The 101,577-nt window shown below is 43.6% G+C and overlaps 1 protein-coding gene across 1 annotated transcript; it reads right to left on the bottom strand.

Moving 5' to 3' along the window:
- Positions 1 to 6,481: 6,481 nt before the first annotated feature.
- On the bottom strand, positions 6,482 to 48,373 carry NDRG1 (N-myc downstream regulated 1). Its single transcript, XM_075415518.1, has 16 exons — positions 48,307 to 48,373; positions 33,501 to 33,576; positions 30,395 to 30,430; positions 23,280 to 23,385; positions 21,479 to 21,599; positions 19,458 to 19,520; positions 17,749 to 17,809; positions 17,207 to 17,293; positions 15,657 to 15,713; positions 14,257 to 14,360; positions 13,819 to 13,875; positions 12,847 to 12,898; positions 12,045 to 12,092; positions 10,446 to 10,481; positions 9,069 to 9,120; positions 6,482 to 8,328 (listed from the first exon to the last, which is right to left on the bottom strand). Exons 2-16 carry the CDS (start codon positions 33,558 to 33,560, stop codon positions 8,063 to 8,065), a joined length of 1,206 nt encoding a protein of 401 aa, XP_075271633.1. The 5' UTR covers positions 33,561 to 33,576; positions 48,307 to 48,373; the 3' UTR covers positions 6,482 to 8,062.
- Between the last annotated feature and the right edge of the window lie 53,204 nt (positions 48,374 to 101,577).

The raw sequence follows: 101,577 nt of genomic DNA, 5'->3' as shown, positions 1-101,577 counted from the left end.
GCCTACACATCTGCAGCATGGCCCAACCACAACAGCAGCATTAAGGGATTTTGAACGGATGCACCGGTTGGAAACCAGCAGCAGTGGAGGAGGGAGAGCTGAAGGCGTTACGGGCGGGGAATGGTGGCTGTTACACTGCTGTAAAGGTGTTTCTGGGGACATTGGACACAAATCTGTAGGAAAGCAAGCCTCATTAGCTCTGCTGCTTGCGCAACTGTTTGTCTGTTCGGTGACACTGAAAGGGGAAGAGTAACACTTGTTGCCAGTGAATTTGACTTGCAGTTTACGGTGCATTAGAGAGCCTTTGTTTTAATGGATGTTTACAAGAAGATTAGCTCTTGGGCTAAGGCTACGGACTAGCCTTTAGATTCAGTCCCCTTGCTCCCTGTGTGCTTGGGCAAATCATGCATCTTTACAAAAGTACTTTTGTGGTTACTGTTTAAATACACTGAGGAGCCAGATCCTCAAAGGCTTTCACAGATCCAGCCCTTTGCTTTGCTTTTCCTCAGTTCTTCAGAGCCAGAACAACAGAGCCCTACTGTTCATCGCCTCTGTTGAGAGCGAAAACTCCTCCAGCAGGAACTGATGCTCACTGTACGTTTGTACAGTGACTCGTACAATGGGCCCAGGTCTCTGCTGGGACCTGAAAGTGGTACCATCATCCAAGAGAGCAACAATAATACCATTGAGGAGATATGAGGCTCCGAGCTGGTGCTAGACCCTTCTGGTGCAGCGGTACAGGGAAAGGCTTGAGAAAGGATGGGAGTAACAATTCTGTCATCCAGGCAAAGCTGAGACAGTTTGACACACACCCTGTTCATGCAAATCATCCTACTGGCCTCGTAGGCTGGGACAAGGATGGTGGATGGGATTTTGAGGGTCAGCTCATGCTGATATGAATGGCAGGCTCCAGTGACCATAGCCATTAGCCTTCTGTAGGGACTTTACCAGAGTCAGTACGTGGCTCAGGCTGCCTCATTTGGGACCCCCAGAGAGCAGGTCATCCGCTCACTGCAGGATGAAAAGAAACAAGCAGGTAACTCGTAAAGATGCCTTTGCAGGGAGCACTGACTAGTATTTAAAACACCTTTTCCACGTGCATGCAACTGGAAACAGGGTGTAGTGCAGTTGCTTTATTTTTGATGTGCTCACTAGGATTGTGCTGTGTATATGCAATACTCCAGGAAGACCATGATGTTCAGAAACACTGTTTCATCTTTTAAATTAAACCCTGAGATGTTTTTTCTCTCAGTTTTTAGGAGGAGTTTTAAGATGAGCAGTTTCTTAAACTGATGGAGACACAGTGCTCTCATTAACTACAGGCACATATCCATACACATACTTTTTCAAACTGTGACTTTCCAATTTAAACAGTTCTACAGAGTTATTTCTGTAAGCTTCATATGCTGAAATAGATGAAAATTTAATCGGAAAAACAGATTGTTTTGGCAGTGTCAGTCTGAGTTACTCCAGCTATGTAACACGTATTACTTGTTTATATAGCATCATGGTGAGGCTTTATAGGTGGCATGTTGCTGCTATGCTTTAAAGATATTAAATAACCTCCTAAGTGATAAACGATTAATGAACCTATGACTGACACCTCATTTAGAAGCTTAGGCAAGCAAAAGAATGTGAAATATCTTTGCCACTGACATTTCTTTCTCTTTTCCAATCTCCTTGCCTGGCCAACGTCCAAGTGTACGTTTGCAATCTGTGACAAGCCCTGAATTGGAGGACACATAAAAATAAAGAGCCAGTAATGTGATAAAAAAAGGTTGCTCTGAGAGCATTTCCTTGAGTGTGAATATTCTGGCAGCTTGGGAAAGCCAGGTGTTCCCCATATCACATGTCTTTGTGTGCTGGTTTGGGGTTTTTTTTTTGTTCTCCCAGCACTCTTACTGGACTTGCGACAGCCTGTCTAGTGTCTTTGAGCAAAGTGGAGTGTGTTACTCAACCTGCATAAGCATGTGCTCTTTATCAGCTCTCTTGAGAGGTTGCAGGAGTAACCTGTTTGCAGCAGCCATAGACAGAAATTGTTCAACCAAGGGTATTGAAGACATGGGGAAAAGCATTTGAATTAAAGAATCATTATTCCATATCCCTGAATTTACACATCCTCAGAGCTAACCCCAGTAAGGATTCTACCATTTAATTCCAGAAAAAAATACTTGGAGAGTTTTCCGACAAATCAAGTTTGTCTTCCAGCCTGAAATAGGTTACCTACCTCAGTAGGAACAGGAACACTTTGAGTGGCCTCCTGCCCTGCATAGTGATGGGTCTGTGTTGGGCTTGTTTATGGCTACTTGGGCATTAGGTGAGAAAGCACCCCCTCCTCAGCCTTCTCCTCCAGTGTGCTTTTTTTTGACCAGGAAATAAAAGTCTGCAGTTTTAAGCAGCTGCCAGCCAACTGTGTTACTGACGATAGCTTTCAGCAAAGGTAGCTCATTTCCCTGCTGCCTCTACAGGCACCAGAAGTCCCATCTGGCCTCTGCATCTTCTGCGTGCACATATGGCAGCTGCCCAGCACAGGATCTTGCATGAAGGGCTTCCTGGCTGCTTTCTCAGCCACCACATTTGAACTAGCCTGTCTGGAAAACCCACCCGCTCCTAAATACTTTGCACTTTCCAAATAAAGTGTTGACCCTATGCTAGGCTCTACTTCTGTATGAACTCCCCTGCTCCAAGCCCGCACGAGTGACAGGGAGAGAATCACCACAGGGTCAAAGTTTAACATTGGCAGCTGGGGTAAGGAACTATGATTTTTTTTATTTGGTCACTGGTTATCATTAAAAATAAATGAAAAAACATTGCAATCAGTCAATAAATGACCATATCCCAGCTGGAAACATGCAAATAAGGCAAGGGGGTCTGACTGCATGCATGACACCGGTGCACGAGGGGCTGGGTGGCACCTTTAATTGGGGCAGGCTCGCCAAGCCCTGTGAGCAGGTTGTCCATGCCCCATGCCGATGCCAGGTTCACCATGGGTGAAACCACAGCTCAGCAGCTTCATCTTCCCTGCCCATCTTGCTGCATGCAGGGTGCTGAGCCTCCTGAGGACCTGCATGCACACACATGTGTACACACACACATCCACACACACAGAGAGCCAGGGGCTGCAACATCCAGGTTGGTGTTAGCTCTTGCTCTCTTCCGAGTGCTATTGCTCACGTAGGCTTTGACTGGAGCTGCCCTAGCCCTCCCTGAGCGCAACCGCTCAGCAAACAGCGCTTCCCTCCCCCAGCCCCCTTTGAACGCTGACCTTGACCTGAATACCATAATCCACTTCAGCCATGAGCAATTGCAGAGAGTGGTGGGTCACCCAAGGATATGTTTTCCAACTCTGCTCCCGGTCACACCTCACCTTTGTGGTGCTGCTTGCGAAGGAAGAGCTGCCTGCTATCTCCCTGGCCAAACCTTGGGCTCTTCTGGAGATGCCCAATGATGTCTGAATCCAGGGTCTGATGTCCATCCCACAGTCACCAGTGCCAAAAATATGCAAGGTGGGGGGGCTTCCTCTTTAGTAACATCCAAACAACAACTCTCCTCCAGCCCCCAGGAGGTGCTTTGTGAGCAAATGATCCCCATGCTGTGTTGCACAGAACAGACATTGAACTGTCTGGCAGTTGCAAGCAGAAGCCTTTTTTTTTTTTTGGGGGGACTTTTTTTTCCCTCTCCCTTTTTTCCCCCCAACACTGGTCAGCAGCTGTGTTGTTTATAAAATGAATGGAGCCCTTAATGAATTAATAGATGGAAACAGTGAGAGGCTGTGTCTGTCTGTTACAAAGCACTGGGGGGGAAGGGTTGATCCCTTAAAATACCCTGACATCCTTTCACTCAGTTACTTAAACATCAGGGGTAGCAGTGATCAGCTATCAACATAAAGCCTATAGTTGGTTCAGTGGAAATGCTAAATCCACACATCAAAACAGCTGTTCATATGTACAGACCTAGAGAGACCTCTGGTTCCAGTGAATTCCAGTGAGTGTGAAATGGTGCAGAATAGTACAAAGTAGTGCAAAAAAAGCAGACGGCTGATGGGAAGGGGGAGGACCAAGTTGCAAGCAGCACTTGCGAGACACTGCTCAATGTGTTGCTGCAGTAGAAACAACAGACCGTGTTACCGACACGCCGAGGATTGCAACAGATACTCGGCCCAAGATGCAAAAACAGACAGGAAGAGGATTCCAGCACTGGAGAGAAAAAATAAGCAGCTTTGCTGTAAACTATTTTCTCCCCAGCTCAGTCCATCTCTTGCAACACAGGACATGAATCATAAACCCCCAAAACACATCTAGGTTAAAGTTTCCAGCTGTTCAGTCTCTAGAGACTTTTAAAGAGGAAAGCAGCATCCTTCAGCACAAAAGTCCTACTGCGATGACGTGGTATGGGCACATCCTCTTCCACTCCTCTGCAAGGGCAGGGAGGGGGAAAGCCACCTTCAAGTTTAGCCATGTTTTGTACAGTAGATGTCGAGGCCCAGGCAGAGGTGGAAAAAACTCAGATTCCAGCAATGACATCCTTTCTACTAGTGGTTTTAAAGAACACCACTACAGAAAAGATTTGGTATTGAGCTATACTGATGCAATTAGGGAGCCTCTTGGTCCCCGAGAGCTCATTCTCCTCTTCCACCCTGAATAACCCCAAAAACAATGTGAAGGTTGAACTATTTATTTTCTGGAAACCTCCCATTATCCAGTCTGAATCTCCTGTATGCTACAGGAGCTCCTAGCTCTGTGGTGGCCATTCATCCTTTGAGAAAAAGGTGAAACCCTACCTCATCTTTTCTAGTTTAATGACACTACAGTATCCAGGCTAACTCTGTCTCCAAGTATAATGCAGAACTCAGCATTTGCTAGCTCTAGGAAGGGGTTTTATAAAAATTTCCAATAAATCTGCGAGCCACTCGCATCCCTTCAGTTACAGCACAAGTGAAGGATGCCAGGAGACCAGTACTGCAGGGAAAGAGGAACTGTAACTCCTTGTAAGACACCACTCCTCGGTACTGTACTCCAGCTTTTCTGTACAGGTACACACTGTTCCTTGCCAAATGAATACTTTTTGTTGCAAAGCTGACATTTATAGTGGTCCTAGCAACTCCTTGCTGCTCAGAAGAGCTCGCGGATCCCTTTATGCTGCAAGAATGCTTGAATGCATTCCTCCTCTTTAAACAAAAATAAACTCCCTAGGCTTGACAGGCACACCATGGTGTCCTTGTGGAAGGAATGATTAGCCATTCCCAGAACAGCTCAGCAAAAAGCATAACTTTGCCCTTCTTTTGTAAGATGAGTTGGCACAGGTTCCTCCTGTTTTCACTGGCACAGGCTGTGGTTAACCAAATCAAGCCCTTTGCTGGTATCAGTCCAATCATGACTGCTGAATCATCACATTTAGAAGAGCCTTGGCTCAGACATGTCAAATATTTGCTTTTGCCTCTTCCTATCATAGGATTTTTTGACATACATGAGGAAGGAGCAGCCTAAAATAGGTCCAGTAAAGCCACAAACGCACCTGTCCCTGAAAACCCTAGTATGTTAAATGAGTCACTAGATAAGGGCACTACATCCTCACAAAGGTCCCAATGCAGCAAGCACAGCAGAGCCCTTCTGGTGACCGCGCTCCTGTTATTTCCTATCTACCCTCCACACTGAACAGCATCCATGCTTCCAGCTCCCCAGTAGCACACAGAAGGGAGCCTTGCAAACCTACAGAGGGATGCTTCCCTGTGAAGGGCAGACACTGCTCAAGTTACAGAAAGCCTCAATCTTAACAGGAAACCAGTGAGATAAATAGAAGCTTAAGGTGAAAAAGGACAACCACATTTCCCTCCTTAAAGCAGAAGTAAGAGTTTTTTAATTCTTTCCAGCAGCTTTAGATTCCTCTCTTGTATTTGAGGAGTCCTTTTAAACCTTGTTTGTGAAGGGTTAATCTTCTCTCCTTTTCTGAAGTTAGGTTCTTCCAAGAGGTCCAAGAACAGCTTTGAGAAACTCAGTGGCACCTGCAATTTCAGTCAGGAGGCCTATATACCTCTGGAGACTGGTGAGGAACACGTTGCACATCAGCAGATTTACAGATCAGACTGGGAACAGAAAGGATGGAATGAACATGGCAAACTCCAGTGAAAAAGTCAGTGCACAAAGCACAGATCTATAGTACTGTCTAGCGCATACTAGGGAGACAAAGAAAATTTCAAATGGCAAATAAATACTACTCCATCACAAGCCCTCAACTTTGTTATGCATTTGTTAGAGCAAAATTCTCCTTTAGTACTTTGAATAGCCAGTCACACCTAATACTGAAAGGTATTGTGTTTTCTCAGCATAAATAGTAGGCTGGAGTGAAAAAAAAAAAAGAGTTCTGAGTGCAAAGTAGGGAAGGGCAGAGATATGAGCGAAAAAAAAGATTTCGTTGATACGAATGGGTGACAAGAACACACTCCCACTGAGAAAGACTACTGTACTGCTAAAACATTAAGACAGACATTGCAAAGTTACAAATTTATTTGTTTTGAAATAAATACAAATACTTCATTAAGAAACTTTTCTTGATAGACTTTACACAATAGCTTTATTCTTTCTGGAAATTGTCTTTTCTTCCCACAAACTGTTACGGATATTCTACACAAGAGCTGAAGTTAGTCAATATAAAGTAACCTAGATGTTCTTCTGAACAAGCACTCCCAAAGTATTAACACTTGATATTTAATTGCTCGGCATTTGAGTTTTCTTGTTTGTGAGAGGACTGCAATGCAACAGGTATGCACTGGAGCTCAGGAAATCCTGTCCCGTTACCTACGGGACCAACTTCAGAACACCCAACTGTAAAAACCTGACTGGTGGAAAGGTATTAAGCCACTAGCATCAAAGAGAGTAACCCAAGGTATCAGGAGGCTACATAAAGATGCAGAACCAGCAGACCACTACATTTATGCAGTCATTAAGCACTGTATTTCACAGATACAGTGTTGTCTCTCCACCACATTGTGGAATACACTTCTCAGCACCAGTGAGATCTCATCAGTTTCAAATCCAGTAATTAGTGGCAGTTGAATGTACAGTATCTAATTACATGCCATCCCACAGTTATTCATCTCTCCTGACAAAGAACAGCTGGATCTTGCTTAGCTTACAGAATTCCAAATTTATCACAATTGTGCTGGACACAAACTTGAGCTGCAAAGATAAGAAGCTGTCTGAAGGAAAAATCAAGCTGCTTCTGCTTTGCTGGCATGTGCGGCTACCCTACTTATTACAACTAAACCAATTTTTGCAGTATGGTAAACCCTTTGGTCCAAGATCCCAAAGAGGAATGCTACCTTACTTATTCAATTTAAATCCTGTCCTCATTTGGCTAAGCGGGTTTTAGGGTCTAGAAGGGGGGAAGGAAAGTAAGACTGGAAACTAAATCTCAAAAAAGTGAAATAAAGTTTAAAGATTTACTTTGTCTCAAAGTCACATCAAAATTGCCTATTTTAGTAGTATATTATTGTACATAGGAAAACAGGCTTGAATACTAATGAATTAGAAGGCCTATAAATGCACGATACATTAACTTCTCTATCATTTGAAGTCAAGCTATATACAATAAAATCGACTCCAGCTTCAACACGAGGCCATAACACATTTGTTTCATTTCTTTTTTTAAAAGCCATCCATAACAGTGATTTTTTTTTCCTCCCCCTCTGAAACTTGCCTCAAATTGTGCCAGTTTACTTCAAGAGAATAAGAGATAAAGGGGCATGTAACAGATTTGATTTTCAAGGAGGATATTAAGCAAGCCTGGTTTGACTCTGAACTGTTTACAACCACATCAGCTTTTGGCAAGTATCCTTTAGAATTTGGCATCCATTGAAGGAGGGCACAATAGCAGCAACTGTCTGAGTTACAAAAATAACAGTAGAGCAAATGAGATGCTTCTTTTCTTTGGTCCCTGTCAGACCCTGGTGAACAGAGTACATCCTACAAAATCGCTTGAGATTAATACCAGTTATGGTTTTGTGATACACAGGGGGCATCCACTACTTCTTCACACTTTACCAGTTTAAACCTCCCACAGCCATCTAACAGGACACCTCCATGGACTTGGGGCCTGATTGTTCAGCGTTGCTTGCCGAGTTCGGTGTCAGCTCGATGCGCGTGTCTGTGTGGGAGCGGTTCCTGGCACCGTCCCCAGTGTGGGATCGGCTCCTCGTTCCCTCCCCGGTGTGAGACCGGCTCCTTGTGCCTTCCCCGGTGTGAGACCGGCTCCTCTGTCCTTCCAAAGAGGTTACGCTGGAGCCAGAAGCAGTGCGGGACCTCATCAGCCTGGTCATGCTAGCAGAGGGGACTGGAAGAAGAGTCCTTTGTTAATGCCTTGCTTCATGGGCTTGGAAGGAAGCCCTTGCCTTCCTCTCCAGTCCTAACCACCCTTGGAGCAGCCTTCAGGGTTCAATTTATACTGTTCATGGTGGCTTCATGTGCAGAATAATTAGCACTGCTCCAAGCACACAAGTTCATGAGCCCAAATTACTAAGGCAAGATTGGTGACCAGGGCTACGGGATTTGAGACAGAGCTTTGAGGCATGTTGCTGTGGCTGCAGTGAGCCAGAGGAAAACTAAGACTCGCTTGATCTCCCATTACTTTCAGAAATTTAACCTTTGCTGGAAGCCCAGGCTAGCAATGCATCTACACAACAGCAGTTGTGAGAAGCACACACACGAAGGACATACAGCTGCAAGCTAAAGAAGTCTCTGAACTAACAAGGTTTTAAATGTGTGCAGCATATGAATCATCTCATCTGATGCAACGAGGGAACACTATTACAAATATCCACCTTAAAGCTATCAAGATAAAGTAAAGTAAGTATTTGTGGGAATAAGCTGTCTACAAAGCTCTACTATTTAGTAACATAAATTGGTCTAAAAAACCCTTTACCCAGACACCATAGGTGTTTGTTTTTTTCCTTTGCAAACACATATCCAACAGAGCAAAAAATCACACATCTGGGATCATAAGACTCTCTGGGTGCTTAGATGCCCAACGAACTTTGATAGCCAGGTGAAACATTCCATAAAACTGATACTTACTGTATCCCATTCCCTGAACAAAATATTTGAAGGCTTCTGCAAGCTTGGCAGGCTGCAAAAGAAAGAGTATTATTGTATGCAGTGCTTAGCAATGTTATAGATGCCAAAGATGTCCTATCTTAACAGGGACATCTTAAATATTCTCTAGGTTTTACTGAATGTCCAGAAATTTCATTCAGATGAGAAAACTCCACTATTCCCCTCCCTAGTCTGCTCCCCTCCCCCATTATTTTACCAAATGGACACATGCATTTACCAATGAGATTTCCAGAGAAGTGACTGCAAGTGGTCTAAGCCTGGCCCAAACTTGGCTCATGCAGTTACTGAGGCAGGTGAGCCAAAGTAAAAGAACAGGCCTCACAAAATATACAAGGCAGTTCATACAGGGTCAATAACTGAGAAATTGCTAATCAGCAGAGAACATAGTCAGAGCCGACAGCTCTGTTTACAGGGCAAAAAAGCTCAGCAGGAATACACAAGCCCAAGCACCTATGACACTCTTGTAATGAGGCACTCACTGTTTTACTCTGCTGCTGACAGTGGCCAAATAAGCCTCAATCTCAATTATTGCACATGCCAATATTAGCTATAGTTTTTGCATAATTCTATCTGAATCCGTGCAAAGAATGGACCCTCCATAACAGAAGTAATGCACATACTCCTGTGTGGCTTTAGAAAAAGCCTTTTCCCCTCTCCCACTGTTAAAGCACACACTGCCTGGACAGGGACTCCTCAACTGCAGGGAATTATAAATTCATTTTTTTTTCCTTATGCTTGCAAACACCACATTATATTTATAAATCTGTTTAGAAAACATCACTTCCTAAAGCTGATTTACAGGTCAGCTGGTTTTAGTGAAGCAATACTAGGGCATAGGTAAATTTTAACTTTCTCAGCCTGCTTTTATTAGCAGCCTTGGAATTTATGCCTAAATATATTTCAGAAACTTCAGTTCATTCTTAGTCAAGCTGGGTCAGTGTATACAAGAACACAGCATTGTTATTTCTTGACTCCCACTTTCCTGATCTGTACTATAAATAGTCCAAAAAAGAATGTTTTTAAAACACTAGTGCTCAAGCCTTAATTCATGTTAGCTTAGTAGATAGGCGGGAATGCGGAGGTATTATGCCTCAGACCTTTACTTGGTTAAGACTTGATTAGCGGAAATAATATCCCCTCCCAGTCTTAATTTTGTGCTTCATTGGTCTTTAAAGAAAAAAGAAAGCTCAGATGACCAACTGACATCATTACTTGTGAAATCATAACCATCCTTTTGGCTGACACTCGGGAACAGCAAGTACCCTACAGGAAAACACCCATTTGTTGCAGTGACACGGCAGAACAGGATTAGGAGGATTTCCGTCAGCCAGATCCTACCTGGGAAACTTGAGGGAGCCCACCGCAGTCAGCCATCTGAAACAGGGATGAGAAGAGCCAGTTAGTGTAATGCCAGAGTAACTCATTCATGCTCAGGATATATGAAAATGACCTTTTTAGCTGTCTGGCAGAAAAACATTTCCTTTTGTTGTGTCAGTAACGTACACACACATGAAGATATTAAAGCAAGCAGTTAAACGTTTATACAAGCTATGACTGCACCCCAGAAAACCCCAAAGTGTCTTGACCCTCAGGGCAAAGCATCAGCTGGAGCTACAAATAAATGATTTTTGCTAGGCAGTCATTGCCAGTTTCTTAGAAACTGGTCTGTTAGTCCTGGTTACAAGTTCAGCTCTGAACTACAATAATGTGACTCGGTATTGACCTGAATGACAAACAGGGGAGAGAGAACAAACACCTAAACCTCAGAGGCGAGGGGGCAAAAATGATTTGCTGAGATTGCGAATGGTAAGCATCAGCCTGACTTGCCAAGGGAAGCAGGGAAAGCCAAATTAGAAAAGCTATCTTGAGCACATGCAATATTTTTGGAGCGCTTCATTTTTCCTGCCACTCCACCCCTCAAAGCAAACCCAACAAAAACAGTCCTGTTCCAAGGAACACCACAAGCTGAAAACAGTAGAGTTGTGAATTACAGGAAACCCCAAATTCTATCTAGGATTAGTTAGCAGCAAAACAGGCCTGTAGCAGGACCTGGTATCTTGTATCCCCGGACTGAGCAAAGGCTGGCCACTGATAGTGCTTTTGAGATATCAGATTTTTCCTTAGGGTCAGTCTGCCATGTTCACATCGTACATCAGCACTGTAACTCCCCAATGTTAGCAGGAAAAAGCACTTAAACAATTGTTTATTACCATTTTCATTGACCACTTCAATAGCGATGCAGTAAAAGTTTGCAGCAGAAGCGTGACCAAACTTGTTTCCCTGGTTGCATGCTATTACACTCATTGCATCTTCGTTCAACAGTAACGATGTGAAGATTGCACTCATACTCTGAATGCCAAGTATCAGCCAAAGCCTTTGCACAATGCTTTGCTGTTTGGAAGTGCATTTTATCAACCCTTTGGAAAATATGAGTGTCATTTCCAACAGTAAGATGTCCTGGACTGTGTCCACACAGAAGGCAGGATGACAAAACCGTGGCTGATAGATCAGCTGTCTATTCATCTGACACTGATGTTGAGGGACAGGCAAGCACAGGAACAGAATGAGCCGGTTTGCACTTCCACTCTGCTGAAGGCTTTTTCAAGCCTTTCAAAATACCTCTAGATCAGCTTTGCCTACTCTTGTCAAATTCATTATGGGTATGTGAAATACTGAACATTTCAAATATCACCCTTAGTGTTTTGAAATTGAGGAGCTGAGGAATTCCCTGTTAACCTTGACAAGCAGCCCCTAGTCTGGTTTATCCCACTAAAACACGCTTACCCTGAAGGAACTTCCTTTCCACATCAGAACTGGATTCTCACCGTGTTATCTGTACTGCAGCACATTGCTCTGGTTTTGCTTTTTTAGTTAATCTAGTGATATAAGTGAGGGGAACGTTTATTTAAAAAAAAACAAAACAGCTTTTGTTATTACCTTCAGAAGCGTGGTCCTTGTTGGGTCCAGCTTTGAGTTGCATTCAACCTGTATTAAAGAACAGCAGTGTAAGGCACTATACAAAAATACTATGAATTGTTGGATGAAAACAGTAAATAACTTGTTTTCTGGCTTAATACAGACTAAACTGGGTATCTTAGGCTTCTGTATAACGACTATGTACACACATATACATCTTTAAACTGAAGTAGGCCAGTTCACATTTCCAACAGTATTCTTTTCCATGTGCAAACCAACCCATTAGTTGGGAATTAGAGATTTTTTTAATCTGTTTTTGGGTCTCCAATGGCAACAAGTGTTGTTTATCTTGTGATGTGGGGTCATCTGGTAGCGTCCCAAGTGGTGAGCAGCCCTATGGCCACAGGCCAGCAGACTGGGCATGCCCATAACAGCGCAACATTTGAAGTCATCCAGTCATCTGGGAGAGTTACAATGGTCAAAAAAGCTCTTCGCTTCCATAGTGACCCAGGGCAGAACTCCAACCCCACAGAACAAGTCCAAATACCAGCAGCAGATTCCTTGCTGAAGGAAAACATTTGCGGTTCACTGGAACTGCTGTGGCAATTGTTCCTAATGCAGTAGCTATTAAATAACAGCGCACAGACAGAGGGGACAAACAGCCAGGAATTAACAGCAGCTCTCCGGCGGTCTGAAAGAGGAGAGCCAGCTGGGCTGGACTGATAGCCAGCAAGGTCACTGCGCAGGCGTGAGCTCTGCCGGCTTCACCCAGCTCCTTGGCCTGCCCACCAGCACGGTGGCAAAGACAGCCCAATATACGCACCACGGCATCCACCGCCGGGGAACTGTCACCAACAACCAGGAGCACAGGGCATCTGCAAGGAAACATACAAAAGCAGTATTATCTCTGTGATCTGGCCCGGACTCACCCTAAGCTGCATTTTGTGTGGCTGGAAGGCTGAGACAGCTAAACATGTGAAAATGATTTGTTTTGTATTCCAGACAGCTTAAACACACATCAAATCCACTGTATTAGCTGCAGATCTACCGACATGCTCCAATACCTCGCCTGAGAACCTGTCCTTCTCCCCACCTTGTAGCAATCAGCTAGTGCTCTTACCCCTTCTTTCATAAGAAACTGAATGTGGGCATCAGCACCAAAGTCTCACCCCCACCTCCCCTGCTCCCTGTGCTCCAACTTTTGGACCTGTCCATCCAATGTCAGACTGGCAGAGGAGCAGAGTCTCAAAGTCTCCTGTGGATAAAAAACAGCACCTGAGCAGAGAAGGACTTGACAACTGCTTTGCTGCACAAGCTGCAGCACAAGTGAAAAGCTACTAGCAGAAGATCTGGCAGATAATTATTCTCATACCTGCTCCATCTTCCCAACTTTTTTTTTTAATTGGTTTTGTTTGTTTTCTTTGCTGCATAGGCACAGCTTAAGTGCATTCAGAGCTATAGTTTCCATTAGCTAGGTCATATTTCCAGGTGAAGCTAAGTACATCTACTTTTCAAGTACTTACTCTGTAAGCTTAAGTTTGCAGACACACAGTGACAGGAACTACTTAACTTTCCATTTCAGCTAGTATGACTCTGAAGTTTGAAGAAGGGAAGTCTTCCTAATGGTGGTCCCTGACTTGCACTAACCTTATGTCCTAGACAAAGTTACAAGATCCTTTTCTAGCACACAAGCACATTCAGCTACAGCTCTGCAATGCACACGCAATGCACCCACTGACCACACCTCTTCGCTCACATTGTGTACAAGTGAACTAGTAGAAAATAAGATACTTACTGAAGGGTGACAACATTTACTCCAGGAACAGGGCGCTCAATCTCTAGGTCTCGTCGACTGAAAAAAATGGAGAGGACAAAGGCTCTTAATACACTGAAATTTTACAGATACTTCCATATTCTTTCGTGTAGAGACAGCACAGACATTCACACATGTTAATTTCATCTGATATACATTGGAGCCTCCACAAGTGATAGAGAACCACTTTAGCCTGAAGTATCAATGTCTTAGCTCAGTCCCCATGTACCATCTATCTCCCCACAAATGCACACGGTCCTTGTCCTGTAAGCAAGCCACCTGAGATCCTTAAAGGCACTGTCAAGTAGAACTTTATACTGGGCGAGCACAAATAACTCCACCACACAAGTAATACTGGCTCTAAGATTTGGCCAGCCTGTTAAAACAGTTTCCAGTTAGAAATCAGGTTAATATATTTACCTGTTGTAAGAGTTGACAAAGAGATGAAGGTTGGTTTGATTCATATCATTAATAATATGCTGACGATAAGTATGGATCAGGTCATGGTTGCTGTGAATCTCTTCCTACAGTGGAGACAGAATTGTTCAGAATAGGGGCTATTTTCTGAAAGGATCTTAAGACACAGCACAGCAGTTGTGAATCAGACTCATATCTACAGAACAGGAGTGCACCTTTAGGGAAGGGACAACTTCCAACACCCAGTCGTGTCACCCAGAATTAACATTAGCCTCTGATTGCAGTACCACATTTTGTTGCTTTAAAACTTCAATATGTTGTAAAGTCAAGATCTTACGATTGCAAAACATGTAGCTGTAGCGCAGATGGTTACAGTCAGACAAGTGTGAGGTTTTTAAAATTAAGGGTAAGAAGCTCAATAAATGTCTCAGGGTAAAGCAGATGTTGAAAGCTTACAAACATATGTAATCTGGAACTCAATTTCACAATAGCAAATAACTAAGCTTCAAGGATTTCAATCACTAACATTTTCACACAGTTTGGTTCTAAAGTCTGTATATATTAGTTCCTTGCTCTCCTGGAATGGAGTTTTCTATTGCATTTACTAACAGTTTCAAGCACAGCAAAGTAGCATCAGAAAAAAGCATAGCACTTCCATTAAAGTAGGCTTTCACTGAAGAGCACCATTAGTACTACTAACCAGCTTTCCCAGAGTTACAAGTGTATTATGGTATCAAAAAAAAAATCTGTGGGGTAATTCTGCTCAGAACATGAGCACATATGAAGAGAAAGCTGAGAGGGGACTTTATAAATGCCTACAAATATCTTAAGGGTGGGTGTCAAGAGGATGGGGCCTGACTCTTCAGTGGTGCCCAGCGACAGGACAAGCGTCAACAAGCACAAACTGAAGGATAGGAAGTTCTGTCTGAACATGAGGAGGAACTTCCCTCTGAGGGTGACAGAGCACTGGAATAGGCTGCCCAGGGAGGCTATGGAGTCTCCTTCTTGGGAGATATTCAAGACCTGCCTGGACAAGGTCCTCTGCAGCCTGCTGTAGGTGACCCTGCTTTGGCAGGAGGGTTGGACTAGATGACCCACAGAGGTCCCTTCCAACTCTGAACATTCTGCGATTCTGTAATGCTTATACTCATGTTTAAACGCTGGCTGTCTAAACAAGGAGCTGCCCCTACTAGAGTTGTGATGACTGAGATGTACTTGAGTTGTTGGGACATAGCAAGCCCCATGGCAGCATACCAGCTCCAATATACTGGGAACACAAATATGAATCCTATCTCACAGCTTAACTTTGTACTTTGTTGTTCAGGTGAAGGCTTCTCCCCTCCTCCCAGCCCCAGGAGGGAAATACAGATGACAATACAGAGGAATCTTTTGAACATCCTTACCTTTCCAAAAAGATGTGAAATGACCATGTCTGGTAAAGCGTTTGTCCAACCTGAAATCTGAACAGCAAGATTATCTAAGTATCTGATATCAAAACATCCTTGAACAATTGAAACCTTTCAATTACCCATAAGCAGATGAATGGATGTTTCTTTGCTGTTCTTCTCCAACTAAAACACCATTAAGGGTTGGATTTTTTGAGTCGTTCTCACAAGAAGTCTTTACTAACACAGTTACACTGGGAACAGACTACTAGTGACATAGGTATATATAGAATCAGTCCCTGCAAGAACACCAAGCAAGCCAGCTGGATGGGTGTCATTTAACCTCACTGCGTAGCCACACTGACAATACATTGGAGCTGGTACCTAAAGCTCAAGTCCCAGAGTATGTGCTCTTGCTTTGGAAGGACAGCAGGATATGGGGCACCTGCTGTACTCTTAGATCAGCAATACTGACTGAGAGGTGGAAGGCAGAGGCACAGATATGGAAGAATTTAATTACAGTGAGACACTGGGTGAGATAATCAAACTGGGTCAACTGGTACCTCTCAATGTAGAAGAGTTACTAAATATACTTCCAGATTAAAGTCAAAATAAACTGGTATGCAAAATTATTTAAAGAAAATGAGTAACTAAGCCTTGAAAGAATGTTACATCCCAGCTCTGGAAAGTTTCTCCTAGTATTATAAGGTTGTCATTACATTTAATATCACCCTAGACACTTACAGTGGGTTGACTAAGTGTGGTTAAAAGATGACATACTAAATTTTGTACTTCTCAATGTTTATAACAACTGCTGTTCACTTAAACATGACCCTGAATGATACAAAGTGCCTTCCATCAGTTTACCTTGAAAAATGTTTTAACAGGTTAAATCTGAGTAATGTAACATTTATACTTATTTATATATACTGGTTTCAGGAAGATTTTTGAAACTAGTTCTCAGCACCTGTTTTCCCACACTGCAATATTTCTTAGAACTACAAAAGAATATTGTTAATAGGAGCTTCTTTGTCTGTGAACATTTTCACCTGAAAGTCCAGTTGTATGAATAATCTGTCCACAGTTACCACAGCTAATGGCCTTTTCTGAATCTTTTTGGCATCTAAGACACAGCTAGATGATTGAAACCTGGAAGATGTTGTTCTAAACATTTTTCTGTGCTCTAGTTCACATTTTGGACTGTGCTAGTAAACAAAGCCACGGACAATAAGGAACTGAATGTTACACTATACTTGAAGTTTACTTGAAAGAAAGCTGTTTCCAAAACTACACTGTGTCCAGGTTAAACTAGATTTTCCCCAGCAGGTATTAGCTCTTAAGAACTGTCCATACCCAGCAGCTCCATTATACCACAGGTATCCGTTTCCTCAAAGCACTTATCACTAGCTCTGCAGGGGGTATGTTTGCCAAAGGAAGAGTAAACCCCAAAGGAATTAGCCAGGGATATTTTGTGTCTGCAGCCATGCCTTGACACACAAACTTGCCCAGCTCCTCATGCTTGACAGGCTTGCAGCACGATTTATTTTTCCTAACTTAAAAATGTTTACCTTAGTTGCTGCCCAGTCCATCCAACCTTCAGCGCAAGGGTTTACGTTAATGAGAACTAATCCCTCCACCATCTCTGCGTGGTTTAACTGCGAAACAAAAGGTTTAAGATTCATCACATCTCCTTTGCAACTTGACAGTCAGCATAAAATTTAAATTTGCAAATAATCTCCTGCAGAGGAAGGCGGTGGGTCTAGCTTTATCTTGCACAAAACAAGTGTATGTATGGAAAAAAAAAATTCATTAAAGCAATTCAACTGAGCAGCTGGAGAACATTAAGAATTAACTTCTCCACCCTCAGTTTAAATAGAGAACTCCCATTAAAAAAACCTTCTGCAAATTAACTGGGTAGAGCCCAGGCCTTAAAATGGAAAATCTAGGTCTTCTGAATTAGCTGCCCTGTAGATTGTGGTATTTTACTTAAAAGCCTAACTGCTTACTTAAATGGGCATGGCAGAGCAGGAATTCTCTGTGCACACTACAGGGGTGACAACATGTCGGGGAAATCAGGTTAGAGGCTTTAGGGAAGCTTCACTAAACTTACAGCAAATCTGGTTAAGATGTAGGCACCGGCTCCAGTTCCCATTCCTATAACGGACTTCAGCCTGCACAGCAATAAAACGGAAGAGACCCATGAGTAAGACAGCAACAAAAATAAATCAACCCACAGCAGCAGCCTTCCTCTTTCACTTGCCAGCATCTATCTACAGAAGGGTGGGTTGCAGCTTGGGCAAACCATGAACCCCCAGCAAGGAGCTCGGCATTGCAGCTGGTTTGTTTTCTGCCGATTTGCAGGACGCTGGTCCTCATGCATTGCAGGTCAGCAGCAATTCTCACTTAACTTAAATAAATATACTGAGCAACCATAGCATTGTTCTGATGCTGGAAGGAAATGGTTAGTCTCTGCCAGAAAAACTTATAAGATACAGTCCTGAAATCTGCAGCCTAAATACAAAGCTCCCCTGCCCTCCCCAGTACAGCTATCCAACTGGGACACTGAATCCTCTAACAGGAGGCTGGCAGGGAAACCTCTCACGCTATCCAGCCACTGGGGTGATTAAGTTTAAGTTTCATAACCAAACAGGGCAGAGACAAACCAAATATTTGCATTAACTGAGATTGGTTTTAAAGCATCGCCTTCAAGGTCTTAGAAAATACATGGAAGGGAAGACTAGACAAAACCACTCAGAAAAACAGGTTATACAATGCTTTTAGGAAAAAACTTGAGGGTAGTTTTCATTGTCATTAGCAGTATTAGATCAAGGCTCTTTAAGTACACTCCAGTATAACCGATTTTCAAGGTACTGACATAATACTCGCTTTTTTTTTTTCAGTGGAAGAGCAGAAACTGCAAACCCAGTACCTTACATTGGGCATTTCAAAAGCCAGATCTCTTAAGAAGGTAGTGAGGTAAACTGGTCCAAGGTACTGTAACAGCTAATTACAACAAATGAACAATGTCTAAATTGGGGTGCTGGTCTTGGACTAAACCCCCACCAGCACTCCAGCTTGTCTGTTCTCCAAGGCTGCCTAATCCTGAATGCCAGGCTTTCTCTGCTTGATCTGACAACCCCTTGGAGGTATCTGCCCTGAGCTCTTCATTGTGTACCAGGAGCACCAACTCTGCCGAGCAGGTACCTCTCTCGGTTACAGGTCCTGCTAAAGCTGAACTTTCAGGGAGGACAAATACCTAAACTTGCTGCAGGTAGACAACAGAGCGCCACTGCCACTAGGTCCTATGACATCGGCAACCTGGCATCTGCACTTGGTAGTAGAAGAGGCTTAAGGAGGTTGGACTGACCCCCTCAGACATTCAAGCCACAGAAACAAAACACTGTCTTCAGATGGGACCATGTTGTTTCTGCCAGCCGCACAGGAAAGTGTGGGCTGTTACAGTGGGAAGAACGGATTGTCTGTGCCCTGCCCCTGTGAGGGCAACGCATAGAAAATACTGGAGGAAGCCCCTAAATTAGGCACATGGGATTTCACTCAAAGTTGCTTCCTGTTTAAAAATAAACAGACATTTCAAAAAAGGCCAAAAAAATAAGCTCTTCCAGAAAGAAAGGCAAAAGTGATCCATCTATAACAGCGGAATTAAAAAAAAAAAAACACAACCATAATTCTAGCAAACAAAATGCCAGACTGCTAGACCGAAGCTTCAGGGCAGCATAGGTGAATACCTGCTCTGCCCTGTTCTTTTGGTGTGCCAAATAGAGAAGGAGGAGGAAAATAAGTAAATAATTCTGCACTCACCCAAACTGTTTCAGGATTCCAGGAAGCATTTCGGCCAGCTGATCCATGGAGGGATACACGTACCTACAACAAATGTGTGTTTGTGGAGTTACCACACCACTTTCGGTACAGTAGGCTGAGATAGTTAGAGACTTTGTTGTCACTGAAGATATCATACCAAGTTTGCTCATTATGAGTTTCATTGATAGTATGAGCTGAATTGAAATCAGGACTAAGCACAAGTAGTTTAGCAGGAAAATGAGCATGACCTACATGGTATTTTATGTGAGTTACAGGACGATAGATGTCTGGTCCAACTGAGAGCAAAACCAACCATAATGAATCTCTTCCAAGAAAGTTCACACTTCAAACTTACAAAAAATTTGAACTTGAAAGGTGATTTTCCAGTCACATTCACCACATTTGTACTTCTGGTCCACCACAAAAAAGTTTCCCTGTGTTGCAGAATCACAGACTACAGCAGTGAGATCTAGATCTTTGGCAAATAATTTCTACGCATGTTTTCAGGGACGCAGAAATGACCACAGAATAAGTGAGGATAGTTTTCTATTAATATTGATGGAGAAAAGGACAGCATAGGAAAGGCTATGAAGCTGCTGAGGAAGTTCAAGAAAAACAGCTGTCAGTTAATGCTCCTGGACTTCTGCAGAACAGAAACAAAATTTTGAGGGGAGGAAATTCTGAGCAAAATCTCAACTGAACAGCACATGGGAAAAAAAATCCACTCAAAGTAGCTGGAGAACATCTGCCTAGGAAATATCCAAATCCCTGCTTCCCATCAGAACTACATCTAATGATCCTCTAGTTTAGCCTCCAAAACAAAATTAAACAAAATCAAGCAGTGCAAAACTACTTCAAGTTATTTTCTTAGATTTTCTTGTTGGGAGACTACACTTTGTCATGGCAAAAGCTAATGTCACCGCAACAGCTATGACTTTTACCTTGAGCATGCTGGTCTCCCAGCTGGAGGGCTGGGAGAGATAATACAGACTCTTGTGCTGTCCTCCTGATGTTACTAAGCAGTGGTCTTTACACAGATCATGATGGCTGCCCTATGCAGTTGACAACCCAGAACTGTTAACACTTGTTCAGGACACATGGGTTAAGTCACTTAAAAGCTTGTGATTCAGACGAATACAAAGTGAGATGACTGAAATAGCTTTGTAGGCTGCTCTGGTAGACAACTGGGCCATTGCAGTTAACACTGAGAACGTGGCCCATTGTGACCTCCTCAGCATCAGATCAGCTTAAAAATTAAGACGGGAAATAGACTGACTCACACAATAAGGGTACATATAAGCTCCTTAATACCTAGTTCTTACAGAACAACTGTTCCTTGCCTTGTAACCTCCCCTTGGCATGTTGGCTGCTCCCTTCCTCAACCAAGCTGACTCCTGTCCAAGGGACATCTTAAGGCAAACCTGTCTCATTTGAACTAAATGGGACAATCATTTTGGAAAAGATGATGCTCATGGCACACAAGGTTTCCAAGAGTTACAGCACCATACATGATACAGTCCGGAGCAGGCAGCTATCTATGATATTCTGTATGGGTACGTTGCTTTGTTACTGTCCAACAACTCAGATTTTCCAGGTAGGTTAAGTTTACTTATCAACATCCACCATGCTGCCATTTCATAAAAAACATGGATTTAGGAAAGACATTATATAGTGGCTAAAGTCTATCTTGTTTATAGTTTAGTTTTGTATCAGTATTCAGAATGCCGTTACAAAACAAGGTAGCTCGATATTTAAATTTGGATGTAGACATCTGTCAAGGAATTGCTTTACAAGCAGTCTAGTTATCAGAGATAAAACACAAAATTACAGCCCCAAAGTCTACTGTGGACTGGCACAGAACAGAGCTCAGAGCTCCAGTACCTTAGAAACAGTGTCAGGATTTAAGTTCAAAAGTCAACTACTGTGTTTGCTGTTAGTGTTTTTTGATTAAACTGCAGCTCAAGACTCTTTCCAGAAAGAGTGTAACTCTGAAAGCATGGGCTGTTTCCCTGACAACTCACCCAGCTTGGAAAGACGGTGCTCCATCCTGCTGACCAGGTGCATCCACATGGCAGACTGCAAAGTGCTGGGTGATTTCCTGCATATCCTCAAAGTTGAAGAGAGGATTGAAGCAAGTTTTATCTTGAGAAGGGAAAGAAAATATGGAATAATTACGCTGAGGGGAAAATAGTAAGTTTGCAGCTATAATAAAATCATTTATTAACCTGTCCTGCAGGTTAATGTAAAGCTGGTTCAATCAGGTGAGCTTTGTTACAGCCTGGGAAAAGTGGCAACTCTTTATATCTAAGGAGGAAAGACCAGTAAAGCCCTGATACAAAGTAACTTCTGCCAACTTCCTTTAATTCCTTGAAGCAAAAACCCTGAACAACTCCTTCCTCATGGCCAGCTACGATTTATCCGTGTTATTTTGGCACCTGCCAGAAGTATTTGCTTGGTACACCAAAACCTCAAAAAATTGTTCTTTATGCAAAGTTAAAATACTAAAAATGCAGTCAAGAACATTCATCCCAGGTTTTGGCTTAGATGAAGTTATCCATTTACTTGTCCAGTCTTTTTTCTTTGGATTGTGTCAAAACAGATAGAGGAAAAAAGTATCCAAGGCTGAGATCGTGACTTGTGCTTTTGCCCAAACATTACAAGATAAACATTACATGATCGGCTGCTGCAGGCAGCTCAAGACAAAAGCGTCCTTCTGGGATACTCAGTGCTGTAGGCTCCCAGCTTTGAGGTGAAGTGGTTTCTGATTTTTAAGCAGTATTAATGTGGGGAGATGGTTAGCACATTTTCCTCCTGAAGTGGAAAAGCATGAATTCTGTAGCTTTAAGGTGCCTAGAAAATGGTTCAGTATTCTGTGTGTGTTTCTGAATGTCCTCACACTACAACACACAAGCAAACCCACTGCAGAATATAAATAATTTTTAGCTAAAAATCAGCTTTAGGAGAATATGCAGGTTTGGGAAAAGGTTCCTCCCCTTTCAAAGGGAGAGAAAGTTTATTCATCATAAAGGTAGACTTTGTAACTCCGGAAAGTTAAAAGTCTTATTCAAAGATGAGATCCAGATTAAGCTCTGCCCTGACCCACTGAAATTCCAAAGTAAAGTAAGGCAGTTCCACAAAAAACAGGCAAGGAAATAGACTTTTCTTATGAGTAATATCCACACCTAGCAATAGCCAGACTTTAAAGATTTGCAGGTGGGTTTAAACGTAAATATTGATAATTGATCAAGAAACAGTAAATTGTGTGAAGTAAACAGTACTGGTGAAAAGAACACACTACAGCCCATCTGGATATTAGGTCATTATATTCTTGGATAAGTCAGATAAGATAAAAGGCATTTATCAAAGTTACTTTCTTAATACTGACTAAGAACACAATGCCACCACTCAATTTGTCATCCTGATTTGACATGTAATTCATATAGACCCATGGCAGCATAAGACTGGTTATCAGACAGAAACCTAAGACAAAGCACCAGCAATGTTGTTTCCAATGCTGCAGCCACCTCGTACAGATGTTTTTACAGCATTTATACATAGTCACTATGAGCATTCAGAGATCTTTCACTCCAAGTGAAATATATTGAGAGGTAATTATTTGCCTTGCAAGGATAAAAAAAAAATCTGAGAATTAAACTTGCTGTAAGACCGGAATTAGGTACCATCTAACAGGTTGGGATGCACATAAACAAGGAAGGACCTGCGAAAGGTTTCCTAACCACAACAGCTTCCACACCTTTCATTACGGCAGTAGTGTTAAGGAACTAGCTCACACCTGTGCTACAAAATCAAAAGTTTACTTACGATTCAGCCCGATGTCATGGTAGGTGAGGATAGCCGGCCGGTTCCCTCGGGGAGTCCCACACATGGTGACACGGACCGAGCCATGCACAGTCTCCACATCTTGCTCCTGGTGAAGAACAGAAGGAATCTGTTAGGGGCTTGTCCAAGTACTCCACTGAACACCTGCGTGCCCAGGAGCACAGGTCCTGCCCCATCACTGGGTCTGCCTGCAGCCCCAATGTCTCTGCAATTCCCACCCACCCTGTTCTGCTCCACAGTGGGGCCCTCTGCTAATGTTCCATGTTCAGCTGTCACCTACTCCAGTCTACAGACAACTACAGAAACCCTTAAGTTGCAACCTCTAACCAGATGCTGAGGGACTAGCTAAATAGTTAACCTCATTAAAAGGCAGAGTAAGAAAAAAAAAAAGAAAGCAGTTTGGTGCAACGACACCTAAAATAACAGCAGCTTACAACTACAACTGCCAACATTTGCAAAAGTGTAAGTTGCCGAAAGAAATTACTTCTGTTTTCTAGGAAAAAGACTTTAACTCAGCAAATAATTACTACTCCCCAAAGAAAGCAGTATTAAGTAGACTGTATTTACCATAAAGCCTTATCACACTGTGGAGCCTTGTGATTATATTACCCTTCCCCAATAAACACGACCGCTACATAGGTCAGCTTTATGGCTTGCTATGCATACACCTGAGCATAAACCCAACTGCCTAAAGTTTGGTATAGAGCATCATGTCCACAACATCCCTGTGGTGATTTATCAGGGAAACAATGTTAAGAAGCATACTGCTATTAGACATAACAGGAGTTTGTACTATTTAATGATCTTCAAGCTAGGCACACCTTTATTATCAAATCAAAGATCCCCTCAGTACCATCTTTTATCTATTGGCTGTCTATGTAAGCTAGATGTGACTTGGGTTGAACTAACATCCACAACATACGGAGTAATTTTTTCTTTATTTTGCACTTGAACTTCAGATGTATATAAACAATTTATTATTTTGCCTACATGTATACAGGGAATCACAAAACAAGAGTTATTTATGACACTTATTTACAGTACTGTTACTCCCAGGTAACAGTCAAGGCAGTATATAGTTAGTAGCCAGTCTTAGCATTTCATCACAATATTTTATTTACTGTACAGGACCCAGATCTCCATGTCATTCAGTACAGTGTACTCTCTGCTGCTGGCCTTGCTTGACTTGCTCCGTGCAGTAATGCCCAGAGGCAAAGTCCAAGTTAAATTCAAATCTATTACAAATTATGCTGTAGAAATCAGGAGCGTACAGCCTCTGCAAAAACCCTTACAGAGCAAAACCCAGAAGCTCTTCAGAGGTCTGAAGTATTAATTCAAATTAAATCTCAGCTTGGTAATTTGCTACATGAAATATACCATGCATTTTGTTGAAAAGAAAGATGCTAGGCAATACCATTCCAAATTTTACCTATTTTCATTGCAATTACACATTTAAATCAGTTTTAAGGTACAATCCTTGCAATGAATCAAGGTCCCACACATTTCTACACCAGGCAGGCTGAGTATCACCACTACCTATCTGAACTACACTCCACCAAAACACTAACATTCAGCTTTTATGTCTCCTCAGCGATTCATCCCCCTGCATACTCACTGCATTATTGAGCAGGTAAGCTGTGTCTTCCACATCCAGCACCATCTTTAGGCAAAATAGGGTGATATATCCAGCAAGTCAGACAGAGGACACTAGCTGGTTTCTGCTTTGTCCAACTAGGAAACCAGGTTATATAGACAAGCTGCTATCCTGCATAGGCTTATGACTCCCATAATGCCCAGCTAGAAAAGCCAAACTAGACTAATTCATGAGGACGTCATTCTTAAATAGGATTTGAGTCAGGTCTGACCAGGAGAAGTACTTGCGCAATAGAGCTCAGACATCAAAGATAAACTAAGTCCTTGCCATACACTGTACAAAGTGCCAGATGTCAAACCTGGGAATTAGTACAATCTTCCCTGTTGCTGTTTCCAGCAGGTTTTGGTAAGTTTAACTTCATTTGAGGTGTTGTCATCGCAAATGTTAGAACATCCCAAACTTACTCTAAATTAAACCAGAAGCAAGTTCTTTCCTAAAAGCCAGGAATAGAGTTTCCAGTGAGAACACAGAAGACTGAAAAATTAGTCCAAGCCAGAATGATTCTCCACAACAAAACCAAGGACTTTAAATATATGAAATCTAGAATTTTCCTTGTAGATAAGCAGTTTAGTCTAAAGTATTCCCATACCAGTTATACTAATGCTACTGTACATTTCATTTTTGGCAGAAAATAAGGTATTGTAGGTACACTCATTATACATACTCCAGAAGAGATTTGCTGTAGCAATAGATAGAAATTAATAAAAAGGGCTATTAATAATAATAGCAATTTATGTTTTCCATATTCATCCTTCCTTCTGTACTTAGATATTTTCAATATAAAGCATAAAAATTGATAGCTCAGCAACCTTAACACCAGTAATGAAAGTAAGCTATACTGTGTAACACACCTCCTGCTAAGTGTGGAATATTGACATTTCCTCCTCAGTTAGATACATGATTGGATTTTTATTGCTAGATCCTTCAGGAAACAGCACTGAAAACTGAGAATGTGGTTTTTTTTTTTTGGAGTGACCATCTTTCAAAATTTGGCATCCTTCTCCTTTGTGCATGAAAGAGAAAACTCTGTCCATGGAAGATAAAGCCAGACCCTTGAACCTGCACATCCCACTGACCTCCACACCTAGTTCTTCTGGAAATAGAAGCCTAAGTCTAGTTCAAACTCAGTGTCAAGTAAAAATAGTTCAGAGATGACAGATGACCATACTCCTAATTACTGGCATAAATCACAGTCCATTTAACAATTGGTTTAATTCCTCATTATCTTCACAGTAAGACTCCCCTAGTTCAAGAGAGTTGTGCTATTTTCTATTAGCATAAATTCTTAATGGTGAATATTCCAAAGACTCTCGTAAAAAATAATCAATTCACACCAGTTTCTTTGGTGACATCAAACCATCAATTTCACATCCCTATTGAACCTATCAAAGATCAAGAGATTTGTCTACATGATGCAGGGACAGACGTTTTCAACATGCAGAGCACTGAAAACAGATGGCAGCACATCCAAATCAACGTCAACATTATAGTAAGAGGCTCTTCACCAACTGATTTGTATTAAAACACTATCTTGGAAAAAAATCCAAGGTACACTAATCCGATAGAAGGATAAAGACAAACACACCATCTGTTCACATCTCTCACTTTAACAGAGGTGCAGTCTTAGTGCCCTAAAAACCCACACAACAATACTTCTGACACATGCAATTTAAGAGAGGCTCTCAGTCTGAAGAAGCTGATCCATTCCAAAGCAGATTTTTTGGGGGGGTCAAGTGACATTTTTTGATATTTTATCATGAGGTTAGAAGGGGGAGGCAATTTGTAAGTCAGTAACACAGGAGAGCCCATTTATTCCTTCCCCTCTCCACCACGGCTAGGGAAGACGTGGACTGAGGAACATGTTTACAAACAGGTTATTTTATTCTAAAGTATAGAATATGCAACCACAACACTTTAGTTATCTAAAGGAAAACCAAACACATTGCACATTTTGCTGAAAACTCCACATTTTGTATTTTAAGTAAAATACTCATTCCATCAAGATTTTAAAGCTTTCCAATACACTTAATCCTCAGCTACTATGTCATGCTTTTATTCTAATTTATAATATTATGCCTTTTAAACACACCTCCATTCTCTTGCCTCAGAACTGTGGGAAAAACTTCAGAGCTTTTAAAGAGGATTTAAATTGTTTTTAAATTCCTAGGAGACAGTATATTTTAAGTCCATATCACTTAGTAAATTTAATATACTAATACCCATGTATTCTATTTTTCACCTTTTTTTCAGTACATTGAAGATCAAAAATATTTGAGCTTTTAATGTGGTATTGCAATGTTGGGTTTCAAATGCCCTTTGCCCTGAAGTTATTTAGCATTTTCCCCCTATTTCTTCCTACTAAGAAATAGTTATTTACATTCATCTTATGCTTTTCTAAGACCCCAATGCCCACCTTTCCAGATATTTTTCTCTTTTTTTTTTTGGTTAAAATTTCTATTTTAAGTCAGAAACATTAAGAAAAAGGTTCCCCAGTTCAGGTTGTGAGTTGGGTACACCGATAAGTATGATGACTTTAGATGTGAGTGTGACTCTGCTAAGTTGGAAGCCAGTAACAAAAACTTCAGTGCAGGAACTGCAGCAGATTATTGCTATAGTTTTGCCCCGGGATTCCTCCTAGTCTGATTAGCACTGGGTTACACTGCTCTGCAAAAGCACAAAAGCACAACCACCCCCATGCCTTTCCTTCAGAAACAGCTCTTGCGTGCTGGTAGATACAGGTGACCACGAGCCATGAATTGCAAGGGGCAGACTCATCTCTGCCACCTACAGCTGCCGCACAGCTTGGAAAGTTTTGCTTAGTTATTGAGAAAGCAGTCTGCTGATGGACTGCTAGCTTCTGAAACACAAAGTTAAAAGAATATATACGGTGACAAGGAGCCAGATTTCCATTGGCTGCAGTGCTATGAACCTAGAGAATAGGCAAATACTTTAAACTGGAAATACAATTAAAATGTGTTTGGCATCAAGCCAACAAAGCACCACAGGGCACACTGCCCTGCACCAGTTTATCATTAATCGTGCTAAAACAGATTTGGTCAGGAACAGTCCTCTCCTTGGGAGCCTAGGGACCTTCACTTACGTGTTCAGGTGGGTGCCACAGACAGACAGACATATAGTGCTGACTAGGGGTATTTCAGTACTGCCATTTCTTCCACCTCTTGTCTTGGCCATCCCCGGTAACTCCATGAAAGCTTTCCTCCAGAGAGTATGTCCTGCAACATGTGCTTTCACAAGGGCAATATTGCGCTACACAGTGGGCTGACTTCAAAAATGGAAATGCATGTTTAACTCAAGTCTATCTAAAACAGCAGTCTATCTTTCCAAACCTGAATACCTAGATAAAATTTATTATTGCAACCAAAACACCTCATGGGCAGTCACCACTTTTCACTAGCGGCAGAAACAAAATTGTTGACTGAACACAGCATAACTCGTCCCCAGAAGGATGGAGCAATTGCAAGGGCTATGGTGGACACCCACATCCATACACAGACACTAAATAAGAAGCTCCATCCTGCCAAGTGCTGATGACCTCCTTCCCTGGCCAGGTCCATCCTCTTCCCAAGTTTGGCTCAAGGGACAGGTTTCTCATTAAGATCACACATGACCTTCAGTGTCAGTCCCACGTGACCAGAGTCCTCCAGGGCTACACATGAACTTCTAATGAACTAAGCAACCAACTCTCTCCTAACAGCTTCAAACCACCTCCCTCATAAATTAACCACAGAAGAACTGAAAAAAGATAGATAGGATACTTCTGATTTTAAGAACTTCTGCTGCAAAGGAGGCTCAGCTTTGGTCCTTAACACAAGAGATTGAGACTATTCTTCCATATTTCTCCTTCTTGAACTAGGACAATCAAAGATTAAACTTGAAGAAAGAAAGATCATTAAGAAAGCAAAAGCTGGCAGAACAGGGCTAAATGACAAGAAATGCTCGTCTGGATTAGCGAGAGTTAATCCAAAACATGGAAAACAACAAAAAGGCTTAGAGAATTTGATCTTGCAAGTTAAAAAAAAAATCTATATATACATGGTTTACAAACCAAGCAAATTTATTCCAAGAATAGAAATTAAATATGGGTCACTTCTGGATTCTTAATCAAAATACTGCAGTATTCCTGTTAGCAGACTTAATCTGGGATTCAGATTTATTTAGAACAAGTGATCAATCTGGACACAAACAGAAAGCTTCTCTCATGCTGTGGACAGTCCTGCAGGAAGCCGCATGGTGACAACTTTAACTTACATTCATCAAGCCTTCAGGCAGTAAATTTCATCATTAGAAAGGATGAGGGCTAAGACGCAGGATTAATGTAAGCTACAGTTTTACTACAGAAATAAGACCCTCTGAAAGACAGTAAAGATGTTCAAGATAACTGACTCAATTTCCAGGGAAAAGACTGCTGAGTTTGTGCTAGATTTTTAGCCAATTTGCGCAGCATTGAATAAATTATAGACAGGTGCAAATAAAGTGCAACATGCTAGAAAGTACATAGCTCTTTCCTCCAAGGACCTCCATCTGCACGTTCAAGAGACTAGAACAATTTAATAGCTTTCCTTATTCCTGCATGATCTACCTCCCTCCCTAAAGCCCGTTGATAAAATTAAGACACCCAGAAAGCCTCTTTTCCCAACACGTATTCCTTCTTGCCCTCAGTGACGGGAATTCAATGCTCACTTATTTTGTGGAGGCAAGTACAAGCTCACTGGTCTCCCCCCTAGTTCAACTCAGCCTGACTGACAGTGGTGCTTTTACTTAGTCTCAGCTTAAGAACCAGCAAGGGCAAACTTCTCAGTCAGAAGTCCAAATGGTGATAGTACACAAGGGGAGCTAAGAGAATTACAAAGTAACCTTTCAAAAGCATGACACAGGGAAAGTGGAAAGCCAGCATTTGACATAGTGGTGCACTTTATGAACTCTTCTGTTCTGGCTGTAAACAAACATATGGAAACTACCGTCACTCTTGATATGGGCAAAACTGATTGCTTAGCTCCTTCCGCTGCTCCACAGGCTTCGGGAATCTTTTGCAAACCTTCAACAGCATAATTGGATACATCAAGACGGACACTTCCTCCGAGGAAATGCATGCACACTGTTAATGAAAGCAAATTAATTGGGGAAGTGTGTGTCCTTGTGGGAGGTGAATATTTTGCTTTCACTGCCACTGCTGAAGAATTTCATTATCTTAGCAAGAACAGAACTGCTTGCAACCCAGTCTCTCCTTTTGGATGAAACTTTCTCAGCTTCAGTATGAAAAGACCTCCTGCAGTTGCCTTCACATTGCTACGTCAGAGCCCCATTCAGACCTCTCTCCCACAGTAAGAGTATTTCAGGTGAGCACTCAGTCATTTCTGACCACATTTTGCAATCTAGTTTCCTCTTTTGCAAAAAAAAAATAAAATATAAAAGCTTTACTTACCTGAACATCGAAGTCTGGAAGGAGGCGAGTGATAGCCTGTGAAGAGATTTCAATATGTTAATGCAGGTAACTTTCGTAGCTACAGAAATCTGCGCCAGGACATGTGTGCTCTAACCCACTGCTCCTACAGCTGAGAGCTCTGTCCTGACCTTTCATTCAGTGAAAGCTCTTGCTGAACACCAAAACTCACCCAAGAACTTTTACTCACTAATCTTCATAAAGAACTTGACAGCAGTAAAATACTAGATTACAGACCAGCAAACTAAAGCACAAAAGCTGGTGCATCTTCAGTTATAGTTAAATCACTGGACAAGTCAGAGCAATAAAACACTGAACTTTTCTCCATTGCTTATTGTAGCCATGAGACAGCCAACAGCCCACCTCAGTCCTGCCTAGGGATGGAAAGACACCGAGCACTCACTGAGTACTTGCACCACAGTTGCTCCTGGGATTTAGTTATATGATGTGGAACGTGGAAAGAGCTTTATCCTAGCCAAAATTAGGCCTTGCTATGTTTAGAAGGTTGGCTGGACATGGCAATTGGACAGTAGGAAGCATTTCTTTACCAACAGGGTGGTCATACACTGGAACAGGCTTCCTAGAGATGTGATCAATGCCCTGAGCCTGTCAGTGTTTAAGAGGCATTTGGACCATGCCCTTAACAACATGCATTAAGTGTTGGTCAGCCCTGAAGTGGTCAGGCAGTTGCACTAGATTGTTGTAGTTCCTTCCAGATGAAATATTCCATTCTATTCCAACCCATGACCAGACATCGCTAATACTGACAAACTCCTACACTTGTCAAGGATCTCCACCAAAGCAGTTTTGTGACATCCTCCCCATTTCCAATAGCTTAAGAGGCTTACAGCTTCAAAGGAAGAAGCGTCTTATAGCCACCTCCTTCTACCAAAAGACAAAAAAGAAGTCAAGCTCATGTTTCCACTGGGAAGCTGAAAAGAGAGGGAAGAGCAGCCAAACAGACACTTGTTACACTGCAGAGGAAACCAAGAAGAAACCAAGGCTTGAAAAAGCAGTACAGAGTTAAAAAGCAAAGCTTAGAACTCTGGCAGGGAGGCCACAGTCCCAGAAGCCCAGGTGAATTAAGAATGGAAGACGCCAGAAGCAATACAGCTGCTTTCTTGGGCAATACCATCTCATATGGTGGGCCTCAGAGCATTGCAGTCCAATCCATAATTATGGACTCACCAGACTCTAGAGCCATGGTCTCTAGGTAACTAGGCAATGTCTTGTATATACAAACAGGTACCTAAAGAGCTGACTAGCTTGTGGAAGTAATTCTACACAGACTTAAGACAATCTGATTTTTTTTAAAATATTACTATACTGTTGGTCTTATGACCTTTTAAACATAGCTAGTTTCATACACTGGTGTTTCCATGGGGTCTGGAGTTGAAAGGAATATGTAGATATGGCATCTGTCTAGACAGTGTATGAAATAAGGCACCATCATTGTCCAGGAACAAAGACTCAGATGTAGAAGATATCTTAAGCACAAGCCAGGAGGTAACTGTTAACCTCAGTATGTGCTGAGTGTCCTTCAGGGAAATCTTTTCCACTTTCTCAAAATACATCCAGTAACTTCCTTCCCTACGTGTTAGGCATGGCCACAGAGGAAATCAAACTCTCTGCCAGCTTCCCCACGCAGACAAAACATAAGGTAACTTCATGAAAAAAGCATATGAGGCACTGGACCAGGTTGCCCAGAGAAGTTGTGGATGCCCCCTCCCTGGAAGGGTTCAAGACCAGGTTGGATGGGGCTTTGAGCAACCTGGTCTAGTGGAAGGCGTCCCTACCCAGGGAGGTTGGAACTAGATGATCTTTAAGCTCTCTTCCACCCCAAACCACTCTGATTTGTGATACAGGTTTAATTGTCAAGATACCAACATTTGATCTGCATGCTACAGAAACCCAAGAAGCTTATTGGTGTTTTAAGATATTTCTGAAGTTTGAAGCAAAGGCATTTCGGTACCCATAGGACTTCTGCTCAGTATCTGCTTTGCTACTGCTGAACAATACCGGCATTAAAAAGGGATCTTAGTTTCTGAAAAGTTCGAGTGCTGCATTCGCTGGTATCCAAACAAGCTCTGCTTTCATGCAATGTCCTTGGCAAAGGAGCTGTGTTTAAAGTTTATCTAGCCATTTCACTGCAGTCACAAGTGGAAATGATTTTCTGAAGTGTTTACGCAAAAGAGGTAGGGAAGGAAAAAGAAAGTAGCAGATAGAGCAATGAATAGTTCTAGTGTAAAAAAAAAAACAGAAAAACCCCAATGCATTTATATACATCATCATCAAGAATTACAGTCCTTGGGAATAAAAGAAAAATTTTGGTTTTGATTCAAGAAAAAAGCTGAGAGGTTCTTTTCACGTATTACAGTGAATTATTTGCCATGAACATACCAAAGCACAGAGCATTGCTACCATCGAACAGAGTCAAACAGCCACTGAACCCAGATACAGTGGGCAGAGTTTTGGAGAAAAGTGGTGCAAAAAACCAGACGGAAAGCAGTACAACAAGGTTAAGCAAAAAGAAGGCTGAAGATGTTTCTACGCTTCAACCCCAGAGGAACAGCTGAGGCTTGCGCACACCCCGCCGGCTGCAGGCCTGGTAGCAGTTTGGCTGTAACTCACAGCTCAGAACAGTCAGAGAGGCATAGCTGGGGCACAGTCACACCTCTGGACTCAGATGTGCGCAGAGGAAAAGTAAAGGCTCTTTGCCTCCTTGAAAGGGACCTAACAGCGCAAAGTTTGTACCTTTACATTGAGAAGTCTGCAGGCACAGATGGATCTATGAGATTAGCTATTTTGAACAGTGTCAACTGGGCAAAGACACACAGCCCTATCATCATCCAGAAAATGAAAGTGTCACCAGCAGATTAGCACTAGAGAAAAATAACACCAAGAACCAAGAAAGATCAAATAATCAAGACTTAGTTTTGCATTGTTAAAAAAAGACCCTCTTATTCCACCTCCAGTTCCTCTTACTGGTTTCTTCTATACTACATACTAGAATTAATCTAAGAACACATGTGCATTTCCAACAACACCCCTAAAATAATACACATAAGCACTAAAGGTTTAGAATTACCTCCTCCTTCTCCACCAGAGGTTTCACCTCTGCAAGGTGAGCATCCTGGAACTCTGACATGGTCAGTAGCTGATACCTGCAAAGATGAAAAAAAATTTGTTCTCAGCTTGCATCAAAGATTAAATACAGGAACAAATAAAGATCCTGCACCACTCCTCCACCCCCTGCCCAATGACCCATGGTCTCAGGTTGTAGTTTAAAAGACCTCTGCAAAAAGGTTGTGAATCTCTTGTAAAATGCCTCCATGGTTTATTTATATACACACTCCTGCACAATCTGAGATTAAAGAGACATTAAGGCTGCAAGATCAAACAAAAGTTTGGCAGCTTCATAACAGTGAATGCTGAAGGAAATGGGGCAAGGATCTGTACAGAGCGAGTCACGGAAACTGCCATTTCACAGGTAAAAGCAGGCATAGCCACATCTGCACAACCACATTCTGAAATGAACTCGAATATTTGTCTCTGAATATTTTATTTTTGAGACATGCTCCCTCTGTCCCCCAAATCTTTACTGTAAGAAAACTGAACTGGACACTTGTTAGCATCATTCTACTCTCAGACCAATGTGCTCCATTCTTCAGGACAGAAACACCTTCCTTGACCTGAACAAACAAACGGTACCAAGTAAAAGAGATACTCCTTTAAGTGGACACCTACAAGGTGCATGCAATAATACTATTTTCAAAACTGTCAAAGTCAAGAACAAGACTGCTGTATCGTGCTGTAGGAAAGGACTGGCATCACACTACCCAGCTTAACTGGGAACATGGATAGGGCCAAAACCCAGAAGAGCTGACGGAGCAGCAGGTTGTGCTGCAGGTGCAGTGCGTCTTCCGCACTTGGACCAACAGGCATCTCAGTTCAGTGACCACACCACTTCAAACGAGAAGTTAAAAAGAATGGCACGTTTTCATTCTCTCAGCAGAGACAAGATGCCAAAGGCAGAGGGCTGTTCCCCCTGAGCCTCTAATGAATGACCACAAACAGTTCTCAAGAGATACCGCAACTGTCTTAACAGCAAGATCACAAACACAAGAGACAAAGCATGTTTCTTATATAGCCTTCGGCCTGCTGGAGAAATGCATATCATGTGGGTTTTGGGCACCTTTGTACAATATTGGAAATTTATTAACTACACAACTATAAAACAAATTATTTACTTTTTGAGGAAAGTTTAGAGCTGTCTCAGGTGAAGCATATAAGTAACTACTTATAAAACAAACCAAAAGGCTGAAACACTTTTTTGTAATTATTAACAAAGTGCAACTGCAAACATCTTAATTATTAACAATTTTCCTGAAGATAAGTGTAAAACTACAGAACAAAATTAAAACTGATTCTTTAAACCATGACTTCCCACCTCCTGACTTAAATCTGATTTAAGCCAAACAACTCTGTCTACATAAATGAACCGGTGCTCAAGAAGGGCTGTGAAGCCCACAGGAATATTCAGGAGCCAGCAGTGACAGCAGCACCATTTTTACTCTACCCCATAGGTTAACTTGATGTGCTTTTCCCTGGGCAAAGAAGCTCTAGTGAGAAAGTTTGCAAGAAAGCTGGAAGCTGCAGGAAACTATGAAGTGGCACACGCAGACGAAGGAAGTTAATGCTGAAAAAATGCTGGTGTCCATACATGTACAAACAGCTTCAGATTTTAGGAACCCTTCTTGCTAGGTATGCAATTAGGTGGAATTTTGGTAAAGAATTAGACTGGTGGTTTTAAGCTGAGAGAAATACTTTGTAAATATATAACCCCAACACTTAAGGCATGTGTACAGGACCAAAACTGACCCCATTGCCAAGTAATTTGCAATTCAAATTTACAACAAGGCATCAGAGATACTCAAACAGTCCAAAGAGCCAAGACAGAGTTAATTCCCCAGCAGTCACTCTGATTCACCCTTTTTCTCCAGGTTTTCCAGTAAGTTTCGCCCCTTAAAGATTTTAATCACAAAGAACAAGTGAAAAACAAGCTTGCCAAAGTCTCGAGCAACTGCAAGTGACATTTTAGAACTAGTGTTACATACTTTCGCAATTACGGCCATCTATGTAATCTGCCTTTCTACACAGTGAGCAATTGTGCATGGCAGAGAGGGAAAATGAATGCTACTGCAATATTTGGAGGTCAAAAATATTTACATGTGATGGCACTTAAATTGCCTTTTTTTGCAGTTCAGCAAATTCTGTTAAGACAGAAATAGCACCTTAATATTGCACCTAATTCTGCAATAGGGACTAGAAGTGCAAGACATTTTTCCATGTTTCACCTATAGGTCAGAGAAGTAAGAAGCCAGGTCCCCTGCAGTCTTCCAGTAAGAAGTGGTTCAGGGAACAAAGCCACAGCTAGTGTTTGTGGAATAAAGTTGTTTACATGGGATAGTTTCAGTTTTTCAGAGACTCAGAGCATTGACTACAAATGACCAAAAAATCTGTGCCAAAAAGAACAAGATGGATGCCTTTTATAGCCTTAAAAACAATCCTGTTTTCATAATAGTTCAAAGTTGTTGCTCTATGTTTCCGAAAGAACCAGCACTAGGAAGTGCTGACCAGCAGATTACAGGACTGCCATAAAGTCTGCTGAACAAAAGCCCAACGGGTACCAAGTTGTCGCTTCTGGAAAGATACCAGATATTGGAGCCACATAACGTTTCCAGACCAGGCACTTCCAAGTTCAGGGTTTTTCTTCTCTGCATCAGGAATACCTGAAAAATTCCTATCAAGAAACAACCTTGTGACAAGGCGGCACAACACCATGTTATTTGTTCACGAGAGCTGGCAAACAAAGCCCCGCTATCTGACAGCACTGTAAAAAACATCTTATTTTCCAAAGAGAAAGATGCTGGGGAAGTGGTTTTGTACCACCCATGTTCAGCACAAATATTATAATCTCTAAATGGGTGCTTTGTGCTCCCCCCCTTAGGTGACAGGGTAGCTCGAAGCTAATGTAACTGCACAACTCTCCTAAACAGATAACCCTACAAGCATTCCTTTATACGCATTTCAAAGCACTTGCCTGACAGAAGTCTTCAAAAAGACAAAGTTCATTTATATCTGCAAGCAGTAGTGTAAAGTTGCCAACCTGGAGAAAAACAACTTTTTTTTCACTCCACTTGGCCAATTCAGCCTGCTAAGAAGTCCCAAATTCTCCCCTCCAGCACAAGCCAACTCCACCCAGCAGACACCCTGCACCCAGGTATCGGTTACAAATGCTTTAAAACAATCATACTTCTAACTAAAAAAAGTACAGGTTTAAGACACCTTTGCAGCTGGCAAAGTGCTTTAAAACTGATCACGTATCTACTTTTGCCAGCTAGCAGGAAAGGCAGCAAACCAGCCTCTAGGAAGCAAGTTGAGTACAGGGAGGGCTGATGTCATTTGTGCAACACTGTTCACTAATCTCATCCACAGGCTTTTCCATACCCATTCCAGCCCAAACCCACTGCTCCAAAACCACCAGAGCAAGTGTCATAACCAAGGCTAGTAGCTCAGGAATCATTCTCCTGAGCCTGATTATTTTGCTCTTGAAGGTTCATACTATATCCCCTGTCCCTCTGCATCATCATCTCTGGAGGGACAGTCATGGCTGCAGCCTTGCTTTAGCAGCAGGGGGTACAGGACAGATGTGTAGGCTGGCTTTGCACAACAGGGATCCCAACAAAGGAGCTAAGAAGCCACACATCAGGCCATCCATCCTCAGACACAAGCAGCGTTGCAATCATAAATACCAAACATTGGGTAATCCTAATATTTGTGACCAAATTCATTCCAACTACAGAAGCGAACCAAGTTAAAAAACCCCTCCTTCCCAACTTTATTCTTCTGAAGCCACACATACAGTTATCCAAGTTCGTGCCATGAGGAGCATCGTTCAGCATGGTCTCACGTCTATGCAGGGCTCTGCAACCAGCACTACAGGCTTTACCTCTGCCTTCATATCCAACTGTTTTTTGTTTACTTGCTATCATGGAAAACAAAGAACAGGAAAAGACTCCTGCCTGAGCGTTTCATAAAGAAGGCAATTTCCTCAAAGCAGCTTGTTTAAACACTGGCAGCAGAGATCATTCTCCTTTTGAGTAGCGATACACAGAAGGGTAACCTCACCAGAGCAGCCTGATGGCATTTCCATCTTTGCAGGCTGAGCAAGGAGGCACAGCAATCACTTTACAAATGGGATTAAACACTCATGAGTGTGTAACAGCAGAGAGGAGGGAGAAGGCCATGGGCACTGATGGCCACAGCTCCCAAGCACTGGTGTTGCTCTCTTTGGAGAGAGAGGGCCTACACAGGACTTGGCTCCAGGGCCACACGTGCAAGGCGTTTCCAAGCCACCCACATTACTCTGTGGTTTATCCCTTGAAAGCCACAGCCATCTTCAGAGCTCAGGCACCAAAGGAGGTAGGAAGGACCGGGGTGGCAATTTAAGGCTTTGTGCATCTGCAGCAGCTCAAAGCACTATTACAGAAGCAGGGATGAAGCAAGGTTGGAGAGAGCTCAGATGTCTCCAGAGCTCTGCAGAAGTTGATTAGCAAACATCCCCATTGGTTCCAGGTCAGAAAAAGAGCAGTTCAGGCCTCTGACAGTGAAGCAAGGAAAGTTGCTGAGATGCTCAAACAGCATTTGAGCCTTACATGCAGTCAGTTAGACCTCTTCCAGTTATTACCAGTAAATGCTGTAAACTAGTCTGTCTGGACATAAAATAAAAAATCATGGTTACTGTAAACTGGAGAGCAGCTTGAAAAAACCTGTCTCCACTAAACAGAGACAAGTGAACACCAGTTAACAGCACCCATGTCTGGTTATGGTCCACAATGTGCACTCTCATTAAGTGCAGTTTACATTTCAGGTATTTTATAATAAACTTGACAAAGATTATCTTCCTCTTCGTGATCCATTTGAACATTATTCATTTTGCAAGCTTCCAAAACCGTTCATGCGTAAGCATCTGCCCACACCATGCCCTGTTTAAGCTACGCTGTTACAGGCACTGGTGTCACGAGGTCCTTTGTGTACTGAGTTACTGATTTTCTCTGACATAGTTCTACACAATCAATCAAGTAAGAGGTTTTAATAGCAGTTCATCCCCCTTTAAAAAAAAAAACAACAAAACAGATGACAGTTAAGTAGCATCTGACTAAACAGTTTGAGTGGCAAGTTTCAAAAGCTGAACGCTCAACTACACTCAACTCTCTGGGTCTGCTTAGACTCTGGTTACAGGTGATTATCTCAATTTGCAACTAAAAGTTAATAACCTGACACAAAGGAAGCTTAGAAGCATAAGCCTTAAATAACCTAAAGTTTTAAATCAGAAGAGATCAGGAACCAAAGCATTAAATTATATCAAGCCAGGGAACTGAAACAACTAGGCTGCCTGGTGGACTCCAATTTGGACATCCTGGGAATTGCCATCACCCAGCCCTCTTCAGCACAGCACACTGTTTTACTCAGAATGATACCTTAATTATTTTATTGCTTTCTAAACCATTTGCTTGAACTACTCCACCAGCATGCTTTGGTGAAGGCTCTAGCTGAAAATAAGAGAGAGCATCCAGAAAAAAAAGGTGGTTTTTTTAGGAGCATAATATAGCACAACAGCGGGTTTTCAAACACAAAAAAGAAGGGCTTAAAGTTTTGGCCATTTTTAAGTCTAGAGTTCTGCTGCATGCTAATCAAACTGAGCAGGAAACTGAAAGGTTATAACCAAGAGCTGGAGCCTGGAGCCCAGTAACAGGTGGGTGAAGCCACACAGAGACGACTGAGGACAGAGTCAGCAGCCGATTCCACCCGGCTCCCACAAGCCACGCGCAGGTGGGGGTCTGCAGCACCTCCCGCAGCTGTGCCTGCCTGTGGCTTCGGCATACCCATGCTGGTATGAAGACAAGATCTCCAGGCTCATCTCCACTCCTTTTGTCCTGGCTGGTTTTTGCTTGTGCGACTGGCACCCATGCCTCTTCAGCCGCAATCGCTCCGGGATCAGACATAGCCCTTAAACTGCCAGTTCCTCAGACCAGGGACAGGTTACTCTTCACATGCATGATACGGAAGCAACCCTCTGTCTACTCTTCAGACGTTGAGCAAGAACACTGTTGCAACACTGTTTGCACAATCTTCTCGCTGTGGGATGCAGTGAGGAATGTTCCTTGAAAAGCTCAGAGTCCTCCCATACTTCACAGGAGTAGAAACTGGCTGTGGGAAGGGTTGGTGTGCTAGCCAGAGGACATTCCTGCTGTCCCCATCTCCCCTATGCTGGACACTTCTGCTGTCTACCCCTCCAACATAATATTCTATTTCATACGTGGCAGAGAAAGAGAGGGCTTGCAACATCTTAGGGCTTTTTTTCCTGTTGCAACACCTAATACTACCTACACTACAATATCATAACTCCAGGAGGGACAGATTACAAACTCTAATGAAGTTCTCTTCAGTACCTGACATGTGAAACTGCTTCTGGTCATACCTCTGTGAAAAGTCATTATCTCCATGAACGCAAAGTTTCTTGAAAGAGATTAAAAATACTAGTGATTCCCAGGACTTTTTAGCTACGAAGGCTGCTGTCATCCCACCCTCCCTCCTCAAGTGCCACCACTCATGCCCAATGTGGCTGCAAACACTCCTTCCAGAGCACAATGGCACAAGGTGGAGGTAGGGGAACCCAGGGCTTTCGTAAGAAACCCAACACCTGAGTGGCAGGCTAAGTTTGTTTGGAAACATATGATGCCCATTTGTACAGGTGCCAATATTGTCCTTCAACTTTACATGACTCCAGGCTGTGAGTGGTGGCACCACAGGGTGGAAAAACTGAAGAGCAATCAGCTGCCTTCCCAGGCTTTGTTTTCTTACCCCACCAAGCCAGGCTGTCCCCTTCCAGTCCCCCAGAAGCCTGCTACCATCCTCCTATCTCCATCATCTTTGAAAGGTCCTGGACGACAGGAGAGGTGCCCGAGGACTCAAGGAAAGCCAATGTCACTCCAGTCTTCAAAAAGGGCAAGAAGGAGGACCCAGGGAACTACAGGCCGGTCAGCCTCGCCTCCATCCCGGGGAAGGTGATGGAGCAGCTCATTCTAGAGGTCATCATCAAGCAAGTGGAGGAAAAAAAGGTTATCAGGAATAGTCAGCATGGATTCACCCAGGGGGAAATCATGCCTGACAATCTGATAGCTTTCTACGATGACATGACTGGCTGGGTAGATGAAGGGAGAGCCATGGATGTTGTCTACCTTGACTTCAGAAAGGCTTTCGACACAGTCTCCCATAACATCCTCCTAGGGAAGCTCAGGAAGTGTGGGCTGGATGAGTGGTTGGTGCAGTGGATTGAGAAGTGGCTGAATGGCAGAACTCAGAGAGTTGTCATCAGCGGCGCTGAGTCTAGTTGGAGGCTGGTAACTAGTGGTGTCCCCCAGGGGCCAGTACTGGGCCCAGTCTTGTTTAACTTCTTCATCGATGACCTGGATGAAGAGTTAGAGTGCACCCTCAGCAAGTTTGCTGATGACACAAAACTGGGAGGTGTGGTGGATACACCGGAAGGCTGTGCTGCCATTCAGCGTGACCTGGACAGGCTGGGAAGCTGGGCAGAGAGGAACCTGATGAAATTCAGCAAGGGCAAGTGCAGGGTCCTGCACCTGGGGAGGAACAACCCCATGCATCAGTACAGACTTGGGGTGGACCTGCTGGAGAGCAGCTCTGCAGAGAGGGACCTGGGAGTGCTGGTGGACAGCAAGTTGACCATGAGCCAGCAGTGTGCCCTGGCTGCCAAGAAGGCCAATGGCATCCTGGATGCATTAGGAGGAGTGTGGCCAGCAGGTCGGGGGAGGTTCTCCTCCCCCTCTGCACTGCCCTAGTGAGGCCCTATCTGGAGTACTGCATCCCCACTTCAAGAAAGATGAAGAGCTACTGGAGAGAGTCCAGCGGAGGGCTACGAGGATGGTGAGGGAACTGGAGCATCTCTCTTACGAGGAAAGGCTGATGGAGCTGGGCTTATTTAGCCTCGAGAAAAGGCTGAGAGGGGACCTTATAAATGCTTATAAATATCTCAAGGGTGGGTGTTAGGAAGATGGGGCCAGACGTTTCTCAGTGGTGCCCAGCAACAGGACAAGGGGCAGTGGGCAAACACTGAAGCACAGGAAGTTCCACCTGAACATGAGGAAGAACTTCTTGCCTCTGAAGGTGACGGAGCACTGGAACAGGCTGCCCAGGGAGGTTGTGGAGTCTCCTTCTCTGGAGATATTCAAAACCCGCCTGGACAAGGTCCTGTGCAGCCTGCTGCAGGTGACCCTGCTTTGGCGGGGGGTTGGACCAGATGATCTCCAGAGGTCCCTTCCAACTCACATCATTCTGTGACTGATTCTCTGCATCCCTCCCACTCCTCCTTCAACCAGCTGTAAACAAAAAGGTCTTGAGCAAAATTAATGGTGATGCATTGGTACAGATCCTAACACCTGCCTTGCACCGGGGTGTTAGGCTGTGCTTTGGGGACAGATTAAATAATGAATATTGCAGAGATGTATTGGACATTTTATAACATGGAAGAGATGGCTTCTGCCACAAAGATTGCAGTCTAAGCAGAGAAGAAACAAGCTATTGTTCCGGCAGCTCACCAGTGTCATGCTCCCCACCCCCCTCCTATTCTCATCTGCCATGCTTTAATAGTTCATAGCTTCTGCCTAGCTGCAACTGCTTCAAAAAGTGGGTGTTTCTGGGCAAGTCAGAGGCAAAAGCATACAAAGATTATTCCAGAAAGGACAGGTTCATACTATACTCAGACAAGGAATGTTATCTGGCTCTCTAGGTTGCATCCCTGCATGTACATAGTGGTTTCTTTTCATGCATTTTGCATTTTCATGTGGATGTCGCAAAGTAAGTACTTAAGTTATAAAACATCACAGCTAAGGTTAATGATGTATCTTAACTTACACTTACTCATTAGGTCATACTGTATGTGTTACAGCTTCTGAGTACATATATGACTCGTTCTATCACCTGTTAAAATTGCATGCTCATCACTGTTACAAGCTCTCTTTGTAACCCCTGCCAGAATGTCTGGGCTGAAGTTTTCAATGACAAGTGTCTGAGGGCTTTTGTTTGTTTTTGAGGAAAGAAGTATAATTTATGGACATTATTTTGTTCCTGGGAGCTCCCAGTCCCCTTTTCTAGGATGAACTTTAGCGTCCTAGATCTTAATCTGGATTCGAACTTTGCACGTGGCCACTGTGCTCAACACACATCTTTCTTCCCAAGGAAGTCCCATTATAAAACTACTCAAATTTAAGCATTTTCACATGCTGAACTACTCAGGACTAGATCCAGGTAAGTCTCCCATTGCCTGCAAGCCTCGGCACCTAGAGATACAACATGATCTGCCGAAGGGCGGAGTACACTCCTGCCTGTATCACAACAGATAAAACTGGTGAGGGAATGTCCAAGTCAACACCATGCAGTGCCAGAATACTCCTTGCTTCTCAAAATAAGGCCTTTCAAAACCCTTCAAAGTGGGCAAAAAACAACTCTTCATTCTCACTTGACTCTTTCCAAAACTTTACCCATCCATGCTCCAGGTTAGCATCTATTACATCAGGCAGAGAACATACAGCTATCACTTTCCAGGCTTTGTTTACAAGAGGGGTTCAAGTTATGCATGCCCAAGTTTTTATTTAAGCTTGGGATTTTATACACAACTTCAGAAAATTTGGTGTTTCCCAGGGAACAAAATATGTGATGACCTTAAATTGAATCACCTAGGAAAAAGAATAGTATTTTGAATTTGCCATAATATAAAGGGTAATCACAAAACTCTGCAGTGCATCTACAACTTCATAGACTAGTCACATAACCCAGTATGTTGCAACTTTGTCCAAGGACACAAATGCATCTTAAAATTTAGCAGGGATGTTACATACAATACATACAAAACGCATAGAGCACCCTAGAACTACAGCAGTAGGAAAGTGATATCATTAGCTTGACAAGTGCACATGAAATTCCTGAAGAAATCAACCCAAAAATCCCACAACAAGAGCAATCCTTCCTTCCTCAAATAGTGCATTTCTCATCTGGATGTCTGCTTACTCTGTTCACAAATAAAGGTTCGTTGAGAAGTTGCATTCTACTTTTCTGATTACTTTTCCACTATATCTTATGCCTACCAATAAACACATGCATAGATGTATAAAATATATTACTGCTCTCTCACTCTGAACACCAGGGCCTCCACCTACAGTCTTCACCAGGGGCATTACAGATCAAGATCCTTATCACTTAGTTTTTGCTTCCTAAAAAATCAGAAATGCTTAAAGAAGTCAAGTTGTGGCAAAATGATAAGGACAGAAAAACATGCAAAAAACACCAAGGGATGGTTGAAAGCACACGGAAACATTTATTTTACAGTCAGTTAGGTTTTCATGCTGCACTAGGTCATAAGGTTTGCTCTTTCCATTAATTTTTACATCATCCATACAGTACTAGCAGACTGGCCTTACACATCCATGGTAGAAAATAAGATAAAAGAGCTATACTTTTGAAGCTATACTTAGTTCAGACAGGAAGCAGCCAGTTAAAGGCTTGGAAAAGTAGTGAATACCCAGTTTTAAAAACAGGGCTTGAAAAGGAAGATCTGCGTTGACCAACTTCCAGCTACCAGAGAAAAAACCTGACTGACAGCTGAAAAAGATATATTAAAATTGTGACAATTAACTGAAAGGAAGTAGCGCAAAACCCAAAAGAAACATAGGAAACACCATCAGCTACACAAAATCACAGCAGTAAAACTGACATACATCCTGCTTTGTACGAACAGATACAGCTGTGGAAAATCTCTTCAGCACAGGCAGTCCAGCTATGCATCAGCAAGCACACAGCGGAGCACCTCTGCACGGCGGACACCCCATTTGACAACAAACTGCTGGGCACGATCCAAAGACAACACTCTCAGGCCAGCCGGGAAACAAAACAGGCCTGATCCTGAAGCAGCCCTTAGCTAAAAGTAAAGCTAAACTCATCTCTCTCATCATCCAGCACAGGAGGCTGCACATTCAAGTCTGAAACTTGGGTAACTGCAGGCTTTACTTTTTACTCTTTACTCCACACTTGCTGTGCTGGATTAAATGGTGAATAATGGTACCGATTCTCATGGATGCTCAGTACTGAGTTTAATTACACCATAATAACACTTTAACGATACATGATGACATATTCAGGAGAAGCTCTGAATGGTTCCTTAGTGCTGTTCCAACTCTGCAGCCAAAGGGAATTAACAACAGGGATTACCTCCTGCTGACTGGCCCCACTGAAGTCACTCAGGGCTCTGGAAGTGACAAACAGGAAAAAACACCCCACACACCACCATTTGAGAGAAACACCAGGTTCAATAGCCATTATATTCATCGCCATTGATTTCCAAGAGGTCTAACCCAGATTTTAGTCACTGGCAGCAACACACACCACCAAACTCAAAAATGGGATTGCCTTACTCTCAGTCTTTTAAACAGTTTCAGAATACTTCCTGTGGCTTGCCAGCACTAGCAAGTAATTTACTTGCAACTTTTGGGACAGTGCTCTTGACAGATGGCAGAGGGGTGACTACTGCTTCCGTGACCTGCTGACAGCTGGAGATCCACTCCCCATGCAACAGTCCACAAAAGCTCTTCACTGAGAAGGCTGCAAGGGCAGCACCATTGTGCATTGAGTAAACTTACAAATTCACATCTAAAAGCTGGAGCTAAAGGGCAGTCTACACGGAATACGATTTATTTAGTAAAACAGTGACAGGACCAAGTGGGCTTTTCTGTACTTCCACCTGAGATTTCCAGGTGCTGTGACAAAACATGGAAGTTAGATGTAAACAAAGAGTCAGCTGGAAGTTACACTTGGCCTCAGGAACCAGCATTTCATCCCTATTAATAGCAAGCAGTTGCATCTCCTGGTTTTTAAAAGGTTTTACTCTCAAGTGGTCCCACCAAAGCAACTAGAGAAAGCCACTCTTGCTGCATGCTGCTGGGACTGAACTGGTTCAGGCCATTGGTTTCCCAGGCTGTATTCTCCCCTGGCAGCAAACAGGCTTTCACTGCCTTAAGCTGCCAGCCTTACGCATGATGTGAACATTGATGATCCACCACAATCAGGATCTGTATTATTTTTGAGTGTTTCACAGTTTCTAATTGTCTTCAGTCTGAAGAGCTTCAAGCCACTTTCACCACTTCTGTATCTTTTCTTTCACTCTTCATCTACTTTGAGACAATAAAAGCAGGAAATGTCTCACTACATATATACTCCACATTTAGTATAACAGATTCTCAGGCTCTAATGAGGTTAAGTGAAAAAACAGCATTTTCTATGGGAAGCTAGATACTTGCCAAAATCCCTTAAGCTGGTCATGAGAAGATGTATGCTGCACTTCAGTCAAATTAATCACTTCGGTTTAAAAATGTAAATCAAACAATTTTTCTCACAACAGTTCACTGCTAATCCCACCTGAACTACAAGAGCAAGTTACTCAACTACCTTATAACTATTCTTAGGGCCAGGCTCCCAGGCCAAAGCGCTTCCCAAGATGCACTGTAACCTCCCCATGTAACTGTCATAGCACAAAAAGGAAGATTCAAAGAGCAGAGTATCTCCCACTGGACTAAAGAAAATTGGGGAGTCCTGCTGTTTTTACTGAGCATTCATACAGTCTACTCAGCTGATCTGTCACAGTTTCAGCATTCCTTTTTGTTTTGGCAAGAACACAAAAGCCATTGTGCGGGGCAGAAACGAAAAGCGCAGAGTCTGAGTTTTGGTGGTGCGGATGCTGGTTCCCAAACATGCAGGCGCATGCGGCAGCCCTCCCTCAAAGGGTGACATTTCTTTGGCTGTTGCCAAATTCGGCGGACACCCGACACTGACATCTCTATCCTGCTGTCACCTTGTGGGTAAAGTGGCCAATGAATGTAGGGAATCAGCACACAGACCCTCCTTCCTCAGGGGAGCAGATCAAAAGCCCAGTTTGTCAAGACCTTCGAGCCCTCTCCCCCGGCCTGGGTCAAGGCCAGCCACTTTTGCAGGGTGCCCATTCTCAAAGGGATGAGTTCATATCTCAATTTGCTGACTGGAGAAATTTTGATTCAAAGTTTTCAAAAAGTTGAAATCCATCCCATTCAGGTATCTGCTGAACTGCAGTGCAAGGAACACATTTCAGAAGGCACAGTCTCCACTTCCCAAAACCATTATGCCATGGCATCTGTTCAGTTTATACTGAAAAATACTAGGTACAGGAACACACACCCCCTAAGTAATCTCTCATTACTACATCAAAGCCTGTTCTCACTGCATCTGTATTCTCCATGTCAAAACACAGACCAGTTCCTTCTGGACACATTATTCTTCTTGAAGTGCACAGAGCTTATTAGTACTCAGGGGACTTCACAAACCTTTAAAGAACACTATTTTTGCTGCACTTACTCCTGAGTTTTACCATTTCATCCACAGCCATTAAACTCTTGCTGTGCACAGGACATTGTACAGCATTGGCTGCCTGCTGTTTACTCAAGTACTTGTGATAAGAACACAGTCATTCTATGTCAAACTATGTGAGGCTCTAGTTAAAAGAGCACAGAATTTTAAAAAACACGTTCCCAGAGCCAAGTTCAAAGTGGACCAGCTTAATGCACTGCCTGAAGTTTTGCTGTAAGTTATGCCTGTAACAGCCAAGACTAAAACCAGCAGGACAGGCTTCTCACGTGTTTACCTGAAGCATTTGATGCTTCTGTTTACAGGCTATTTCCACTGCTTGCCCTGAATGGTGAGTTTTTCAGCAGCTGTGTATCTTTGACACACTTGGACGCACCAAAAAAAAAAAGCTGACAACAAGCCAGAAGATTCCAAAACAGTGCAACACCTTGCAGAGAGCCTGGACAGAAAGCTCCAGGTTGACATTGACCTCTTCTATGCCAATACAACTGTATTTACTAGGTTCAAAATACAGCTCATATTTAAACAGAGAACTGAGGAGAAAAACATCCAAATAACATAGTTAGTAAATACTTCCATCTGAAGCCTAAAGGGAGTCCTAATCTGGGGATGGGGTGCAAAATCAGGCACTGTGATCTTTATAAAACAGTGGATAAAACAGTGTGCAATGCCAGCTTGCAAGTGTTTCACTGGAAAACCATAACACAAATGCAAGCGTTAATCAAAACATCCTCCCTAGCAGAGGGAAAATCACTTATTTCATCAGACCCAGCACGCAGCTGTGCCTCCACTGCCAACGCTGCCGTGAAGTGCTCTGAACCCGAGCAGTGCCTGGACACACAGACACCAAACGGCACATATGAAGGCAATAACCCCACCGAAACAATCGACCAGTAAAGGCTGGACACCAGCCAAGCCTGTCCTCTGCTCCAAAGCCAACGCAGAGCTGCGACAGCAGAGAGACACAAGCAACAAGCGCCAGCAGTTAACTTCCCTAGGAAAAGTATGTGCCTTCATTCCACAGCTGTTTTCCAGCCCAGCCCTGCCCGCCGCTGCCAGGAGAGCCCCGACCGTGTCAGCAGCATCCACCAGCTGCCCCCACCCCCAAGAGGGGCTCCCACCAGCGCCCAACCGCCAACACCCCGCTGCGAGCCCCCTCGCTCCTCCACCGGGGCAAGCCCTGCTTGGAAGGAGGCGGGGAAAGGGATTTATTGATGAGGAAAAGAGAAAAAAAAAACGGAGGGGGGTCATGCAAGGATGCACCCTCGAAGGGGCAGCGAGGCCCGCGGGGGTGGGGGGGTGGATAGGTAGGTAGGTGGATGGATAGACAGACGGACAGGTAAGTGGAGGGAAGGACTCTCCCTTACCTGCCGCAGCACCGCTCTGCCCGCGCCGCCGCTGCCTCCGACCGCCGCCCGCCCGCCGCCGCGGGGCGGATTTATACCCCGCGCCCCGCCCGCCGGGCGGCGCTGCCCTGCGCCGCCGCCGCCGCCGCCCCCCCGGCGGGAGGACGGGCCGGGCCGCCACCCGTCCCAGGGCTCCGCCCGCCCCTCCCGCGCCCCGGGGCTCCCCCGCCGCGCCCGCAGGAGCTTGCGGCGGCTTCACCCCGGCCTCTGCACAGGGCGGGTGAATGTTCGGCGGGGAGCCCCGGCGCACGCCCGCGAGGCCGGGTCCCCCCTTCCTCCAGGTCGCAGAGCCCGGCCCCGGGGGAGGCTCGCCCCTGGCATCGCTTTGCCGGGCGAGCTTTGGGAGCAGGGGGTGGCGGAGACCTGCGCCCGGCTTCCCAGAGCCTTGCGGTGCCGCGAAGAAGGGGTTTCACACAATTCGGTGAGGAGAGGCGAGGCTGCCCAGGAAAGTGGGCATTCCTGGAGGTGTTCAAGAAACGTGCAGATGTGGCACTTCGGGACGTGGTTTAGCAGGCGTGGTGGTGTTGGGTTTACGGTTGGACTTGATGATCTTAGAGGTCTTTCCCAGCCTTAATGATCCTATGATTCTCTGATGCTAGGAGTGTGTGCAAGGGCTTTGCCCAGGGACCACGAGTAGCAGTCTTGGGAACGGCTGAGCAAATGACTGCGGCGGTGGGGTCCTGCCACAGGTGGTCAAAATCATGCAGACATAGGCACTGCTACGTAAAAATAAGTCTATATACAAGATCTTCAACTGCAAAATCTTACGCTTGTACATGAACATGACCGCTGGGAAGGAACTCTGATTGCAGTAAGGAGAAAATAATGCCTTTACACTTTGCTGAAGAAGTTCAGAGGGTGCAGCGGGTGCTGCAAGTGCTGTGTGAGTTTCCCAGCAAACAGCTCTTTGGCAAGAGGCGCAGCTAATCGTTTATTCCAAAAAGGGGCCCTGGCCTGCGGAGTGAAGGATATCTCTATACACAGAGTTCCGTGTGTAGCCACCCGCTCAGGGGCGGGTTAAATTGTGACAGCCTGAGCTGCTTGTTCTGTGTCTTTTCTGTAAAGCACACTTAGCCCATGTGTGTGATTTCACTTAACAATCTCACTTTTATGGCAGGTTACTGTGACCCAAACTGATGAAATCCACAGCATGTTACCATTCTCCCTCATGTAGTGCCCTGAAGAGGAAATCTGAAATTCCTGAAACTCTGAAAAGCTGTTGAACTCTCTGCCTCTGTTTTCTTGCCTATACAATATGCCTATTAAGTCCAGTCTATAAAAGCTTGCTGCTGTTCAAATGCGTATTAGCTTCCCTGCTCCTAACCCAGCTTCTGCACCTGAGTCAGAAAGTGCTGCCTTCGGAAAAAGAACCCTGGAGGTCTTCTTCCTTTTTCACCAAGAAATGTCAGGAGACCAAGCTGTGCAGTAGTAACTCTGAAATATTACTAAGTGTAGAATAAAGGAAATTTCTTATCATGTTTTCTTACCTTTGATTAGTTAATGTCTGCAAGGATGAAAAGTTTTGCTACAACAACAAAAGAGAAGCATTTGTCATTCTAAGACAGCACTGCTCTGTGTGTGCTTTCTTTGTTTTTTTTATCATATAAGGTCTAACCTTTTTCATGCTCATTTTAAACTGTGAGGCCAGGAAACCAATGAAGCCATCACAAATAACTTAATTTGCAACTAAGCCTATTCTGCAGTCATATCTTCAAAATTATGTCATCAAGTCACTGGCTTGCTATGTTTGTTATGGAAGATCTGTCTAGCTCAGTGGCTCCAAAAGTTATGGAACAAGTGCAAATGCTAGAACAAGAAGATGGGCTTGACTAATTTTCCAAGGGATTAATCCTTCCTTCATCTGACCATGAAACAAAATCCGAGCTCCAAAACATTTAGTCCTTCAGAAAACAGATCTGGGTCAGTGTCTGAACTGTGTGGTTTGGCCTGTCCTCAAGCAGTTTTTCACTCTGCTGTATTTGGCTGCTTTTTGGGGAAGGGGCTGAAAGCTCCAGAGATTCAAATGGAATGAACTGTTCCCTGTGCACTAAATACAGACTTCTGCAGTAAAAACAAGTACTGAGTCTGGAATGAACTGGAGAACTGGAACAAAGTGTTTCTTTTGCTTTGACCTTTGCAGTTTGTTTGTTATTTAGACCATGTGTAGTGTTGGACCCTCAAAAACGTCAGACAGGCAGGTAGAAGCCCCCACAAGACAGTAGTCGCTAGCCCATGTGAGAAAAGCAAAGGAAAGGAAAGCTCAGGAATGTGTGCATCCAAACCGAGCCTTCACTAGCTCAAGCTCTCTTCCCAGCTATTTTGCTAGTTATGACTGAGAATAACATTGTGATTTACAGTGCCTTTTGAGGGTGATTGGTGGATTGCAAAAGAAAATGAAGTCATTCCAAAAATCCAAGTTAGGAAGTATGTTACTATGTGAAGATGTAATTGCTAAAGTTTGTACTCAGCCAAATCCTGCCATGTGCCAGAAAGGAGCAGAGTTGAAAGCTTGGGCAACATCATTCCCCTCTGCTTGAAAAAGTCTACTTAGAAGACAGGTGGGGAAAACAGGAATTTCAAGGCGGCACCGACAATGCAACAGCTGCTGCCTCCGTGAGTTTTCACCCCGTGCTGGGCTGCACGACTGCTCGCACCACATTCCCGTACCAGCCAAGTGTCTCATGTACCAGTATCTGTACGTGTACGGACGTGTGAACCACTGTGCTAGGGAGACAAGACAAACTGCCACCCACATGGGCCCACTGAAAACCTGAAGAGTACTCCTACTATAAATATTATTTAATAAGCCAGGTTTATGCAGCTAGCATGCACTTGTCCTTTTCAGAAGAGCATCCCTGTAGGGGGTGGCTACCCAGCCATAGACAGCCATTCCTGTACCGGTGAATGGACTGTTCAAACTGAAAGCATGACCCCTCTCCAGTGCTATCTATGGCTTTCACTTGAGATTGCAGCTTAAGTCTCCAAGATTTTTAAGACTAAAGTAAATAGATCCTTGATTTACTGTTTTATTTTGTTTTACTGAACTGGGTTATTGTAGGTATACGCAGACATAAAGACACATTTGCACAAAGAAGGGAAATGGCATACTTCCATGCTAGAGGAAGACTGATCATATCTGCTGAGCAGAAACCTGCCTATGTGTTCCAATACCTGGCAGTAACAGTATTTCAGCATTTAAATAGCACTTTGAAGCCATTAACTAATCAATGCTTACAAGGCTCCAGGGGAAAGAGGGTGGTGCAAATGAAGAACCACCAGACTAGAGACCTGATCCAAAGTCCGCTGAAGGATAGCAATTCCATCTATTTCAATGCTATGGAAATAGATTTTAATTATGAAACTATTCTTCTTTCCTTTGACATTATATTTCTTGCCGTGCCAGCGTTAACACAGGAAATGTCAGTGGCTGTGCTGCAGCAGCAAAGGAGAAAAAATAGTTGAATAAAGTAGGAGCACAACATTATTTTTTGCAAAAAAATTTGTGCATTTCTTCATAAAGATCTCTGCACACTGTTTACTTTTAAGCAGTGGTATTATTATTAGTCACTGCGAAAGTAACTGGGTGTTTCCTTGTTCTCTCTGACAATACAGCAGGGATAATTTTGGATTAAGCTACATGTTTTATGAAAAATATACTTGATGTTTGCTGGTTCATGACAAAAGAATTCCCTGTGTGACCCATCAAATATCACACCCCATCCACTGGCCATTTTATTCTACTACAGCCTTTTGTTGTTGCCTTTGGATCCCTTGATGATGCTGACATGTAGCCATACGGATCGGTTGTCCTTCCAAAAATTATTCAATGCAGCTTTGAACCAAGGGCGCTGACCTCAATAAAAAATATAAACAAAGAACACCATAGATTGCAGATTCACATGCCCTGGTCTGAGATTTGCCTGATATTACTCATATCCCCACATAAGTACTTATTTCCAGTTTGGAAACTGCTTTTGGCAGGTTTATCTGCTTCAGCAAAAGCATAGATGTGGGGTGAGTCATTTAGTTGCTCTTGCAATATGAACTTCCTGCCATTTGCAAAGGGAGTAGATTTTTCAGATATATTTTAGAAGACCAGGGTTTATCTGTAAGTTCATTCAATGAACGGAGGGGATAGGAGTTTTGTTTTGAATAGGTATATGTCCCTTCAAAGGGTTTTTGGCAGAGCATTTTACCAAGGGGAACAATTCTGTAGGAAGTTCTGTTAATTGGGGTGGAATCTGTGAGCTAAATTCACAGCAGGACTCTGCTGCTGAGTGACAGGGCTGCCCGGCCCCACGTTTGCCACTCAGGCTTTTGGTCCAATGCATGCGAACAAGTAAGTGTCTAAGAACTGGGGTTCTGAGAATTCAACGTGATGAGTGGTAAATATTAAAGCCAGACAAGAGAAGAAGCCAAGAGATACAAGATCTAAAATAGATTTTATGTTTGTTTCCACATAGGGTTTTCGACTCTGAGTTGTCTCCGAGAAATGAATACCTATGGTCAGTGAATGCCTTCTCTAGGGCTACGTCACAGTCCATAACCCACAGATAATGCAGGCATCTGAGGGACTTGATTTCAGATACCGGACTTCTTCAGTTCTGTTTGAGCACAGCTCTTCTGCTTACCAGGAAAAAGTCTTAACCACAGTCTACTGGGTGATTATGTACTCATTGCACAATATTTTGCTTGCAATTTCTCCTGTTGGGGCTGATGCATTTTGTAAAAATAATGAAAATTCATCAAGCCAGACAGGAAAAAAGGAAGAGCTTCGTTCTGCAGCTCTCAGATGTCATTGCAAAGGCAGAGGGATAGTTTCATATCCCTGCTACCGTTGGAAGGGGAATAGGGACTTGCCGCGTACTTCCACTCCCCGCCAAAAAGACAAGTCTGAAATTGCAGTATCTAAATTAAAACCTGCCTCTCGCACCAAGAACTCGTGAAGAGAACCTCCCTTTTCAAAGCTGTCTTTTATGCAAAGATTAAGCCAGCAAGGACTCTCTGAACCTTGCACAAGATAAAACAAAAGGAAAGCTGGGGTTTCAATTAGGATCTAGAGCAACTTCTTTTCCCAGGATGGCAGTGGTTTCACACACATCAAGTGGGAAAGAAAAGTGCTTCCTGATTTGGTGGCAGCCCAACAGGAGTTTTAGAGGTCTCAGTGGTATCTGCGTTTCAGACTAAGGAAATTGAGGTGAATTCAGCTTGCACATTCGCCACAGTAAAAGTGTAATGCACTGCTGCTAATTATTTGTCTTGATGTAGTCTCTACCTGTCTACTCAGATGGGTTCTTTCTGTTTCACTTCTTTGCCAGCTGCTTGCCACGGGGCCAGAAGAAACAGTACAGCACTGTGCACCATGGCCCGTGAAGATCCCTGTACTTGCTGCTGGCCCCAGCAGGATGTGCATGGTGACCTGCTACTCACCTGTCCTCGTTTGCCCAGTGGTCTAAACAGAAAGCTATCTGGGGCTGCTGGGAGATCAAATAATTGCTTTTTGGGAATCTGATAGCCCCTTGCATGAGTTTATTTAGTCCTGCTGGAGGAATATTGCACTCTTCAGACCTGTTCACCTGTTAAACACACGTGTACACACCTGTACGTACAAGGGTATAGAGCTTGTTTCTTTAGGGATCTGCACTAAACAGATAAACACAATAAGTTCCCTTGTAGATGTAGCTTTACCAAGCTGGCATGAGACATCATTCTTTTTTTATTGATGTTGATTCTTTTCATGGTCAACTATGGGCAGGCAAAAAAGTAGAGAGACCTGTTCTAACCATGAACTAAAAGCAGCAGGAGGCAGAGGCAGGCGAAATGAAATGCTGAAAGGCTGTAAATGCGGGGTTTTTTTTCCTCAACCCTCTCAGAGATAGGTGGTCATCTCCATCCCATTCCCAACAAAGAACTTCGCGTTTATCAGAAAGGGTTTGCTCTGGCTAAAGGAAACCAGTTAGAAAGTACTGCCTTCAGCATTAACTGCCCTTTGACATTTCTTCTTGAACTTTTCATTCCAAAATGACCTACAAGAAGACAAGCTAGGCAGGTCACTAATTCAATTTCTGAAGTATTGGATGAGCAGAGAATTTAACAGAGCCCAACTGATGCCCACAGTTGGTCATCTCCAACTTCTTGCATCCATCATCCTCCCTCAGTCTGCCTGGCCAATGCCTTGGGGTGCTAGGACTCTCCATCCCCACTCACTAAGTGGGGAGAATCTGACCATTGATTGCAACCGCTGTCCTATTCTGCAAATTCAACATGAAGTTTAAAGAAGAACTTTTAAGCCGTGAATGTCTTTTCATAAAAGCTGCTTTCACATACTAGAAAATGGGTATTCTAGGTAACTAAGCATTATGAGGAAAACCCTGCTCCCATCCACCCTAGAGGCACAGCGTTAGGGACATTCAGACAGCACTCACGCAGGGGCTGCACAAGCAACTTGAAGGAGACTTTAAATCATTTATGTAAAATAGACTTTGCAGCAACTTGTTCTTTAACAGAAAGATGTTACCAGGGAGGTGCTGGGTATGAGTGTGTGCTCTGATAAATTAGGCTGTTCAAAGCAAGAGATCACAGGACTTGGTAGCCACCAGAAAATCTCCTGGTCATGTCAGTTGTCATGTCTGCTACTCCTGTACTGACAAGGGCAGTTTGGTGTCTTTTTGTTTCTCTAAGGTCATTATATGACTGAGAAAAATTGCTCCAAACTGAAGTACAAGTGCTCCACTCTCTCCCTTTAGTCCCCATCTTTAGTTACTGTATTTTTAAAGAAGTTCCTCTACTAACTGTAAATCTGGAAAGTACTCCCCTCCCCCTCACCTCTTCCTCCCACTCAGTCTGGCCAAGGTGTTGCTATACACAGAAATACCTAGGCACAGGTACACGTGTGTGTACCAGAATCCTTCCCATTCCTGTTTTCACAGCCTCTCTGAAGAAATATCCAACTCACATCTCAGCTGAACTTGTGAACCCACCAAGGCCGAGACAGCTTGAATTCAAGCAAAACAGGCTGGTGAGTGCCTATCGGGTTGAGGAGCACCTAAGCAAGTACAAGTCAGAGCTTTGTCCTCACTTATGTTTGATACGGAAGCGCTGGTAAAAGGCCTGATCGTTGTCTAATCTTCCTAACACAGTAATGTCATGTGCCTTTTGCTTGAAAATGCACTTAAAAGTATATGTCCTTTCTCCCCAAGCACACATTTACATAGCAATAACACAGCCAAGCAATTAACTAAAAGAAAGTCTGGTTCTGCAAGACCCTAAATGACATGTATCACTTGCGATCAGTTAGATGGTTACAGCTGTTTTCAAAAGCTTTTGGTTATAAATGCTGCTTTTACAGCTTTGAACTCGCAGTCACAGAAGCACAAAGTGATTTTGCTGGTTGACGTTGTGTACTCAGAGCTGACCACACAAACAGGACTGGGACCACCTGGGACTACGTTCAGGGTCTTGGGCTCCTGGGCGTAAAATACAAACACCTACAAAACAAATACCTCAGGTTTTTCCCCTGTCTTGTGTTCAGGCAGAGAAGACAGAGGCGGGCCTGCTTCTTATAGAAGTTTTAAAGAAGATGTTGCCACAGGGGAAATAGGACACTAATAGCAGTTTTTGATTGCAGTCTGGTTAAGGGGTTGCTTTAGGCGTCATTTGACAAAGACTGGGTGTGTAGCCGTAAAGCAAACTAATGGAGGGAGCAGGGACAGGAGAAGAGAGAAATAGGTAAGCTGATTGCAGCTCTTGCAGCAAAACTGGACATGCTCTTTTTGCCAGCCGTTTCGAAACAGTTGCTCAAAATCAAACAGCCAGATCTAAATCAGCAAGTCATTCATTTAATAGCTTTAAAGGCTGTTCCCTATTAAACAAGACTTGGTAAATCTGTTTCAGATTAGCAAATCAAAGGAGTCACCAAAAAATCCCACTTTGTTCTTAAATTTTGGCCTGTACGAGCTGCATCTCAAAGAGATGCTGTGTCCATACTGCTAAATACAAAAGGACCAGAAACCAGTCTGCCTCTGCCACTAAGTGGCGTGGCCCGGCTCATACTTCATGTCTTAGGACCAGCCCTCTGCGGCAGACTGGCCCCACACACGTTGTGTGGCACTTGGCCCTGGCTCTCTTCTGTGCTACAAGTGGTGTCCCTGTGCTGCTAAGACATGGTCGTTATTTTTTTAATGTGTTTTTGAGTTCAAAGACTCTGAAATAATCTAAGGGCGGTGTTGCAACCCACAAGGGTGATGTTTCTATGGCATGAAGCTGAACCTATGTGTTGCCATGGGGCTGTACGAGTATGCAGGAGGATGCAGAGCCTGGTGGGACAGCCTTAGGGGACTGTGTAGGCTGGAGCATGGTCTTCTCCATCCTGCCTGGTGATAGCTCCTGGGAAGACGCCAGACCAGACCCAGGGAGCATAATAGCAAGTGTGTGGGCAGTCAAGGGTCTGGGTGTCGATCTCACACCCTGTCCCCTTTTAGCCTTCACATATCCAGAGGAACTGAGCAGGCCTTTCTGTAGGTTTTATCATCACATGCATCCAACTGGAGTTAGACACTGAACAGAGGACAGCCCCTGCAAACATCTCAAGCACTGAGAACTGCTCGAAAACTTCACACTAATGAAGAATTGCAGCAGGCAAAGCACAACTTCCACTGGCAGCCTCTGGGTAGGTGGAAAAACACTGGGAAATTTCAGGAGCATTTCAGCTTCTATCTGCCTGAAATTGGGTGCCAAGAGGAAGACAGTAGCCTTATTTCTTACAGCAGCTGAAATTTTTGATGTGTTAAACAGCTTTCAGTTAACCCAAGAGCAACTCTGAAAGATTTTTTTAGCAAACATACAGACACTCCCATAAAGATAACTGCTGTATTTTTATCAGAAAGATAAAGTGAAAGGAAAATGAAGGAGTTTTCAAGATACCACAGAACAGAGTAGAGAGACAGCAACTGCAATCCGAATCATACCTCCGAGAAAGCTTTCCTCAGCCTAAGGCAAAAACGAGGGGAGAGGCTCTTTGCTGTAGGAATCATCCAGCTAGTGAAACCAGCACAGATGAGTGATTGGCAGGTTGATGTCTACCTGCAAAACATTGTGTCAATTAGTGGAGGTTCCTGACAGTTGGAAAATGGCTGCTGATGAAAAGATGGGCTACATGAATGAAGAGTGGTGAACATAATATACATTGCCTCTGGTAACATTTTTGACACCATCACTCGCAGTATTCTTATTTTCAAGTTGAGAAAGTATGGGATGCAGCAGTGTGGCCTGAAAAATGGTTATACTGCCAGGGTTAAAGTGTGTAACAGTCAGTGGCTTAATATCCAGCTGAAGGCCAGTAACAAGTGGAGTGCCACAGTGGTCCAGTATTGTTCAATGTCTTCTTCATCAATGATTTGGATGATGGTAGCAGGAGAGTGCACCCTGAAGTAAATTCAAGATGATTCTCAGTGAGGGGAAGTGATTGATATACCAAGTGACAAAGCTTTAACCCAGAAGGATGTTGAGAAAGATGAGAATTGTGCCAACAAGAACTTCCTGAAATGCAGCAGGAAGAAGTGCAGAGTTCTGTGCCTGGAGTGGAATAACCCCACGCATCAGCACAGGTTGGGAACTGAACAGCTGAGACTAGATGGAAGGGAATCTCAGGCTTGTGGTGAGAGGCAATAGGCTGCTCTTATTACAGGTAGTACAAATTGCACATTGAGTTACATCAGGAGAAGTGTGCCCAGCAGATGCAGGGAAATTATTACCTCCTTACTGGTGAGACCAGCTCTGGACCTACCAGGATGTCAAAAACCTTAAAAAGCTCAGCAAAGAGCTGCAAAAATAGTTAGGGGAATAAGGCACATGGCCTTCAAGGTGAAGGTAAAAGGGAGCTGGGCTTGTTTAGTCTTGGCAAGAGAGACTCAGGGTTGGTCTAATAGCAGCCTACATCTATTTTAAAGGAAATTGGAGGGATGATGAAGCCAAATCCTTTTCAGTAGTGGCAGAGAATATAATGGGGCAACAGCTACAAGCTGTGGCTTGGGAGGTGGAGATTAGACAGAAGTTTAAGACACAGAAGTTTAAGACACTAACATAAAGCTAAGGAAATGAAAGAAGTTTTTCTCAGTGGAAGCAGCAGCAAGCCCAAAGGAAAGCCACCATAGGAAGCTATAGGGCAGATCACAGCAACGTTGGGATTACCACCATAAAACAGAGTGAACAATGAAGGGTGCCAAGATCGCTTAAAAGGTGAACTCTGGAGGCTTCATCTAACTAGCCAAAATAATCAGTTGCTGGTCTGAAATGCTGCACTGCAGTATGTCCCCTGAATATGGTGTCCAGGTTTAGAGTTTTAAAAACCTAGAGCAGAAATTAAAGAGGCAGAAAGTCTGAATTACTGTAACATTTCAATTAGCAGTAAATAGAGTTATCCCATGCCAAAAGGGCAGATGGACTTGGTGCTTTTCTAGAAAAGGATCAAAGATATGTCTTGCAAGAACAAATAAAATTTTGGTAGTAAGAGAGAGGAATGACCTAGGTTTAGCTCTGGGTGTGGATAATTCCAGGATTTTGTCTGCAGGAGACTAGTACATATGACATTTAATTTCATTGCTAGATGGAACAAACCAGAGTCTGCAGAAAAAAAGAGAGAATATTTTTCAGAATTAAAAATCAAAGTCAGTTTTGGAAGAGCAATGGTCATTGCCAACCCACATCTTAATGCTCAGAACAAGTATCTAACAGAGCAAACATCTGAGGTTTAATGCGAGCAGGTCAACCTCACTTAAAACCTACAAACATCATATTTTGTTTTGAACAAATAGGTGATGAGCATTTGCAGAACTACAGCTAAGGGTGGGCTTTAGATCGGAAAACATTGATTAAGGTTATTGGTAGGGGGTGGCTGCACAGCCTGTTTCCAGCTCCAGTTGTCATTGGAAAGAGAAGAGCTCACTGGTGAATAGAACTTGGTTCAGAGGTACCAAACTGGGGAGCACCAGTCGGAGCGGGAAGAAATTCAGGTGAATATGCTGAGGACAAGGACATCACAACCATTGAAGAGTCTCGGGGCTGTCTTGGGGTCTATCAAATGAACAGATAGAGTGAAAAGTCCTAAGGCTTGCCACTTTTACGAAAAATACAGGCCAAACGAAGTAAGAAGGACCAACCAAAACCACTGATAAGAGTAGCTGGAAAAAAAAGTGCATCTTAAATGCCTGGTTCTGTTTATTAGCTAGGATGCATAAGTCTTTGTAGTTTCTATCCTAAGAGAGCCTTGTCAGAAGATACAGTACTGGGACACAGCATTTCTCTTTACAGCGTAAAGTAAGTGTGGGTGTTGATCTGCCCAGCAGTGATCACAGCTCTGTGGGCGTGAGCTCCCACAGTTTGTAGTGAAATACATGCGCGCATGTGCTGCGGCTGCCTCCGTATCCTCAGTCCAGTGGGCTGATCACCGATGGTACCAAGCTGAAAAAGCAGCTTTCCAGAAAGGCTGGGCAGCAAGATTGTATTTAGCACTGTTACTTTTTTGAACACTGTGTCTGCCGGCATAACTGAGGATTTAATTTGGCTTTTCATCACCCAGCATTGAGATACAATATCTATGGATGCAGGGCCACAGGTGTTTAATAGCATTTAGCAGAGCTTTACAAACATGGCTAATTACTATTCATTAGCATTGGTATTACTTTGCTGGATAGAGCTAAGGTTAGGAACCCCATTTTGCTATGATTTACTGAAAATGGATCTCGAGATACAGTTTATGGCAAAAATGCTCATTATTAAAATGGTGAGGACATTCCCTATCATCTTCTAGATGCGAGATTAAGGCCAGAGTTTAAGTCTTGAATAATTAAAAGTTATTAATAATGGCAAGTGTTGGAGCTAGCACAAATATTAGTATCGTGGGATAAGTAGATTTTGAGTGCGCATAGATACACTTTGTAGAAAGGCCTGAAAGTAGTAATCCACCTATGCATGGTCTGTGGTACTGGGAAGCCTTGCAAAAAGGGAGAATCTAACCATCAGAAAAAAGCACCGTGTATCATGAAGCTTTCCCTGGATTGCCTCACCTTTGGTGATGAACACATCTGAGCCACCAGATCAGAGGTTTGAGCAGGATGATTAATACCGACGTCACTCTGGGAAAACAGCGTGAACATACTGAAACAAAACATTTTGAGTGCTGAGGCCCCGTATCTGAAGAGGTGCCTGTACAACATTTTGCGTCCCTTCAGCTCAGAAAGATGCTGAGCAAACCGATAAGGGATGACAGAAAGAACATATGTTACTGAATGTAAGATTTCTTGTTTAGTGTGCTTTCCCTGCTGGAATGCGTTTATTGCTTTGTTTGTCCCACACATGGTAGGTTATTTTCATCTCAGAAGAAGCTCTTTAAAAATTAGCAGAATTTAAAAGAGGACAAAAATCTGTTGCAGGTTTTATGGTCAATTTTTAAATATGATATCTCAAGCCATATGTGGACATCACTTCAAAGCCATCTTGTTAGAAATTTAAATAAGTCATGGAAAAATTTCTTAATTCAGAAAACAAGCCTTGACCATAATTAGTTAACACATTGTGAAAAGCATAAAACTGTGTCTGCAGCAGTATTTAAAACTGTGAATTACAGTAAATTGGGGAACCTGCCTGGGGGGAAAAAGCCTAAATAACATGGCTCCTGATAATCACTGGTACCAAAAGTGTCCTGGGTTCAGCAGCTGCCGATGTCTCTTCTTGGAAGTTTGTCAAAACAGAACTTTCTTCACCAAAAGGGGAAGTGTCCTTTTTTTCCCAGCAGCTGCAGTGTACTGAACTAGATGTTTTTAGAGCCACATCGTCTGCATGCCCATTGCCAACATCCAGCAGCTATGTACTCAAGAGTTTTCCTGGAAAAGTATCAAACCTCCCTGGAATAATCGTACTGGGCCTCAGTCAGTGTGTTCCCTGGTGCAGCAGAAACGCTGAGCCGGGACACAGAGGTGTGACACTGAGTCTGCAGATCTGGTAAATATTTAAGGTTAGGATTAGCCACTATTCTGGAACACCTTTTTCTGATAAACATTCGCTCATGCTGTGACACCCAAAGTCCTTCCTGCAGTTAAATAACAATAATGATTCATTGTTGACATTGCTATGTTAATACTGTTTAAATACTTAGACTTTAAAAAATTCCTTAATATAGGAGGTTTGCTTATAAAAGTGGAAAAGGAACGACATGTATATATCTAGCCTGAATGATTGACAATGATTTCGGGTGCTTAGGAGGAAAAGCTGAACATTGTATCAGGTACTTTGTTCAATCCTTGAATATTTTGGATGGGGACAAATCCCTGTTTTCCTGATCACAAGAGGGAGGGACATAGTAGCAGGAAGAAAAAAAAAAAAAGGCGGGTGGTGGATCTGGTATCTGACATAAAAGTCAACTTCTTGTTGTTCAGGCTGTTTCTCACTTGGAGGACAAATGCAAAGAAGAGCTGTGGTTTTGAGAGAGTTTAGCAGCATTTAACATGGTTTTAAGTCTAGGAAACTCTACTGAGGAAGCAGGTAACCAAGACAGCAAGGGCTTTAGGCTCAAGGTCGGCATATGTTGCTGTACAAAGTAGACATAAACCGAGTAACTCTGGAAGTTGAACATGTCTTTTTGTGTTTATTGCTTTTCACTCAATCTACTGATGGTGTAAGTGTTTGGAGAAGAAAAACGGCATAAATGTCACAGGAGCATACGGGGAAGGGAGGCACAGACATGCTTGGAAAATGGGATGTGACCCTGCAAGAGACTGGAAGAAAGGTTTTCAGCCAGCTTCCTATAGAAAGAGTGTTAGAGAAGCACTGGCACTTGCTGGTATTTGTAACCATGTAAACAGCACAAGACTTCAAAAAAAGATGTACCTAAAGCACTGCAGTGCTGCATAAAAAGGGATTAAAAAACCATACTAGATTAAAATACTACTGGAAGTACTGACTTACTGCATACAGTTGAAAAAACAGGCTGCTACCCTCAAGGCATTGAGTAAGAATCAAGGCTTTACTCTGTTGACAGGAAACCAGAGTTGGAAAGAAGTTCACAGCATTTTCCAAATATTACTTTTTTTCCCCTTAAAGTGAGAAGGCTGCCGAGCAACTTCTAGTGGAAAGAACGGAACCTGTATTTTCATATCAAACTGCAGAAAATTAGAATTGAAGGGGACTCAAAATGGGAATCTGTCTGCCTTGTTCGGAAAAAGATCAAGTAAACGTAGCCATCCCTTATCAAGTGTTTTTTTAACGTGTTTTAAAATACTCCAGCAACAGAGTTTGGGGGTTCTCTAAGTAATGGCTGCTGAGATACCTTACTAAGAAATTATTTTCTATTTTTTCTTCCTGTTAGTTCTTTCTTATCATAGACTGAGGGCACTCAGAGAACAAATTTTCCTTCTGATATGTAACATTTGCTAACATTTCCACGTACAGGAAGGTTAGCAGTTTTGTGGCTTTCCTTCTCTGTGTGCTTCTGTGGCATTTCTGCTGGATGTCTTCCCTTTTTAGCATATTGAAAAGCAAAACAAACTTTGTGTTTAAAACATTTCCTCACAAATGTTGTTTCCTAAAGTGCTTGCCAGGTTCATAGCTCTTCATTCAAATGTCTCTGTTTTCTTTACATCTTTTTTTGTCATGCAGTATCCAAAGCTGACATCTGAAAGTCAGAGGTGCTGAAGGGTCTCTCTACAGATTTGTTACTCAAAAGGGGGTAAATGAATGGCAACGTTTACCTCCTGTGTTTGACTTACAGTAGTCCTGCTGATATGTCCCAGGGTGGCATTTGCTTAGTTACCTAAGTATCATACTTCATATTCTGTTTGTAGATCCTATTCTGTGCTATTGTTGCCTTGCAAGCTTCTCTTCTTTTCCTATTTTGTCTATGATTTCTCATTGTCTACATTTCTAAAAATTAGTTAGTCTAGGCCATTTCTTCTGTTTAATGAGATCATTCTGAGTGTTGAACCTGCCTGCACAGGTTGGTATCAGTTGCTCACATAAAATAGAATTCTGTTTTACAGGGATGTAAATCACAAACCGAAAGGGGCTATTTCATGTGCCACGACTGTCAGGTAGCAAATATTGTGCCCTGCTCTGAATTTTGTGGTTACTTTATAGTAGTTTTGTGTAGACTGTATATCCCTGCTTTCCTTGTGAGAATGTTTTAGCGAAGTCTTACCCAAAGTCTTATTACGAATGAAATAAATTATGTCAGTCGCTTCCCTGTCATCAGCTGGAGGAGTGTGGTGGATTGACCTTGGCTGGCTACCAGGTGACCACTAAGCTGCTCTTTCATTCCCTTTTATTAGCAGGTTGGTCAGAAAATGAGATGAAAAGCTTGTGGGTTGAGATAAGAATAGGGAGATCACTCACCAACTACCGTCATGGGAAAAACAGACTTGACATGGGGAAGATGAATTTAATTTATTGCCAATTAGTAACAGAAAAGGACAGAGAGAAATAAAAGCAAAACTAAAAACACCTTCCCCACATCCTCCTTTCTTCCCAGGTTCAATGTCACTGGTAACTCCTCTATCACTTCCCCCTCAACCAGAACAGGGGAATGAGGGTTGTGAGCAGTTCATCACATGTTTTCTCTGCCTCTCCTTCCTTCTTCTGCCCTTCCGCTGCTCTAGTATGGGATCCCAGCTATGGGACATAATCTTTCATGATCTGCTCCAGCATGGGTGCTTTCCACGGGCTGCAGTCCTTCACGAATGTACTACTCCAGCGTGGGTCCCCCATAGGCCACATGTCCTGCAAGAAAACCTGCTTCTGTGTGGACTCCTCTCAATGGGTCACAGCTCGTACCAGATCCCTGCTCCAACATGGGCTGTTCACAGGCTGCAGCTTCTATCAGGGCACATCCACCTGCTCCACTGTGGACCTCCATGGGCTGCAAGAGGACAACTTGCGTCACCATGGTCTTCACCATGGGCTGCAGGGGAATCTCTGCTCCGGCACTGAGGCACCTCCGTCTCCTCCTTCTCTGCTCACCTTGATGTCTGCAGAGTTGTTTCTCTCACATATTCTCACTCCTCTCTTCCAAATGCTGTTCCACAGCAGTTTTTTCCCCTTCTTAAATATGTTATCACAGAGGCACTACCACTGTTGCTGAAGAGCTCGGCCTTGATCAGTGGCCAGTCTGTCTTGGAGCCAGCTGGCCCTGGCTCTGTCTAATATGGGGGGCAGCTTCTGGCATCTTCTCACAGAAGCCAGTCCTGCAGTTTCACCGCTACCAAAACCTTGCAACATGAATCCTGTACAATGAGTTACCATGTCAGAGAAGAACCTAAATTCTCTTTAACATGCTTTACTCATGACAAAACCATGCTGTCCATTTCTTAGCACCGTATTATATTCCAAGTGCTCACAGGCTATTTCACAATTTGTTCCAGTAGTTTTCCACGTTCAGGTGAATTCCTTGGATTTGTTCCTTTTCTTCGCTTCCACCTCCTTAAAGGCAGATAGGTCACTTGCTCTCCATAAGTCCTCAGGGCTCACCTCATTGTGGTCAACTTTTAAAGATTCCCTCTTTTAAGGATTTTTCTATCAAAAGCAAGTAAACAAGAACACACTTGGTGACACGCTTGCCGATTTTCCTTGCGCACCTCTGCATTCCTCTTTCTTTCTAAGGTTTTTATTTAGCTAGTGTTTAAGTTGTCTCTTTCTCCAACGTAGATGATGCCTGTTCCACATCTGAATTCTGAACAAGGACCCACAGTTTTTAGCACACTCTTGATTGATGTTTGATAACACAGCTCCTGCCTTAACAATCTGCCATTTGTCATAACCATGCAGTTAGTAACAAAAGGTCTCTGTTAAGTCTTTAATACCAGACTCAATCCCAGCAGTCAGGGCTGGTAGACAGAGGAGACTATGCAGCATATGAGGTAGGAAGAAGCCAGAGAAAAAAACTGAGAAAAAACATGGAGTTGTTGTCTAGGTTCTTTATAAATACAGCTGGATGTTTTATTATCTTTAGAAGTGGAGAATTTCCCTTTGGTAATATAAAGCAGAAATCTAATGATTATGAATATTCCACTTAATAAAGCAAATAATTTGTTTTACTCTCCACAAGTATGTCTGGTTTTAAAAAAAACAGAAATATCCTAGAGTAGTTCTGTGTAAAAAGAATCATTTATAATAAACCTATTGATTAGAAATAATTTGTTACTTTGCAGAAATGTTTGTAGTAATAGTAAGACTTCTTCCTACAGCACTGTGGCTTTATAGAGCAGAATAAAACTACACTGCATCCCAGATTCATCTGCTATCCTTCTTCATACATGTTGGCCTTAAAAAAGTTTCATAAAGACCAATAAATGAAACTTCATTTATATAAAAATTTTTTGTTTGTTTGGGGTTTTTATTTAGGAGGGGTGGGGGTGTTTGGTACATATTGCTGTCTCAATTCAGAAAATAATCATTATAGGTTCTCCAAAGGATATAAGACAAAAATGGAAAAATGTTCAGATTTGAAGAAGCCTTTTAAGGTTGCAGCGTGCCTAATAAGTATGGTACTGATGACTTGCAAATAATGGAAAATAAAACCCTTGAACAAAAGCTAAGGTGAAGAGAAAGGTCTTCACATTTAAATTCTTGAAAACAGAGTGCCACTGAAATGCTTCTTATGCTAACTAGCACTTAGCACAAAACCTCATTTCAGGGCAATTAGCAGTGTAAATAGTGCCCAGTTCATAACAGCATTTTGTGTTTGTATCACTAAATTGTGCAACCAAGGAAGGATTCAGCAGCTGATGGCCACCTTTACTGTCCAATAAAAAGCAAAATTCCCTTTAGGATGGTATTACTCCTTAATCAAATTTTGTTTAAATTAATTGTCTTCCCAAAGAGAAATAATTTGGGTGACCTTTTCAGGGCATCATATTAAAATGTGCTTTGTTTATTGACCAGTTTTGAAACAGCTTAGACCAAAATGCATTTTTTGCTTAGTAAAATGTATCTGGACTGGTTCCATTAGCCTCCCACTCGCTGAAGCCCACAGGACTAAATGGGTGTAACAAAAAGAGGAATTTGGCCATTGACCTGCAAGTCCAGTGACTCATACCGGGTCACAGAAAACTGTCTCCCTGTTGGAGGCTGTAACAGAGGGCTGCTGCTAACGCTGAACTTCCCTGCTACCTCACAGAGTGCAGGAGACTTCAGGGGAAGGGACCTTTCACAGAATCACAGATGATGGTGGAGGCTGGAAAGGACATGTAAGTGTCATCTCTTCGAACATCTGCTCAAGTAGGGCCACCTGGAGTCAGTTGCCCAGGACCATATTTAGGTGTTGTTTTGACATGTAAAAGGAGGAGACTCCACCACCTCCCTGGACAACCAGTGCCAGTGCTCAGTCATCCTCACAGTAAAATAAGTGTTTCTTGATGTTTGGTTGTATTCTCCTGTCTTTCAGCTTGTGCCCATTGCCTCTGGTCCTGTCAGATTCATCGCATTGCTGAGGGGAGGATGAGAAGTGTTCTGGCTTGGAGACAAGAAAGACTGTGCTATGTTGCCAGCTGACTTACCTTCCAAACCCAATATACAGACTTCGGACTTCTGGATTTTTCTCTTAGACTGAGTCCTTGCGTATGGGGCTGGAAAGCCCATGGTACTTTTGGTCAGACGGTCTCCAGTCCCATCAAGCTGGCTTGATAAGGAGCTGTCTGATTGTTCAGATCCCTACATTTGCAAGTGCTTTCCACAATGCAGGGACATATGGAAGTATCCCCACCTGGGCACTTGCAGCAGGGTCCCTCTGCGAGGTTGCATCTCTGAGCCTGCTCTTCCCAAGCAAGTCTGACCATACGCTCGAGCAGACGAGCTATTCTGCTGCAGTCAGGGAGGAAGGAGGGGGGATGTCTAAGGTGAAATCTATCTGTATGTTTGCCTGCTTGGGTTTTTGTACCATTCTCATCTCCATGTTTCCCTTTTAGATCCTCTCACCTGGGATGTGTGGAAGCATAGTCCTTCTCCATTCACAGGAGCAGGGAATACTCTATGGCCCCATGCATTTTATTTTAGGATATGAGGGTTACACTACATATGAGGATTGCCTAATCCAACACGTCAGCCAGCCAAATTGGGCAACCGTGTTACTGCAGGGTTTCCTTATTTTGCTCAGCCAGGGAGCTAAATGCTTTCTCTGCCTGGAAAACTTATCAAGAAATGTTGTTTCAGAGAACATGTTTTGGAAGCATCATTCCAAGTGGGGATTAGACTTGTTTTAACCAGGGTAATCTGGAACTGGAAAGCTGCACAGACATCGGAGAGTGCCTGGTGACACATGGAAGCGTAAAGGTGAGACTGACTCATAAAAGTGCAGTTGCGGCTGCTTTACAACAGTAATTCACAATGTATCTGATCCAAAACAAAGCATGATTTGCTTGCCCTCAGGGATCACTGTGTACATACAGAGGAAACAAAGGGCTTACATCTTTCAACACAAAATATTTCAGTATAAATAGCTCACAGGAACGCAGATAATCTCTAAGGCCTTCTGACAACCATCTGCAGAAGAGGGAGGAAAGGAAAAGCTATTGGTGAAGGGCGTCTTCAACATGCTGGGTGGGCTTCTTTGTAGCCTAAAATCCCCATGACCGGTGTCTGGTTTCTGCAGCTAAAAACCATGAGGGGTGATTACTTTAAGCAGGAGAGCCTCTTTCAAAAACCAAAGACTATATCTTCTCTGTCCTTGAGAGAAAGGACTGTAGAATGGACTGTAGAATAGACTCTGTACAGAGAGATCTCCCGCCTCTGCTCTGGAGTTATGTCTACATCCAGGGTGACCACAAAACCTCAGAGGACTGAGCTTATGATTTCCAAATGTTTGTGAGAAGATTAATGGAAATCAGGAGTAGAATTCCAAAGGCAAAGATGGAACAGACTAGATTTTTTTTTTTTTTTTTGCTTATTTGCTAGATACACATGCAGAACACATGTTTTTCTCAGCTTTGCTTCAAGACAGTTTAATCGGCAACATGTTAGCCTGGGAAGGAAGGGCAGCTGACAGGGTTTAAAATACCCTTTCTCATGGGTACCTTAGCTGGCGGTATAGCTACTGAGTAGGTAAGTAGTGCAATGGTACTGTGGCCCAGAGGCCTCAGTATTAGTTGATGTAGAGAAAAGACGGGGGGCACCCCAGGCAAACGGGTGGATCGGTGGTCTCAGTGCTTTCCTTCCACTGGGGCTGTTACTGCTCCATGCAACGTGAGGGAGCCAAGCCCATTCCTGAGGTGGGCACCAAATGGAAGGAGATGTTCTCATTCAGCTCCTGTAGCAATCCAGTGGCGTGACTGATGTGGTGATGGTTGCAAACAAGCAGAATTGCTCAGGAGAGTTATGAAATTGTGAAAGGTGGTTTCTGCCAACTTAGTTTATCTCTTTTTGATACGTACACACCCTGCTGCTACAAAGAGGATAAGGAGCAAGTTCATTCAGCCACACTGGCAAGAGGTTGACCTCTTTGCTGGTGGACTCTCTGCGGAGGAGCCAGTCCTCCCTGACAAATGGTTAACTGCTGGGAGAGGTGGTGGGCAGGGATGACTACGTGTAAAGGAAGGCCAAGAGTGGCTTGTTAGCCTGTTTAATATTTCAGCTGCACAGGGACAAAGACTGCTCTATGCACAGCAGAAATGTTGTGGAAAGTAACTGACTGCAATCACCCACTGAGACATGCTGTACTTTCAGTTGAATCCCCTTGTTTTCCCCATTAAAATCATGATGCTCCTTGGTAGGACCAGTGTCTGAAAACCCCATTGCTGAGCAGAAGGCAGCAAAAGCACATTTCATCATGCAGTGAGAGGTGATCCCGCAGCAAAACAAACCACTCTCAGAGGACCTGTGGCCAGACATTGGCCTGTCTTCAGGAATGCTAAGCCCTAGGCTTTATGTACACAGTCCTCACAATGAAATCCAGAGATAAGATACCCTAAACAATGCATAAACATGATCCAAATGTGCAGAAGAAGGACTGCCTACCTAACAGAAACATGAGGTACATGGGTTTGCTGAACTGCTGTCCTGCTCTGGATTCATATACCTAAAGAAGAAGAGAAATGGAGTAATCGCTATCTGCTGGGGGTGAAGACCCTTCTCCTGAGAGCCAGAGGACTGCTTTAAATGGGCTTCTGGACCCTGGCATCTTCTGCTCTTGGCCGTACCATCCCTCAGCTTCAAGCGGACTGGAGCAGTAGCCCCTATAGAAGAGTCTGATGACTTATTTTAGGTACTTTCCAGACAGGTTGGAGATGTGCTCTTGTGCTGGTTTTGGTTAAGGTAGAGTTAATTTTCTTCATAGTAGCTATGTTTTGGATTTGTGCTGTAAACTGTTGATAATACAGGGATGTGTTTGTTATTGCTAAGCAGTACTTAGACAGAGTCAAGGCGTCTTCTGCTTCTCACACCACCCTATCAGCGAGGAGGCTGGATTTGCACAAGAAGTTGGGAGGGGACACAGCTGGGACAGCTGACCCCAACAGACCAAAGGGATTTTCGGTACCATATGATGTCATGGTCAGCATATAAAACCGGGGGAAGAAGAAGGAAAGGGGGCACATTAGGAGTGATAGCGTTGGTCTTCCCAGGTAGCTGTTACATGTGATGGAGCCCTGCTTTCCTGGAGATAGCTGAACACCTGGCTGCTGATGCCAAGTAGTGACTGAATTCCGTGTTTTGTTATGCTTGAGTGCATGGCTTTTGCTTCACCTATTAAACTGTGTTTATCTCAACCCATAAATTTCTCTTTTTCAGTCTTCCAATTTTCTTTCCCATCCCACTGGCGCGAGAGAGAGCATTTGTCTGGTGCTTAGTTGCTGGATGAAGTTAAACCACGATAGCTGTACGAAAGGTTTTTGCATATAAAAGATGCCTGCCATTATTCATGATATATCAGTGCTGCTGGGTCAAGCAAGAATTGTGCAAAAGAGTTATGAAACTGTAGAAGACAGTTTCTGCCTGCATATCACATCTTTGTTTCCACTATGTCCCAAGCTGAAATTGGGGTGTCCCTCTACCTATCTAATTTCTAGGTCCCAGGAATATCTCTCCGCTTGCTGTGGCAATTATCAAGGTTCATGGCTTGGGGCACAAGGCTCTGGGGATCTATAGTGGTTCAGTGAAGTGAGGGAATATAGAGTTTCCAGGCTTTGGCTGGTGGTGGTTTTATATATTTTTGAGCTCTTCTTGATGGACTCTGCTATCCCCACAGTAAAATAAGTGAGTAAAATAATAAATAATTATAATTATAAATAGATAAGCAATAAAAATAAATAATAATTAATAATAAATGAGTAAAATAAATAACAGTGCCACAAGTGGCTCATCCAGTAGATTGGCAGTGACAAGCGACTGGAAGGGGTGACTATTGATGCAACTGCATCCCAGAAGGTTGTGTAACTAAATAGGCATCTCTGTTTGGGTCCCTATCAACCCTTCTTCTGCCTGCAAGGGAATGCTTCCCAGAAGAACCAAAACCTAAGAGAGATGCTTTCCTGCTTATGCTTTCATTATTGATACACGTTACAAAGAGATCTGTTTCAGGTGAGATCTACTCTACAGATATGTCCAGGCCAAACCTCTCTTCCAGAGAACTTTGCTCTGTGTGTTGGTCTGAATTGTCTGCTAACTGCTCTCATGCCATTACACTCACTTAGGAAACCGATACCTAAACATCCCAGCTCCTGTTCAGTTGACAAAGCATTTCTTTTCAGTTCCCATATAAATACACACATATGCTCTGCTCCTTGTAGTATGCACAAAGCCTTGCATCGCGTGCTGCACCGGGTACTGAAACTAGCACAGTTGGCGTAAACTTGCATTTGTCAAATATTTCCCCCTCCTGTTTTGAGCAAAACAAAGCCCTTTGTATCCTTGTGGCCAAAATGATTCAAGAAGAGCAACCACAGGACATAAAGAGCCCCCAGCTCCTTTCCCGTTGCAATTTGAAGTCCATTTCCCAGCCCAGTGTGAACACAAGGGACAATCCCGTGGCACTGTCCTGTATAATTTGCTTTCAGAGCATTCCTGAGAGAATATCCGAGAGATAAACGTTCATGCCATTTTCTCTGCCAATCCCTAGAGCTGGTAGCACTATACGTGTCTTACAAGTGTCTTTCCCCTGCCTGTGATAAAGGACTCCTGTAACATCAGCATTGTGTTTTGAACCTCCAACGTCTCCACGATTTGCATAGTGACTTTTGGCAATGAGCAAGGTGAATATACCAGATTTAGAAACATATCTTTTTAATTCAAGACGCAATTGCTTTTCTCTGGAAATGAAGGAACAGAAGTTTGGGAGGGAGAAGGCAGGACAGGAGGAGAAAAATTCAATGAAGAAAAGGTATAAGGAACAGAAGGTCAGAGAGGAAGAGTTGACTCAAGACTGTACCAAACACAGACACAAACAGATGTGCGTAGTAGCAATGTTTTGCTTCCTGAATCAGCCTGACCACAGGACTTGTTCAGTGACTGATGACTGCAAAATAGCAGGCGGGCACAGAGGCTGTAGATAGCAAGTCCCCTATCATCACTACAGTGGTATCAACAGCAACGCACACGCTGCCTTGGGAAAACCCAAGAGCGGCAGTGGCGATCACTAAAGGTCGATCACAAACATATAAGCAAAGCTCTTATCACAATACTGAGTAAAAAAGCACGTGAAGTTTCAGCTGTGCCCATTTAGTTGCCTGGCACCTTGTCTTGAAGCCAGTCCTTCCACCTGCCCTGGATCCCAACCAAACTCAAAAGTGGTTCCCTTTGCACTAGGGACTTTCAGTACAGAGAACCTCTAGCAGAGAGCCCTCTGTGGCATAGAAGAATATGCTCCACCAATCATGGTGGTTCATACAGGACATATGTAAAAGGTGACAGCACAGTCACAGGTAGTTATCAACATGGAAGCAAGAAAAGATAGTGTGTGACAAGAACTCCTCAAGGGATGAGAAAGGTTGTCCTTATTTGGGTCCTGGCAAGAGTCAGTTCTGCAAAATGTGATGTAAATTCTGTCCCTGTTCTCTGTCTGTGAATGCTTGTGATGGTGATGTTTGACAACAAGTTATGGAGGAGGCTAACCAACCACTTCCCAAAGGACAAGTTACGTGGAGGTTGAAGTAAGGCAGATTCTAAGCATTTCATTTTTCTGGACGTGTGGGGATGGGCCATGCACCAGTGCTTCTAAACAAATAAAATAATGGTGACTTTGCTGCAAAGAGCCAGCAGCAAGTGCCCCAGACATGGAGGAGCTGCAGGGGCAGCCACAGGACCTCCTTGGCACTGGTTCACTGCCCATCGCTTTGCAGCGCTGCCTCACTGCCGCTGCTGTTACAGCTGCCCACGGCTCCCTGCCTGCTCTGGGCAGCTACACTGGGGCAGAGCCCCTCTCTTACTGGGCTGTGGCGTGCTGGGAGGCAACACCAGGCATTGGGGAGATGGGTAGCAAGCGGGAGCCAGAGCAGACCCTTAAGGGAGGCCTGTCTGAAATGATGGTCTGAGCTAAAGCTCTCCTCTCTGCAGGGACAGTAGCCAGGTTTGATGCTGAGCTCCTGGAAGTGTCCTGGGGGCAGGACTTCTCCAGCCTTCAATGACTGTTAATGACTGGATGATAAATTTGAGACAAGGTTACCTTTGTTTGCAGAAGGTCACATTAGACAGTCTGGGTCATTTAGATTGGATTTCAGGAGAAATTTCTTTACTGAATGAGTGGTCAGGCATTGGAATAGGCTGCCCAGGGAAGTGGTGGAGTCACCATGCCTGGAGGTGTTCGAAAAACATGTAGACATGGCATTTCATCATGTGGGTTAATAGGCATGGTGGTATTGGGTTAATGGTTGGACTTCATGGTCTTAGAGGTGTTTTCCAACCTTAATGGTTCTATGATTCTATGATTCTATGATTAATGAGTCTGGAAAAAGTATAATTTACTGACAAAGCTGAATCACCAGTTGTCTTCACTACAGAGTCTTGTACCAAGTCATATAGTTAAACACAAGTTACAGTTGTTTGCTCATTTGTTTGTTTTTTAATCCACTCTGTATTTGGCCTATAAACAGAATCACAGAATCACAGAATCACAGAACAGACAGTATTGTGACTGAAAGCCTAATTTCCTCCATTTATATATTAAAGTCATATTCCATAACTTGAAGAAAACAAACTCATTGTTACACAATGACTAAAACAATCCTTTCAAAACACTTTACCATGCCTATATGTTTCTGAGTTGGGTAAATACATTTTTCACCCATTTTATGGTTAGATAACATTGGAGACAGTATTATAAAGGAACAAGTCCATTCTGAACGAGTACACAGGGTAACTGGAAACACTATAACCTTATAAAACATCCTTCTAAAACTATAGCCTTATAATTAACCCTAATTAGCCAGTGACAAACACTCTGGCCCTTTGGTTAGATTGCTTTCTGCATTTCAGCTTTCATTCAGTTCGTGCCGGGTGCAGTATAGACATTCATTTTCAGTGAATCAGTGACAGCACCATAAGTCATGAAAGACGAGTGACTCACAGTCCCATGATTTTTAGCAACAGATATAGTTGACGGTTTTGCATATGTAGTAACACCATTTCACCGAAATCAACGTTTTGGAAAAAAGCAGATCAATTCCTCAGAAATACTCCACACATCAATCAGTGCAATGCAGAGTGGAGTCTGTTTCACCAGACAGCACACCAGCTAGTTATCTGAATCATTTTGATTGGCAGGTTAGCTACAAATATCTTTAAATCAATTAGACAATTTCACTCCAGGCCTTTTGCTTGAAATAGCTTTAAAACACAGGGTAGAATTCCTGCTAGACAATCCTGGGAGAAAGTAAACATGCTGTGAATAATTAGCTAACTTGACCTCAGCTGTCAAGTGTAACAACGTCTTTTATATGGAAAGTCGGTAAACACCGATGAAAACTGATGTGTGACTGCAATTAACATTGCTGATTACTGTTGCTGTTTTGCCACCCACGTTCTTTAAGAGGCCACTAGAAAAATGTTCTCTTTTCAAAGCTCATTTAGCAATGCTGTCACATGACATGCGCAGGCCATGGTTTTCACAGTGCCACAGCACACTAAACTTTCATGCTCTGCAGTATTTTGTGCACAGGCCTGTTTTTTTCCACTCAAACAGCAACACACCAGATTTAGTTACTGCTCATTTACTCCAGCAAGAGGACATTCATCGTTTGCCACCAACTGTTTTATAGCATGAAATACTATCTGCAGTTGCCAAGGATGAAACCTAGGTGATGAAACTCAGCTAGGTGAAGAAGCCCAAGTAAAGCAAGAGGTTTGGTGGCAACCTAAAAACAACCCTGACATAACACAGTACTGGTCAGTGTCCTACAAGAGAGAGCTTCCCAGAAGGGCTCTAGAGCAGTGGGACTGTGGTGTTGGGAGGCAAAGGGCGGCACAGGGAGAAAAAGAAGGTAAGCATGAGCTGAGCAAGGATAGAAATGCAAGAAAGACTTTTGGCAAGGTCAGTGAACTTAACTGATGCAAGAGCTTTGAGCGCAGGGACAGGAGAATGGTGAAAAAGAAGAAAACCTTTGGACTTTGTCCATTAGCATTATCTGAGGATGTGTATCATTTCTCTGTGTACCTGGGAGTGCACTGCTGAAGATATTTTACACGTGCAGGAATCTGGGCAGCTGACACCAGTGGGCAACACAGAGACGTGTTTTCTGTGCTGACAGAGGTGGGGTAAGTATTTGCACTTTAGGAGGGCTGAGAGGAGTGAACTCATGGACAGTGATTTCAGAATGGATGGAGATGTGGCAGACAAATAATACCTAGACCAAATAAATGCTGAAAATATTTAGTCTTGCTGAAGTAGCAAGACTGATATGTAAGCAAAGGGACAACTAGTAAGTCTTATGGACAGATGCAGTTTGTTCTGTGCTTGTCTGTAAGATGGACACAAATAAATTAGACATAAAGGCAGGAGCTTGTAAGACATGAACTATTTGTGCCCTTCTTAAAGAACTGCTTCAGGGGTGACTACGAGCACAAGGCACCTCAATCCACACTGGAGGCCTCACGAGCATCTGTCCATCACACTGTCCACAGGACTATCAGCAGAGCCTGTATGTCTGCAAAGTTAGCAGCATCCAGGCTGCCTGAAGCCATGTTAAGCCTTCTTCTCCTTGTCTGGATGAGTTTAAAGACCCCAGTGAAAACCACTTTTAACTCCTGCTGGGGAAGTGCTTCTGCATTTACACACTGGGTAGCTGCAGAACATCCACATTGAAGACACCTGGAATACCCAGAGAAACACCCAGACTCAGATGGATACACACAGCTCAGATCATAACTCATAGGAGCTGACCTGGGAAGGTCCAAACATACAATGCTAAAGTCAAATACCAAGAGGCAGGAGGTAGAGTCTTTACGAGCAGAAAGAAAATGCTTAATGACACAGTCCAGTGGCGTTTTTTTCAGTGATATGAAGATCTATATAGAACGAAAACAATCAAAGGCTTTTTTCCCCCCTCTCTTTTTTAGGAGTGAAAAAAGAGTCTGAAACTTTCCCCTGTGAAAGACAAGTTTGAAAAGAGAGGTGGTGGTTTAGCATAACAGAGCTAAGGCAGAAGAAGAGGTCCTCAGAGAGATAAGTATGTGAATAAAGATATTTATCATGCTGAAAACACTACACTTACTGAGAAAAAAACAACTAGGCAATTCATGTCTTGCAAGGTTGCCAACAAGATCTGTAGGAAAAATAATAAATCAATTGTTCACCTTGAAGCACTCATGAAGACCAGGCACAGCTCCTCTTTACCATATACAGTTCTCTCAGTGCCAAAATGGAGGAACATTAACTCATGTCCTGCATGGCCAAAAAGATGCCAACAAGACATCTTTTAGTGTAATGTGCAAGTTACTCAGCTGTTTCCCAACACTTAACAGTGAAATATTAATTAAAGGGAGGTACTGCTGCTTGGTAGAGCTGATGATTTGGAGACAGAAGATCCAGTCTTTCCCCAGACCTGCCACTGCCTTTTTCTGTCTTTTCTTGGCTAGCAATTCAGCCTTTATGAGTTTCAACTTGTCTATCTGTAAATAGAGATAACATCTGCACGCTAATATATAAAACAAACTTAGCTTTTCCTTCCATTCACACGAGTGGCCTGATTCTGTATGTGAATCATCTCTGGTCAATACATTTCTTTATGTGTGCTGGTTACAAGCACAGTATTTATTATCTGGAACACTGATAACCAGGACTATTTTGGCTCACGAGTCCAATTTTTCCTGTAGTTAAAGAATATAAAGCTAATATCTTTGGACCACACTGGAGGGTGGAGGGGAAAAGACATTTATAATTGAAAAGGAGGATTTGCTTAACCTGGAGTAACCCAAATCCTTTCACTGCCGTATTTAAAAATTTGTCACCAGCAAGTTTGCAATGGGTTAGTGTTGCTGAATGAGAAACCAGGTAGCTTCTGACCCCAGGGCTGCAAGTAGAGCAGTTCACCACTGCCTTGCTCCATTCACAGTTCAGTCCTAATGTTGCTTACTGAGTAACAGGCAGAGAGAAAATCATGAATGCTCTGTACCCGTTTTAAAGAGTAATGATTAAAATCCCAACAGAAAGCCAAATCCTGTCTTCAGCACAGTGGTGGGGGAATGAACAGAGGAAAATAGACTCCATTCCTTCCTCCACACCAGCTGGATAATTTCCAAATCTGGTGCTTAACAGAGTGTTAAGCAGAACATCAATTAAATAGGACATGGGCACAGTTCGTACACCATGACCCACAGAGGTCAAGCTTCCAGCTCTATGCTGGAATTGTTGTGGTGCATCTTACAGGCAGTTCCCATCGCCACCTCACTAAGCAGAAAAACAGGGCAAGCTCTGCCTATACTTTCTGCCTGTTTCTGTGTTTGTATTTTGTAGTGCTAATCAAATTTAAGGACAATTCATGCTGTGGCCTTGGGCGTTGTCACAGTTGCAAATAGTAGAAAACAGAGTCTGAGTTTATTTTGTGTATCTGAGTTAATAAATCAAATTAACTTTATTCCTTCCACAGAGAGGGGAAGTTCTTATCATAGCACATTGCAATCTCTCACATTGTCACAGACTTGATCTTTATTGAAGATGTCTTTAAAGAAACTGTACTTAGAGCAGAGTTTTAGCAGTCTCAGCACTGTACCTGTTCTGTTTTACTGCACTCCATACAAAATGCATCTGCAGACTCCCACAGATGTAGTTCAGGCTGTAGAGTTTTGATTAGAACCATCTTTTAGCAAACCACCAAAATAACCAGGGTTCTGGTTATCCATCACAAACATATGGAAGATTCATTTCACTTTGTTTTAAACTGACTGCTTTAAACATACGCATCATCACATTTGTGAGACCAGAAAACATTGTAACCTCCATTATGTACCTAAGGAAACTGAGGCAAGAACAGTCTAACAACAATATTCCAAAGCAGCACTTGGCTCCCCAAAAAAGAATTTAGACACAACTTGGGTGTTGCACACAAGGAGATATCCACAAAACAGCCACTAAATAACTTTAACACTTGAGATCCCAGAATTCCCGTGAAATTACCATCCAAACTCACATGCAGCAGCTGTCCCTGTAGAGCTGCTGCTGCAGACCGTGGTGCTGAGGGTGTCTGCAGCAGGCGGCAAGCACCAAAGCCACCCGAGCACATTGCTCCTACACCGACACTGCTGAGCTCCCCGCTGCGACAGCCCCAGCCACAAGACCACAGCACCAAGCTGGATGTATATGAGCCAACATTTTGCCCAGCATCTCAGTGTCAGGGTACATGCAGAGGGACTGGTGGGCGTCACTGCTCCTCTAGCTTGAGAGGACTCCAGCATCCCTGGTGGGAAGGGCATACTCGTGGGAGGGGAAATTAAAGTTGGGACCAGAAGAAATGAAGAATGGGTGAAAAAAGTCTCTCCCCTTCCCTTGAGGGTGTACTGCCTAAAATGCAAGATTCAGGGAACAACTGTGAGTGTGAGAGAGAGGGAGATGCTGAAGCCAGTGAGGTCTTCTACCCCTGAGCAAGGAAACCAGTTTTCCGTTTTTGGATTGTTTATGCATTTTTTTAAAGAAGAGACATTGGTCAAAAAAAAAAAAAAAAGCTATAGCAGGCATGTAGGACCAATAGAAAGTGATTTCCAGGGAAAATCTCATGTTAACATGGAGTAAAAGCAACAGGAGGGTGGGAGGGGAAAGAGAAACCTCAGCAGAATTTTGTCACTAAAAGCACCAAACCACTCAGTTTGTGTTCAACCACAAAATGTAGTGTGGCAAGAAGATTATGTCCCAGGGAAAGTTATGCCTCTGAAGGCCTTTTGTGCATTCACAGTAGGACTTTACCCCACCCTGTGTAGAAAGGCTTCAAGCTTTCTTTAGGTGGCTGGTGGCAGTGTCCCAAGTCAACTGGAGGCCTTCAAGTTCAAAACAATACAGAACAATCCCTTCCTAGGGAGTTTCTTCCCATCAAGCATTTTTGTGAGGAGTCCAGACTCACCCGAGAGATCTGGCAGTCAAAATCCAGAAAGCAAATGTTTCAGAGCTTCCTTCGCCCTTCTCTATTGCCTTGGCTCCTCTGGCAAGGAGGCTGCTTTTATTGTGTCCAGGGTGACTTCTTGTGGAGGGCAACAAATCCCCCAGCCATGGGGCTATAATTCCCAGGCCTCTTTGGGCCAGCAAAAGGAAGCTTTGACATATTTCAAGGCTGTCAGCTGAGGCCAAGGCTTTCTGTCTGACTATAGATAGCCAGCCTGAGACTGATTCCTCTTTGATTTCTTGCTTGTTGCCTGCTGTTGAGCCCCCTCATCTTACAGAGAAGGCTTGCAGAGCTGGATACACCCCAAGGGGTTTCCCACAACACCACACCATGCTAAAGCATCCTCCTGAGGAGGGAAATGCAATGAAGCACAGAGTGGGGTTTCAATGACCGCCATCTCAACAGCCTCACTGATTCAGGAAACAGGAGTTGACCAACATCTCTAGAAGATAGCCTGGCTGACCATGTGCATGGGGAGGGAAGCTTGCTCTTCTGTTTCAAGCAGCAGGACTGACCTCCCTTCTCCCTTCCCCAAAGTTATTTCACTTCCCAGGACACCCCAGGGGAAGGAAACCAGCCCTGCCAAGGGCAGCCAGCCTGTCTCTGTGCCAGCTCCAGGGCAGGGACACGGCACGGCTTTGGCTCCTCTGTTGAACTGGGAGACAATCACCATGCTGGGCAGGGGAAGCCTTGCCAGCTGCAGCTCTGAAACTGCTGGGATCACCATAAAACTAAAATACCTGATGCTTCCAAAGTTGCTGTACATCACAAACACAGCCTTCTTTCATCACTGATTTTTGTAATTTCTGTTATTCCGTGTTTTTGGCTCTGTTTGACCACTTTCACCACTTGCTATCCATAGCAATAGGAACGGGTGCGGGTGAAATCCCAGTCCCAGTTCTCTCTGATCTCAGGAGAAAAAGATCCCTCATGACACCTGTAGATCTTAGAGTATTTCACAAGGATTTCATGGCTGTTCATTTCTGACATCTGTCTCGCAGAGCTGTATAGCATCTAGCCAAATGGTCCATGGACACGCAAAAACCTGCAGGGACCTGTCTCGACAGAGTCCTGCTCACCTGCCAGCCCACCTGCTTCTACCGGGAGCACTGGGCTTTCGTAACTCATCCACCATCCTGCTGGCTTTGCAGTATTTTGGAATACCACTTGCCCTTTTACCAGTGTTGTCCTTTACCAGCTTGTTTAAAGTACTCAACAAAAATCATCTGTTTTAACCTCATTGGTCATACTGCTTCTAAGGTCAAAACTGTCAAAACAATTTATTATGAAATTATAGTTAAGAGAAGTTGAAAACTTCCCAAGATGATGAAAACATCATTTGTCAAAGTATATATACTTGTTCCTTACAATTATATATATATCTATTCTATGTGTGCATGTGTGTGTGATATATATGCATGTAAATAAATACACATAAAGATAACCATGTATGATTTGCACTGTATAGTGTGCAACAACATAATCTATTTCTTGAACGTGAAGCATTGCTGTCATTCTGCATTGGCATGGATCCGGTTATTGCAGTGAATTTTCGGTGGACGTAATTTCTGCCACAGCAGGATCTTTGAACAGTGGAGACTGAAGCAAAGTCTCTGCTTGCACATTTTATTTTTATGGACCATTATCCAAGGGTATGCAATGCCCCATTTAGATCTTGACATTGAATTTTATGCACACAATTCTGCATCTACAGACATTTTCCAATCAAGTCTATTTACCTAAAGGCATAGAGCTGAAGCTCCTGCAAAAGCAGTGGACCTTAGCCAAACCACAAGCATGTCTACAGTGTAAGATCTCATCTACCTGCTGTGCTCTGATATTGATATTAGACAATCATCTCACTATCATGATTAGAATGTGGAAGAAAAGGGGAAATATGGAGAAGCGTCTAAGTTGTTTGAAGTAGTCTGGATTGCCTCTTAGGAGTATTTTGTTTGGCTCACAGATTTATTTTGTTTTATTTAAAAGTTCTGTTCTCTCTGCCACAGAGAGGTTTACATGACAAGGTTGATGCTTTTTTTTTGTGCAGACTGAAGATTTAATCCAAACCACATTTATTTTATTCAGGTAGTGCTATATCCAAAGACTGTTTCTTGTCTTCACATATAGGTCTCTTTAATCTATAGGTCAGATTTTCAACAGCTTTTTTCTGTTGATTTACACCTGCTGACTAGCAGAGCCATCGCATCTAACAAGCTGAGGCCTAAACTAATTGCCAATGTCTAATTAGACAACTGCATAGACAATCCAGTCCTGATGCATTTACAAGTTTACACAGGTCTTGAAAGCAAGGACAGGGAAAAGAATACTGTGATTCTTTACAATTAAAATATTCTTGTGATTCCTTACAGTTATTACATACTGATCCAGATGCTACAATTTTTGTCCTGTTATTACTAGGCAGTTTCAGTGATACAATGTAATTACCAAATGCAGAACCTCGCTCATTAGGCAAGAGTAAGGTGACCAGGACTGCATATGACATAGACAGTCCCTGCCCAAAATGCTTATGATCTCAACACGACAGTCACAGAGCAGACAGTGAAAACATGACGAAGGAGCTGGCTTGGGGGACAAATAGCTATAAATTATTATAATAACTATTATAATAATTTGCTATAATTACACAAGAAACCGTTACCTGTTTGACGATACAGCAAGCATTGGTTGATTCTCTGGCCAAAAAATAAGTTAATGACAAAAGAGTATCCTAGCTGTCTTTCCTGGCTTGTAAAGCCAACGGTATCTGTTCAGCAGCTGACTCTAATAAAGTCATCTGGCTTTTTTGAAACAAGCAGGAGGGGAGGGCAGCAGCTTGAAGGATGACCCCAATTCGCTGAGCTGCAAGGCCATTTTTTTAGACTCCCCTTTTATAAATGTTGCAATTATCTTCTGTACATAATTCCAGTTACAATTCTGATTGGAAAATGGAGCTGCTTAGGGGAGCTTACAAGACAACATCTGTTCAACAACTGATATCTGTGCCAGAACAGCAAACCAGGGCTGTCCAAGGTGGGCTGCTCGAGTGAGATGATGCATGCACAGACCCACATCTGTATGTGCTGCCACAGACCAAGACTGGTTCTTCTTCCAGCAAAAAGTGTTTGTAATCCAGACCGAGTTCACTTGCACTTTCTACCCCATCTCAAAAGGAATACCAACTTCATTCATTAAGAAATGCTTTAAAAAAAATCTTATAAAAGAAACTTCCTTGAATGTGATGTCCAGCAATTCTTTAAACAAAGGACAGACAGCCATCCTCTGTCAGCAGGAGAAAAAGATGCTGATGTTGTTAGCAGCAACAGGCTTTTACAACTAGTTTTCAACTATCTTTTTTCTGAATCTTTGATGTATTTCATCCCTTTTTGCTAGTAGATGACTAGTGAATTAGTTGATTTCTCCACCAACCCACCTCCATCCTACCCTGCCAGCCTGCACCTGCAGTGTCCCTGTCTGGGTACCAACAGCAAGCCCAGTAGTTGCACATGGGTCTATTTGCCCTGATTTAAGAGAAGAAATTGGAGCAAGTAGCCCTTCCAACCTACTGTTGCTCCAGCCCAAGCACTTGTGTTGTGCGTTGGGCTACTTGGTGAATTACAGACAACTTCCACCAAGTTTTATCATACTTCTGCTTGTTCCTAAGCTTTATCCCAACAGGACTTTCCAGTTCCTGTCTCTTCTTGCCTCTACCAGGGTAAAGCGCTGGTTAACAGCTGTGGATGGAGTCTTATGATTCCTGTGCCAGAAAACTGACCAGTTCTGCCTGGAAATGGGTATTGCAAACCATTGTAGTTTGTGGCCTGAGTAAAATGAAAAATATTCTCTTCTCCCAATCTTTCCTTCTCCATCCCCTCACTACTGACAGAGCCAAATTATGGCATGACTATTTCTCCTTATTTGGGCAAAAGTCACGAGTCTGCCCCTTAGTGAACAAGAACTTTGAAATGAGGAAACCAAGAAAATAAGCAAGACAAAAACTGAAGAGAAACACCTTTAACACCAAGCCACTTTTGAACAGAAAAATTATAAAATGGCCAAAACTGTTATTTCTGTGAAAAGACGTTGCTCTAAGGACTTTCATCACATGGGATCCATGAGTTTCTTATTCAAGACTAGTTGAGAGGTGCAGTTTAGAGCGCACCATAATGTTCAATAGAGTACTACTTGACACAGTGGATAATATAAGGGAGCTTGAGAAAGAAAAAAATCACAGAATCACAGAATCATAGAATGCTCTGTGTTGGAAGGGACCATAAAAATCATCTAGTTCCAACCCCCCGTGCCATGTGTAGGGACACCTTCCACTAGACCAGGTTGCTCAAAGCCCCATCCGATCTGGCCTTGAATGCTTCCAGGGAGTGGGCAGCCACAGCTTCTCTGGGCAACCTGTGCCAGTGCCTCACCATCCTCAGAGTAAAGAATTTCTTCCTTATATCTAATCTAAACCTACTCTCTTTAATTTAAAGCCATTACTCCTTGTCCTATCACTCCATGCCCTTGTAAAAAGTCCCTCTCCAGCTTTCTTGTAGGCCCCTTCAGGTACTGGAAGGCTGCTGTAAGGTCTCCCCGCAGCCTTCTCTTCTCCAGGCTGAACAATCCCAACTCTCTCAGCCTTTCCTCATAGGAGAGGTGTTCCAGCCCTCGGATCACTTTTGTGACCTCCTCTGGACCCACTCTAACAGGTCCATGTCTTTGCTGAACTGCCTGAAGGGTCTGTCCTCCCCTACACCCTCTCCTTAGAAACACTCAGCGATGGGTGGCTCTAAAAGTCACAAATAATATCACAGCACATACCCTGCCATATCTGAGCCACCCCCCCTGTTTCAGGTCTAGTATTTCCTGGCGGTGAATGGGAAATGTAAAATACCAGAGAGACCTGAAATGTGGAAGTGACTCACTGGGCTCACCCCTGCATTACGTGCTCAAGTAAACTTCTGAAGGCAATGTGCCAAATTTGGACAAATGTCTGCTTATGCTGTTTGCTGGATTCTGTGAAACCAGAAAAAGAGGAATGGGGAGGGAAGGAAGGAAGGAAGGAAGGAAGGAAGGAAGGAAGGAAGGAAGGAAGGAAGGAAGGAAGGAAGGAAGGAAGGAAGGAGGGAGGGAAGGAAGGAAGGAAGGAAGGAAGGAGGGAAGGAAGGAAGGAAGGAAGGAAGGAAGGAAGGAAGGAAGGAAGGAAGGAAGGAAGGAAGGAAGGAAGGAAGGAAGGAAGGAAGGGAGGAAGGAAGGGAGGGAGGAAGGGAGGAAGGAAGGAAGGGAGGAAGGAAGGAAAGACTGTTCTTCAGTCCATTTTCATCCTCTTCCCTGTCAGTTTGGTGATCCTCCAACTGGGTAAGGACAGGGCTGCGGAACCAATCTTTGTCCTACTGTCTAGGTTGTCTACATGCTTGTGTTTCACTGTAGTGGCTCTCCTGAAGAGGTCTGTTTGCTGCCATTTCCCCATGCTGTTTGCCATGTGCTCTACAACTGGCGTTAGTTGGGACCAGATCCCATTATGCTGGGCTCTGTGCGAACATCTACAAACAGCGATTCGGGACTGGAAGAACTTGAAATCTCTGCCAACATGAATGCAAAGTTATCTGCTGCCAACAAATTGTGAATTTCAAATGATGGTGATCTGGGTTGCAAACACAAGCCCTGTATCTCCAAAAGTGTGCAGATCCCCTTTCCTACCACCTAACCAACCCTGCCAGTAGCATTACCTCCAAATTTTGAAGCAGGATCCCCTGCAAAGCCAAGTGCAGGAGTGTCCGAGAAGATAGGGTCTCTCTGAATTTTGCCCCAAGTTACGTCAGCCAGCAGATTCACTGTACTTTTTGGCTGGACCATTGCCCAGTTGCCTGCAAGAAACTGGTTATTATATTGTCCCTAACTTAGCCTCAAGACTTTGGAGTGGAAGTGATTAGACATGTGAGCCGTGGTTTGGGAGACATACTCACTGTCTGCCAAGGGACGTGCAGACAATCACGTAAAGCAGAAATGCACACGCAGCGCCGTTGCTGAAGAGATGAAACTCCTGTTGCAGCAGCCGTGACTCAGAGCAGCATTTGCATATCCTGGATCAAGAAAAAATAAAAAAGGGACTGGGAGCTGAAAAAGGGCGGGAAGATTAGGGAACAGCCAAGAAGAAAGGCATATTCAGAAGTGGGTGAGGCTTGCCTCCCCTGGGACGTGCTACTTTGCACCTGGAAATATCTGCCCGGGCAGAGCCCCGGCACAGCCCGCTCTCTTCTCCACGTGCAATATTCCCATGCCAGCTGATACAGGCAAGCAGGGTCTGTGGGAGCTGGCTTTACCTTGTATGGGTGGGGTGAGCCTTTTGGGATCTGTATTTCAGCAGGACAGAATTAGGCACATAATAGCAGTTATCTACACACATATTTTTACACCATTAAACTCAAAGATGGCTGTTTAATTTCCCTTTACTCTGGTTCCCGTGAGTTAGACATTATAAAGCTGTTGACTTTTGAGATTTTCTGTTAAAGGCGTAATTGCTGAAACCCCATGAGGTTTGAAATCAGATACTGTATTATTTTCACACACCCACATACACACAAAGCAATTTTACTAACTGAAATTAAGATTATTCCCCTTAATTAAGAAAGCCTGTAAAAAGGAGGTTACTACTTAAAGTATAAACCGAGATGATGGTGAAAATAGTCCCTTTTGGAGGCACAAATAAATGTCTCAGTACTTTTAGAGGCAGCTCATTTGTTTAACAATGAGATCAGGATAAAAGGGAGCACCACACTTTCACATCGTTTGAAATTCTTTTCTCCCTTACCGTGGTGACAGACACATATGTCCAGCTACAGAAACACGTAACAGAAGATGCTTATGTTGAAAGGATTCATGAGGTGCAATGAAGCATGTGTTGTTTCTGTTCCTAACAAAGGGACCCAATCCCACTTTCAGCTGGAAATCTCATCACCAGAGATGCCTTTCAAAGGAAGGGTCTGGCCCTGCCCTGGTGGGGGAGGGAAGGGATAGGCAGCCATTCCAGAAAGGCTTTAACTAAAGCAATCTTCTGAGGAAGGAGCGGCAAACTCCTGTGCAGAGGTCATCTGAGAAGTTCCTTTACACCACTGGCATTGTAACACCAGGTCTGGGTGCAGGTGTCATCCCAAGGCTGTCCCAGGGTGTCCCCACATGCAGTCTAGAACAACTCAAGATGAAGAACCTTGCAGGTCCGAAGATGAAACACTTATGACCTGGACAAGCTAAAGTGGTATCTGGGCAAACAGGATTTGCTGGGCAGCTGGGAAGGCTGAAGGACCACATGCAGAAGATGCAAATTTATTGACCTGTCTCTGTGTGTCCTTCTGGCCTGGGTAATAGAGCTGCTTGCTAGATCCCCTTGCAGCCCAGGAAAAGGGAGCTTCTGAAATGCCTCAGGCCCATGGTCACTGTCAGAAGCCACACAGGTCCAACAAAAGAGTCTCCAGCATTGTTGCAGACTTCAGTGCTGCAGCAGATTTCATTCCTGCAGAATAAGCAGCAGTTTGCACATGCTGGCAAGGTTTTCTGGGTCAGAAGTGGGTGCTCTGTAGTAAAGGTACCATGTGAGTGTTTCAGTGAGTCCATCTCAGCTTTTCAGATCTTCTCCAGAGATACCAGGAGACAACAGCCCTTACAAAAGCAATGCACTGATATAAATCAGTATCCTACAGCTGCTTCGGTGTGAGGTCAGGCAGCTTTCAGAGCACTCAGCTAAAAAATGTATGGAACAAATGTAAGAAAATGATTGTTTAAGCTATCCTAGAGAGTTTAACATGGTAGCAACTGAAAGCTGGTAACCATAAGGCCTCACAGCCCTCCTGTGAGATACTGAAAATTTTTGGTTATGGTTTCTTTTTGCAGATGGCTTTCTCAAGAACATCTTACACATACATGCTGGACGAGACAACAGAGGTTTTATTATTCCCACATTCTCCTTCTCGCTGTAGGCCCTGGACACAAATTTTTTTGCTTCCCAAATTGGGTAGGGTAGCTTTATTTCCTCATGATAATGCAATCTTTGCTGTAAGGGAATGTTGCACCTGGATATTGGTTTATTTAAAAGAAATAGGTCATTTCTGTTCTTATGAGCCTCATCTTCCCTGTCACCCCGGCAGAGCTGCAGGATGGAAGAGCTCCTCTGTCTCACCACACTCCTTTTTTGTTCTCAGCCTCCTCTTGTAGAAAGTCTTTTGCTCCACTGTGGGCACCTTTCTTATTTTTGGATGGTCTCTTTCATTTCTGTGTGTGGTGGGCCTATCCCTTCCTCTTCTCTTTCTGTTCTTTTCCTTCCTTCCCTTTTGAGGCCTTTGTTAATAATTTTGGCTAAAGACTTCTACAAGAAACTCAAAGTGCACCTAAAGCCACAAGAAAAACAAACAAAAAGTCTTCAGATTCAAACCTCAAGGTTCAGAGTCATTTAAGGCATGGAAACAACATGGAAAAATGCGGCCCAATGCCCTGAAATTTAGCAGCATTCCCAGTAAATGGAAAGAAGGTTTTAGAGCCAAAACGCCAGGTCAGTATGAAATACCAGAAGTGGTCCCAGCTCAGCCCATCACTGTTTCCATGCAGTTTGATGGAAATGCCTGCTTTCTTGGGTCTGATAGCCCAACACACAAGGTGCCTAATTTTACCTGAGAAGCTGAAGCAGAAAGTGTGACAGTTTGTTTCAGCACCTTATTGTTCTCCTCCTGCACGTATTGTTTGCTTTGATTTTTTCATATATAACAGTCCCTTCCATCAGACTTTGCTGTTTGCCATGTAGATACTTATTAACCAGTCAAAGCTAATCATTTGGACATCAGTGGCTTGGTTTCTTATCTTGAACATATACTGTGATCACATTTCACACGCCTATACAAATGCATGCACACAACAGAACAGCAGATCCTGCAAAGTCTGGAAAAAATACTTTCATTTACAGGCAACATGCTTGCAGGCCTCCCTGCTAATGCACATTTTCACCACAATTTCACCACAATTCTTCCTCAAGAGGAGAAAAAGGTCTGAGGCTGCTTCATTTTTAAAAGAACAGATCCTACCAAAGACTCCTCCAGAGCCACAGACCAGTAACTGCCAGTCTAAAAGGCAGCTGTGGTTTTGTTAGTAAATGTCTGTGCCCGTGCAAAATACACATTGTAAAAAATAGGACTGTGCACGTGCAGTTTCGTCAGCAGAAGGCTATATATTGTAAAAGCACTTGCATATTAGTGGTTCTCAAGTCTTTCCCATCCCCCATGAAAATGAACAAATTTAATATCCTCGGCCAAGTTTATAGGCTTCTCCCTTACAATGTTCCATACTCCACAGTGCATTGCAGCACCACACCTTGTTCCCATCCCGGTATCCTATGTGCCAAGCTAATGCATCCTGTAATCAGGTTGTTGGCCACCCCAGGGAGTCATACTCGACTAAGCAGGTAGACAGTCACATGCAGGGTGTCATCTCTTTTTGCTGGGGGAAGATCAGGACAATGTGCTGCAAGTGATACCGACCCCTTCCAACCAAGCCCATTGCACAAGCCAAGCCTTCACACATGTGCCTTTCCACATGGCTCGGTGTCCCACACACTGCAGTGGGTCCTTTGGCACCTTCCATCAAACCGTTCTGCGTGGTAACCAAGGCTCAGAAAAACTGCTGATTATGGGGACAACTCCAGAAGAAGGGGAAGGGTGTAAGGCTGATGGCTCAGGAGAAAGATGGAGACGGTGCCAGAGAGGGATGCCAAACAGACAACCCCAGACAACATCCACCGGTGCCAGAAGGTGTCCCAAGATGCTCTGCTCGATGATGTGAGTGGAAGGAGTTACCCATGACCATGGCAAACACAGTTGCCCTCCTGATGGCATGGATGGCCAGCCCAGCCAAGGCTGGCAGGAGGCTGCTGAACAGATTGTAAGACAAAAGGAGAATTCAGCCTCTCTAAGTCTCTACCAAGGTCCTCTTGCCAAAATGTCATCAAGAGTGGAAATGCTTTGGCTTCCTGTGTGGTCGGGAGAAGGCAGCTGGTGCTCCGAGTGATGGCAAGACCTGTTGGGGCATTGAAAACCTGCCATCACGTGGAAATCTTCCCACTGAGGGAGGGCAGGTCTGGTTGTGCTCCTGCTCTCTTATTCCATTCTCCACTCAGCACTGTTTCCTGAAAATGGATCACGTGTGTGGATGTGGTGTTAGTAGCAAAGATAACTACATTTTTTCCAGTGAAAAACTTCCATAAAGCCTCCCTTTTTTCCTTCCCTCTTCACATGTCTTTGATTAAAAATTTTCAGTGTTTTTGTCTTCTTAAATAGTAAAATGCTTCATTTTCATTTCTGGAATCCCTAAGAGTAATTTTCATGACTTTACTAAAAAAAATAAAATAGAAAATACAGATAAATTTGGGGACCAGATCTTCTTATCAGGATTATGTTATATCTGTCCTACAATAGTGCATTTATGATCAGCCTGAGGATATCTCTGAAAATTGAAGCTGGCTTTCCACTTAAGCTTTCACAGATGATTGCGGCAGTGCTGCTGAAAGCAGGATAGCAAGGTCTAAGCTAACAAAACTCATCTGAGCGAAGAAAAGCATAAAGAGCAATGTGACACAGAGACTGCTGTTTAGTACCAGTGCTGTTCAGGCTAGTCAAGCAAACAGGTTGGATTTACGTGATGGATGAGATGAAGACAGCGGATCCCATCAATCTGTAAGCCAGAGCTGCATGGACGGGGCTGAATGCTGCTGGCAGGTTGAATCTGTACAATGCCTGGACAGTTACCCACCTTCCTCCTACCTTCAGAGCACCAAAGGGGGGCATAGATGAGTACAAAATATGTTTTCTATGCAGAACTAGTAATAATACAAAGAATACAAATGCTGACCTCAGGTTTCAGATGTTATGGGGAAAAATACTGGTGTCAATGGGAGATGTACTGCCTGATCAATATTGTTTCAATCACTGTACCCGGGGAGTAGAAACAAATCCATAATATTTGCTTACAGCACAGTTAGTCAGGCACCAAATAATAACCGCTTTCAACCTGAAAAGGCACATCATCTGTGACTGTGAAGACTCACAGCTGCAACTTTAAGGCTCATGCTTTCGAGGTACTTGGTACTTCCAAGAGAAGGACAGGGGGACTAGCCGACACACACGGACTTGGTTCATTTAGCCAGAGATGACACAGCTCATGTTGACAAAAAACATTGGATCAAATCTCCTCCCAGACTGCATCAGCTATAAAAATACATATAAATGGGCTCTGATTGCATGTATATCTTGCCTCTCCATGGAGAGTTTTGTGGGTGATATTGCTATTTTTGTTCAAATTATGTTTCTTTCCCACTCCAGATCAAGACAGTGATGTCAGCAAATCTTTGTATTTTAGATCTGCCCTAATCTGGAAGCTCTGGGGAGCACGGGGATGTTTCCTGATGTGCTTGGATGAAAGCCACATCTAGTCTGGCCCCAGCTTTGATGTGCTGGCCCTTCACTTCAACGCTTCACTTACCTTCAGGGTTTTGGAAGCTGGCGTAGCTCTCAGCTAACCTATTGAAATGTCATGTAAATCTGTGCTGACAGTTTCCTATGGCATTTCACTGTGCCGTACGGATCCAGGATGCTGCTGGCTGAGGCCTGGCTGGGTGGTGCTCAGTGCATCTCAAATGCAGACTTCCTTCTACACAGAGGCTGATGGGTGAGGGGACCCCTGAACAAGGGATTTCCATGTTATTTGCTTGTGTTTGGAGGAGCAGACGCTTTTGTCTCCATTACAAATAAACAAGAACAGCCCCAAGAAATATCTGACCCCTGGCACTTTCTCTCCATATCAGAAACAAAAACTGCAAGGCTCAAACAGCCACTAAATAACTTGCGTAACAGGACATAAAGCATTAGGATCTCTCTGCTTTTTTGTTTTTTTAAAGATCTAAATCGTTGAACTTACCTTAATCATCAAAAATGTAGCCGGGAGAGGGACCACAGCAGGCCAGACAGTGTCCAGCATTGACCAGTAGACCAACTCCTGTGCAGCGATCTCATGACTTGGAAGAGCTCACTCAAATCTGCTTGTTACATGAATCATCCGTATGTAATTCTGTTTCTTTTAGATTTTATTCCTCATACTGTTTATAATGAAGATTAAGGAAAGAATATTGTTTTAGCCAGGCCACAAGAAATCTGAGATGCTTATTTTTACCTCCCTACGGGTTTGCAATTATTTTTTCTGGCAAAATGTGGTTTAAATTTTCTTTTTAATGAAAGAAGGAAAAAGCCTATTGAACTTCATTTTTTTCTTTGGAAAGTGTCAAAAGCCCATTATTCTGTTCTACCATCTTCCTACATGCTGTGTGTTCACGGTGAAGAAGAGTTGTAGCGTATCAGATTTCAGGGAGAAAGTGAACTTCAGGTGCCCTATACACTTTTTCCTCTTTCAAAGTACAAAATGGTCTGCTGATACACCATTTCTCAAAACAGGATAAAAAAATTCTGGACGTGCCACTGAAAAACTTCAGCTTTTACCTCTTGCTTTTCCAAGCATCATCTAGTTTGCTGATGAAAAAAAAATTCACTTTTTGTGCAAAAACTGTGTCTTGCATAGGATGTGGAGGCTTCTCAAACAGGCATGAAAAATCAAAGTCCATTGCTTTGCTTCCTAGCAAGTGATAGGTTCTTTTTAAACACCAGAGCAGCACTTGTGGATAGCAGCCAAAATTGTAGCACTTATCCGAGCTGAGATGTGGTGATGATTGTGTCATCTTTCAATGAATCACCCATCATCTATGAAAGGTCCTGCAGGACAGAAGAGGTGCCCGAGGACTGGAGAAAAGCAAATGTCACTCCAGTCTTCAAAAAGGGCAAGAAAGAGGACCCAGGGAACTACAGGCTGGTCAGCCTCACCTCCATCCACCAAATATTACGGATTATTTTCTACAGCAGCTCATTCTAGAGGTCACCACGAAGCAAGTGGAGGAAAAGAAGTTTATCAGGAGTAGTCAACATGGATTCACCAAGCGGAAATCATTCTTGACCAATCTGATTGATAGCTTTCTACGATGGCATGACTGGCTGGGTAGATGAGGGGAGAGCCATGGAAGTTGTCTACCTCGACTTCAGAAAGGCTTTTGACGCTGTTTCCCGTAACATCCCTCTAGGGAAGCTCAGGAAGTGTGGGCTGGATGAGTGGTCAGTGAGGTGGATTGAGAACTGGCTGAATGGCAGAGCTCAAAGGGTTGTCATCAGTGGCGCAGAGTCTAGTTGGAGGCTGGTAACTGGTGGTGTCCCTCAGGGGTCAGTACTGGGCCCAGTCTTGTTCAACTTCTTCATCAATGACCTGGATGAAGAGTTAGAGTGCACCCTCAGCAGCTTTGCTGATGACACCAAACTGGGAGGAGTGGTGGATACACCAGAAGGCTATGCTGCCATTCAACAAGACCTGGACAGGCTGGAGAGTTGGGCAGAGAGGAACCTGATGAAGTTCAACAAGGGCAAGTGCAGGGTCCTGCACCTGGGGAGGAACAACCCCATGCACCAGTACAGGCTTGGGGCGGACCTGCTGGAGAGCACCTCTGCGGAGAGGGACCTGGGAGTGCTGGTGGACGACAGGTTAACCATGAGCCAGCAGTGTGCCCTGGTTGCCAAGAAGGCCAATGGGATCCTGGGATGCATTAGGAGGAATGTGGGCAGCAGGTCGAGGGAGGTTCTCCTGCCCCTCTGCACTGCCCTGGTGAGGCACCATCTGGAGTACTTTGTCCAGTTCTGGGGTCCCCAGTTCAAGAAAGATGAGGAGCTACTGGAGAGAGTCCAGCGGAGGGCTATGAGGATGATGAGGGGACTGGAACATCTGTCCTATGAGGAAAGGCTGAGGGAGCTGGGCTTGTTTAGCCTGAAGAAGAGAAGGCTGAGAGGGGACGTAATAAATGCTTATAAATCTCTTAAGGATGGGTGTCAGGAGGATGTGGCCAGACTCTTTTCAGTGGTGCCCAGGAACAGGACAAGGGGCAATGGGCACAAACTGAAGCACAGGAAGTTCCACCTGAACATGAGGAGGAACTTCTTCCCTCTGAGGGTGACGGAGCACTGGAATAGGTTGCCCAGGGAGGTTGTGGAGTCTCCTTCTCTGGAGATATTCAAGACCCACCTGAACAAGGAACTGTGCAGCCTGCTCTAGGTGACCCTGCTTTGGCAGGAGGGTTGGACTAGATGACCCACAGAGGTCCCTTCCAACCCCTAACATTCTGTGATTCTGTGACTATTTCACTGGCCCATATTTGGGTGTGTTTGCTGTGGTTTTCTGTGCACTGGCAATATGAAGCTTTGATGGTTGCTTGCACAGTGTGTGATGTCCCTGATTTTCTCCTTGGTGCATTGATAACTTTGTCACTCCAGCAAACCTTACCTGTCCTCCAGCTGTTCAGCAGCTTCACCACTTTGCACAACGTCACCTTCTACCCCAGGTGAGCTCATTTGGCTTCAGCAATCACTGAAGACCTTCACCATAGACTTGGGGTGCTGGTAAATGAAGATCTTGTGTGTTAAACTAAGTACTAGTAACACCAGAACAGAATCCAAGAGTCCTGACACTCTGAACCAGCTTCGCAGAAAGGTTTGCTCCATAGACTATAGCAGATAAAACAGCCAAATGGCAGACCAGAGACCACCAAACCAATGAGTCACAATGTCAAGCTCTCTCTGTTTTAATGTTAATTAATTACTGAGTGTACAGTGTTACTGATTAAACCCAATAGGAGCAGTTGTACAAGGGAATATCCTGTAGACTACTAATTAAAATACTCTCTGGGTAGGGTTGAACTCTTCTGAAGAAAACTGGGACATAAGACCAGACCACACTAATCAGTGAGCTTCTGGTTTAAAAACAATGGCGGTTTGGATGTGATTGATTTCAGCAGTGTTTGACCAGCTTTTTAGGCTGACATTGAGTCTAAGCAAACCAAAGGAGGGAGACACTTCAAGGTGATGATTCAAGCTTCTTTGAGGAAAGAAAACCGAGCAAAGAATTGGAGGGGAAAGGAAGAGCAAAACAGAGTAGCAAGAAGTGGAATGGACACAAGCAAAGGGGCAGAGACAAACCATAGGAAGCTGTAATGTTCCAGACATTTCACATAGCAAAGTAGGAGGATCAACCATAGAAAGATCAGGGACCCTGGCTGAGCAAGTCCCAGTGCAACCTGCTGGTGTATGGCTGTCTCATGCACGGTCAAGCCCCCCACAGCTGAGAAAAGCAAAGAGTTGCCCACATTGTGGGTCGTGATGGGACTTAGGTTTGAAATGACGCTGAGTCCCTTCTGAGCAGAAGTTTAAAAGGGACAGTGGATACACCATGCAAAGCATCAAGTGCCAGAAGTTCTAGATGTCTTCAGATGCAGCAAAACAATTTTGAGTGTCTCTTGGCACTTAGAGTGTGATTTTCCCTTGTGTTTATAATCGATAAATTGAAAGGACATCTAAGCTTTAAAAAAATATCCGTAGCCACCCTAAACTTTGGTTGTACAATCCTGAAGGCAGGCTTTTACTCCAGGTGAAATAAACAGTTTTGCTAACTATACACCCTGCCTTTACAAAACAGTACCAAGAATGAACTCTTTGTGCCAGCCCTCTGGTCAGGTGAATCTATTTAATGAATAACAGCTATAGATATACACTCAGCAAAATTTCACGTGATGGCAAAGGGGTTAGCCCTTCCTAGGGCGGAGGCAGTGGGGGAGTTGTAATGTTGACAACTGACACAGGGTCAGCTGTTTTTCCCATATACTGCTGAGACAGCTGAGTTGCAGTGCAGAGCTGGAAAAATGAGTGTAGCTGGGCATTGTCTTTTTTGGACCTCATCTGTGTGTTTCAGTAGTGGATTTCATTTCTTCAAAGAGGCACGTCAGTCATTTGCAGGCAATGCAGAAGCTCCTATGCAAGATAGTCCATCCCATCCTTAAAGGAGTGTCTAAGAGGAATTTAATTGTGCTGCCATGTGTTTGCTTTCTCCACTGATTATGCAGGGAGAGTACAAGACTAGTTTGCATTAGATATCATATGTTTAGGTAGTTAAAAGTAGGTAATCCCATCCTTGAGAATTCTTCTATGAACTACAGAGGGAGATAATCTGAACCTCTTTTATGAGAGCAGATATTATAGTGAGACCTAGCAGCTAGCTTGTAAGAGGTGTCTGGAAATTCTTTACCTACTCTGGCTTAAAAAGTCTGAGCATCCTACATGGTGAGAAAAGAGTGGAGCCCACCAGGTCCTACTCTGCATGTCCAGGGTGAAGAACTACACTGTGCCATCCCAAGGGTGCCATCCTTTAGCATTTTTGCTACAACAGAGAGAGCCGGATCCTGGACTGTGGCTGGGACTGTGAGACATGACCATAGTACAGATCCAAAATCAGGATCCAATCAGCCACGGGCTCCAAGTATCTCATAAAGCATCCGTTTCATAAAGTTAGAAAAATAAAGAAAAGCCCAAATGATAGTATTACTACTTGTTTGTGCCTGTATTGCTACTGGCAAGACAAAACAGAATCTGCCTGAAGAAGGCTGCCAGAAGTCAGACTGGTTTTTTGTTGTGCAGCAGGGAGTTAGGTGGATTTTTTGTGTCTCTGCTTGGACACTTACTTTACTCTCAAAAAACTGAAGCCTATTTCAGTGCTTTTCTAAGTACAATACTGGCCACCACTCAGGAAAATGTAGATGAACTTCTGAATACTGACCATGGGATAAAACTCTCCATCTAGTTGCTGCAGAGATGCTGGAGTCACAGCATGAGCTCACACCTACATGTGCCTCAGGTAGCAGCCTCACATGCCCACCCAAGCTCGTAGCTGCTGCAGGTCCAGGAATTGCATGGAACCTGGGTGCAAAGGGCTGCTAAGAATTTGGTGTGGTGCCTCCTGTGAGGGGTCTATTAGGGAAATCTCCTACAACAGTCACATTGAGCTAAGTGGCTAGAATTAAGTTGCCAAGAGTCCTTCAGAAGTATTCTTATGTCCCTACTTTTTGCAGGGAGCACAGAATTCCCTTCCCCTCCCACTCGTTCTCTATGGTATTTGCACGGATGCTTGAGATGAAGGTTTTGTTAGATTCCACCCCCATAAAAAAACACCCAACAGTATTTATAAACTCAATAAAGTTTAAAAAAGATGAAAAATAGTAAGCCTTTACCTGGACAAAATCAGAATAAGACATTCCTGTATCTTATTTCAGGTTGTAAATAAACAAGAACTGTCTTAATACTTTTAACAAGATCAACAAATTTGAACTAGAAAGAATGGCAGCTTGGTAAACTGTGACATGTAATGTTTTAGGAACAGTCTCCAAACAACCGCTATCAAAAATCAATTGTTTTTTTGACAATAGGTTTAATTTTTTAAGTTCATTTTGGTTTAGTAGCTAATTTGTTTCATTTAAAGTAAATTAAACACAGAACTCTTTAGTCCACTACGAAAAAAAATAGTTAATGCACAGCAAGAATCCAAATGGCCAAATTAAAATTAAAGATGAACATGAACTGAAATCTTCACTCTATGTGTAATGAGGTGTAAGTAATTATTGTGACTCCTCATTTCAATAGATAAACATGAAAGTAAACATCCTGAAATTTGCATTCCTTGATCAAAATATACTTGAAAAACCCTCATACTCTAGACACTTATACTGAAGAAAATTCAGATTTAGAATTGCATAATCTTAGAACAATTTAGGTTGGAAAAGACCTTTAAGATCATTGAGTCCAACTGTTAACCTAACACTGCCAAGTCCACCACTAAACCATGTGCCAAAGTGCCATGTCTACATGTCTTTTAAATACCTCCTGGGATGGTAACTCAACTGCTTCCCTAGGCAGCATGTTCCAGTGCTTTACAACCCTTTTGGAGAAGAAATTTTTCCTAATATTGAATCTAAACCTCTCCTGATGCAACTTGAGGCTGTTTCCTCTCACTTGTTACTTGGGAGAAGAGACCGACACTCACCTCGCTACAACCTCCCTTCAGGTAGTTATAGAGGGTGATAAGGTCTCCCCTCAGCCTCCTTTTCTCCAGACTAAACTATCCCAGTTGCCTCAGCCGATCGTCATAAGATTTGTTCTCTAGAACCTTCAGCAGCTTCATTGTCCTCCTTTGGAGCTCCAGCACCTCAGTGTATTTCTTGTAGTGAGCGACCCAAAACTGAACACAGTATTCAAGGTACAGCCTCACCTGTGCCGAGTACAGGGGCACAATCACCTCCCTACTCCTGCTGACCACACTATTTCTGATACAAGCCAGGATGTTCTTGGCCTTCTTGGCCACCTGGGCACACTGCTGGATCATTTTCAGCTGGCTGTCAGCCAGCATTCCCAGGTCCTTTTCCACCAAGCAGCTTTTCAACCACTCTTCCCCAAGTCCATCTCTATATTTGAGATAGACTTTGAAGCTGCAAAGTTAATTCGCACAGCAGAACCTCAAAAGTTTTGTATCATGCCTCCCTGCCATTGTTGCTTATGTGTCAGTCCACTTTATATAAAAATAAACTGAGAGTTTGCTGTTGATCATATCCAATCCTATCCTGTCTAATCCCACCCTAGCCAATACAGGACATGTGGGTTAGAAACAGATAAGGCTCCAAAATAAACCAAAAAGACTGTCCACTTTTGGGGTGCTTAAACACATCAGACTTTCCAGGCATGGTTTCTTCGTGACTGAAGGCACCCAAAAAGCATCAGCTGAGATGGCACATCTGCTTTGGATCAGGTGTTATGGCTGAGGCCAAATCTTCCAGCTTTCCCCTTCTGGCTATGTGTACTCCTGAGTCTTCTCCTGTGGCCAAGGTGGCTACCCAGAGGTGTCCAGGATGCGTCAGTCAGTGCTGACCTCCTTCTTAAACCCGTCAAGATCCAGGAGCTCGACAGAGCTGTGCCTGTAAGACGCAGTCCCCAAGGCACTCTCAGAGCAAATATAATGCAGCAAGTCTCCCATCAAATACAATTGGGGCTACCCTTCTTGGTGAGCGTGGCCTCTGCATTTTGACCACAACACTGAATAATCCATTCTGTTGGAGTACTGTGACCACACTGGAGTTAGATATGCTCCTGGCACTCTGTCCTTTGATGCTAAGGCTATGGCTTGATGTACTACCCCATGTTATCTTGGCATTTGCTGGTTTGAACCAGACAACATCAAACCTCAGCTGGGACTTGTGAGCACATCTTTCTTGGGCAAATGCTTTAATCGTGGAGTGTTACGTAAAAGACGGACACCAAGAGCATAAGTAATCACTTCTTAAAAGGAATGGCCATACTTTGATTTTCAGAGGGACCTGGTTTTCCCAGGATGATGAAGGTCTTGCCTGGCCCAAAAAATGGAGCAGGACCCGCAGGAGACTGAGTTGGTGCCCAACATAGTTTCAAGACTGAGTGAACATGGGGGAATAGGTACCTGATGGCTTGGATAGGGCAGCTGAATGCATGTTCAGAAGCTGATCTGTAGATTGATTAATTGGGTGGTGCTCAAGGATTATTGAACCTCTACAGTTACTGAAGTCCTGGTTTATATGTCTTGATCCTTTTTTGCCAAATGGCCATTCCAAAATTTTATGTGCCACGTTTTGACAGTAACTTTGAAGCAGTGCAAGCCTAAAAGGAGAGTATGGCAGAGATTAAGGCTAGAAATATCTGATCAGGACATGTAAAAACATTTCATTTGGGTGTCTGAGAGCTGCACAAAAATACAGGGAGTAAACAATTTGCACTGAAAGATTAAGATGACCCAAGCCTCCAATAAATGCCTGACAAGATTAGTTTTGATTTTTCTTTCCTGAGGTCAAGCTGTTCTTTGTTCTGGCAAATTTGTTTAACCATGTTAACCTCCTTAGAGATATATTTTACGTAGACTTTCCATGCACTGCAGCTAAGCCCTGGTCATCCTGTAATATTGCATCATGAACGGATACCTCCTTGTTTGACCAGTGAATGACCTCCCACTCCACCCCAACAAGTACGGAGTTTTCATCTCTGTGGCAAGAGTGTTTACTATTATTAGTGCCTTAGAAATATTGCTTTTGTTGCATATTTATGTAGGAGTACAGGCAGAAGGGTGTGAGCAGGTATGTGTGCGTACACATGTGTGTGCATGCAAGGGAACTCTGTCAAAACTAATTGCCTTGGCTCGCAAAACCTTCTGGATCTGTTTACATTCCTGAGGCAAATTCCTTAATATATCTGTAGTTAAACTGTTCCACAGCGTCTAAATGCATGGCTTTGGTATGCTACTCACCTTCCCTAGGCAGGGAATAGCCGAGAACATTTAGTGCCTGCTGAGAATGAACATGCCCCTGATATAAACACAGCAGCAACGTGTTAATGAGCTCTGCTAATGCTGCTTAATCCTGAGGATAATGTGTTGGATTTTCTGCATATGATCTTAATATAGCATGGGAAGGGAAAACTGTTTGGAGAGTGGAGAGGTGGGCAGGAGGAGGAGGAGAAGGGAAGGGAGTGGAAAGTGTGTAAATAGCTGCAGTAATGACCTCAGTGTTCATGAGGGACTCCCACACATATGAGGAGTTATGCTGAGTGTTCAAACTGAGCAAGATTTGGCCCAACTTGTCAGCTGGGCAAAACACTAATTTGTAGTGTTATGGGCTGGGTGGTGCTCATTCAAGGTAGCAGTAAGAAGCGGTTTTACTCCGCTCATTCAAGGTAGCAGTAAGAAGCGGTACAAGAGAGTGGGTGGGGGTTCCTTCCACAGCCTTCGAGGCCCTATCAGTGCCATTCCCACTGACCTTTCAAGGCCAAAAGTATTAGCTGAAATATAAATGTTGAGAAAATAGCAACCAGCCTTGCTCATGCATCCCCAGTTTTCTCCCAGCAACTCAAGAGCTGACCCTCTTCCATATGGGTTTGAAAATCAGGACAGGGGAGTCCCATCAGGACCTTAAATGACTGAAATGGGGACCTCCTTCTGCATGGCTAGTATGTGTGAGCACAAGGGAAAGGTGCTTATGGGTTTTCCTGATGCTGATGTATGAGAAAAAAAGAAAGGTCTGGAGAAGATGAAAGAGAAGCAGTTCTACACCTCCAAACACCGTGGCTCGAAGAAAACATTTGAGACAGGTGCTTTTGGGCAGAGTACTGGACTGGAAAGGCAAACATGAGTCTGCACTCCTTCTGTTCTGATTTTTCGCACTTTGATATGCAGGATCACCTCTGAGAAATACCTTGTTCCATCATCAGTGTGATGGAGCACATCCCACATTTGGCCAAAGCTCTCAGGTAAAGCCAGTATCAACATGTTACAACCTCTCAACAGATTATATGTGTACCTCTGCATTTTTTCCAGAGTAAAGATTCATCAAAAGTGTCAGTTAGGCAAGAGATATTTTAAATAGAGTAGCAAGGTGCTGCTGCAAATTGTCTTTTTCAGCTTACCAGGCTTCCTAGTGTTGGAGGCTAGTATTTGGGAACATGATGTTCACCAAGATGATGAGTCCCCGGAGTTCATGAAGCAAGTGTACAGGCTTGGGGTGGGCCTGCTGGAGAGCAGCTCTGCAGAGAGGGACCTGGGTGTCCTGGTGGACGACAGGTTAACCATGAGCCAGCAGTGTGCCCTGGCTGCCAAGAAAGCCAATGGGATCCTGGGGTGCATCAAGAAGAGTGTGGCCAGCAGGGCGAGGGAGGTTCTCCTTCCCCTCTACACTGCCCTGGTGAGGCCTCATCTAGAGTACTGTGTCCAGTTCTGGGCTCCCCAGTTCAAGAAAGATGAAGAGCTACTGGAGAGAGTCCAGCGGAGGGCTACGAGGATGATGAGGGGACTGGAACATCTCCCCTACGAGGAGAGGTTGAGGGAACTGGGCTTGTTCAGCCTGAAGAAGAGAAGGCTGAGAGGGGACCTTATAAATGCTTACAAATATCTGAAGGGTGGGTGTCAGGAGGATGGGGTCAAGCTCTTTTCAGTGGTGCCCAGCAACAGGACAAGGGGCAATGGGCACAAACTGAAGCACAGGAAGTTCCACCTGAACATGAGGAAGAACTTCTTCCCTCTGAGGGTGACGGAGCACTGGAACAGGCTGCCCAGAGAGATTGTGGAGTCTCCTTCTCTGGAGATATTCAAGACCCGCCTGGACAAGGTCCTGTGCAGCTTGCTGTAGGTGACCCTGCTTCGGCAGGAGGGTTGGACTAGATGACCCACAGAGGTCCCTTCCAACCCCTAACATTCTGTGATTCTGTGATTCTGTGAAGTGTTTTACATAACACCTTGCCTGTTTTTTTAACACAAGGTAAAGAAAAGAAGAAATCACTTCGGCATTACGGAAGAATATACTTCTTTTGGGGAGAAAAGGTCACTTATATCTGAAGTTTGTTTTATTTTAAGCATTTGTAAGACAAAACACTTTTTTACTTGCTGTCGGTTATTTTTGTATCATAGAATCATACGTTGGAAAAGACCTCTAAGATCATCAAGTCCAACCGTCACCCCAAAACCACCATACCCACTAAACCATGTCCCAAAGTCTGCATGTTTTCTGAACAGCTCCAGGGATGGTGACTCCACCACTTCCCTCAGCAGCCTGTTCCAATGTCTGACCACTCTTCCAGTAATGAAATTTTTCCTAATGTCCAATCTAAAACTCCCCTGATGCAACTTGAGGCCATTGCCTCTCACCCTATCGCTAGTTACTTGGGAGAAGAAATCAACA

The sequence above is a fragment of the Opisthocomus hoazin genome, chromosome 3 (genome assembly GCF_030867145.1).
Source record: "Opisthocomus hoazin isolate bOpiHoa1 chromosome 3, bOpiHoa1.hap1, whole genome shotgun sequence".
NCBI classification, from domain to species: Eukaryota; Metazoa; Chordata; class Aves; order Opisthocomiformes; family Opisthocomidae; genus Opisthocomus; species Opisthocomus hoazin.
This window is presented reverse-complemented; position numbering and strand designations above follow the sequence as displayed.

Coding starts and splice junctions, on each gene's coding strand:
- NDRG1 (XM_075415518.1), bottom strand. CDS start 33,560: ATGTCAGAGTTCCAGGATGCTCACCTTGCAGAGGTGAAACCTCTGGTG. Junction 30,431..33,500: donor CTCTGGTGGAGAAGGAGGAG/GTAATTCTAAAC, acceptor ATCTCTTCACAG/GCTATCACTCGCCTCCTTCC. Junction 17,810..19,457: donor GGAATCCTGAAACAGTTTGG/GTGAGTGCAGAA, acceptor ATTGCTGTGCAG/GCTGAAGTCCGTTATAGGAA.